The following is a 121,896-nucleotide window of genomic DNA, read 5'->3' as shown; positions in this document are numbered from 1 at the left end:
GCTTTCAAAGTGTGCCCCAGCGTTCTTAAATTTGGGAATGTCTGCTTTCAAGGCGTGGCATGCAGCAGCTCCTTTCCACTTAAAGCCACAACAGCCAAATGGTTTCTCTTTGGAAAGCATTGAATGTGCTCTATGTCTCTGCGGGGTGATTCTTTTACAGCAAACTTTAGGATGTATTTTTAAACCCAAATGATATTTTAAAAAGTTGCTGGAAAAACCCGTAATGTGCGCGCTGGGCTCGTGAAGCAGTGCGTGTTCGTGTCCCTTTAAGAAACTCCATGTTTTCGCTTCATGATGCGTCAACATAAAAAGCGGATGATGCTGTTGTGTGAAAACACGTTTAAGTGAGCTGTACTTTACCGAAGAGCAGCTGACGGCTGGAGCACCTCGTTAATCAGAGAGCAGTTTTAAAGTGTGGGATGTAGGAGTTTATTAGTATTATTGTCATCATTATTATTTTTAAGGCTTCAGCCGATGAAGTCAGCATGAGTCCGCTGTGTGTTTTCCTCCTTCGCTTGCGGGAAGCGAACACCTGACGCATCACTTTGTCCTGTGGAAGTGGTCGTCCTGTTACAAAGCCTCTCTGCCGGTTCACGAAAACGGTAAGAGACAAGTTCGTCCACGGACATTCTGCCAAAACTGAAAGTGTGAGACACCGAGCGGCCACAGTCCTCGGATCTGACAGAACGACAGGACGCGATCCTTCAAACCGCCTCCAAAAGTAACTTCAGCAGCTTTTCTCTTCGCTTGCTTTCACTTGTACAGCTGCTAAGAAGCCTTTTAAAACGGCACAGAAAGCTTTTAAAGCTGCTGGAGAAAATCTAACAGGCAGCAGAGAATCGATTATGGAGTGAAGTTTGTGTTTTTTTCAGTTTGTTTGTTTCTGAAAATTAAACGGCTCAAATGCAAAATAGCTGTTGTCCATATTTTAAAGAGTATTAAATACTCAAAATGTACTCAGAAATACTTCACTTACACACATTTAGAAGTCTGTTCAGAAATGATCCTTTTCTGTGCTTGTTCCTTTAAATGGAAAGGAGTTGCTGCTTGCCACGCCCCCTTTGTGCGAAGGTTTCTGTTCGAAACCCACCCCTGCTCATTCTCCATGTACTGTGGAGTTGTCAGGAAAATCAACATCCCACATCCATATTGGATCTGCTGTGGTGACCCAGAGTGGAAAATAAATAAATAAATATATATATATATATATATATATATATATATATATATGGCCGTGGCCATAACTCTCATTTGGCTATTCGCACAGCAAGACTCTGGTGGCAAAACGTGGAATTGCTTGTATAAACAAATATACTGCATTCAAGATGTTATAACTCCTTTCATGATTTTTTTTTTTTTTAATTCGGCTGTGGCCATAACTCTCATTTCAGTATTGGCACAGCAAGACTCTGGTGACAAAAGGCCGACCCTATTTGAAAGGTGGCCGTGTCCGTAACTCTCATTTAATGCAGTTATGGACACGGTGACCATGCAAATAGCCACTTCCTATGTGTGTGTGTGTGTGTGTATATATATATATATATATATGTATGTATATATATATATGTATATACATACATATATATATATATATATATATATATATGTATATATATATATATATAATGTATGTATATATATATATATGTATATATATGTATGTATATATATATATGTATGTATTATATATATGTATATATATATATATATGGCCGCAACACTACGCACGCTCTGATTGGCTGATTACCTGTCTGATATTTTCCCATATCAGACTGGTCCGCAACATGTATCTTCTTTACAAACCAGGAAGCTTAAAAACATGATTAGAAAAAGCAAGTCGGACATAAACATACTTTAGAAATATCTCAACGGCATCGGGAAAAACACATGGATTGAAAGTTTACCAGCTAATGACAGAACCACCTGTTAGCAAATTCTTCATGGAGGTGAAGAAAGAGAACAAACCCGACACCGTGAGCTGCATATTCGGGTGACACTGTATGGTTGCATGTTTATATGTCTAACGGCCATATAATAAACAAATTATTAACCTCGCTTGCTCGGTCTGTACGGGAATATCAGCCCTCTGTGTTTATCGCTCAGACCTCGCTGCGTTCAGTCTGTACTGAGACCTCGGTCTGATTTTTCGCTGTACAGACCTCTCGCTCAGTTAATAATCCTTTAACATATCACGTAAGATATAATTAGATTTGATTCATTTGTGCAAGTTACACTTTGTTCCTACATTTTGATGAATTTGCAAATGAAAAATTTATTTCATTACCATGTGTTCATTTTTGAGCACAAGATACAATTTGTGCCTGAGGTTTGATTTAATTCACTCCCAATTTGTGGGTATAAAGTAGAATTGGTTCCCACATTTTGATTAATTCTTGGGCACAATGCACAATTTTTTCCCTCACTTTGATTAATTTGTGAGTGCAAGTTACAATTTGTTCCTGCATTTTGATTCATTTGCAAATGCTAGATTCAGTTCATTGACTCATTTTGAATAATTTGTGAAAACAAGATTCAATTTGCTGATGTGCTTTGATTAATTCGTGAATGCAAAATTCAATTCATTGACGCGTTTTAATTTTTGAGCACAAGATACAATTTGGACCCTCATTTGATTAATTCCTATATTTTGTAATTTGTGGATTACAAATTGGTTACCACTTTTAGTAATTTGTGGGCATAAGATGCTTTTTGTTCCCTTGTGTTGATTAATTCATCTGCATGAGAGCTAATTTTGGCAATACAGGCAATGTCATTCCTTCCAGCTGTCACCTGCTCAAAGTCAGTGTCTTGGTAACTCACCTTTAAGGTAAAGTAAAGCTTAATCAAAGAGTCTTCACCTTTAACTGTCACCAAGGCTACATGCTTTAAGCCACTGACGGCTAGAATAAATGACTTGGCCTCATTCGTAAAATTTCATGTATCCAAATATCCAACATTAATTAATTATTTATCTTGTTTACATGATTGAGTCAACATGTGGAACATGTATTTGTGTGCACAAATTTATCAAAATGTGGGAACAATTTAAATTTTAATGTTTTGAGGATGTACTGGATGTAGTAAAGCATGCCCTTGCTGTACCCGCTTTGTTTACCCTTTCTGGGCACTTCAGGGCCCAGTAGGGGTGTTTGTTCGATGCACTGGTTTGTACAGATCTTTACCACCCCAAAACATTTAAAGGCATTGTACTTTCTTCTACTTTGTAGCCATTCCTGAACATCCTAAACATTGGCTGTGTATTTAGCTCAACTGCATGAGCAGCACATCAGACTTAGGGAAGGCACCATAATTTTTTTTTTCTTTCCGATATGCAATATAGTAATTTTGGCCAATATCAGACTGATACTGATCCCAAATAGCAAATTTGCATCCCCTTAATTTTAACAACCAGACAGCTGCATTTGAAATCTGATATTTCCCCCTGCAGGTTCGTGGATTTTACTTACCGGTATGTCTTAACCAGAAAGACATTTATTGTTACACATTTCTAGAATTTGTACCACCAGTGTTATTAGCAGTAGCCCCTCCTCTAATCTATACTCATTGGCTGCGTTTGTAAAGGTCAGCACGTTTGTATTGTCAGATTTCAACAAATGTGAAATTTCAATGTGGTGCACTTTGCGTTCCTACATGCAAGGCTGCCGCAGCGCACCAAGCACATGGATATTAATTAATGAAGGTGATGCACGCAAATATCTGCTGTGATAAGTTTCTCTCAGAGACTCTGTGGGTGTGTCACAAAGAAAAAGTAAGTCCCTTCGGCTGCTCCCTTGTTTGCACTCGGGGTCGCCACAGCAAATCCAAGGTGGATCTGCATTAGAGCCTGACCGATATGGATTTTTTGAGGCCGATGCCGATAACGATATTTGGATGGAAAAAAATTCCGATAATCGATAAATCGGCTGATTTGCCAATAGCTGATAAATCAGCCAATATTATTTTTTTTTAAATGAATAAAATGTTCTTTTTTCGACCCTTAACAAAAAAGGTATGAGCTAAAAGCTGAAGCTTTGTCCCATATTGATTAACTTTGTAAGAGAGAAGAATTTTCAAGTTCAAAAAATGCAATCAAGAATTAAACCTTTGTGAAATTAGCAAATACTTAACTTACTTGTATGCTTTTGTCAGCCGATCAGTGCAGTGTGATAGCGAACTATGGGGACCGGTGATGAACACATTTAAGCAGGGGTGTAAGCAGCTCTTAGTTGAATGGAGTCAGAGCTCCATCTACTGGACAAATGGTGCAAGGACATTTTACATTGCCGACACAAACATTATTTCAGTAACTGTTCTGTTTATGAGAAATTATCGGCGTTCTATTGGCAAAATTTCAGCCGATAGTGAGTACTTTGAAAAGGGCTTATATCGGCCGGCCAATATATCGGTCGGGCTCTAATCTGCATGTTGAATTGGCACAGGTTTTACGCCGGATGCCCTTCCTGACGCAACTCAATCAATCAATCAATCAATCAATTTTTTTATATAGCGCCAAATCACAACAAACAGTTGCCCCAAGGCGCTTTATATTGTAAGGCAAGGCCATACAATAATTATGTAAAACCCCAACGGTCAAAACGACCCCCTGTGAGCAAGCACTTGGCTACAGTGGGAAGGAAAAACTCCCTTTTAACAGGAAGAAACCTCCAGCAGAACCAGGCTCAGGGAGGGGCAGTCTTCTGCTGGGACTGATTGGGGCTGAGGGAGAGAACCAGGAAAAAGACATGCTGTGGAGGGGAGCAGAGATCAATCACTAATGATTAAATGCAGAGTGGTGCATACAGAGCAAAAAGAGAAAAAAAACAGTGCATCATGGGAACCCCCCAGCAGTCTAAGTCTATAGCAGCATAACTAATGGATGGTTCAGGGTCACCTGATCCAGCCCTAACTATAAGCTTTAGCAAAAAGGAAAGTTTTAAGCCTAATCTTAAAAGTAGAGAGGGTGTCTGTCTCCCTGATCTGAATTGGGAGCTGGTTCCACAGGAGAGGAGCCTGAAAGCTGAAGGCTCTGCCTCCCATTCTACTCTTACAAACCCTAGGAACTACAAGTAAGCCTGCAGTCTGAGAGCGAAGCGCTCTATTGGGGTGATATGGCACTACGAGGTCCCTAAGATAAGATGGGACCTGATTATTCAAAACCTTATAAATAAGAAGAAGAATTTTAAATTCTATTCTAGAATTAACAGGAAGCCAGTGAAGAGAGGCCAATATGGGTGAGATATGCTCTCTCCTTCTAGTCCCCGTCAGTACTCTAGCTGCAGCATTTTGAATTAACTGAAGGCTTTTTAGGGAACTTTTAGGACAAACCTGATAATACTGAATTACAATAGTCCAGCCTAGAGGAAATAAATGCATGAATTAGTTTTTCAGCATCACTCTGAGACAAGACCTTTCTGATTTTAGAGATATTGCGTAAATGCAAAAAAGCAGTCCTACATATTTGTTTAATATGCGCTTTGAATGACATATCCTGATCAAAAATGACTCCAAGATTTCTCACAGTATTACTAGAGGTCAGGGTAATGCCATCCAGAGTAAGGATCTGGTTAGACACCATGTTTCTAAGATTTGTGGGGCCAAGTACAATAACTTCAGTTTTATCTGAGTTTAAAAGCAGGAAATTAGAGGTCATCCATGTCTTTATGTCTGTAAGACAATCCTGCAGTTTAGCTAATTGGTGTGTGTCCTCTGGCTTCATGGATAGATAAAGCTGGGTATCATCTGCATAACAATGAAAATTTAAGCAATACCGTCTAATAATACTGCCTAAGGGAAGCATGTATAAAGTGAATAAAATTGGTCCTAGCACAGAACCTTGTGGAACTCCATAATTAACTTTAGTCTGTGAAGAAGATTCCCCATTTACATGAACAAATTGTAATCTATTAGACAAATATGATTCAAACCACCGCAGCGCAGTGCCTTTAATACCTATGGCATGCTCTAATCTCTGTAATAAAATTTTATGGTCAACAGTATCAAAAGCAGCACTGAGGTCTAACAGAACAAGCACAGAGATGAGTCCACTGTCCGAGGCCATAAGAAGATCATTTGTAACCTTCACTAATGCTGTTTCTGTACTATGATGAATTCTAAAACATGACTGAAACTCTTCAAATAGACCAATCCTCTGCAGATGATCAGTTAGCTGTTTTACAACTACCCTTTCAAGAATTTTGAGAGAAAAGGAAGGTTGGAGATTGGCCTATAATTAGCTAAGATAGCTGGGTCAAGTGATGGCTTTTTAAGTAATGGTTTAATTACTGCCACCTTAAAAGCCTGTGGTACATAGCCAACTAACAAAGATAGATTGATCATATTTAAGATCGAAGCATTAAATAATGGTAGGACTTCCTTGAGCAGCCTGGCAGGAATGGGGTCTAATAAACATGTTGATGGTTTCGATGAAGTAACTAATGAAAATAACTCAGACAGAACAATTGGAGAGAAAGAGTCTAACCAAATACCGGCATCACTGAAAGCAGCCAAAGATAACGATACGTCTTTGGGATGGTTATGAGTAATTTTTTCTCTAATAGTTAAAATTTTGTTAGCAAAGAAAGTCATGAAGTCATTACTAGTTAAAGTTAATGGAATACTCAGCTCAATAGAGCTCTGACTCTTTGTCAGCCTGGCTACAGTGCTGAAAAGAAACCTGGGGTTGTTCTTATTTTCTTCAATTAGTGATGAGTAGAAAGATGTCCTAGCTTTACGGAGGGCTTTTTTTATAGAGCAACAGACTCTTTTTCCAGGCTAAGTGAAGATCTTCTAAATTAGTGAGACGCCATTTCCTCTCCAACTTACGGGTTATCTGCTTTAAGCTACGTGTTTGTGAGTTATACCATGGAGTCAGACACTTCTGATTTAAAGCTCTCTTTTTCAGAGGAGCTACAGCATCCAAAGTTGTATTCAATGAGGATGTAAAACTATTGACGAGATACTCTATCTCCCTTACAGAGTTTAGGTAGCTACTCTGCACTGTGTTGGTATATGGCATTAGAGAACATAAAGAAGGAATCATATCCTTAAACCTAGTTACAGCGCTTTCTGAAAGACTTCTAGTGTAATGAAACTTATTCCCCACTGCTGGGTAGTCCATCAGAGTAAATGTAAATGTTATTAAGAAATGATCAGACAGAAGGGAGTTTTCAGGGAATACTGTTAAGTCTTCTATTTCCATACCATAAGTCAGAACAAGATCTAGATATGATTAAAGTGGTGGTGGGACTCATTTACTTTTTGAGCAAAGCCAATAGAGTCTAATAATAGATTAAATGCAGTGTTGAGGCTGTCATTCTCAGCATCTGTGTGGATGTTAAATCGCCCACTATAATTATCTTATCTGAGCTAAGCACTAAGTCAGACAAAAGGTCTGAAAATTCACAGAGAAACTCACAGTAACGACCAGGTGGACGATAGATAATAACAAATAAAACTGGTTTTTGGGACTTCCAATTTGGACGGACAAGACTAAGAGACAAGCTTTCAAATGAATTAAAGCTCTGTCTGGGTTTTTGATTAATTAATAAGCTGGAATGGAAGATTGCTGCTAATCCTCCCCCTCGGCCCGTGCTACGAGCGTTCTGACAGTTAGTGTGACTCGGTGGTGTTGACTCATTTAAACTAACATATTCATCCTGCTGTAACCAGGTTTCTGTTAGGCAGAATAAATCAATATGTTGATCAATTATTATATCATTTACCAACAGGGACTTAGAAGAGAGAGACCTAATGTTTAATAGACCACATTTAACTGTTTTAGTCTGTGGGTGCAGTTGAAGGTGCTATATTATTTTTTCTTTTTGAATTTTTATGCTTAAATAGATTTTTGCTGGTTATTGGTGGTCTGGGAGCAGGCACCGTCTCTACGGGGATGGGGTAATGAGGGGATGGCAGGGGGAGAGAAGCTGCAGAGAGGTGTGTAAGACTACAACTCTGCTTCCTGGTCCCAACCCTGGATAGTCACGGTTTGGAGGATTTAAGAAAATTGGCCAGATTTCTAGAAATGAGAGCTGCTCCATCCAAAGTGGGATGGATGCCGTCTCTCCTAACAAGACCAGGTTTTCCCCAGAAGCTTTGCCAATTATCTATGAAGCCCACCTCATTTTTTTTTTATTTTTTTTTGGACACCACTCAGACAGCCAGCAATTCAAGGAGAACATGCGGCTAAACATGTCACTCCCGGTCCGATTGGGGAGGGGCCCAGAGAAAACTACAGCGTCCGACATTGTTTTTGCAAAGTTACACACCGATTTAATGTTAATTTTAGTGACCTCCGATTGGCGTAACCGGGTGTCATTACTGCCGACGTGAATTACAGTCTTACCAAATTTACGCTTAGCCTTAGCCAGCAGTTTCAAATTTCCTTCAATGTCGCCTGCTCTGGCCCCCGGAAGACAATTGACTATGGTTGCTGGTGTCGCTAACTTCACATTTCTCAAAACAGAGTCGCCAATAACCAGAGTTTGATCCTCGGCGGGTGTGTTGTCGAGTGGGGAAAAACGGTTAGAGATGTGAACGGGTTGGCGGTGTACACGGGGCTTCTGTTTAGGGCTACGCTTCCTCCTCACAGTCACCCAGTCGGCCTGCTTTCCCGGCTGCTCGGGATCTGCCAGGGGGTAACTAACGGCGGCTAAGCTACCTTGGTCCGCACCGACTACAGGGGCCTGGCTAGCTGTAGAATTTTCCACGGTGCGGAGCCGAGTCTCCAATTCGCCCAGCCTGGCCTCCAAAGCTACGAATAAGCTACACTTATTACAAGTACCATTACTGCTAAAGGAGGCCGAGGAATAACTAAACATTTCACACCCAGAGCAGAAAAGTGCGGGAGAGACAGGAGAAGCCGCCATGCTACACCGGCTAAGAGCTAGTAGCTACGCTAAGCTAGCGGATTCCTAAAAACACGCAAAGTGAATATTGTGTAAATAATTTAGAGGTGATTCAGCAGAAGGAGTGCTTTAGTTAAGGCACGTGAAGATTACACTGGGAAACAAATCGTAATCTAGATAACTAGATCAATCTAACTGCGCAGATTAAACAGCTAACAGATACAGAAAAACACCGCTGTGCTCCGGAACAGGAAGTGATACAATACCGCAGTGAGAGCCAACCACCAGTAGAGGCAAGCAAGAGTAAAAGTCTAAATCTCTGCATTACATGGAGAAATGTGGCAGGGGTGGGATTTGAACCCGGAACCTTCCGCACTGAAACCAAGTGCATCAACCACTTGGCCACCACCCCTGCTGGGTGTGTCACAAAGAACAAGCCATATATGGATTTCTGTTACATATGTCACAGAAGTCTGAAACTAGCCTTTCAGATGCAGTCTTTTTCCCCAATACTGGGAGAATTTCAACAAGAGGATTGGGGCAATTTTAGGGATCCTTAATAGACAATCCCAACCATAATTCAGGTATTTTAAGTACCTTAATAGACAATCCCAACCATAATTCAGGGATTTTAAGTACTTAAGTACAAGTATTGTCTATATGTGCTCTTGGACAGACTGGTGTCCTGTCCAGTGTGTACCCCGTCTCACGCCCTATGACTGCTGGGATAGGCTCCAGCTTCCCTGCGACCCTTAATTGGAGTAAGCCGGTATAGAAAATTGATGGATGGATGGAGGCACAAATATTTAAATCTTGGTATTTGCAGATACTGAGTACCGATATTACTACTATATTACACTATATTTCTACAGAAAGTAAACAGCTGGGAATGTTGTCGGCGCTCTGTAAAACAGCTGCTTTTATGTGGAGATGACCGGGAATCTAATATCAGGGTCCATTACTCTGAGAAGACATTGAAATCCGATATGATCGAGAGCAGCGGCTGGTCATTGGAAGTGTACTTTGGAAGAGGTTCTTAGTTTTATTGCCAGTGGGTAGAATATAGACATTTTCCGTTTCTTCTACCAGAATTTGTCGGAAACTTGATGGTCTTCTTGCTGCATTGATCTGTTGTGTTGAGTTTTGATCATGCTGTAGGAGTTACTTTTCTCTCCTCCTATATAACCGTTTAGGAGAGCTTGTTGTTCATTTTACTAAAATCTTTAACCTGTCTTGTCCAACGAAGTTGCGATTCAGAAACTGTGTTCAGTATTCGATGATTGCAAGTACACCTGACGTTGGTATCAGCATTTGTACCACATTTATATAAAGGGATATTTTGCACACTCTGAAGGAATATCGTTTGACATTTTACAGCGTTCTTGGAATTATACTATTAAAAAATTTAAAGAGCCTCCTGCTGTACTCAGTGTTCAGATAAGTATTCCGGCAGCAGAGCTTGAGTCCGGTTGCCTGCTGAGTTTCTCATGTTCTTTGTAAAGTGTCGGTTTGACACGGCTGTGTGACAATAGAGCTGTAGTCATGGAGGCTGTGGTGAGATGTATCCAGTCAGTTCTCCACAGGCCTGTCCGAGCAGCGGCCTCAATAGAACTGCGTGGCCACACGTGAGCGTTAAAGCTGGAACCCAATCCTCTCATAATCCCATTATTGCTGAAGAAGTGGCCTGTTGTGGGTCATAGACAAAAGGGGGGAGACGTGCCTCGTGTCACCCAGCCACTGACACAACCGTCCTCCCCGATGTCCCAAAGGAGACAAATACTTCCTGTTCATTCACACACCACATGTGGCCAGAAGAGAAGATGACAAATGTGATTATGTTTTAAATAGATCATTAGTCAATAGCTGCTTATTTTATTTTACAGTCGTATTTGTAATACAGTACTATGGACTGGGTGGTGGGTTGGGGAGCCCAGTAACTAACATGCCTTTGCTGGCGTGGAAAGGTTTACTGACCTTGACTGTGCAGACGATCCTTGTGATCTTTGTAGAATCAATGGATACTCTGATTGTAAAGCTGTGAGGAGTCACAGAGTCTGCATTTGGAATTGTCCAGGATCGAGACTAAGATTACAGCTTTTAATGACTTCCTAAACCCAGCTATCAGGCATTTATCTTTGTGCAGCATTGTGGTGCAGGTGTTGAATTTGTCTCAGCACTGACATTCATGTCTCTGAGTCCTCAGCTTTCAGTGGTGGGCACAGTTCAGCTAATCCAATAACAGATAATTATCAAAGCTAATGTTTTTGCTAGCGGATTAGCTTTTCAGATAAGTTTTAAAACCATCATCGGACCAATTATCTTCCGATAAATTCAGTTCTGATAACTTTCAGTCTGATAACATTTTTTTGCTGGTAAAGTGAGCAAAGTTTAACTGCCAAAAACATTTGTAAACCCTTAAAATCAAACATTTTATTCCATCTGTTGTGTGTTTGTAGCAGATTGGCTGCCTGTCGCTTGCTGATGACATCATCATGAAGTGCAAAATGTGATTGGGCAGTTAACGCAGGGAGCATTGTGGGTAGTGTAGTTCAGGTTCACTTTGGACATTACAGTGAGTGAGTCTGCTCGACACAAAAGCAAAATGGACTAATTTTAACATTAACATTAACATTAATTGCCAAGACGCGGTGGGGAAGAGGAGCTCTCATGGCGCTGCTGTGTGTACAGAGGGACTTGTAAAGGACGCTTATGTGGATTATTTATTCAGATGAATCCCACTGAAAGTAACAAGTAAGAATTTATATTTACTACGTGTATTTTATTGTACCAATCAATGCATTAATAGACGTATTTTGGTTGTTTAAGCCGCAGAGTTCAAAGCGGGTGAAAAAAGCAGCAGCTTTTTAGTTCGTAAATGATGGTGTATCTAATACCGAGATAAACTGTGACGTCTAATACTGTGTTTTACTGCTTTTGAAAGATGATGACAGTGTTTGGGGTTTTATTTTATTATTCATTCATTTTTTGTGCATTCTTATGTGTTTGTGATCTTTGAATTTACCCAGCAGCGAAAAGTGAAAGTGAAACTGGTTTATCAGAAGCCGACAGTGTAATCTGATGTGGCCGCATCCGCATCCGTACTAGTTATCGGTTATCTGTAATAAAGATAAATGTTTTAGCAGTTTATCGATTTAGCGTCAAAAAAGATAACTTTTCAGTTATCGGATTAATGTTATCAAGCTAACTTTTTGGTTAGCTGTGCCCACCACTGTCAGCTTTTGAGACTGAGAGATGCCTGGGTTTCTAGATGGAGGTGTTTGACGTTGCCAGTACGTTTGCAGGAGAACAAAGGTCCAAGTCTTTAGGGTCCAAGTCTTTCATGGCCCAAGCAGAGGGTCACCCCTTTGAGTTTGGTCTGCTTGAGGTGTCTTCCTCAAATCATCAGAGGGAGTTTTTCCTTACAACTGTCGCCTGTGTGCTTGCTCTAGGGGGTTGGTAAGGTTAGACCTTACTTGTGTAAAGCACCTTGAGGCAGCTTTGTTGTGATTTGGCGTTATATAAATTACATAAATTAAATGAATTAAGTAAATTAAATTAGGGTCCTGGTGCTTCCTGTCTTGGACAGTTGTACTACTTGCATTGTGAGGTAGTGTCAGTTACATTTTGAGCATGTGGTGTGCTTCCCTGGGCACAACCTAGCACACAGGTGCATCAGTGTTGAGGACCCCAATAACTGGAAAATGCCAAGGGTGTGTCCACATCACCTGGCTGCAACAGATATCTAGATGGCTATTTTCAGAAGGTGGGATAGACAGGGAGTCTGGCTGGCTGGTTGCCATCCAGTACACAGGGTTGCTCTGTTTTGTTGTGGTTGTTATGGATGACCTTGCCAGAGGAGTTTTGGAGTACACCCTACACACGAGTGTCAAGTTTACTCCAGATCAGATTGGAAAATCAAATTCTTTGACCTTGATCCCAATTACCTTGATCTTGACCAAAACAAAACCTTCAAGGCAAATTCTGGGGTTGACCTTCATTTACATAACAAACCAAGTCTGGGAGTGTGCGCCAGTGCCTTGCTTTGCCACATCTATTACACCAAAGAGCCACCTTGTGTCCTGATCAGCAACCACCCAGACAGACAACCGGCACATAACAAATTTGTTAAAAAATAAGAAAAGAAAATATAGAATAAAATCTAGAAAATATAAATTGTTACTGTTCCCAAACCAAATAATAAGAAAAGTACAATGACTCATCTGCTTTTCAAAAACAACCTCTCATGATTCATACGTTCATGTTATTGTCCCGTAGGAATCTGTTGGCCTTGAGAAGGAAACTGTGTCTGTGCAGATAATCATTAAATGAAAGCTGGTTCTTTTAGAAAAAAACACTTCATGGTTTTTTTTATCCTTTGTTATCAGGTGGCTCAGTGAGGTTTTTACCCAGCGTGACTTCATTTGAATGACACTTGTGTAGTCCCGTGTGCTGTGCTTTATCTCTTTGGGAACCTTTTGTCATTTAAATACTAATAGGGCAGCGCAGTCTCGTTTGAACCCTGCGTCATATCGCAGGACTTGACCACTTATGGGAACAGCCGCTCTGGTGTTCTGTTTTTGTTTTCGGCTGCAATCACCGAAGCGTTCTCTCACCTGCACAACCGCCTCGGCACGTTTGAACTCTGGGTCATAAACAAACCACAACACATGTCCACTTTCCCACCACATTGTCACTTTTTCCTTTGTATTTTCATTTTGTTGCGGGTAATTTGCCCAAAAACTTAGAGAAAGGGCGGCGTTTCTGTCCCCTGAAGTAGAGAAATTACGTCATATGCGTCATATTTTAACCCTTTAGCGCCCGCCCTCAAATGGGGCTGCGCTGCCCAATACGTAGCACATTCAAATGGATATTGTATTTTTTTAAAGTGCCTCTTGTAATATTGTAACTTTGATTGTGCATGTGTTCATATCTTTAAGGCTTTGTATTGGCAGCTGTTCTATATTAGCTGATAATGGTAGAATATTGGAGTTGAACATTATTATTATTATTATTATTATTACCAGAAAACTGTATATGTACTAGAGGAAACCCTCTGTGACATCACCCATGGGTTTTCTGAAGAGTTGGCTTGAAGCTCAAGCGGCTAAGGCTAACAGGCTACCCGTGGTTAGGTGACTGACGCGTTTATTTGCAATGGCTCTTGGTTGAGGGTGTTAAATACTATGACCGGCATTAATACTATCAGTGTAGACACGTGACCAAGCTGTCGATACCTGTTCTTTAGTGCTAGCATGATAACATACAAATTAAATAGTACTAAAATTTCACTTAACATAAATACTGGAGTACAGACTTCTTACATGGTCCGTAGTACATTCCTATACAGCAAGCCATATTCTCTCAGATATTTGACACAAAATGCTCAGAAAGGACAAACGCAGTTGAGTCCACTGCTTGTGGCCTATGTTAACGTGTGCCCATCTGGACCCAGCACATTAGCTGTTGTTCAAAGTGACTGCACTCCTACGTTATTGCGTAAAATTACAAAATCTAGGGAGCTATATACAGTAGTGTTCAGAATAATAGTAGTGCTTTGTGATGAACACCCCCTTTTCTACTTTTTTTTTTTTACTAATAGCCCAATTTCATAGCCTTAAGAGTGTGCATATCATGAATGCTTGGTCTTGTTGATTTGTGAGAATCTACTGAAAATCTACTGGTACCTTGTTTCCCATGTAACAATAAGAAATATGCTCAAAACCTTTTACTACTGTAAAATTCACCTCTATGTAGTTGTCATGAAGGAGGAAACGAGGTACAGAGACCAAAAACCTTCCTTTTGTACTAGGGGCTAGAAATATAGTTTATTTCTAACTGTATATTGCACATTTTAACATGGGCTTCAATGTTGATTGACTGTCCTTTTGCAGCAAGTGCATGTTTTGGCACTTCCCACATGGGCTTCATCTGCCAGCAACTGAGGGTGGCTCTTGTAGTAACTTATGTCCAGATGTTTAACTTTGATTTAGACTGCAATCTGGTGACCAGCAACGAAGTCAGGTTATTAATTTGGCCATTGTAGAACCTTCAGCTTCATTGTGTTGGTTGCTGTTTGTATGTGGCAAACTGCCAGTTTAATAAAACATTAACCTACCGCCTCACCGTACTTTCCACATGTGGAACAGCGTATGGACGTCGTCAACCTCACGTTTCTTTCTGCTTACGGCTACAATACCCTCCTTCATCCAGTCATTCTTAGTGTACTGTTAGGACATGTCACTTTTGGACAAATTGTCAGGAGTTGTCTGAAATGCCATCCTGTTTTACTGCACAGCAAAACTTGAGTTAAAGTTATTTGTGTTATATCACATGCAATAGGGGAGTACAGATAGCTGCAGAGCTAAGCTTCTGTAAAATAGACGGTTAGTCACGGCTTTTTTTTACAGAATATTGTGTGTCATTGTCCGTCTGCAGTGTGAATAGGTTTTGAAGCTTTTTGGCTGAGTGGGTGCAACTGATACAGGCCTGAACACTAAAGAATTTTTTTTTCCTGTTGCTGCTGTCACTTCATTAATTCCTTATTCAGCCATACATGGCAACACCATAACATGGGTGATGAGGTGGCGGGTTTCAAATTATGAGCTGTTCATCTCTTTCCATCAGTCTTTAAGTTCTCCAGACCTGTGCAAGGTTTTTTTGTTGTTGTTGTTTTTCTTTTCTTCTTTAACAATTAATTCCCTGCACACCAGTGGTGACACACAGTAACATATTCATGTGTCTGTGTACAAAAAAACAAACAAACAAACAAACAAAATAAATAAAATAAACTAAAATGTATGAATCACCTCCCCCTCTGGCTGCCACCTTATCGTGGTGGGGGAGTTTGCGTACCTGGATGATCCTAGGAGCTATGTTGTCGGGGACTTTGTGCCCCTTGTAGGGTCTCCCAAGGCAAACAGGTCCTAGGTGATGGGTCAAACTAAGGGCAGTTCAGAACCTCCATGACCAGTAAAAAATCAAGGATCGAGACGTCGCCCGGTATGGCGGAGCCGGGGCCCCACCCTGGAGCCAGGCCTGGGGTTGGGGCTCGCGCGCGAGCGCCTGGTGGTCAGGCCTTAGCCCAGCCCAAAAGAGCAACATGGGCCCACCCTCCTGTGGGTTCACCACCTGCAGAGGGGGCCATGGGGGTTGGGTGCAGAGAGGATTGGGTGGCGGGTCGAGGGCGGGTGGCCCGGTGGCCCAGTCCATGCTCACAGCCCCTGGCTGTGGGATGTGGAATGTCACCTCGCTGGGGGGGGGAGGAGCCTGAGCTTGTGCGGGAGGTTGAGAGATACCAACTAGAGATAGTCAGGCTCACCTCCACGCACAGCTTGGGCTCTGGTACCCAACTCCTGGAGAGGGGCTGGACGCTTCATTTTTCTGGCGTGGCCCACGGGGAGAGGCGGAGAGCTGGGGTCGCATTGCTTATTGCTCCCCAGCTCAGTCGCCATGTGTTGGAGTTCACTCCAGTGAACGAGAGGGCCGCGTCCCTACGCCTTCAGGTCGGGGACAGGTCTCTCACCGTTGTCTCGGCCTACGGGTGGAGCAGCAGTGCAGAGTACCCGACCTTCTTGGAGTCCTTGGGAGGGTTACTAGATAGCGCTCCGACTGGGGATTCCATTGTTCTCCTGGGGGATTTCAACACCCACATGGGCGGCGACAGTGAGTCCAAGTGGACCATGTTCTCCACCTCCATTGTCGATGCAGCCGCTCATAGCTGTAGTCACAAGGTCTCTGGTGTCTTTCGCGGCGTCAATTCCCGAACCCGGTGGTGGACGCCGGAAGTAAGGGATGGCGTCAAGCTGAAGAAGGAGTCCTACTTATCTTTGTTGGTAGGTGGGACCCCGGAGGCAGCTGACAGGTACTGGCAGGCCAAGCGTGCTGCAGCCCGTGTGGTTGCAGAGGCAAAAACTCGGGTCTGGGAGGAGTTCGAGGAGGCCATGGAGGAGGACTATCGGTCGGCCTCGAAGAGATTCTGGCAAACCGTCCGACACCTCAGGAGGCTGAAGCAGCTCTCCACCAGCACTGTTTATGGTGCGGGTGGGGAGCTGTTGACCCTTACTGGGGATGTTGTCGGACGGTGGAAGGAATACTTCGAGGAATACTTCAATCCCATCGTCACGTCTTCCGAGGAGGAAGCAGAGACTGGGGACTCAGAGGCGGACTCATCCATTACCCAGGCTGAACTCACCGAAGTGGTTAGAAAGCTCCTCAGTGGCAAGGCTCCTGGGGTGGATGAAATCCGTCCTGAGTACCTTAAGTCTCTGGATGTTGTTGGACTGTCTTGGCTAACATGCCTCTGCAACATCGCGTGGCGATCTGGATTGGCAGACCGGGGTGGTGGTCCCTCTGTTTAAGAAGGGGGACCGGAGGGTGTGCTCCAACTATAGGGGGATCACACTCCTCAGCCTCCCCGGTAAGGTCTATTCCAGAGTACTGGACAGGAGAATTTGACCGATGGGCGAACCTCGGATTCAGGAGGAGCAGTGTGGTTTTCGTCCTGGTCGCGGCACACTGGACCAGCTCTACACGCTCCATCGGGTGCTTGAGGGTTCGGGGAGCTCACCCAACCAGTCAAATCAAATCAAATCAATTTTATTTATATAGCGCCAAATCACAACAAACAGTTGCCCCAAGGCGCTTTATATTGTAAGGTAAGGCCATACAATAATTACGGAAAAAACCCAACGGTCAAAACGACCCCCTGTGAGCAAGCACTTGGCGACAGTGGGAAGGAAAAACTCCCTTTTAACAGGAAGAAACCTCCAGCAGAACCAGGCTCAGGGAGGGGCAGTCTTCTGCTGGGACTGGTTGGGGCTGAGGGAGAGAATCAAGAAAAAGACATGCTGTGGAGGGGTGCAGAGATCAATCACTAATGATTAAATGCAGAGTGGTGCATACAGAGCAAAAAGAGAAAGAAACACTCAGTGCATCATGGGAACCCCCCAGCAGTCTAAGTCTATAGCAGCATAACTAAGGGATGGTTCAGGGTCACCTGATCCAGCCCTAAGCTTTAGCAAAAAGGAAAGTTTTAAGCCTAATCTTAAAAGTAGAGAGGGTGTCTGTCTCCCTGATCTGAATGTGGAGCTGGTTCCACAGGAGAGGAGCCTGAAAGCTGAAGGCTCTGCCTCCCATTCTACTCTTACAAACCCTAGGAACTACAAGTAAGCCTGCAGTCTGAGAGCGAAGCGCTCTATTGGGGTGATATGGTACTATGAGGTCCCTAAGATAAGATGGGACCTGATTATTCAAAACCTTGTAAGTAAGAAGAAGAATTTTAAATTCTATTCTAGAATTAACAGGAAGCCAATGAAGAGAGGCCAATATGGGTGAGATATGCTCTCTCCTTCTAGTCCCCGTCAGTACTCTAGCTGCAGCATTTTGAATTAACTGAAGGCTTTTCAGGGAACTTTTAGGACAACCTGATAATAATGAATCCAATGAGTCCAGCCTAGAGGAAATAAATGCATGAATTAGTTTTTCAGCATCACTCTGAGACAAGACCTTTCTAATTTTAGAGATATTGCATAAACGCAAAAAAGCAGTCCTACATATTTGTTTAATATGCGCATTGAATGACATATCCTGATCAAAAATGACTCCAAGATTTCTCACAGTATTACTAGAAGTCAGGGTAATGCCATCCAGAGTAAGGATCTGGTTAGACACCATGTTTCTAAGATTTGTGGGGCCAAGTACAATAACTTCAGTTTTATCTGAGTTTAAAAGCAGGAAATTAGAGGTCATCCATGTCTTTATGTCTGTAAGACAATCCTACAGTTTAGCTAATTGGTGTGTGTCCTCTGGCTGCAGCTATCACTCTGAAGCTCTGTCTGGGTTTTTGATTAATTAATAAGCTGGAATGGAAGATTGCTGCTAATCCTCCTCCTCGGCCCGTGCTACGAGCATTCTGGCAGTTAGTGTGACTCGGGGGTGTTGACTCATTTAAACTAACATATTCATCCTGCTGTAACCAGGTTTCTGTAAGGCAGAATAAATCAATATGTTGATCAATTATTATATCATTTACTAACAGGGACTTAGAAGAGAGAGACCTAATGTTTAATAGACCACATTTAACTGTTTTAGTCTGTGGTGCAGTTGAAGGTGCTATATTATTTTTTCTTTTTGAATTTTTATGCTTAAATAGATTTTTGCTGGTTATTGGTGGTCTGGGAGCAGGCACCGTCTCTACGGGGATGGGGTAATGAGGGGATGGCAGGGGGATAGAAGCTGCAGAGAGGTGTGTAAGACTACAATTCTGCTTCCTGGTCCCAACCCTGGATAGTCACGGTTTGGAGGATTTAAGAAAATTGGCCAGATTTCTAGAAATGAGAGCTGCTCCATCCAAAGTGGGATGGATGCCGTCTCTCCTAACAAGACCAGGTTTTCCCCAGAAGCTTTGCCAATTATCTATGAAGCCCACCTCATTTTTTGGACACCACTCAGACAGCCAGCAATTCAAGGAGAACATGCGGCTAAACATGTCACTCCCGGTCCGATTGGGGAGGGGCCCAGAGAAAACTACAGAGTCCGACATTGTTTTTTGCAAAGTTACACACCGATTCAATGTTAATTTTAGTGACCTCCGATTGGCGTAACCGGGTGTCATTACTGCCGACGTGAATTACAATCTTACCAAATTTACGCTTAGCCTTAGCCAGCAGTTTCAAATTTCCTTTAATGTTGCCTGCTCTGGCCCCCGGAAGACAATTGACTATGGTTGCTGGTGTCGCTAACTTCACATTTCTCAAAACAGAGTCGCCAATAACCAGAGTTTGATCCTCGGCGGGTGTGTCGCCGAGTGGGGAAAAATGGTTAGAAATGTGAACGGGTTGGCAGTGTACACGGGGCTTCTGTTTAGGGCTATGCTTCCTCCTCACAGTCACCCAGTCGGCCTGCTTTCCTGGCTGCTCGGGATCTGCCAGAGGGGAACTAACGGCAGCTAAGCTACCTTGGTCCGCACCAACTACAGGGGCCTGGCCAGCTGTAGGATTTTCCAAGGTGCAGAGCCGAGTCTCCAATTCGCCCAGCCTGGCCTCCAAAGCTACGAATAAGCTACACTTATTACAAGTACCATTACTGCTAAAGGAGGCCGAGGAATAACTAAACATTTCACACCCAGAGCAGAAAAGTGCGGAAGAGACAGGAGAAGCCGCCATGCTAAACCGGCTAAGAGCTAGTAGCTGCGCTAAGCTAGCGGATTCCTAAAAACACACGAAGTGAATAATGTGTAAATAATTTAGAGGTGATTCAGCAGAGGGAGTGCTTTAGTTAAGGCACGTGAAGATTACACTGTGAAACAAGTCGTTATCTAGATCAATCTAACTGTGCATTTTAAACAGCTAACAGATACAGCAAAACACCGCTGTGCTCCGGAACAGGAAGTGATGCAATACCGCAGTGAGAGCCAACCACCAGTCCACATGTGTTTTGTGGATCTGGAGAAGGCGTTCAGCCGTGTCCCTCGGGGCATCCTGTGGGGGGTGTTCCGGGAGTACGGGGTCCGGGGTCCTTTGCTAAGGGCTATCCGGTCCCTGTACGACCGCAGCAGGAGCTTGGTTCGCATTGTCGGTAATAAGTCAAACCTGTTTCCAGTGCACGTTGGCCTCCGCCAGGGCTGCCCTTTGTCACCGGTTCTGTTCATTATTTTTATGGACAGAATTTCTAGGCGTAGCCAGGGTGTAGAGGGGGTCTGGTTTTGGAACCACAGAATCTGGTCTCTGCTGTTTGCGGATGATGTGGTTCTGTTGGCTTCATCAAATCAGGACCTTTAGTGTGCACTGGAGTGGTTTGCAGCCAAGTGTGAAGCGTCCGGGATGAAAATCAGCACCTCCAAATCCGAGGCCATGGTTCTTGACCGAAAAAGGTGCTTTGCCCTCTTCAGGTCGGTGGAGTGTCTTTGCCTCAAGTGGAGGAGTTTAAGTATCTCGGAGTCTTGTTCACGAGTGAGGGACGGATGGAGCGTGAGATCGATAGACAGATCGGTGCAGCATCTGCAGTGATGCGGTCGCTGTATCGGACCGTCGTGGTGAAGAGAGAGCTGAGTAGGGGGGCAAAGCTCTCGATTTACCAATCGATCTACGTTCCGATCCTCACCTATGGTCATGAGATTTGGCTCATGACCGAAAGAACGAGATCGCGAGTACAAGCGGCCGAGATGAATTTCCTCCGCAGGGTGGCTGGGCGCTCCCTTAGAGATAGGGTGAGGAGCTCAGTCACTCAGGAGGAGCTCGGAGTCGAGCCGCTGCTCCTCCACGTCGAAAGGAGCCAGCTGAGGTGGCTCGGGCATCTTTTCCGGATGCCCCCTGGACGCCTCGCTGGAGAGGTGTTCTGGGCACGTCCCATTGGGAGGAGGCCCCGGGGAAGACCCAGGACACGCTGGAGGGACAACATCTCTCGGCTGGCTTGGGAACGCCTTGGGGTTCCCCCGGAGGATCTGGGGGAGGTGTGTGTGGATCGGGAGGTCTGGGTGGCTTTGCTTGAGCTGCTGCCCCCGCGACCCGACTCCGGATAAAGCGGAAGAAAATGGATGGATGGTTGGATGGATGGATGGATGAATCACGAATGTGCAGATTTCCACAAACCTTGACCTGAATATTCCTTGGGTGAGTGTCTCCAGAGGATTAACATTTTGAGTAGATCAGTCAAAGGTAATGGTCAAGGTTGTCAAAATTATAGTCCAAAAAAGTACATTTTCTGCAATATCACCGCTACTGGTAGGGCCAGAGAGATGATGTGACACTTATGTCCATCAGAAAATAATTGGTCATCACATGGTATGAGTGATGTTACAGTCACACTGGAGAGAGGTCAGAATTGTCATAAAAATACATTTTCCAGAATACCTCCAAAAATAGCAGAGTAAAGAGGTGATCCAAAGGTTACTACTGTGAATCAATCAGCTGATTATTTGTCATAACGTGTAAGTGAGATCATGATGATGACAAGAAAACATTTATGTAATTGCTCAGGTTATGTGTCGATGAATGAAGAATTACACAGAGGTCAAAATTTAAAAATGCACCAATCGTATTGAGACATATACAGAGTTATTTATCTGATCATAACGATTCTAAAAAAGTATAGTTTGGACTAATTATGACTGAAATCTATGGAGTTATGGGGTAAAAACTGCAAAGAAATAGTTTTTACCATTTGTCACACTTAGTTATCACGTTACGGGGTAACACATGTCCTATATCACAGAATCCAATATACATTGACCTTGTTTGACCTTTACTGGAGACCAAACATTCAACACAGTCAAAATTATTTCATTTATTAATCCTTTTATTTCAACCAGTCATTTGCATCATTTTTTTACTGAAATTGAAGCAACTTTAACTTTTGACCCCTGTACAAACTGAAATTGACCTTTGTCACAATTTTTGCTGTTTTTACCCCATAACTTCATAACATTCAGTCATAGATAGTCCAAACTATACCTTTTTGGAATCGTTATGATCAGACAAATAATGTGGTATATTTTTAAACATGATTGGAGCATTTTTAAATTTTAACCCCGGTGTCACCCTTCATTGACACCTACCTGGCTGCAGCTATCACTCTGAGATGGCGATCATACATTTTTGTGTAGGCCATGGTGCACTGAGGCTGGACTGTAAGGGCCACTTGGGTCACTTAGTCCCCTTAAGTGATCCCAATTGGGTCAAAATTGATGACTGGTTCATGATGTGCACCCTGTCTTTGGGCAGGACAGTTGCTGTGCATCGTCCAGATCCACTCAGCTGTAAATGGCAAGCAGGCTTTTCTGGGGAAGTAATTTGTGTCGGACACGTGTCTCATCTGCTTCACACAACTGAATCCAGGTATAAGCACCTGCACTAATGGGCCTCTGAGCCTGTGTATGTAGGATTTGTTCTTTTCCAAATAAGACCTTGGTTCACTGACAGGAACATATTTTTGAATTTTGTATTGACTGTTCATGTCATCAATATCCAAATGCCACATTTGGAAACAACTGCATATTTATCTCCTTATTTGTACTTTAAAAGCATATGGTCTTTGAGATTTTTAAGATCTACGAGGGCTATTAGATAATAAACCGACCCTTTTATTTATTTTTTTTAACTATATGGATTTGAATGACGTGCGATTACGCCAATCATGCTTGAACCCTCGTGCGCATGCGTGAGTTTTTTCACGCGTGTCGGTGACGTCATTTCCCTGTGGGCAGGCCTTGAGTGAGATGTGGTCCCGCCCTCTCGGCTGAATTCCTTTGTTTCACACGCTGCTCGAGACGGTGCGCGTTGCTTTATCAGAATTTTTTCTGGACCTGTGAGGAATATCCGAGTGGACACTATTCGAGAAATTAAGCTGGTTTTCGGTGAAAAGTTTAACGGCTGATGAGAGATTATGGGTGTTTCTGTCGCTGTAAGGACTTCCCACGGAACGGGACGTCGTACAGCGCTTCCAGGCGCCGTCGTCGGCCTGTTTTGAGCTGAAATCATCCTAATTTAAGGCTTAATTCACCCAGGACGTCGTGAGAGAACAGAGAAGATTCAGAAGAGGCCGGCATGAGGACTTTATGCGGACATTCCACTGTTTAAGGACATTTTTTTAATGAAAGACGTGCGCGCAAATTCGCCGAGTCATTTCCGTGACGACTCGGCGAATCTGTGTGCGCCGCGACAGGAAAAACACCTCCGTGTTGAAAACCATTTGTAAAATTCAGGCGGCTTTTGATGGCTTTCAACAAGTGAGTAACTGAGAAATTGTTTAACAGCTTGGGCATGTTCCAACTTGCCCGTTAAGGTTTCCAATGGAGGTGTTTTTCCTGTCGCGACCCCCCGCGGTCGGGTTCGGCCCGACATGCGACTCTGCCCGCACGTTCTTTCATTACAAAATGTCCGTTAACAATGGAATGTCCAAATAAACTCCTCATGCCAACTTCTTCTGAAAGTTCTCTGTTCTCTGACGACTTACTGGGTCAACAGAGCCTGAAATGTGGAAGTTTTCAACTTGAAACGGTGAGACGCTGCCGCCTCGAAGCGCAGATCGCCGTCAGGCGCTGTGGGCCGTCCTTACGGCGACACTACCAGACCAAAATCTCTCATCAGCCGTTAAAATTTTTACCGAAAACCAGCTGAATTTATCGAATGGTGTCCACTCAGTTGTGCTCAAACAAAGCAGCAGTCTCTGAGCCATTCCTAAACAATGAAAAAACGACGAGAGGGTGGGCGACTCCTCACTCAAAGACTGCCCACAGGCGAATGACGTAACCGACAGGCGTGAAAAAACTCTTGCATGCCCACGAGGGTTCAAGCATGTCTGATGTAATCACACGTGATTCAAATCCATATGGTTTTTGAAAAAAATAATAAGGTTGGATACTTTTCTAATAGACCTCGTAAGTCATGAAAAGAATTTTATTTGGCACCATTATAATTTTATTTATTAGGCTTTAAATAGGGCGTTCATCACATTACCAGTATGATCAAAATCCATATTGTCTACAAAAAATAATAAAAAGTTCCCCTGAAGGGGATCATTTCAAATGAACAGACGGCCTTAGTCTACCTTGACCTTGGTGGCGACCCATACAGTCTATGATAGTGACGTTGTAGATGATGTAGGAGCTTCCCAGAGTTGCGTGAGGCATGCTGGGAAGCACACAGCAACAGCCAATCAGAGTAGAGATGCACAGTGACATCTGCTGGCTGTTTTCTCAAGTAAAATAATACAACATGGCGGAAAATGCTCCACAAGTTTCTTTCCAAATAAATCTGATATGTTTCTCACATAAAGGCCTATGTTCCACACAGAACTAGATTTCTGTGTTTTGGTATAATTTTTCCTTTACCTTATTTTGCGTTTTGGATCGATTCAGAATCGTAATAAATAAGAATTGCAATTCAGACGTGAATTGATTTTTTTTCCGACACCCATAATGAGTTAGTTGAACTCAAACCATTTGAGGAAACCGATTGCCTTAAACCATTGGAGTTTGCCAACTTAAATAAAATAATTTTCAAAAATTTAATTGTTAGTTTTAGTAACTTAACAATTTATAGTTAAATAAACGTATGTAAATATAGTTTATGTATAAAATATTAAATGGTAGCCCATGAACAGAACTTGCAGTTTGTCATAATGGTATAAATGTAGCGGCTGCACTCTGCGTTGTTGTTATGACTCCGCCCATTCGCTCCCCTCGGGATGCGAACTCACGAGCTCTGGCATGGAAGTCGGACTCTAACCAGAAGGCTAAAACCCAGGGCTCTGACCTTGTGACCAGAGAATCCTTTTGAGCTGTTGGGAGTGAGATTTACTAACTAGATCTGCACAGCGACACCTGCTGGCCTCTGTTGCATAAACTCAATTAAAATGAGTGAATGGAATGCACTGGAAATACATCACCAACACTTAAATGCCCCAAAACTTTAAATGCACTTAAAGGAACTGAGCTGTTATGACAGCAATTCATTTTTGAGTTAGTTTAATTAATGAAAAACAGTGACTATAACTTTTTAAAATTTTGAGTTACATTAACTTAATTATTGTATTACAAAGAAGTGTTTGGCTTAACAGTGTACCAATGCACCCACCCTGCAAAGGTGAAAGATGAACTATGTCCGATAGTAAGTCAGTGGGCCGTCGCTGTGCCACGACATCGTCACCCTCTGTGGAAATGTGCACACACCTGGAGCGCGCCTTCTCTGCCGTTTCACAGAGATTTTTGAGAATCGTTACGTCGGGCAGCATCAGTCACTTCACGTCGTGGTTTTCATGATTTGCTTTTAAGCCCAGTGAGCTGTGGCAGAAAATGTCAAACAGCCAGATATTTCTGTAAGTGGGTGTGTATGATTTACACTGTGGATTTCAGCTGTGAGATCGTGATGTTTGTCTGGTTTGATCGAGCAGTGAAAAGCTGCGCTGTATCCTGTAGTCCTCTAAAAGCCATTAGCCGCTTTTCTCTCTCTCTCTCTCTCTCTCTCTCTCTCTCTCTCTCTCGGTTTCTCTTTCCCTGACTCATCCTGGCACAACGCCCGAGACACAACTGTGAAAATTACAGGTCTGTATCGTGGTAACAGAAGAAGAGGCAGGATTGGTGGAGAAGGAGCGCGGAGGCCCACGGTCCGGCCTCAGCTGTCGGCCGGCCCACAGCTGCAGTGGATGTGGAGGTTGGGGTCTCGCCGGCTAATCGGACACACTGGGATTGTTTGCTCGGAGCAGGAAGGGGAGGGGACAGGGGCATTAAGCCGTCTTTGGCACAGGCCGAACAGAACAGAAGCGCTCCCTGTGAGTGACGAACGTCAGGCTGCTTGAGTGAAAAGCACATGGCACCGCGCGGCCTTCAGTTTGGCAGATGCTAAAAGCATGACTGAAGCTCTGGCAGGTGGCGGCCGCCTCCTCCCTCCGTCCTCAGCTGGGATGAGAGCACAGCGACGGTCGTTGTTCACGACGATGATGGCAATCGCTGTCACCGTCTCCCCGTTTTCTCCGCTATTTCCATCCATCACTCTGTCTCACACTCCTCCCGTCTTCATTTTTCTCCCGCCTCCTTCTCACTCGCCATCAGACGTCTGGTTGAGGAGACGTGGAGCGAAGAAAACCAGGAGGCTTCTGCCCTCCTGGTTTTGATGTAAAGTTTGAAGGTTTTCTGCTTGATGAGATTTGACGTGTTAAATTCACGCTGTCTGACTTGCTTTGTCTTTTTCATGTATTTATTTTCTCTCTCTCTCTGTCCCAGTCATGTGGTCTGGCTTCGTGCCTCGTGTCGTTGAAGACGGTTAATTACACTTGCTGTCATGCGTCTGCTCTGTAGTGCCGAACCATCATCTCCACACTGTAGCTCAGTAATAACGCTTTACTACCCAACACGTGGTTTTCTCTCTGAGTCAGTTTTGAACTACTTCTACTGAAGCTGTGTACAGTTAACACCACTTTACTAAAATGAACTGCATTTAAGAGGTGGGTGGATCGATCCTAATATCGATACCAACGCTGGTATTGATATTGAACGATCCTTGTGTAAAAAGATACTCAAGTTTCACTCAGATTCATCAAAGTCGACTCTCTGTAAGAGCAGCGCTGCTCTGTGTCACACAACACAGAGCAGCAGAGCAGCGCACCCTTGTATTGTGGTTTGTCAGCCCTCGACCTCAGGAGATTTTGTTTTAAGTTGTGTTGAGTGATATTTTTTTAAACAAAAATGTTGAAGTATTTTGTTGTCACGTACAATGTTTGGTGAAATTCTATCCTAGGTCTTTTGGAGCTATGAAGCTTAAATATGAAAAAGTATGGGTATCGGTATCGATATCAGCGATACTGGGCCTGCATTTACTTGGTATTGGATCAATACCAAAATTCCCAGTATCGTCCACCTCTACTGCATTTTCTAGCTCCCCTCCCCCTCCGTCTGAATCAGTAGCTCAAAGCGCTTTACAGTGATGCCTCACATTTACACACTGATGTCAGCATGCTGCCATACAAGGCGCTCAACTGCACACTGAGAACAGTTTTTGGTTTAAGGACCTTGCCCAAGTGTTCCTCGTGATTTTTTTTTTCGCCAGTCTAACAGATTTGTTCAAACGATTCGCTGATCAAAAGCCAACAGCTTTAACCTTGAAATCACCGCCTCTCCTGCTCAACCAAAGATTTGCACAATCTATGGAACACTGACTTTCACCAGCTTTTGCATGTTTGTGTTTTGAAATTTTAATTCAGTGATCAATTTATATTTTGTATTTGTTATCATGGATATATGTGTATTTTTATTTTTTTGGTTAAACGGGTGGGCGTTTATAAGCTTTATCTTCTGCCTACACCCTTTCAGGCACATGGGTGCATTGTTGGATTGTTTTCTTTGCTATTTTGAGTCTGTGTGTGCTGAATAAATTCATTCATTCGTTCTTTTGCACCTTCACTGTGTCTGCTCAATAATTACATTCTTTACTCCAATTGGTTGTGTTGCTTTTTGTAAAGGAGGTTATCTTCTTAATGGTGTTTCTTTTTTTTTAAGCAGCATAACTTTGTGTGTGTTAGTCATTGTCCTGGATCCAGACTAAGATCCAGGCTTTCGATGACTTCCTGGACTCTGTATTCACAAGTGTATCTGTGTGCGGTGAATACGTTAACCTTCTAGAGAGATCCACTTATGTAGACCTTGACATTCATGTCTCTGGATCCTTGGTCACTGAGGTGAGGAGACACCTGGGAAGAGTTTATGCAGTCATGAGGTTGTTGAACAGAAATGTTTGGTGACACAAATATCTTTGCAGGAGAATGAAGGTCCAAGTCTTTAGGTTCCGAGTGCTTCCTGTCTTACTGTGCGGTTGTGAGACTTTAATGCTAACCTTGGATGTCTTTGCAGCAAGGTCTTGTCAAATGATCCTTGGTGACCACTGGAATAACTGCATCAAATAAATGCTTATCTAGGGAGACTCGGATGAAGTGGATCACTTGCACTGTGAGAAAACATCAGCTATGATATTCTGGTGATGAGGCAAATTTCACAGAGCTACAGCCTTATTCCAAAGTGGAGTACATTCATTTTTCCCCTTCAAATTTCTACTCACAACACTCCATAATGACAAATTGAAAAAGTTTTCTCCCCAAGTTTATTAAACTAAGGAATCACTCGTACATAAGTATTCACAGCCTTCACCATGAAGCTCATAATTGAGCTCGGGTGCATGCTGTTTCCACTGATCATCCTTTAGATGTTTCTACAGCTTAATTGGAGTCCATCTGGGGTAAAATCGGTTGATTAGACATGGTTTGGAAAGACACACACCTGTCTGCATATAAGGTGAGCATAACCAGTGACCATGATGTCAGTCTTCTGAGTTAAAAAGTAGGAAATTGGATGACTTTTTTTCACCACTGCCAAAAAAGTCACAAAATATGTGAAATGAAGGATTGCACCTCCATTTGAAGGCATGTAACTTTGTATGTCATCAGCATAACAGTGAAAACTGTGTGCTCTTAACTGAAGCCAAATTCATCCCATTCATATGTTTTGATGAGTCTCATAGTGTCTTAAGGCAGCTTGACACTTGCATGAATTTGATTCCTGCGTTGCCGCGCAATTTGTCATGCCAATGTGTCCCGCTTGACACCACGCTATATAAAATAAAGCCTGTGCCACATCACTTCATAGTTGATGAGGCATTTGCACTCAGAACTTGGCTGATGAAACCATCTTTCATTGCTCCCAGAATCACAGAGAAATTATCGACAGCTGCAGGTTGTCTCGTGCGTGCTGTGTGGTGGAAAACACATTGGAATCTTGTCTCAAAGGTCATTATTTATAATATATAGATATATAGGTATATATAATATAAAGTAGTGGATTGGTAAAACAATTGCATTTTCATTCCTTCTTATGAGTTTGATAATGTATCTGTAAAGTTATGTTTTTTTAGAGATGTAACATTTCTTCATAATCTGATTTCAGGTTCAGATGTGCTGCACGCAATGACACGCATTGACACACAGTCTTTTTGAATAGGTTGCACTATGTTCATGACTAGATCACGCAAGTGCCACAAAATTGTATGTCAGAAATTTTGAACATTTCAAAATTTTCTTCACGCAGTGGCACGCAGCCGCACACACTTACACGGTTTATGACGAGTTTACTCATTGACACGCAAGATTGTGTGCAAGTGTCAAGGTGCCTTTACCTGCATCTCATCTTCTATATAAAAGTTAGTTGTGGGTGTGCATTATGTGGGTATGTATGTCCTCCTGTAACTGGCCTGTTGCTTAGTAACAGTAATCCCGAGACCCCCACACATACACACAACCTCCCCCACATTAATCTGCACACAGTTCCTTCCTTCCATCTACTGTATCTAAATACTACACATTTAAGGGCAGATGTTTGCTAACTCGATAAAAGTATTGAATAGTCAAGATCAAAGTTCAGTGATAAAGTTAAGACAGCTTTAATGTCACTCAGTTCCATTTTTGATGCCATTGATGGCTTTACTCAAAGACGTTTCAAGCATTAGTTGCTTAGCAACCGCTCACCTAATAAGTAGAGTGGGATGGGGCAGGGTCCAAATACTTATGGACCTGAGTGTATATCACCCATAAGCAGCCTTACAGACTCTGTGTGTCTCTTTCCATCTGATCATGTCGCAACATTAGGAGTTAATGTTACAGAGATAAAAGCATCTCACACCCGGGTATTTATTGCCTGGTGCAAAAAAGGTGCAACTGCTTGACTTTTCAAATTAAACAAGTAATGCTGTATATGTTGTTGTTGTTGTTGTTTTTTTATGTTGAGTGAACTTGTCTTATTGTCTAAAAGCTTTCCGTTCCAAGCTTCAGAGGACTGTAGATATTTTGGGTAAATTCTTTTCGCATCACTTCTCTCCATCTTTGGCAGTTCACGATGTTGAGCTCTGACTTTCCAGGCAGAAGCAGCAGCAAAGAGAGGATCAATAAAGTATTACAGTGTTATTTTCCTTTCTACATCACCTTTTTCTCCCCCTTCACAATATACACACCTTCTTCAGTAAATGTCTCCTGACATGAGTTACTGAGCCAAAACCTTGTCATCGAGGGTTCGGGTGCCTGATGTAGTTGGACAAACACGTGTATATGTGAGATGAACTGCAAAGCTGAAACTCATTTGATGACATTCTGGGCCCTGAACAGAACATGGATCATTAAACAAGTTTTGTACTCGCTGTTGTACTTGCTGTGTCGTACTCATCACATCTAATTGGTGCTGCTCCGGTAAAGCTACTGTAGACTACCAACAAAAACAAGACATCTTATATCTTTTTATATTCATATATATATATATATATATATATATATATATGAATAAAGTACAGCATAAAAAGTGACTGTAAACATTTTTATGGCAGTGATTGTGAACACTGGGGGCCCAGAAGCCAGTGCTGGTGGTGGGGGGGTGTTTATGGGACTAGGTCTGTGGGTGAGTGTGTATCCATGAGTTTCTGCAGTACGTATGGCCCAGGGTAAGAAGCTGTTTGTCAGCTTGCTGGTGTTGACCTGTAGTGTCTCCCATAGGGCAAAAGGTCAAACAGGGTAGGCAGGGTGTGCGGGGTGTCATGTGATGGCCTTGGTTTTCCTAAGGCAGCAGGATGTGGCAATGTAGAGGCCAGCTGGTGGTCTTTAGGGCAGTGTTTATGATCCTCTGCACCACCTTCCTGTCCTTGGCAGTGGAGTCTATGTACCACACACACTCAGGCAGTATGTCAGTACGCTCCCCACCGAGGAGTGATAGAAGGCCAGCAGTAGCTTTGTGTCCAGGTTGTTCATCGTGAAGACACGCAGGAAGTGCAGCCGCTGCTGAGCCTTCTTAACCAGAGCCCTGATTTTGGAGGTCCAGGTGTGGTCTGTGTTCCCTATGTGTTCTTCCTGAAGTCCAAGATGAGTGCTTTTGCCTTATGAACGTTCAGGGTCAGGTTGTTCTCTGTGCACCAGAGAGACAGTGCCTCCACCTCGGCCCTGTATGCTGTCTCATCCCCGTCACAGATGAATCCAATTACTGTGGTATCATCCGCATATTTTATGATGTGGTTTGTTGGATGGGTTGGAGAGCAGTCATTGGTGTACAGGGCGTACAGTCGAGGGCTCAGAACACAGCCTTGAGGGGAACCAGTGCTGAGTGTGAGTGTGGGGTAGTGAGGGCCAAGTCTCACAGACTGTGGGCAGCTCATCAAAAGGTTTCTAATCCAGTTACAGTTATCTGAAAAAGAACTCAAACTGAAAAAAGTTGGAAAAAAACACACTGCACAACACACAAAAAAATTTTTGATTCAAGTGCATGAACTAAATACATACTCCTGACATTTGATCACATCTAATTTAGGTTATGAAAAGCCACTTCTAACAGGACTTTGACCTTGAAAATGTTTTTTCCAAGGTAAAAATTTGTGGAATTGGAAATTACTGTTGCAGAAGGTTTGCGCTCTGCGAGCGCGGTGCTCTAGGCTTTTAAAGATGTGTAGAGGCAATCATTTATCTCAGCAGTGTCATTCATATCTCTGGGTCCTTGGGCTTTGCGGTTGTAAGATGCCTGGGAAGACCTCATAGAGTCATGAGGTGTTTGGAGGCGCAGGAGAGTGAAGGTCTAAGTCTTTTGAGTCCTGGTGCTTCCTGTCTTACTGTATGGTTGTCAGACTTTAATGTTAACCAACTACTTAAGGCAGAAGGCTACAAGTCTTTGATACCAGGTGTCATTGGAGGGGACCCCCCCCCCCCCCAAAAAAGTGGGTTAGACCTTATGTCTCACTCTCTCACCTCACATCACATGCTGGACTGGTACCAGATCCAGTCATAACATGCATGTGTGCGTATATTGAACTAGGATGTCAGACATGTGCGCAGACAGCAGTTGTGCGAGTGAGGTTCCTTTCAGCCGCGCTGCTGCATTGCTCTGTTGACATAATTTGACTTATTATTATTATTATTATTACACACTCTCTATATTCTGTAACTGTTTTTATTTATTTGTTTTTGCTGAGTTATGGGCCTTTCACACTGCATACTTTAGGCCAATCCGTCAACGCTTTCCGATCCATCAAGATGCATTTTTAACACATCTGACGCATGACGTCAGACGCGTCGCTTCGGAAGCGGCAAGGGGGCCAAGATTGCCACATCACACTCTGGCTGTTTCCACAACCTGAAAAAAGTTCAGCGATCGCCTTCTTGAATTTGCATCTCCTGAACCACAAAAAAGCTTTAAAAAAACAGCAGTAGAATGATTCTCCCATCACCCTGCTGGAAGAAGCTTTTTTTCCAGCTACTTTTCGGAGTGACGTCGACCGAGGGAGGACTGACGACTTGGTGGGATATCGATCGAACCGCGACAGCGGGCCGACCCGCACGGAGAAGCCGACATTCAGGCGTCATTCCTAGTCAGACCGAGGCAGGCAGCCGGGGTGATGGAGCAAACCCACTCAGTCCGAAATCTCCCACTTTTTGCATATATGGGTGATTCTTTAACTACGGGCACTATTGGCCTTGTAAATGTAATTTCCACCACACCAAAGCGCCTTGGGGCAACTGTTTGTTGTGATTTGGCGCTATATAAATAAAATTGAATTGATAAATTGATGACCATTGCCTTACAATATAAAGCACCTTGGGGCAACTGTTTGTTGTGATTTGGTGCTATACGAGGGCTGTCAATAAAGTATAGGTCCTTTTAATTTTTTTCAAAAACTATATGGATTTCATTCATATGTTTTTACGTCAGACATGCTTGAACCCTCGTGCACATGCGTGAGTTTTTCCACGCCTGTCGGTGACGTCATTCGCCTGTGAACACTCCTTGTGGGAGGAGTCGTCCAGCCCCTCGTCGGAATTCCTTTGTCTGAGAAGTTGCTAAGAGACTGGTGCTTTGTTTAATCAAAATTTTTTCTAAACCTGAGACACACATCGAAGTGGACACGGTTCGAAAAATTCAGCTGGTTTTCGGTGAAAATTTTAACGGCTGATGAGAGATTTTGAGGTGATTCTGTCGCTTTAAGGACTTCCCACGGAGCGAGACGTCGCTCAGCACGTCTCAGCCGCCGTCGTCAGCCTGTTTGAAGCTGAAAACCTCCACATTTCAGGCTCTATTGATCCAGGACGTCGTGAGAGAACAGAGAAGTTTCAGAAGAAGTCGGTTTCAGGATTTTATCCGGATATTCCACTGTTAAAGGAGATTTTTTTTTTTAATGAAAGACGTGCGGACGGGTCCACGCGTCGGAACGCAGCCGGCGCGGTGCGGCGGCACAGGAAAAACACCTCTGTGTTGATAACCATTTGTAAAATCCAGGCGGCTTTTGATGGCTTTCAGTGGAGTGAGTATATGAGAAATTGTTTAACAGCTGGACATGTTCCAACTTGTCCTTAAGGCTTCCAACAGAGGTGTTTTTCCTGTGGCGGAGCGTTGCGGACACTGCAATCCGCCCGCACGTCTTTCATTAAAAAAATCTCCTTTAAAACTGGAATATCCGGATAAAATGCTGAAACCGACTTCTTCTGAAACTTCTCTGTTCTCTCACGACGTCCTGGATCAATAGAACCTGAAATGTGAAGGTTTTCAGCTTGAAACAGGCTTACGACGGCGCCTGGGACCGCTGCGCGGCGTCTCACTCTGTGGGAAGTCCTTAAAGTGACAGTATCACCTCAAAATCGCTCTATCAGCTGTTAAAATTTTCACTGAAAACCAGCTGAATTTTTCGAACCGTGTCCACTTCGATGTGTCTCACAGGTTTAGAAAAAATTTTGATCAAACAAAACGCCAGTCTCTCAGCAACTTCTCAGACAAAGGAATTCCGACAAGGGGCTGGACGACTCCTCCCACAAGGAGTGCTCACAGGCGAATGACGTCACCGACAGGCGTGGAAAAACTCACACATGCGCACGAGGGTTCAAGCATGTCTGACGTAAAAACATATGAATGAAATCCATATAGTTTTTGAAAAAAATTAAAAGGACCTATACTTTATTGACAGACCTCGTATACATGTGCTCTGATGTCACTGTTTATCTCCATAGAAACTACCCAAACAATCTTTCATACAAACTGTTTAAAGGGACATTACAGTGTTGTGGTGGAAATTACGGCAATAGTGTGGGACAACTACATTTTGTTTAAAAAAAATCACAACAGTTGTATGACATTGAATACCCCAATTATGTTTTCATTATTTTACTGATATTTTATTCAGAGATATTTTAAAACATTAGAAAAAACATTTCTTTACCATTCATTTTTATCATTGAAGATCAAAAGTCTGGGTGTGGGACAAGCACAAAACGGCAATATTTGCATATAATGATGCTGGAAAAAGGTGAAAAAGTCATCATAGACTACTAGAACAAATTTCTTAACACACTGTCATTGTAAAGATAACTATAAAAGTGTGAAATTTCCCCTTTTTTCTGTTTTTCATACAATATGATCAAAGGACATAATAAGTGCCCGTAGTCTAAGAATCACCCATATGCGAAGTCCCAGTTTGACCAGCGGAGTTTAGTTCTGCAGCTTTCTGGAGGTGAGAATAATATAAAAATAAAACGTGACATTTACTGGACTGCTGTGAAGGTTTAATGATTGGCTAACGTTAGCGTAGCCTTTTAGTAAAGTTGACCTGTGTGAACGCTTTAATTTCTAAATGGTTCAGTCTTTTTTATTTTTACCAAATAAAGCTACAGCTTTTTTCAGACACCACAAAAGCTCAACTTTAAATAACTTATTTTTTCAGGCGTTTTTTTTTTCGTTTTTATATATAAACTGTTTAGTGTTTCTTTATTTTTTAAAGAAATATTTTTATTTGTCCCAATCAGGAACATTTGCTGTGCAGACAACCAAACTTCCATTGATGAGCTGAACACCACGAAGTCCAGTCGAAAGAAAACATCTCTGCTCTTCAAAATAGGACAAAAGTGTCTTTCAGCAACACCACCAGAGGTCAAAGCTGCAGAAGAGACCTTCATCTGGTCCAGAGAATCCAGCGGAACATCACCTGCTTCTAAATAAAAGGCTCTTTCAACAGCAACTATTTTATTATTTTTTAAAAAGCTGTTTCATTTTATATTTTAACAATAAATTAACGGATCATTAAAAATGTCCACGAATCAAAGTCAAAAAACATTCGCACAAGTAGAAGCTCTCCACTGATTGTGCTCAAATTCATATTTTAGAAATGACTCTGTCCTGATAACATTAAAGGCAATTACATATTTGGCGAAATTACAAGTTGAAATGACCATTAAAAAAATTCATCATGAGGTTTATTCCTACTTTACAATCACACTGCAGTCATTGTTAAATTATTTCCTGTTGCATTTATAATAAACATTTGTATTTATTTACAGTGTCTGTTTTTATGGTTGAAATGAGATATAAATAATCTACCAGACTTAAAAAAAAAAAATGTACAAATTTCCATGTTATTTTGTCTAAAAATAAATGTCCGAGGTTCCTTATGTTAAACAAGAAATTATTCAATCTGAAATAACAGGTGGTTTTAATTTATAGATGAAAAGTTTCTAAAGAATGAAAGATTTATAAATATTTAGAACTAAAGATTTATTGATTTATTTAGCTATTTTAATTACAAGTGTTCTAAACTTTTTTAACAGTAATCAGAAATTCTGAGGTAACAACAACAAAAAACATTTCGAAGGATTTTTCTTCAGAAAACTGCTCCATAAATGAGCAGTCCTGTGACACGTATGTTTTGTACAGATCAGTGGTTTCTGCACTGATCCATTTTGTAGAGATCAGTGGTTTGTTTCTGCACCGATCCATTTTGTAGAGATCAGTGGTTTCTGCCACCCGTCTTCCGTGTTTTGGTCCGACGCGTCATTCCTATTGGACAACGCAAAGGTACGTCACAGCTCAGAACGTCCACAGTTGGATTGGATTGAACTTTGACTCCGTCAGCCTGCCGACAAGTGGCAATGCGCGCTCCCGTCAGAAGCGTCGGTTTAGCTCGGCTTTTGACGCGACACATCTGACGCATCTAAAAAGCAACGTGTCTCATTGAAAATAATGCTTTTTAGACCGATTTTTTTTTTTTGATGCATTTGACGCATCTGACGTATTCAGTGTGAAAGGCCCATTATGGTCCGCAGCATCTCACTGAAAGCGCAACTGCTCTTGAATGTTTTTTTCAACTTAAGAATACAGATATATAACTAAATGATCACCATCATAATCACTATTATTATATCCAGAGGTTTGTGACTCACAGGATACAGACAACCGGTCCATCCCCACCTCCTGAAATTACCTGTTGCAGCCAGGTGAAAGGTGGGCATCCTCTTGGCCTTTTCTTGTTGCTGGGATCTTTATTGCTGAGGCACCTGTGTGCCAAATCATGGCCAGCGAAGTACTCAACGTGTCTAAAATATCATAGCTGACATTCTCTTACAATGCGAGTGATTAACTGAGTCAGTAATTGTTTGTTTGACACAATGTCCCAATGGTACTTAAGGATTTCCTGGAGAGGGCCAGTACCCTGGATTCTTAGAAGCTCCAGGCCCCCAAATACTTGGACTTTTGTTCTCTTGCAAAGGTATCTCCAAACACCTCTGTCCAGCGACCTCGAAACTCTTTCCAGGCATCTCTTGACTGCAAAGGCTGCAAAGGAGAGGAGTTAGAGATATGACTGTTAATCCTGAGAAAAGTGACTCTAAGAAGTCATTGAAAAGCCTCGATTTTAGTCTTGGTCCAGGACCATTGCAAACCTAGCCCAACTCATCTTCTCAAATGAGGGCATCCCTTAATTCCATAAAGATCACAAAGTCAAGGTTGGTAAACTTTTTTTCTCATGACAAAGGCACTTAACTTGCTAGACTCCACAAGCCGAAACAACACCCAGGCACTTTACATATATTGCAGGTCAACACCATACCCTCAATAACTTCCAGACCTACCGGGAGACCTACTGTTCCCCCAGGAGCAGGCTTTGTGGCGGGATACGATGTGACACTACTTTGAAATGCAGATGTTTGCATCAGAATCTTGATCCCTTTTGATACAAGTTGTTCTAATTAAATATCTATATTCTAACATCTCTGACATCAATTTTGCGTGAAAATTCTCCCATTTTAATGAGTTTGGATCCCAACTAATTGTTGATTAATCACAGTTACAGATTTTCTTCTCTCTGTCTGCACTTAACTGGGAAAATGTCAGAACATCACAATTTAAAAGTGAGCTGAGAACCCAGAAAATATCAGTGTTTGGCTTACTCTGCTTCAGCTGGCACCTTACCTCAGTTTTTCCACTGACTAAATTCAACACTACACTTGGATACTACATGATCAGTACTGAGATTCGATCAAAACTCCCACAATGATTCAAGTATTATAAACTAGGGGTTAAAAAGGAAAATGTGCCTTCAAACAAATTTTCAACACTGGATGGATTTCGCTGTGGTTTAGTGAATGTACTGGCTGCTGTGCGGAAAGTAAAGTAATTTGACCGTATGGGCGGGGGGTGTGGGGGATTTGTGGGGTTGGCACTTCAGCTGCCATAAAACCTACAACACTTTGCAATGTCTGTCACGAAAAAAACAAAAACCCTGCTGTTGTTGATGGGAAGGTAGCACAGCTTATAAAGGTTGTGTAGGGGGGACGACTACAGGAGAGTACCAAGGGTCTTCTTTTTGGAGGGTGGCAATTGGTATGTTTCTTAGTTGTTGTGTCTTGCACAGCGGCATCCAGGTCCAAATCTGAGGTGACTCATGTGGGTGGACACCTGGAACATCCTTTCTTTTAGCAAGGATGGTCGTGCTCCCCTGCTGTCAAGGATGCTGGGAAAACTCCGGATTGCATTTCATTGGCTGTGCAATCAGAGGTGGACTTGGCAAAATCTAGCATACAGATGCCCTAAGGCACCTTCACATTTGCGCGAATTTGATCCCTGCACTGCAGCACAATGCGTCCCACTTTGTCCCGCTTGACGCCGTGCTACATAAATTAAAGCCTGTGCCATATCATTTCGTAGCTGATGACGCATTTGCTCTCAGAACTTGACTGATGAAACCATTCTCTCATCACTTCCAGAATCACACAGAAATTATCTACAGCTACAGGTTGTCTCGTGCACATCGTGCGGTGGAGAACGCATTTGGAATCCTGTCTCAAAGGTAATTATTTATAATAAATATATTGTAAAGGATTGGTAAAACAGTTGCATTTTCATTCCGTCCTATGAGTTAGATAATGTATCTGTAAAGTTATGTTTATTATAGCTGTAACATCTCTTCATAATCTAATTTCAGGTTCATATGCCCTGCGCACAATGACACGCAGTGTTTTCAAATAGATTGTGCAATGTTCATGACTAGTTCAAATTTTCTTCACGCACTGGCAGGCAGCAGCGCACAGTTCACAGGCAGTATATGAAGAGTTTACTCATTGGCAGGCAAGATTGCGTGCCAGTGCCATGATCAAATTTGTGCAAATGTCAAGGTGCCTTTAGTGTTGACAACGCTAGCAACTGGAAGAAGCCAAGGGAATGCCAGTCTATCGTCTACATAGGGCAGATAAAAGGCCACTTTCTAAAAACAATTTGTCTTTTTTTTTTCAGTCGGAAGCAAAACATCAGCACATCATCTTCAAAAGTACAAGAACAACTAAAGAGAAAACAAACGTGCTACAACTTGAACATCCAATCCCATTAAGAAGCAGAAACACATCTGAAGTGAAGTTTAAATTGATGCCATATTTTAAGAGAGGAAAGTAAAACATGATTATCAGTGTACCAAAACAGGGACATGAGGAGAGACAAAAGTAAGGCTCAAAGAGAGGTAGACAAACACGACTGAGCTTCTAATTGATACCAAGTTGTATCAGGAATTAGGTAAAGACAGACCTCCACTAAGCCGACATTTTTGTAATAATGATTTACATACTCCATCCATTCCCAGCCTCTCAAAAGAGGTTGGGAATGGGATTGACAAATTTTCTACCAGGATGGTTGCCATCCAGAACCCAAGATGGTTCCGCACCAGAGCAAGCTCCCACACCTGACCCAATACGTGTTATTAAAGGCATCCTGCAACATCTGGTGGACGTTTAGACATTTGGACTCTGTGCTTCACAAGAACATTAATCAAATGAATATTTTTCAACATTTCACTTTTTTGGGGGGAAGGGGGGGGGGGGCGCAGTGAGCTTGCTGGGGGATGAGATTGTCCTGGTCGCTGTTGTGCGTCTCTCTGCAGTGTGTTTTTTTTTTTTTTCGCAGTACAGGTCAGGCCTTGGCGCTCTAAACTTCCCCAGCTTCTCCCAAAGTTCACGCCTCATTACCTCAACACACTCAGCTCGTTTAGGCCTGTTAATTACACACTGTAAAGCTGATATTGATGAGGACAATCAGCGTTTATCCCAGTTACGTTTGATCCTGACTATACGGTGACGTTTTGTTTTTCTTGTAACTTCAGCACCTGAGTATACGGGCGGCCTGTGATGCCTTGGGGTAACGAGTGGCGAACAGAGACTGATCATTCATCAACGTTATTAGACTGCATGTGTCATTAAGAGAAGACGATACAGTAAATGGGCTTAATTAAGAGGGATTCATGTTTCTGTTTCCTGCTGTTATTAGCTTGGTAAAAATGCCGTTCAGGAGGTGTTATTTTCTTTGTGTCTGTTGGGTTTTTTGCAAACTCTGAAAATAAATGGTTTAGGGTCTGACGTGTAATAGAAAATATTACTTTTGAAGTGGATCCAGATAAACAGGAATTCATGATTTTCTTGTACAAGGTCTGTTAGAAAAGTATCGGACCTTTTTATTTTTTTCAAAAACCTGATGGATTTGAATCACGTGTGCTTGCATGAGCAAACCTTGAACCTTCGTGCGCATGCGTGAATTTTTTTTCACGCCTGTCGGTTGCGTCATTTGCTTGTAAGCAGCCTTTGTGTGAGGATGGGTGGAGTCTCTTGTCGTTTTTTTCTTTGCAAGGAAAATGACAGAACGACTGGAGCAGCGCGACTGCATCAAATTATGCCAGAAACTGGGCGACAGCCAGGTGGAAACCATTCGGATTATTCAGACGGCTTTCAGTGACGATGCTATGGGCATCACACAGATTAAGGAGCAGTACAACTGGTTTAAAGACGACCGCACAGCAGTGGAGAGCGAGCCACGCTCTGGGTGGCCATCAACATGCTGAAATGACCAGATCATTTCCAAAGTGAACACTGTGGTGATGTGGGACCGTCGTGTGACTATCCGAGAAATTGCGGAAGAGGTGGACATCAGCACTTTTTCGGCACATTCCACTGTGACAGAAGATTTGGCCATGAAAAGAGTTGCAGCGAAATTCATGCTGATGGCTTCAGCACAAAGCTGCTGACGGAGCAAAAGCGCCACCATGCCGAAAAAGTGCTGATGTCCACCTCTTCCGTAATTTCTCGGATAGTCACACGACTGTCACGCATCACCAGAGAGTTCATTTTGGAAATGACCCGGTCATTTCAGCGTGTTGATGGCCGCCTGGAGCGCAGCTCGCTCTCCACCGTTGTGCGGCCGTCCTAAAACCGGTTGTATGGCTCCTTAATCTGTGTGATGCCCATAGGATCGTCACCAAAAGCCATCTGAATAATCCAAATGGTTTCCATCTGGTTGTCGCCCAATTTCTGGCAAAATGTGATGCAGTCGCGCTGCTCCAGTCGTTGCACCATTTCCTTGCAAAGAAAAAACGACGAGCAACTCCACCCATCCTCACACAAAGGCTGCTTACAAGCAAATGACACCGACAGGCGTGAAAAAAATTCACGCATGCGCCCAAAGGTTCAAGGTTGGCTCATGCAAGCACACGTGATTCAAATCCATCAGGTTTTTGAAAAAAATTAAAAGGTCCAATACTTTTCTAATGGGTCTTTCACACTGAATGCATCAGATACGTCAACTGTGTCAAAAATCGGTCTAAAAAGCATTATTTTCAATGAGACGCATTGCATTTTAGATGCGTCAGATGTGTCGCGTCAAAAGCCGAGCTAAACTGACGCTTCTGACATGAGCGCGCATTGCCGCTTGTCAGCAGGCTGACGGAGTCAAAGTTCAATCCAATCCAACTTCCGACCTGCTGAGCTGTGACGTACCTTTGCGTTGTCCAATAGGAATGACGCGTCGGGCCAAAACATGGAAGACGGGTGGCAGAAACCACTGATCTCTACAAAATGGATCCATGGAAACCACTGATCTGTACAAAACATACGTGTCACAGGACTGCTCATTTGTGGAGCAGTTTTCTGAAGAAAAATCCTTCTAAATGTTTTTTGTTGTTGTTACCTCAGAATTTCTGATTGCTGTTAAAAAAAGTTTAGAACACTTGTAATTAAAATAGCTAAATAAATCAAATAGTTCTTTAGAAACCTTTCATCTATAAATTAAAACCACCTGTTATTTCAGATTAATTTCTTGTTTAACATAAGGAACCTCGGACATTTATTTTTAGACAAAATAACATGGAAATTTGTACATTTTTTAAGTCTGGTAGATTATTTATATCTCATTTCAACCAGAAAACAGACACTAAATAAATACAAATGTTTATTATAAATGCAACAGGAAATAATTTAACAATGACTGCAGTGTGATTGACTTTGAATGACTTTGATTTCGCGGACATTTTTAATGATCCGTTCATTTATTATTAACATATAAAATGAAACAGCTTTTTAAAAAATAATAAAATAGTTGCTGTTGAAAGAGCCTTTTATTTAGAAGCAGGTGATGTTCTGCTGGATTCTCTGGACCAGATGAAGGTCTCTTCTGCAGCTTTGACCTCTGGTGGTGTTGCTGAAAGACACTTTTGTCCTATTTTGAAGAGCAGAGATGTTTTCTTTCGACTGGACTTCGTGGTGTTCAGCTCATCAATGGAAGTTTGGTTGTCTGCACAGCAAATGTTCCTGATTGGGACAAATAAAAATATTTCTTTAAATATAAAGAAACACTAAACAGTTTATATATATATATATATATATATATATATATATATATATATATATATATATATATATATATATATATATATATATATAGAGGGGGAAAAACAATGGAAAAAATTCCAGAAAAAATAAGTTATTTAAAGTTGAGCTTTTGTGGTGTCTGAAAAAAGCTGTAGCTTTATTTGGTAAAAAATAAAAAGACTGAACCATTTAGAAATTAAAGTGTTCACTCAGATCAACTGTGCTAAAAGGCTACGCTAACGTTAGCCGATCATTAAACCTTCACAGCAGTTCAGTAAATGTCACGTTTTATTTTTACATTATTCTGTCTGCTCCATCACCCCGGCTGCCTGCCTCGGTCTGCCCAGTGATGATGCCTGAAGGCCGGCTTCTCCGTGCTGGTCGGCCCGCTGTCGCGGTTCAATCGATATCCCACCAAGTCGTCGGTCCTCCCTCGGTCGGCGGTCGCTCCGAGGGAGTGAAAAAAAAGCTTCTCCCAGCAGGGTGATGGGAGAATCGTTCTACTGCTGTCTTTAAAGCTTTTTTTGTGGGTCAGGCGACGCAAATTCAAGATGGCGATCGCTGAACTTTTTGAGATTGTGGAAACAGCCAGAGTGTGACGTGGCAATCTCCGCCCCCCACTTTTTTTTTTTTTTTTTTGCCGCTTCCAAAGCGACGCGTCTGACGTCATGCGTCGGATCCGTTGGAAAACGCATCTGACGGATCTGACGGATTCCCATGCATTGACGGATTGGCCTGACAGATTCAGTGTGAAAGGCCCATAACAGACCTCGTATTGTGGATACAACCCTGAGTGAGTCGCACCGCTTACTGTCAGTCTGTCATTACCTCCGTCACCCAGCCGAGGAAAGGCGGAGGAACTTGTGTCCGTTTCTCTTTGAAGGCACGAGATCGAATGAACTGAGGCCTCAATGGCTGAATGTGTCCTTTACTTTCAATACAAGAAGCATAGAAAAATGCCCGAAATAGTGTGATGCATAAGAGAGTTGGGCAGTTGGACAGTTCTATCATCCGTTACAATGTGGGGCCACATCATGATGCCATTAGCGCCCCCCCACCCCATGCATATATTACTGCTAAAATGGCATCTGTTAGCGGCAGCGTGGAGTTTTTGCCCCTACTAAAATGGTGTCTGCTAGCAGCAGTGCTCACTTTTCTCCCCAGCTAAAACTGTGCCTGTTGGCAGTAACACAGTTTTTACCCCCGCTAAAATTTCATCAATTCGCATTAATTAACAGACATCAGAGTTTTTACCCTCCGCTAAAACGTTGTCGGTTAGCGGTGGTGCAGAGTGTTTGCCCTGCTAAAAGGCCGTTGGTTAGCAGCAGCGCAGTTTTTGCCCCTGCTAAAATGGCATCAGTTAGCGGCGGTGTGGAGTTTTAAAATAAATAAATAAATTTAAAGATACCATTGCCATTCTGCTACTGCAGAAAATTGCCTCGTACAAACTGAAAAGGTGCACAGTCTGACATTAAACATACTAAATGAAGGTGTACACCCTGTCACAAGGCAAAAACTGCATTTACCTTGTTTGCGCGTTGTGAAATGGATTTTCTGAAAGTCATCACAATGGAAATTGTTTGCGAAAACTCCATTTTCTGTGACCTAAGATGCAATTTGTGTGTGGAGGAAGTGCAAGAAACTCACAGAAGGTACATTTTCCAAAAAAAACGAAGGAGAGATCCACACAGCCAGTTAGCTCCCAAACAAACCTTTAATGACACACCAAAAGTGATGTTTCGGGCCTCGCCCTTCATCAGACATAATGATGATGAAGGATCTCTCCTTCGTTTTTTTGTGCTATTCCTTTTTTGATCCTGCACGCCAATACGGACTGTGATGTGAAGGGCATTTCATTACATTTTCCAAAATACCCATGTATGTGTGGACAGGGCTTTCGCATCAACAGACCATCATCATATGGACTTCCGTGACATGTGTCACAGGAGTCAAAATGAGCCGTTTAGGCAGAAAAGTTGCTTACAGCAGCGTAATTCCTACACGCTTACGCACCAAACTGTGGGACCTTGAGGAAGTTCTTGGATATTTAGCCTTAAAGAGAAGATGATAAACTGATTTTTACACTTTATGGCCCCTTTAAAACACTTTTAAATTCTTTTTAAACGTCTCAAACCCAGCTTAAACAGACTAAATGTGACGTGAAATGGCTTTGACTGCCATTAAAACCAAATGATTTGCCGTTTGGCCGACACGGTAACTATATTCTCGTTAAGTGGAGCCCACATTTCCGTGCTGGAGTGAGAGGACGTCCCGGTACCGGAGTGAATGGGAACGCGGCGCATGAATCTGTTCGGAAGTAGGTCACGGCTTTCTCTCCGCTTTCGCTCACCATGTCTCCGGATCCGCTCCGCAGGTCGACGCGCAGCCCGAAGCAGCACACACGGACCACCGGAATCAGGATTTAATCTCCGACGGGACCCACGGTAACGACCAATCTCCCCCACCTAAAAAAATAAATAAATAAATAAAATAAAAAGCTGACGTGATCGGAGTCGCGGTTGGAGGTGCAGATGGTGTCGGAGCGCGTAATAACTCGGATATATCGCGAGCGCTTATTCGTAGTGATTTTTTTATTTTTGATCGAAGCCCGCTCCGTGGATGTGGATCGCGCGTGTTTTTACGACTCGTTTAGGCGGTGATCGCTTCTCTACTTCAGATATCACCGGCTGCACTCCTGCGTTGTCACATCACCGTGCATGACTGACCAGCGCGTTTTATTTTTATTTTTTTGAACGCACCCTCGGTATCCATTAGTGGATGTAGGTTTTTATTTTATTTATTTATTTATTTTTTTGCAGCCTCTGGTGCATGCACGGCTGATGGGTGGTGTTGCTGCTTTTGCTTTGCTGCCTGAAGCTGAACTGCTGATTTGCTTCAAGAACTTGGTGGTCGAAGCTGCAGGCTTCAGATTGTTGAGAGTCTGTGCGCAAAATCTGCTCCATCTGATGGTGTTTCAGCAGGAGTCCGAAAAATGCAGAATTTTGTGTGCGTGCGTGCGTGTCCCAGTTTTCGCCCTGAGGATGCCCATAATGTGCCTTGAAGAGCCTTCAGCCTGCAGGTTTTCAGTCCAACCTGTTGAGGCCAATGGTTGGATTGAAAACCTGCAGAATGATGATCCCTGGTGTGAAACTCCTGCATTATCCACGGAGGGTAAAGTTGTCCAGTTCCACAAAAAAGGCTGTTTTATGTGTGGTGCATGAAGTATTTTGATGAAAAAGTCACTTATGTGATCTTGTGGTGTCTTCTGATGAACAGAATTAAAGTTCTGACTTTGATCCATGTTGGGTTCATTCATTTTGTAAATGGACCAAGTGTGCAAATTTCAAACTTATTTTTTTCCTCCATCTATTTTCCAGCCTGTATAAAAGCTTGTAATGGAACAAATGTGAAGCCGTAGGGGTGCAAACAGTTCACAGGTACACATCGAAAATAAATGCTTTTTTATGTAACTGATATCGATACACAGAGCCCTGAATCACTCTAAATGTACAATGAACCATCTGATGGCTCAATTTTAACGTTTCAATATGGCTGAGTTCAGTTGGTTTTGAATCTTCAAACTTTTGTAAAAGTTCAAAGGTCAACACGAGGCTCTCGCAACAACTGTCACAGATCAACATGTCCGACAACTGTAGGGCGTATAACGGCTTGATATACCTACTTAAACTGCTGCGCTTTCTGTTACTGTATGTTGTGCTGCCTCTGTCCCATCGAGATGAGGTGTGTCGCGCTACTGCGCATGTGGAGATGATGTAACTCGCTCGATGTGCAACTGCGAATGCGCATTTTGTTTTGTTTTTTGTTTGTTTTTTTCCGTCAAAGTTTTTTTTTTTTAATTAATTGTATTGTATTTACATTAGGAGCATAAATGTATGTATATGTATATTTTGCCTGTCGAAATAAGCTAACTCCAAGTTAAAAATACTTCTCATTTTATAGTGAGTAGATTTTATACATTACTACGTTCGGACGAACAATTTATACATTTACTTGCCCATCAAAATAAGCGAACTTCGTCAAGTAATTTTTTTTCAGTGCACACACATGCAGTTACGCGAGGAACTCATCTCAACAATGCACCTCATCTCGACAGAACACCCCCAGTGGTGAACAAAGATGAGCGGTGGTAGCACCAACATTTCTGCAGCACAGAATCAAAAACCCAAAGATGGTGTATACTTTTTTGATATTCTTTATAACAAGATGAGCTATTTGGAATACTTTTTACACTGTAAAAATTTTGACCAGTTGTTACTTTAAAATATTGTGGCAACAAAGTGACACATAATATAATTGAATAGATTTTAAGTTCTGCAATTTTGATTAAAAAGTATTGAATACATTAACCAAACTTAAACAAAAAAATTTAAGTACATATTAATAAAAGTAACAGTTGAAATGTGTTGACTTGATGAGTTATGTCGATGCCCTTCCTGAAGCAACTCCACATTACATGGAGAAATGGGGGCAGGGGTGGAGTTTGAACCGGGAACCTTCCACACTGAAATCAACACATTTACACTGTTGTTCTTATTTATCTGTACCTAAAAATAATTGTTTAATTTTGTTTTAATTTGTATAATAGGTCTTTAAATCTGTTCAGTAATATTGAATATCACTTTGTTGGTATACCCAATATCCAAAATTTAAATGCCCGACTCATATTCTATATTATTCATATTCGATATTGGGTATGGCAACAAAGTGACATTTCACCTGTTGCTTTTATTAACATGTACTTACTTTGTTTTAAGTTTAGTAAATGTATTCAGTACTTTTTAATCAAAATTGTGGAACTTAAAATCTGTTCAGTTATATTATGCACTCAAAAAACTGACAAATTGGATTGGATTTCCATGTAATAAATATATGTAGTTCCAGCTAAATTAAATTGTCTTGCATGGATGTGTTTTTTTGGAGTTGGGGCTACATATGTTTATTAGGTGGAAATCCTGCACATTATTGAATTGAGTTCATCCAATGAGGTTTTTTTTTTTTTTTTTTTTTGAGTGTGTGTCACTTTGTTGCCACATTTTTTTAAGTAACCATTGGTCAGACTTGTTACGGTGTAGCAGGGTTGGAGCATTTTGGAATTTTGACCTTCACTTGACCCCACTGTGACCCATTCTAAAAAATTCCAGCCACTTTCAAGAGCGACACCAATGCCATATTTGTTCATTAGCCTTCAGGCACCCCCAGACCACTTTAAATCCCGGTTCTCTGTATTTCAAAGCATTAAGATTGTTCATCTTACTTTTTACCTCCCACATTTCATCCCTGTTTGTTTGTCTGTTTGTGAACAACCTGTAAACCACAATTTTTCAAATATTGTTATGAATTACATAGGATTCATATCCCGATAGGCAAGAACTGATTAAATTTTCAAGGTCATAGGTCAAACTCAGGAAAAATCTGGGCAAAATCCCTATCTTTAACATTGAACCACTTTTCGAAAAATTCATAACTGTCAAGAAAGACTGAATTTCTTTCATATTTTAGAGTATTATGTAGGATGGTATCCTTTATTGGCAGACAAAGTTTGATCCAGATCTGATCTGTATTACAGATTTTGTGGCCATTGAAATCCCATTTAATATATACTTCACACTATTATATGGCTGCGATGCTATGCACGCTCTGATTGGCTGATTATCGGCCTGATATTTTTCCATATCGGACCAGTTACCATGACAGTTGGTCTGCAACACGTATTTTTGTTACAAACCAGGAAGCAAAAAACATGATTAAAAGAAATCCCATGTCGGAAATGAAGATACTCCAGAAATGTCTAAACAGCATCTGAAAAAACACAGAGATTGAAAGTTTACCAGCTAACAACCGGACCATCTGTTAGCAAGTTCTTTATAGAGGTGAAGCAAACAGGCCTCTGACTGACTGAAGTTTATGTGTTTTTATATATATATATATAAAATAGCCATATAATAAATGAATTATTAACCTCACAGTCGGTTAATAATCCTTTATTCTATCTTAATTAAACGTGCCCCAATCACTCTCATATTTGAAAATGAGGTGCAGACTGACTCTGTCGCCTAACAAAGTTTGATCTGAATCTGATCTTGACTGGGGATTTTATGGACATTTTAATTTAATATTAAAAAGCCCATTTGGTGTACATTTTGCGTTATATCTCAGTCAAAAGTGCCTCAAACACTCTCATTTTTCCGTTATTGGATACAGGTTATTGGATAGAGATTCTAATTTTATGCCTGTTTGTCTGTCTTCAATCAGAAACCAAGTGCCAAAAAGCAATAACAAATTGTGCATAACAGAGTTAACCACTGTTCTGTGAGAATTATCTGAAAAGGGATTCAGAAACCGATACATTTTTGGGGAAAAAAAACCTGAGAACACTACAAAAAAACTTTGATTCAAGTGCATGAACTAAATACATACTCCTGACATTTGATCACATCTAATTTATCTTATGAAAAGCCACTTCTAACAAGAGTTTGACCTTGAAAAGTTTTTCCAAGGTAAAAATTTGTGGAATTGAACACTTGGCAGAGGTTTGTGCTCTGTGTGCACGGTGGTCTAGTTTCCTCAGTAATCGTGGACAAACTGAGCTCATGGTTAGCATCTAAAATTACAGTGCACGATAATTTCGCTCAATGCAAATAGCGGCGCGCATATGTCTTAGCAGCAATCTTCCATTCCAGCTTATTAATTAATCAAAAACCCAGACAGAGCTTTAATTCATTTGAAAGCTTGACTCTTAGTCTTGTCCATCCAAATTGGAAGTCCCAAAAACCAGTTTTATTTGTTATTATCTATCGTCCACCTGGTCGTTACTGTGAGTTTCTCTGTGAATTTTCAGACCTTTTGTCTGACTTAGTGCTTAGCTCAGATAAGATAATTATAGTGGGCGATTTTAACATCCACACAGATGCTGAGAATGACAGCCTCAACACTGCATTTAATCTATTATTAGACTCAACTGGCTTTGCTCAAAATGTAAATGAGTCCACCCACCACTTTAATCATATCTTAGATCTTGTTCTGACTTATGGTATGGAAATTGAAGACTTAACAGTATTCCCTGAAAACGCCCTTCTGTCTGATCATTTCTTAATAACATTTACATTTACTCTGATGGACTACCCAGCAGTGGGGAATAACTTTCATTACACTAGAAGTCTTTCAGAAAGCGCTGTAACTAGGTTTAAGGATATGATTCCTTCTTTATGTTCTCTAATGCCATATACCAACACAGTGCAGAGTAGCTACCTAAACTCTGTAAGTGAGATAGAGTATCTCGTCAATAGTTTTACATCCTCATTGAAGACAACTTTGGATGCTGTAGCTCCTCTAAAAAAGAGAGCTTTAAATCAGAAGTGCCTGACTCCGTGGTATAACTCACAAACTCGCAGCTTAAAGCAGATAACCCGTAAGTTGGAGAGGAAATGGCGTCTCACTAATTTAGAAGATCTTCACTTAGCCTGGAAAAAGACTCTGTTGCTCTATAAAAAAGCCCTCCGTAAAGCTAGGACATCTTACTACTCATCACTAATTGAAGAAAATAAGAACAACCCCAGGTTTCTTTTCAGCACTGTAGCCAGGCTGACAAAGAGTCAGAGCTCTGTTGAGCCGAGTATTCCTTTAACTTTAACTAGTAATGACTTCATGACTTTCTTTGCTAACAAAATTTTAACTATTAGAGAAAAAATTACTCATAACCATCCCAAAGGCGTATCGTTATCTTTGGCTGCTTTCAGTGATGCCGGTATTTGGTTAGACTCTTTCTCTCCGATTGTTCTGTCTGAGTTATTTTCATTAGTTACTTCCTCCAAACCATCAACATGTCTATTAGACCCCATTCCTACCAGGCTGCTCAAGGAAGCCCTACCATTATTTAATGCTTCGATCTTAAATATGATCAGTCTGTCTTTATTAGTTGGCTATGTACCACAGGCTTTTAAGGTGGCAGTAATTAAACCATTACTTAAAAAGCCATCACTTGACCCAGCTATCTTAGCTAATTATAGGCCAATCTCCAACCTTCCTTTTCTCTCAAAAATTCTTGAAAGGGTAGTTGTAAAACAGCTAACTGATCATCTGCAGAGGAATGGTCTATTTGAAGAGTTTCAGTCAGGTTTTAGAATTCATCATAGTACAGAAACAGCATTAGTGAAGGTTACAAATGATCTTCTTATGGCCTCAGACAGTGGACTCATCTCTGTGCTTGTTCTGTTAGACCTCAGTGCTGCTTTTGATACTGTTGACCATAAAATTTTATTACAGAGATTAGAGCATGCCATAGGTATTAAAGGCACTGCGCTGCAGTGGTTTGAATCATATTTATCTAATAGATTACAATTTGTTCATGTAAATGGGGAATCTTCTTCACAGACTAAGGTTAATTATGGAGTTCCACAAGGTTCTGTGCTAGGACCAATTTTATTCACTTTATACATGCTTCTCTTAGGCAGTATTATTAGACGGCATTGCTTAAATTTTCATTGTTACGCAGATGATACCCAGCTTTATCTATCCATGAAGCCAGAGGACACACACCAATTAGCTAAACTGCAGGATTGTCTTACAGACATAAAGACATGGATGACCTCTAATGTCCTGCTTTTAAACTCAGATAAAACTGAAGTTATTGTACTTGGCCCCACAAATCTTAGAAACATGGTGTCTAACCAGATCCTTACTCTGGATGGCATTACCCTGACCTCTAGTAATACTGTGAGAAATCTTGGAGTCATTTTTGATCAGGATATGTCATTCAATGCGCATATTAAACAAATATGTAGGACTGCTTTTTTGCATTTACGCAATATCTCTAAAATCAGAAAGGTCTTGTCTCAGAGTGATGCTGAAAAACTAATTCATGCATTTATTTCCTCTAGGCTGGACTATTGTAATTCATTATTATCAGGTTGTCCTAAAAGTTCCCTGAAAGCCTTCAGTTAATTCAAAATGCTGCAGCTAGAGTACTGACGGGGACTAGAAGGAGAGAGCATATCTCACCCATATTGGCCTCTCTTCATTGGCTTCCTGTTAATTCTAGAATAGAATTTAAAATTCTTCTTCTTACTTATAAGGTTTTGAATAATCAGGTCCCATCTTATCTTAGGGACCTCATAGTACCATATCACCCCAATAGAGCGCTTCGCTCTCAGACTGCAGGCTTACTTGTAGTTCCTAGGGTTTGTAAGAGTAGAATGGGAGGCAGAGCCTTCAGCTTTCAGGCTCCTCTCCTGTGGAACCAGCTCCCAATTCAGATCAGGGAGACAGACACCCTCTCTACTTTTAAGATTAGGCTTAAAACTTTCCTTTTTGCTAAAGCTTATAGTTAGGGCTGGATCAGGTGACCCTGAACCATCCCTTAGTTATGCTGCTATAGACTTAGACTGCTGGGGGGTTCCCATGATGCACTGAGTGTTTCTTTCTCTTTTTGCTCTGTATGCACCACTCTGCATTTAATCATTAGTGATTGATCTCTGCTCCCTTCCACAGCATGTCTTTTTCCTGGTTCTCTCCCTCAGCCCCAACCAGTCCCAGCAGAAGACTGCCCCTCCCTGACCCTGGTTCTGCTGGAGGTTTCTTCCTGTTAAAAGGGAGTTTTTCCTTCCCACTGTCGCCAAGTGCTTGCTCACAGGGGGTCGTTTTGACAGTTGGGGTTTTTCTGTAATTATTGTATGGCCTTGCCTTACAATATAAAGCGCCTTGGGGCAACTGTTTGTTGTGATTTGGCGCTATATAAATAAAATTGATTGACTGATTGATTAGTTGAGCTGTTAGGAAAATTAACAACTCAGCAACTCACATTTTTATGGATATTTGTAATAAAATACCCCCCCCCCCCCCCCCAAAAAAAAATATATATATATCTGCAGCCACTCACCAATCACAGCTCTATGCTCAGGTCAGCCACAACCAAAGGTGTCACTCAAAGCGGCCACACACCTAATTATGCATAACTTTATGGCTTAAGATATCTTAAACTAAGATGTTAAAAAAATCACCATGCATGGGGAAATTAGATGTAAACCCGAATACACAAATTAATCACATAGATTAAGTAGTGTAAACTCAAAGCCGTAAAGTTCAACTTATTTAAATATTCCAAGTTACACAAACTTGAAATATTTAAGTAAGTAAAATATTTTTGCGCATTGGGTCAGAGGCCAAAAGTGCGTGCGCATTTTGTTTGTTTTTTGGTACCAGGCTGTAAACATGTTCATTTCTGCTCACAGTGTAAATATCATAATTTGTAGAGATAAGTGACAGGGTGTTGAATCTATCGACAACATAATTATGTTCTTGATTGCAACTAATGTTCGTGAGCTCACTGTGCTGATCACGTGGTATTTTATTTTTATCGTTTTCATTATGCATTCTAACAAACAGGTATTTCTACTTGTTAGATATAAACAAAGTATTCAGAGGACATTTAGAACAGAAGATGTATTTATGCTCTACGTCTCAGACGTCTAATTCTTTTTATTTTTAGAGTTGAATCTCTCGGCAACAGGCAGATATAAAGACGGGTTCGATTGTCAGATGTATCTCCTGTCCTCGGTATTAATTCTTCAAAACCTATATTGTGTTGGTCAGACGGGTCTCGCTCAGAGAAATAACGAGCTCCTGTCCGTCTGCTGTGCACGCTTGTCTTATTCAAATGAAGAAACTTGATTTGATATCTACAGACAGAAACTCAATGTGAGGCTCCTCCTGTCCTCTTGTTATCTGCAAATTAAATTTCCCTCTCATGGATTGCATTTCACGGTTCACAGACTCATTTGGCAGTAAGGGCCCGTTGAGGTATGAGATGGTTGAAAATGTCCATTCAGAATGTTCTGTCCACTCTGGAGTCAGGCTGGCTTTGCACCATTCAACTCTGAATAATTTGAAGAAGGCTTTGTGCAGCTTTTTAACAAACGTCAAGTACAGCCTGTGGAGTTGGAAGTTCTTATCGGCCAGAAGGACAAATGGAATGAAAATGTATGATTTTTTTTTTTTTTTCTGCCTGGTTTTTGCAGAAGTAATGAATGTACTTTATTAAGAACCAGACAAGGTTCTGGTTTTTGGCTTTACAGAAATAGAATTGATTCAAGATTTGATGCACATTCATAGTGAACTCAAAGGGCTCAAAATAAAACCTGTTGATCAAATCAATCAGTTTGTATCACATATACGGTTTGATAGGCTGTGAGAGGTTGAACTTACAAGGTTTTAATGATGTTGGCAGAACCGCATGACATCTTTTGATGAAGCAAGTGTGAACAGCAGCAGCACAGCGACAAATCAGGTTTATGTAGAAAATGTACTCAGAGATGCTCAGCGACCACAAAAATAGACACGCACAGAAGTCAAGTGCTGCAGATGTGGTGAGGGAGACAGCTAGGTACTGGGTGTGACATCTGGACAGTAGAAGGAAGACAAGGAGAATTGGTGGTGGAACGAAGATGTCCAGGAAGGCATTAGGAGAAAGAGGTTGGCAAAAAAGTTTTGGGATAATCGGAAAGATGAAGAAAGTAGACAGGAGTACAAGGAGATGCGGCACAAGGCGAAAAGAGAAGTGGCAAAAACAAAGGAAAAGGCATATTGCAAGCAGTACAAGAAGTTGAATAGTAAGGAAGGAGAAAAGGACTTGTACAGATTGGACAGATAAAGGGACAGAGCTCTAAAGGATGTGCAGCAGGTTAGGGGTTAAAAGATGCAGATGGTAGTGTGCTGAAGCAAGGAGTGTGTGCTGAGAAAGTGGAGGGAATATTTTGAGGAGCTGATGAATGAAGAAAATGACAGCGAGACAAGGCTGGATGATGTGGTGAGAGTAAATCAGGAAGTACAAGAGATTAGTCAAGATGAAGTGAGGGCAACTGTGAAGACTGGAAAGGCAGTTGGTCCAGATGACATTCCAGTGGAGGCATGGAAATGTCTAGGAGAGATGGCAGTGGAGTTTCTAACCAGATTGTTTAATAAAATCTTGGAAAGTGAGAGGATATCTGAGGAGTGGAGACAAATGGAGTGTGCTGGTTCCTGTTTTTATGAACAGGGGTGATGTGCAGAGCTGTAGTAACTACAGAGACATAAAGTTGATCAGCCACAGCATGAAGTTATGGGAAAGAGTAGTAGAAGCTAGGCTTAGAAAACAGGTGAAGATCTGTGAGCAGCAATATGATTTCATGCCAAGAAAGAGCACGACAGATGCAGTGTTTGCTCTGAGAATACTGTTGGAGAACTATAGAGAAGGCCAGAAAGAGTTACATTGTGTGTTTGTGGATTTAGAGAAAGCTTATGACAGGGTGTCAAGAGAAGAGTTGTGGTATTGTATGAGGAAGTCTGGAGTGGCAGAGAAGTATTTTAGGTTAGTACAGGACATGTACAAGGATAGTGTGACAGCGGTGAGATGCGCAGAAGGAATGACAGACTCATTCTAAGTGGAGGTGGGGTTACACTAAGGATCAGCTCTGAGTCCTTTCTTGTTTGCAGTGGTGATGGACAGGTTGACGGATGACATCAGACAGGTGTCCCCATGGGCTATGATGTTTGCGAATGACATTGTGATCTGTATTGAGAGCAGAGAGCAATTTGAGTCTAGTCTGGAGAGATGGAGATATGCTCTGGAGAGAAGGGGAATGAAAGTCAGTAGAAGGAAGACTGAGTACATGTGTGTGAATGAGAGGGAGCCCAGTGGAATAGTGCAGTTACAAGGAGTAGAAGTGGTGAAAGTAGATGAGTTTAAATATTTGGGGTCAACTGTTCAAAGTAATGGAGAGTGTGGTAGAGAGGTGAAGAAGAGAGTGCAGGCAGGGTGGAGTGGGTGGAGAAAGGTGGCAGGAGTGATTTATGAGTGAAGGGGAAAGTATGCAAGACAGTAATGAGACGAGCTATGTTGGACGGCTTAGAGACAGTGGCACTAACAAAAAGACAGCAGGCAGAGTTGAAGATGTTGAGCTTCTCTTTGAGAGTAACGCGAATGGGCAGGATTAGGAATGAACATATCAGAGGGACAGCTCAGGTGGAACGGTTTGGAGACAAAGAGAGAGAGATGAGATTGAGATGGTTTGGACATGTGCAGAGGAGGGACCCAGGGTATATAGGGAGAAGGATGCTGAGGATGGAGCCACCAGGCAGGAGGAGAAGAGGGAGACCAAAGAGGAGGTTTATGGATGTGCTGAGGGAGGACATGCAGGTGGTTGGTGTGACAGAGGAAGATACAGAGGACAGGGTGAGATGGAAACAATTGATCTGCTGTGGCAGAAAGTAGAGAAGATTTTTTTGTTTTGTATTTGGTAGATGCAAAAGTTTGGGCACACTTAAGCTTTTATGCATTTTAATTTTTATATGTCAAATAAAAAGTTCATGCTTCTTAATGCTAAAATTTCTGAAATTATGCCCTGCAAACTTCCAGTGAAAACAAATCTCTACAATGAAAAGATATAATGATATGCTATGATACCCTCAGCCATATGAGCATAAAAATAAGAAACAGAATGTGACTTTTTGACCTCTTAAAATAGGTCAAGGTTAGCCATCTTTGAACTTCTCCAAGGTCTATGTCCCAAGAATACTCCCTGTGAATTTGAAGATCCTAGTGCTAATAGGACTGAACTTACACTGAGACAGACAGATGGACAGACAGCCATATTTGGGGCGTGGGGTCGAGGGATGTGGCTCCTAAAACACCCCTAGATTAAAGGTCCACTTTTGAAGACATTTTTTCAAACTACTACTACTTATGATAATAATAATAAATAATCATAATAATCACAATAATTTCAACAACTAACATGTTTAGAAAGAATTTAAATGTTAGGAAAATGTTAGAAAGAATTTAATTGTTGCATTTATAAACAATGTAGATTGTAAATTGTAAGTTTTACCGTTACACTGCTGTCAACAGTTAAACATGAGGTCAAGAAAGACTGTCTTTGTCTTTATTTTATTTTTTATAAAACAAGTATTTATGTTCATTGAAATCAAGAAAGACTGATTTTATTTCATATTTTACAGTTTATTTATTTATAGGAAATAGTTTTTAAGTTCAACTTAAAATATCAGGACATACATTGTTTATGTTACTGTTATTAATGCATTTCGAATAAAGTGAGTATTGCGAAAACTGGTTATCATTTTCATGTTGCAGTGGCAGGGGGTTGTTGTCGGCAGATGCTGAAAGTAACTAACAAAGTAACTAGTAATCTAACTTAGTTACTTTTAAAATTGAGTAATCAGTAAAGTAACTAAGCTACTTTTTCAAAGAATAATCAATAATCAGTAATTTGATTACTTTTTCAAAATAACTGTGACAGCACTGCTCCCTATATATCCTTCGTCCCTGTTCTGTACATATCTAAACTATCTCAATGTCGTCTCTGACCTCGTCTCCAAACCATCCTACCTGCGCTGTTCCTCTCTGTTCATTCCTAATTCTGTCCATCCTGTTCACTAGTAAAGAAAATAGCTTCTTCTTCAGGTCTGCCGACTGTCTTTATATCTTCTAGTTTAATGCATCAGTCTAGTTTAATGCATCAGTCATTCCAACTGCACATCTCACTACAGTCACTGCTGTCCTTCTACATATCCTTCACATCCTCACTTCTCTGCCACTCCAGAGTTCCTCATATAATGCCACAACTCTTGTCTTGGCACTCTGTCATAAGCTGGACTTCATTGACATCATTCAATGCAGTTCTCAAAAACTGAGTGGCTGTGCAAGGAGGGGGCTAGTGAGGGAAGCCATCAAGCCACCCATGATAACTCTGTAGAAGTTATGCACTTCTCTGGGCATGATTGTAGGAATTATACAAAGTGCAACTTGTGTTTGTTGCCTCACTGCTCACAACTTCAAGAAGACTGGAATGGAGCCTCGTTGAAATATTATTACCATTGCACAAATGACAGTCTGCTGTCCCATCATGCCTGAAGACCTCCAACGTAGTTCCCCTACCCAAGAAATCCCCCATAACCAGCCTCAATGACTACCAGCATGTTGCACTCACTGTCAGGATTTGGGTCTTGCCAGCGTTTATGTCTTGGTTCTGTGTTCTTCAGTTACTTTTGTTTATTCTGTTGTGGGGTTTTTGTTCTGTTTGGGTCTGTCTTTCCTGTCTGTCTCTGCTGGCTCTTGGTGGTGGGTGTTTCCCTCTGTCTGGCCACGCCCTCCTTCTGGTGTGTTCCACGCAGACCTGTTCTCTATCTGCACCTCATCACCTGGGTGTATTTAAGCTCTCCATTGTGCCTTACTCCCTCGCCAGATTGTAGCGCCTTGTGCCTCTTTCCAGCTCTGTTTATGTATTTCCTTGTCTTGCTTTGTTTGCCTCATCGTGTTTTTTGACTACCTGCCTGTGTACCTCGACCACGCCTAGCCTGATGTATTTGTTACTGTTGCTCTTTTTGGACTGCCTATCTGTGTACCAACCCCAGCCTGTTTACAGAGTAAACATCTTATCTCCACTGAGCTGTGTACCTGCGTCCTGCATTTGTGTCCAGCCCGTCAAACCTGATACTCACAATGTTAATGAAATGTTTTGAAAAACTGGTTAGAAGTCAAATCATGTCTTTCATAACCCCCACTCATGACCTGTATCAATAAACATACAAGACCAACAGGTCAACCAAGGATGCTGTGGCCGCTGCCCTCCACACCACGCTGACCCACCTGGAGCAACAGGGTAACTAACCCATCTTCTCTTAGTGGATTATAGTGCAGTATTCAACACCATCCTCCCTCATGGCCTCGCGAGGAAACTGATGAACCTCAGTCTACCTCATTCCACATGTTTTTGGATTAAGGACTTTCTGTCAGATCACTCACAGAGAGTCAGGATTGGCCCCCACAAATCCACAGCTCTCACACTCAGCACCGGTTCCCCTCAAGGCTGAGTACTGAGCCCACTTCTCTTCACCCTCTACACCTCTGACTGCACCCCTAACCACACCAGCAACACCTTCATTAAGTATGTGGACAACACCCAGTGGTGGGCATAGTTCCGCTAATCTTGTGGCCCAAGCAGAGGGTCACTGGCCCAAGCAGAGGGTCACTTCTTTGAGTCTGGTCTGCTTGAGGTTTCTTCCTCAGAGGGAGTTTTTCTTACCACTGCTGCTCTTGGGGTTAGTAAGGTTAGACTTTACTTGTGTGAAGCGCCTTGAGGCAACTCTGTTGTGATTTGGTGCTATATAAATTAAAATAAATTGAAATTGAACTAGGGCTGCTCGATTATGGAAAAAATCAGTATCACGATTATTTAGGTAAATACTGAAATCACGATTATTCAAACGATTATTTTATTTTTGTTACACAATGCATTTATTCAGCATTTTTCTCACTCTAAAAAAACAAAACAAAAAAATTGTTATAGACAATGTGTATAAAACATAAAAATGAATAAAATAAATATTAAAAATATCATATTATATATTATTTTTCTGTTTTCCTCTCCTTTCCCTGTTGTCACTGACCAGTTGGTCAGTGTCTTTGGACATCTCCCTGACTTGTGCTACTAGGACATAGTGCAGCTGCATTGTTTTTGTTTCAATTTATGTTCATTAGTTTGTGTTTTTGTCATCATTCCCTTGACCACGTCTCCTTATCTCATTTTGGAGAAATTTACAAGAAACAAAGTAAATAAACATAACCATACATAACCAAACAAAATAATAAATATAAAGTAACACTAAACAGTTTATATATATATATAAAAAAGGAAAAAAAACATGGAAAAACGATGGAAAAAAACGCCCGAAAAAACAAGTTATTTAAAGTTGAACTTTTGTGGTGTCTGAAAAAAGCTGTAGCTTTATTTGGTAAAAATAAAAAAGACTGAACCATTTACAAATTAAAGTGTTCACTCAGATCAACTGTGCTAAAAGGCTAAGCTAATGTTAGCCGATCAATAAACCTTCAGAGCAGTTCAGTAAACGTCATGTTTTATTTTTACATTATTCTCACCTCGATAAAGCTGCAGAACTAAACTCCGTTGGGCAAACTGGGACTTCGCATATATCCAAAAAGTGGGAGATTTCGGACTGAGTGGGTTTGCTCCATCACCCCGGCTGCCTGCCTCCGTCTGCCCAGGGATGATACCTGAAGGCCGGCTTCTCTGTGCGGGTCGGCCCGCTGTCGGCGTTTCGATCGATATCCCACCAAGTCGTCAGTCCTCCCTTGGTTGGCGTCACTCTGAAAAGTAGCTGGGAAAAAAAGCTTCTCCCCGCAGGGTGATGGGAGAATTGTTCTGCTGTTTTTTAAAGCTTTTTTTGGTTCAGGCGACGCAGATTCAAGAAGGCGATCGCTGAACTTTTTTCAGGTTGTGGAAACAGCCAGAGTGTGATGTAGCAATCCTGCCCCCTTGCCGCTTCCGAAGCGACGCGTCTGACATCATGCGTCTTGGGACACATTGACGGATTGACCTGATGAAAGGCCCTTAAATCGTTTCACTCGATTATACAAGTTTGGAGATTGTTTGATACAAATATCGATATCGCGATCGAAATTCGGTTAATTGCACAGCCCTAAATTGAACCACTAATTATTGAAGCTAACTTGTTTGTTACTAGATTAGCTTTTCAGTTAACTTCAGAAACCATCAGTGGACCAATTGGCTTCCGCTAAATTTAGTTCTGGTAACTTTTAGACCGCTAACGTTTATTTACATAGTTAGTAACTGTAAAAAAAACATTTATAAACCCTGTTGGCTCCTGTCTGCTACGTATTTTGCAGCAGTGAGGCAGCTGAGAGGAGCTGAGCTCAACTCTACTCCAGCAGAAGGGGCCTAGCTGCCAGGCTGCTACAAAAAAACAAGTGTTTTCCCTTTACACCATACAGCTGTCCAGCCAAGTCTGAAGTCCTCAAAAGGAACCATAAGTTTGACTTATGGTTTTGATTTATAAACCAAATGAATCCGGATAGTTTAACTACATTAATGTCAAGTCTGTCATTTGTACAAAGTGAAAATATAACACATACGAGGTCTGTTAGAAAAGTATCCGACCTTTTTATTTTTTGCAAAAACCTGATGGATTTGAATCACATGTGCTTGCATGAGCCAACCTTGAACCTTCGTGCGCATGCGTGAATTTTTTCATGCCTGTCGATTGCGTCATTTGGTGGTAAGCAGCCTTTGTGTGAGGACGGGTGTAGTCTCTCGTCGGATTTTCATTGCAAGGAAAATGGCGGAACAACTGGAGCAGCATGACTGCATCAAATTTTGCCAGAAACTGGGCGACAGCCAGCTGGAAACCGGGTGGCCGTAACCCCCCCTCTTTCTGGCTCCTTGGAGCACCCTTGTGTACATTTCAGTTGTCCCAGCCTGTTGTGTGGAAACATCTTGCTCTAAGTGTCCTCTTTAAAACCAATCTTATGATTAGTCAGTTTATATTCTTAATAAAATCTGTTTGGTTGCTGTTTCTGAGAGGATGATCTGAAAGTTCTTTTCCCTCTGAAGAGACAGTTTAGCTAAACAAGACCCGCGTTGCCTTTGTCGTGGAGGTCAAGTAGTGTAATTGTGTTTCAGGGCTGCAGAAAGACGGATGAGTCGTGTCTTTGTGTTGCATGCAGGAGTGTCATTGCAGAAAGGTCACTGCTAGTTGAGTCACCAGGAACTTTAAAAGATTCTCCAAACTGAGGATTTTTTCCTTCTGCGAGTGTGCAGGGAGACGTTAGATTAATGATGTTTTCACTCACAGTATTAACAGTTACTTGATATCAGTTGTGATATGATGCGTTCTTATACTTGGTACCGGCCTGTTGATGTGGAAACGGAACAAGCTATTGTGCGACGAGTGCCTGTGCCGCCGGTTTTGATGACATGAGAATCAATCCGTGTCATTTGATCGGTTTGTTTGTTTGTTTGTGATTATTTCACATCACACGGTGCTTTTTCAAAGGCTCCAGTAACGCTTTAACTTTGCAGACGAATGATGGGAAAATCATTTAATTCTTCAGGGTAAAAAAGGCTTTTGCAGCATTTTTTTTTTTTAAGGTTAATCTAATTACACCCGTGAACCTCAACACTCACAGGTGGAGCGGACATGATTAGCTTTTAATCACTTAAGTGAATAAGAAATAATAAGATGTTATAATTGATTAATGCTGAACCTAATGAGGACTGTTAACATAGCAGAGTGAATAAGAAGCTGGCCTGTCAATATGTAGATCTGTGTTTGAATCCTTCTCATGCTACCTGTCTGGGTCCGTGGGCAAGACACTTACCAGTAATCTGCATTTACCTTCAGTCCACCCAGCTTGCTGGGGATGTAACCTGTGTCTGACTGGCGTCCCATCCAATGGGTGTTATTAACTCTCATTACTTTCATGCTACAGAATCTGGCGATAAGTGCCGATGTTATGTCGAGCTGATCTCCCCGTAGCGCAAATTGACAGTTACGTATGCCAAGTTGAGCTCCCCGTCATCGACAGTATTTTGCTTTAAAGGCAGTGTGTACATGCAAGTCTTGACTTTTTTCAATTGAAAAGACACTTAATACTGTATTTTGATGTACAGACAAAACGTACGTGGGTTTTCTTCGGTAGTGGAGCTCATATCTCCGGGCGACCGTGTCCCATTGAGATGAGCTCTACCGCCTAATTGCGCATGCACACCTCACCCATCAAGTTCAGCTCAGGCACCGAAGAAAAAGTAGAGATGTGCATGCACAGTTGCGCGGTACAGAGATGTAGATAAACTCGACATGCACACATGCGCAGTTGCACGGTGGAGATCCTCTCGTCAGGTAGATCATCTCATCGGCACACCAGCATCGAGTGTGTTGCAGGACTTACTTCCTAATCAGGACTCATACTTTGTTTGAGCGTCAGAAAACAAAGCACACAGAACTTAAATTCTACCTTTAGTCAATGTCTTTATCTCTGTTTCTTGTCTTTTGTTTGCAGTAATTTGCAGGTTAATGAGAAGATTCTTTAAATGGTGATACATTCTTGGAATCAACAGCAATCTGAGTAAAAGTAGTTTGTAAATTATGCATCAGAAGAGTGGTTGACAAACCCCTGCCCTGGACCTCCTTACACTGCAGATGACTTTCTTATCTACCCACATTTCATTGTGTTTTTAGTTGATTAAAAATTACAGACAGCAACCCATTGCTCATGTTGCTCAACATGTTGCTCAAATGTGACCAGAGTAGGTCACATTTCTATAATAATAATAATAATAATAACAATGATGATGATGATAATTTATATAAGGCATTCCCAGGAATCAAAGCACTAAACAAAATTAACTCTAATAATAAAAGAATTAATGCCAATAATAAAATTACACTACACCAATGCACAAAAATCCCCCCAAAATAAAATAAAGTGGGCCAACAGTCTGTGTTCATCTGATGATTTCGTTTGTGCAAACTACACCAAATAACATCTAGAAGAAGAACAGTCCTTATGTTAAACATCACAAGCTGAGGGCTTCCTGCATAAATACACCGTTCACTTCTCCGTGTTCCTATGGGCCATCAATCTGTGTCCAGCTAACAATTTCTTTTGTCCAGACTGCATCTAATAATATCCAGTATGTGGTCCAATGCATATTAATTTGCCCATCTACTTTGTTTTTGGAATTTAAAAGTCCTCATGTTAAGTAACAGCACAGGCTGTCGTGTGCACATGTGCTACACTGAGTTTCTGTTTGTTGTTAAACTAACCTGTGAAACACCAGAGGTGTCAAGTAACGAAGTACAAATACTTCGTTACTGTACTTAAGTACACTTTTTAGGTATCTATACTTTACTCCATTACTTATTTTTCTGCCTACTTCTGACTTCTACTTATTACATTTTCACACAAGTATCTGTACTTTCTATTCCTTACATTTTTAAAACAAACAGCCTTGTTACTCTTGGCTTCAGCGCCGGTGGATGTGCGCTGACGCCTCAGCGCACATCTACCGGAAGCTCGAGGCGTCAGCGTAGTTCCACCGGCGCGGCTTTACCGAGGTGCCAGCACGGATTTATCTGACCATGGGTCCGAAGAAGGCACTGACGGCGGAGGAGGGAGACGATATCAAGAAGTCCCTGGACTTTTTGTCTGAGGAAATCTCTGTTGTTAAAATGCAGCAGAAATCCATTATGGAGCTGGTGGAAGAAGTGAAGGCTCTCCGGATCCAGAATGCAGAGAAAGACCGGCGTCTGGTGCACCTGGAGAACCGTGTTGCGGAGTTGGAACAGTACACAAGGATGAACGACGTTTTTATTACAGGAATTCATATTAAAATTCGATCCTACGCACGGGCGGTGTCAGAAGACAGCGGAGGGGAGGCCAGTGAGCAGGAGGCCAGCTCAGTGGAACAACAGGTGGCTGACTTCCTGCAATCTAAAGGTATTCAAATGGACTGTAATAACATTGAAGCGTGCCACCCCCTGCCCAGGAGAGAGGATGGAGACAAGCGAGCAGTTATAATGAGGTTTGTCAACAGAACACATAAAATGGCATTGTTAAAACAGGGATGGAAACTCAAAGGAACAAACGTATTCATCAATGAACATCTGACCAAAAGAAACGCAGACATCGCCAGGAAAGCTCATCTCTTAAAAAAATCAGGGAAAAATTCAACAGACATGGACATCCAACTGCAAAACATTCATCAAACTGAACGGAACACCAGAACAAGCAAAGGTTATGGTAATCAGGAACATCGAGGATCTGGACAAATACGACCAATAAGGTATGAGGACACAAACACATCACAACACCATGACACAGACCAGAGGAACCTATTCATCTACTACCTATTCATCTACATCTGGAGACAAGAAGGATATAACTCAAAGGATTGCTGATCATGGAGAAGTAGAACTGAGAACATTTAAATACACAGACCACAATGTACTGGACTTGGAGCACGATATAGACCCGGACAATAATTTCTTCTCAAATATTAATGACAGTTGTTGCTATTATACAGATGAACAGTTTAATCGGATCATTAAAACAGATAACAAATTATCAATAATCCATTTCAACAGCAGAAGTCTGTATGCAAACTTTAACATTAAAGAATATTTAAGTCAATTTAAAAAAAATATTTAACATAATTGCTATATCAGAAACATGGATCAATGAAGATAAAGGAATGGATTTTGAACCAATCGAAGCAGTGGTTCGCAGATTGAAGCAATGCTTCGACCTATTGTTTCGTTTATTCTTTCTTTCTTTCGCTTAATTTTCCCCCGCTAAAACCCTAAAGAGCATACTTCTGTGAGTATTATTTACCTTTTCTATGTTAAACCAACCTGTTATGGTCTTCTGAAACAGTTGATAGATGTATTTTATAACTTAATAACAGGAGCGACGCTAACGCGTTAGCATGTCTATGGCATTTTCAATGTTAAAAGTTCGGGTGCATTTATTTTCAAATTGTAATATTTCTTAAGTTTATTTTTGTTTATATATTAATAGTCTAATGATAATTATTATATACAATTTCAGAGAAAGAGACAAAAAGAACCTGAATAGAAACACAACAGAAAATAAAATATAAAAGCAACTAACAATGAACATACATACAGAAATAAATGTTTCCTGTGAACACCTAGTGACTCTTACACCTCCATTTCATCCCTGTTTTATTTAAGTTTAATGACAGTTTGTTTCAGTCAAACCATATTTTCAGTGTGTTAATTTCTTCAGTTATTTCCTCCAGAACTTTCTGCCAAACTAGAAAACTGCTGCATCCTAGTAAGAGCAGAATACTACTGGAATGAATCTGAATAAGGAAAGTTGTTTTTTTTTCTCTCACTAAATGGATGCTGCACTCACTGCAGTTTATTGTCTGGAATAGTCCCAGATTGCATTTCAGAGCTTCTAGAATTGAAACATTTTCGTGCAGGTGGTGTTGGGGGGTAATTTTGGGTTTGGGGTCTTGGGCCACATGTAGAACGAATCAGTTTTTAAATTAAGCTTTCAATTCATATAGTGGCATCTACCTTTTTTTTTTTTTTTTTTTAAGGTTATTTTATACTTTTATACTTTAAGTAGGTTTTGGAGCACATACTTTTTCACTTTTACTTGAGTAAAGAGGTCAAGTTGATACTTCAACTTTTACCAGAGTGTTTTTAAACTGCAGTATCTATACTTCTACTTAAGTAACAAATGTGTGTACTTTTGACACCACTGTGAAACACTGTTAAAAGTGGCTCCAGTGTAACTTATACTCTGGAAATGCATACATGGAAGCCCAAGGAAAATTTTGGGGAATCTTTTCAACGGAGTGTCATACATCATATGGACAAAGTAAGGAACCTTGGGGTAATTTTTGATCCCACGTGGTCCTTTGACCTCCATATTAGGGATATTTGTTGTGAAAGTGTAGTGACACGGACCCACAACAGGGGGCGCAAATGAACGGTCAATAGATGAGCCAAAAAGTAACAATTTAATGTTGTGAAGGTGCACAACGAATATACAAACAATCTCAGTATCTGATAACAGTCAATCCACAATGGTGACGTGTGGGCAGGCTCGAGGATAGAAGACATCCTTCCCGAGAAGAGCCGGAACCACACGATTTCCGCCGCCACCAAACCTGGTGAATACTGGAGGCGCCAAGTCCCGAATTCCCAGGTGATCACCGTCCCCGACTGTCGGATCTGGTACTCCATAGAAGTACGATATCTCGGCAACGAGGTGGAGATGACGTCTGGTCTTTATGGAGTGAGATGATGTAGAGTAGATGGGTGACAGCTGTCAAGAGATAATGAGTGACAGCTGTCACCCCCGGCTGTGTCCGTGGCGACAGCGCCCTCTCGTGCCTGAAGCCCGCACTTCAGGCAGGGCGCCCTCTGGTGGTGGGCCAGCAGTACCTCCTCTTCTGGCGGCCCACACAACAGATATTACCAATACTGCTTTTTTCCATCTGTGAAATATAGTGAGGATTCGCCCCATCCTGTCTATGGCTGATGCTGAGACCCTAAATCATGCTTTTGTTTGTTTGAGATTGGATTATTGTAATGTCCGATTTTCAGGGTCACCACAATCCAGCATTAGGGGTTTCCAGCTGGTTCAGAATGCTGCTGCCAGACTTTTGACACAAAGCAGAAGGTTTGAATATATTACACCCATTCTGGCTTCTTAGTATTGACTTCCTGTCTCTGTAAGAGCAGATTATAAGGTCTTGCTGCTAACCTATAAAATTGTTCATGGAGTGGCACCTTCTTAACTGGCTGATTTGGTGAAGCCCTACGTACCGGCCCGGGTTCTGCGGTCGCAGGATGCGGGACTACTGTGTGTCCTATAGGGTGAAGAAGTCAGCAGGTCAAAGAGCCTTCTCATATCACTCACCCGCTCTATGGAACAGTCTCCCTACAACCGTGAAGCACTCAGATTCCGTGGACCTTTTTTAAATCAACAATAAAACTGTATCTTTGCTCCCTTTCTTATGAATAGTTTTTATTTTTTTATGTTTTATTCTTTTACTTGTCTCTTTTAATTGTGTATTTGACTATTTTAATTTACTCACTTATTCTAATTTGATTTTGAGCTGTTTTGTGTGAGGTGCCTTGAGGCAACTTTTGTTATGATTTAGCGCGTTATAAATTGATTAAATTAATTAATTAACGGAAGATCTTTGAGTGGAGTGTATGTGCAGTCCTGACACTAAAGGTAATTCTGATCTGTCTCTCTGCAGGGAGTGACTGGGTCCAGGTGATGAGCCGTGATCGAACAACCTGTCTGAGTCGAAAACCACCATCATAGGATCTGGTCTCCTTGTGGATGAAGAGGTGGCTGATCCATTCCCCGATGCTGAGATCATGGTACGAGCTCAGCTGAAACACCCGCTGAAATCTGCTAAGCCTCGAAAGGTGAAGGGAAGCGACACAAAAGGAGGTGCAGTGGGAAAAGGGCAAGTGAGAAAGAATGAGCTGCGAGGAAAGAAAAGGAAGAATAAGAAGGAGTTGCATCGACGTCGGAAGAAATCGCTGGCAGTGAGTGATGGAGATGCACTGGATTGTTGTGTGCTGCTCACCCGTCTGGAGGAGAAAGGAGGCGTGCGCAAACAAAAGCATGAATCAAAAGCTGGGAAACAAAGAAGTGTGAAATTCAGAAAGAAGCTGCACTCTTGCTCTGTACAAAGGACCAAATGGGGTAAATCCGTACGAAGAAAAGCTTCCAGCGCAAATCAGCAAGCACTGGAACCAAAACTCAACCAGTCTGACGCCTTACCCACGTTGCCCCCACTTGTCTGTGAGCCTCGCAGAAGGCGAATGGCCTCTCTCAACGCAGAGGCCGTTAACAGTTTGCTACTTTACAGAAGCGACTCTTCAGCGTCAAACCACATAAAGAAACGTCAGCTGTCTAATGGCGAACTGGTTAAAGATGAGCCTGAAAGTAGGAGTCATCTAACCAAAAAGTCTTCTGCAAGAGGGAATGCAGAGCCAAGCAATAAACTGAAAAAGAAGAAGCGGTCTGCGACGGATGCTTTGAGCATCGACTGGTTGAGTTTGTTGACCCCAACGCCTCGACGCCAGGCGGGTCTCACTGCTGCAACACTCCTCAAACTCACCAGTACCCCATACAGAACTAAACGGGAAAAAAAGACCGATTGCAAGGTAGAGGTGGCAGCCGAAAGTTGGGATGAGATTAGATGCAAGTCTGTAAGCGAACGATCAACTAAGACCAAAAGATTAACACATCCCAAGCATGATGAGCACCTAAAGCACAGAAAACAAAGTACACAAGATCCAGTACCTTCCCAGCTCAGCTCAGACATCCAGGGATGCTGTAGTCTGTGCAAAGCAGCAACTGTGGATCCAGAATGGAAGGGGACCACAGGCGGGCAGGATTGTCTTAACCATGTGTCCCATTGCTGCTCTTTGCTGGGGCCTTCTTTAAAAACAATCAAGGAGGAACACGTGGAGACAGAGGTGACTCATTGCTACTGCTGCACCCAGGAGAGGTGTGTGGAGTACTGTCACAGACTAGCCCTCTTCCTGGAAGACAAGAACTTCAAGAAACCCGAGGACAGCTCCCTGTCTGAGGTTTTCCACCATCACCATCATCACCACCACCATCACCACCACCACCATCTTCAGTCCCCCCACTCTGTATCCCACCCAGCAACAATAGCCATCAGCTCGCACACTTGCACTTGTTTTCCGAGCTACTATGTCCACTTCCGCCACCCCAACACACCACCCTCTGCCATAGCCCCCCTCCCCATGTGCCCAAGAACTGGCAAAAAGCCCAAGCTAATCCCCAACACTAGCCCCCAGTCCTCAGGGATTTCCCATCCGGTGTACTGCTGCGCCTCAGTGGAAGCGTGCTACGGCGAGCCCTGCAGGATCACCGGCTACTCTGCCTATACCAGTGTGATTCCAGCCATCGCCAGAGGGGGGTGCTCCTTCAGTTCCTCAGATTGCAACACGTGCACCCACTGCATTAAAAGAGGTAAGCAGAGATGGAGAAGTTTTATTTTCATGAGCGTGCAATGTTGTCAGGATCGTCTCTATTGAATGGCAGTGTGTGACCACGTGCACTTGAAGCTGGATAAGTACTGCATACTGTGTTGCAGCCACTTTATTCGAGTAACATTTGTGTTTCTGTTGTTTAATATGGTACTTTTTATGTCATACACCCTTGAAATAAAAGCACTAAGACTAAAACAATGAACACAATAAGGAGCAGCACCGACGAAGTAGGACAACGACATTTCCGACTATGTTTAATAGGCGCTTTATATTGCCTTACAATATAAAGCGCCTTGGGGCAACTGTTTGTTGTGATTTGGCGCTATATAAAAAAATTGATTGATTGATTGATAAGCACTAAATGTTCGTAAGCACAGAGTGGGTTATTTTACGTGCGCTGAGGTCTTTAATCTGGCTGACAGAAGAGGACAGTGTGCAGTGAATAGCTCTTATATCTGACATTGTTAATTTTCTGTTTTGGAATGTCACTTCAATAGGAAGTAAGAAAAAAATATTCGATAAGGAGCAAGACGTCTTTTGTCTCCGTTTGAATCCAAGTGGCCAGTGCCACTGACGCCTAATGAGCTGATTATACGGCCTCTGATGTCAGCAGTTATTTGTCCTGAGCTCCCGTGTTTGTGTCAGAACAGGAAAACCGAACGGCGGTAATGCCTCCTCATGTCTTTGGCAGCAGACGTGAGCACTGAGTGCGGGTGTTTGCATAAAAACACCTGAATGTGACCTCAAAACAGCACACACTCTCTCTCTCTCTCGCTCTCTCTTTCTCTCTCGCTCGCTGCGTTTCCAGCAGCTAAAACCAGGTCAGCCTCTGAGGTTTAAGATGCTTCGCTCTTACTGCCACAGCGTCTGCGCTGCTTCATCTCAGCGCGGCGGGAAATCCGTTTGCAAATCAGTTCTGTTGCATTATTAAGTAGATATTAGTGAGTAAATTGTTCAAACAGCTGTATCAACCTGCAAATTTAATCCTCTAAATCAAAGCTGAAGCAAATAATTTACGATGTGCACAGAAGTCTGTGATGTTTGACAGAGGAGTCGTACTGAAAGAAGCTGCTCATTATTCACTAGAAACATTTATTAGTGCAACTGCGTCGTATTTGGACAGTTAGACAGTCATTATACTGTTATTTGAGAAATGTTTGTTTGTTTGTTCCACAACTCCTCTGAGGAGTTTCCACCAAACTTTGTGTGTGCATGTGGATTGACAGCAGAATTACCCTGAAGGGGCTTGGATTTGAATCACGTGTGATTATATCAGACATGCTTGAACCCTCGTGGGCATGCAAGAGTTTTTTCACGCCTGTTGGTTACGTCATTCGCCTGTGGGCAGTCTTTGAATGAGGAGTGGCCCACCCTCTCGTCGATTTTTTTCATTGTTTAGGAATGTCTCAGAGACTGCTGCTTTGTTTGATAAAAATGTTTTCAAAAACTGTAAGACACAACTGAGTGGACACCATTTGATAAATTCAGCTGGTTTTCGGTGAAAATTTTAATGGCTGATGAGAGATTTTGGAGTTTTACTGTCGCCGTAAGGACGGCCCACGGCGCCTGACGACAATCTGCGCTCCGAGGCGGCGTCGTCTCACTGTTTCAAGCTGAAAACTTCCTAATTTCAGGCTCTGTGGACCCAAGACGTCGTGAGATAACAGAGAACTTTCAGAAGAATTCGGGATCAAGAGTTTGTCCAGACATTCCACTGTTAAAGGAGATTTTGTAATGAAAGAACGTGCGGGCAGATTCACATGTCGGGCCGGACCCGACCGCGGGGGGTCGCCACAGGAAAAACACCTCCGTTGGAAACCTTAACGGACAAGTTGGAACATGCCCAGCTGTTAAACAAATTCTCAGATACTCACTTGTTGAAAGCCATCGAAAGCCGAAAGCGAAAGAAACTCCACAATCTCTCATCACCCGTTAAACTTTACACCGAAAACCAGCTGAATTTCTCGACTAGTGTCCACACAGATATCCCTCACCGGTCCTGAAAAAATTTGATAAAGCAACGCACGCCGTCTCCCTGCAGCGTCTCAGACAAAGAGATTCCGATGGGAGGGGGAGTCCACACCTCACTCAAAGCCTGCCCACAGGCGAATGACGTCACCAACAGGCATGACAAAACTCACGCATGCGCACGAGGGTTCAAGCTTGTCTCACGTAAAAACATATGAATCAAATCCACTTATTTTTTGAAAAAATAAAAAGGACCGCTTTTTTTTATCACAGACCTCGTATATATATGTGTGTATATGTATATGTGTGTATATATGTGTATATATATATATATATATATATATATATATATATATATATATATATATATATACACACACAGATGTTGTCATGACTTGACAGTCATGACAACTTCTGTACCAGGGTGCAGGGGGCTCTTGCAGGGACTGGAATGGCTCATCCAGTGGGCGAGGATGAGCTTCTAGCCTGCTAAGTCCAGGTCTCTGGTCCTGAGGAAAGGCAAAGTGACCGATCAGTTCTGCTTTGCCCTGGGAGGGATCAGAATCCCATCAGTGACCAAAAAACCTGTCAAGACCCTGGGAAAGATCTTTGATGGCTCCCTGAAGGATGCGGTAGCTATAAAACAGATCAAGTGCGACCTGGCAACTTGGCTCACCACCATCGATAAGTCTGGTCTCCCAGGGAAATGTAAAGCCTGGATCTACCAGCATGGAGTCCTGCCAAGGATACTCTGGCCCCTGCTGGTCTACAAGGTACCAATAACAACGGTAGAGGCACTGGAGAAGTCCATCAGCCAGTTTATCAGGAGATGGCTGGGGCTTCCTAGATCCTTGAGCAGCATCGCCCTGTATGGCCATTCTATCAAACTGCAGTTCCCTTTCAGTGGACTGACAGAGGAGTTCAAAGTCACCCGCTCCAGAGAGGCAATGTTGTACAGGGACTCCGCAGATGTCAAAGTCGCATCAGCAGGGATCCTTGTGAAGACCGGAAGAAAGTGGCAGGCTCAGGAGGCCATCACCAGAGCCGAAGCGCTTCTGAGGTATAAGATGCTGGTGGGCTCCGTCGCAACGGGGCGGGCAGGTCTGGGTTGCTTTCCAAAGCCGCGTTACGATCAAGCTCATGGAAAGGAGAAGCGTCAGCTGGTTCAGGATGAGATAAGAGCAGAGGAGGAGGAACATCAATGAAGCAAGATGGTTGGCATGTCCAAGCACGGAGCGTGGACTCGGTGGGAGCATGCAGAATCCCGCAAGATCACTTGGGCAGAGATGTGGAGAGCGGAGCCACTACGCATCAAGTTCCTCATCCAGTCAGTTTATGACGTCCTTCCGAGCCCGGCCAACCTGCATACCTGGGGCCTGGTCAGTATTCCTGATTGCAAGCTGTGCCAGAGAAGGGGCACCTTGGAGCATATCTTGAGCTGTTGTCCGAAGTTGCTAGGAGAGGGGCGATACCGCTGGCGCCACGACCAAGTTTTAAGATCTTTGGCAGATGCCATTTGCATGGCAATCCAGCACAGCAAGACTCAGGCTACCCCCAAACAGTTAATCTCTTTCATAAGACCGGGACAGAGGGCAAATCAACACCAGCCTTCCTCTTCGGGGGAGCTCCTCACCACAGCACACGACTGGAAACACCAAGTTCACCTTGGCAGTCAGCTTAAGTTCCCAGATAACATCACAACCACTCTTCTCCACCCAGACATGGTGTTAGCATCGGTGTCCACTAAGCAAGTGGTCCTAATAGAACTGACTGTTCCTTGGGAGGACCGCATCGATGAGGCCAACGAGTGGAAGAAGGCCAAATATGCCGAGCTCATCTCTGATTGCTGGAACAACGGCTGGAAAGCCCGCTGTGAGCCTGTCGAACTCGGGTGCCGCGGCTTCGCTGGCCATTCACTTGTGCGAACCCTCAAACTCCTTGAAGGGACTTCAATTCAAGAGAGCCATCAAGAATACACTGGAGGCTGCAGAGAGGGCCTCAAGGTGGCTGTGGATCCGCAGGGGGGATCCGTGGAACAACGCGCCACTTGGACACAAGTCGGGGACTGATCACCCCCGGCTGGGTCGCCCAAGAGAGGGTGTATGAAGATCAAAGACCTGAAACACCCTGGCTTCCTCACTGATTACGTGTCCAAGTAGCACCGAAAGGTGTATTCAACTCCTATGTGTGTGTGTGTATATGTATGTATATATATATATATATATATATATATATATATATATATACACACTCAACAAAAATATAAACGCAACACTTTTGGTTTTGCTCCCATTTTGTATGAGATGAACTCAAAGATCTAAAACTTTTTCCACATACACAATATCACCATTTCCCTCAAATATTGTTCACAAACCAGTCTAAATCTGTGATAGTGAGCACTTCTCCTTTGCTGAGATAATCCATCCCACCTCACAGGTGTGCCATATCAAGATGCTGATTAGACACCATGATTAGTGCACAGGTGTGCCTTAGACTGTCCACAATAAAAGGCCACTCTGAAAGGTGCAGTTTTATCACACAGCACAATGCCACAGATGTCGCAAGATTTGAGGGAGCGTGCAATTGGCATGCTGACAGCAGGAATGTCAACCAGAGCTGTTGCTCGTGTATTGAATGTTCATTTCTCTACCATAAGCCGTCTCCAAAGGCGTTTCAGAGAATTTGGCAGTACATCCAACCAGCCTCACAACCGCAGACCACGTGTAACCACACCAGCCCAGGACCTCCACATCCAGCATGTTCACCTCCAAGATCGTCTGAGACCAGCCACTCGGACAGCTGCTGAAACAATCGGTTTGCATAACCAAAGAATTTCTGCACAAACTGTCAGAAACCGTCTCAGGGAAGCTCATCTGCATGCTCGTCGTCCTCATCGATAAAGCTGGGTATCATCTGCGTAACAATGAAAATTTAAGCAATGCTGTCTAATAATACTGCCTAAGGGAAGCATGTATAAAGTGAATAAAATTGGTCCTAGCACAGAACCTTGTGGAACTCCATAATTAACCTTAGTCTGTGAAGACGATTCCCCATTTACATGAACAAATTGTAATCTATTAGATAAATATGATTCAAACCACCGCAGCGCAGTGCCTTTAATACCTATGGCATGCTCTAATCTCTGTAATAAAATTTTATGGTCAACAGTATCAAAAGCAGCACTGAGGTCTAACAGAACAAGCACAGAGATGAGTCCACTGTCTGAGGCCATAAGAAGATCATTTGTAACCTTCACTAATGCTGTTTCTGTACTATGATGAATTCTAAAACCTGACTGAAACTCTTCAAATAGACCATTCCTCTGCAGATGATCAGTTAGCTGTTTTACAACTACCCTTTCAAGAATTTTTGAGAGAAAAGGAAGGTTGGAGATTGGCCTATAATTAGCAAAGATAGCTGGGTCAAGTGATGGCTTTTTAAGTAATGGTTTAATTACTGCCACCTTAAAAGCCTGTGGTACATAGCCAACTAATAAAGATAGATTGATCATATTTAAGATCGAAGCATTAATTAATGGTAAGGCTTCCTTGAGCAGCCTGGTAGGAATGGGGTCTAATAGACATGTTGATGGTTTGGAGGAAGTAACTAATGAAAATAACTCAGACAGAACAATCGGAGAGAAAGAGTCTAACCAAATACCGGCATCACTGAAAGCAGCCAAAGATAACGATACGTCTTTGGGATGGTTATGAGTAATTTTTTCTCTAATAGTTAAAATTTTATTAGCAAAGAAAGTCATGAAGTCATTACTAGTTAAAGTTAAAGGAATACTTGGCTCAATAGAGCTCTGACTCTTTGTCAGCCTGGCTACAGTGCTGAAAAGAAACCTGGGGTTGTTCTTATTTTCTTCAATTAGTGATGAGTAGTAAGATGTCCTAGCTTTACGGAGGGCTTTTTTTTATAGAGCAACAGACTCTTTTTCCAGGCTAAGTGAAGATCTTCTAAATTAGTGAGACGCCATTTCCTCTCCAACTTACGGGTTATCTGCTTTAAGCTGCGAGTTTGTGAGTTATACCAAGGAGTCAGGCACTTCTGATTTAAGGCTCTCTTTTTCAGAGCTACAGCATCCAAAGTTGTCTTCAATGAGGATATAAAACTATTGACGAGATAATCTGTCTCACTCACAGAGTTTAGGTAGCTACTCTGCACTGTGTTGGTATATGGCATTAGAGAACATAAAGAAGGAATCATATCCTTAAACCTAGTTACAGCGCTTTCTGAAAGACTTCTAGTGTAATGAAACTTATTCCCCACTGCTGGGTAGTCCATCAGAGTAAATGTAAATGTTATTAAAAAATGATCAGACAGAAGGGAGTTTTCAGGGAATACTGTTAAGTCTTCAATTTCCATACCATAAGTCAGAACAAGATCTAAGATATGATTAAAGTGGTGGGTGGACTCATTTACATTTTGAGCAAAGCCAATTGAGTCTAATAATAGATTAAATGCAGTGTTGAGGCTGTCATTCTCAGCATCTACGAGGTCTGTGATAAAAGTAACGGACCTTATTATTTTTTTCAAAAACCATATGGATTTGAATCACGTGTGATTACATCAGACATGCTTGAACCCTCGTGGGCATGCGAGAGTTTTTTCACGCCTGTCGGTTACGTCATTCGCCTGTGGGCAGTCTTTGAGTGAGGAGTCGCCCACCCTCTCGTCGTTTTTTCATTGTTTAGGAATGGCTCAGAGACTGCTGCTTTGTTTGATAAAAATTTGTTCAAAAACTGTAAGGCACAACTGAGTGGACACCATTTGATAAATTCAGCTGGTTTTCGGTAAAAATTTTAACGGCTGATGAGAGATTTTGTTCTGTAGTGTCACCGTAAGGACGGCCCATGGCGCCTGACGGCGATCTGTGCTTCGAGGCAGCAGCGTCTCGCCATTTCAAGTTGAAAACTTCCACATTTCAGGCTCTGTTGACCCAGTAAGTCGTCAGAGAACAGAGAACTTTCAGAAGAAGTCGGCATGAGGCGTTTATTCGGACATTCCATTGTTAACGGACATTTTGTAATGAAAGAACGTGCGGGCAGAGTCGCATGTCGGGCCGGACCCGACCGCGGGGGGTCGCGACAGGAAAAACACCTCCGTTGGAAACCTTAACGGGCAAGTTGGAACATGCCCAAGCTGTGTATATGTATGTATGTGTGTGTGATTTGTCTGTATTTGTACCACTACTCCTCCCGGGTACTTTGGCCAGTTTCCACCAAAGTCAATATGGGGTTGACAGTCCACCCCAGAATTGCCGTTAAAGGGTTGGCTTGGGCAAAGGTCAAGGTCATTGGAGTTAAAATTATGATTTTTCATCCGATGTCCACCAAACACGGCATGCACATGTAAATGGGTTCTGAAATTGCCCAACACAAGTTCAAATTTGCCAAAGGGCAATCACTGGGGTCAAGTTCATTTGGAGATGAGGACAAAATTTGAGTTGTGTGTTTTTTGTTTTTGTTTATTTTTACTCCCATTTCCATCAAACCTGACACACATATGAAGCTGGGTTTAAAAATTGCCCAGTAAGGTCTAATTTGCCAAAGGTCATTTATTGGGGTTTAGCATGTCTCCTCCCAGCTCGTTTTGCTGAATTTTACCAAACTCCATGTGTCAATGAAGGTTTTTCCTGAAATTCATTGTGGCATAGTTCAGTATTTCAAGGAAAAAGATTTTTCAGTCTCATTTGGACCGAATGTAGCACACATTTATGTGGATAACAAAATTGTCCTGGGACACATTTGGATGAAGGTAAAGGTCATTGGGGTTAAATGTCACTATGCTGTAGCTATTAACATCTTCATGTCCAGTGGTAGGGTTACTTTGTTTTTGTAATTTGGTCTCTGTACACCATCGTAGACTAACAGCTTTTCAAGCAATTTAATAACACAACAGTCTGTTCATTTTCAGAGATCGTAAAATTGCAGCTGAAATTTCATATCTTTTTTTAGAAATATCTTGGATCATTGAGTCTTAATTGTTTAATTTCTACTCCACTGTGATGGTGTGCAAAATTGCCAAACATTGTATCACAGTCCAAATACTGATGGATCTGACTGTAGATCAGATGATAGAGGATGGTTCCCACACACAGGTGGGGAAAAAGATGTAGGAAAACATCAAGGACGTGTTGACGTCAGCTTTGTACGAATGTCTACCGCTTACATGTGGCTGCAGTGCTAAAGACTATAATTGACCTTAATTGTAGGGTTTTTTTTCTTCTCTGTTGTATCAGCAGAATAAATAACAACTTGGAGTCTTTTGTGTCTTAATTATGGAAGCTCCTTAAAGAAGAACACCACATGAATTTACTGAACGATACACTGTTGTTACATTTTCAAATAATTCATATATTGTCAAAAACACTCAGTAGGTCACACTTGGAATTGATAATTGTCATTTTATTAATGCATGGTAATAAGATGGGTTTGGGTTGAAGCTTGGTAACATAATTACCCTGTGCATAGGCGAAGTGCAGATAGGAGGGTATTATTGTTACTGGTGTATGTGTCAAGATAACAAGTTAACTCAAAAATGGGTGGATGGATTTCCTTTAAATTTGGCGAGAATATCACTTGGATGGATATCTAGAGGTGACTAATGTTTGGAGTAGTTTGGTCAAAGGTCAAGGAAAACATGGTTTAAACGCCACCTATATATATATATATATATATATAATATCAAAAAACAGTAAGCCTAGATAGATCAAACTTGATGTGAATATTACTTGGATAGCTATCAATTCAAATCAAATCAATTTTATTTATACAGCGCCAAATCACAACAAACAGTTGCCCCAAGGCGCTTTATATTGTAAGGCAAGGCCATACAATAATTACGTAAAAACCCCAACGGTCAAAACGACCCCCTGTGAGCAAGCACTTGGCGACAGTGGGAAGGAAAAACTCCCTTTTAACAGGAAGAAACCTCCAGCAGAACCAGGCTCAGGGAGGGGCAGTCTTCTGCTGGGACTGGTTGGGGCTGAGGGAGAGAACCAGGAAAAAGACATGCTGTGGAAGGGAGCAGAGATCAATCACTAATGATTAAATGCAGAGTGGTGCATACAGAGCAAAAAGAGAAAGAAACACTCAGTGCATCATGGGAACCCCCCAGCAGTCTAAGTCTATAGCAGCATAACTAAGGGATGGTTCAGGGTCACCTGATCCAGCCCTAACTATAAGCTTTAGCAAAAAGGAAAGTTTTAAGCCTAATCTTAAAAGTAGAGAGGGTGTCTGTCTCCCTGATCTGAATTGGGAGCTGGTTCCACAGGAGAGGAGCCTGAAAGCTGAAGGCTCTGCCTCCCATTCTACTCTTACAAACCCTAGGAACTACAAGTAAGCCTGCAGTCTGAGAGCGAAGCGCTCTATTGGGGTGATATGATACTACGAGGTCCCTAAGATAAGATGGGACCTGATTATTCAACTACCCCGAGGGCACCATCTGGGGAAAACTCACACATGACAACAAGGTTAAAAACAGAATAAAAACCAGGGGTCAGGGAGAACCATGACATGACAAGGATAGACCAGATTAGGAATGAACATATCATAGGGACAGCTCAGGTGGGAGAGTTTGGAGACAAAGTCAGAGAGGCGAGACAGATGGTTTGGACATGTGCAGAGGAGGGACCCAGGGTATATAGGGAGAAGGATGCTGAGGATGGAGCCACTAGGTAGGAGGAGAAGAGGGAGGCCAAAGAGGAGGTTTAAGGATGTGCTGAGGGAGGACATGCAGGTGGTTGGTGAGACAGAGGAAGATACAGAGGACATAGTGAGCTGGAAACTATTGATCTGCAGTGGCGCCCTCTAATGGGAACAGCCGAAAGATAAAGAATACTGATGTAAATTAAATGGCAGAATGGACACCCGCTACTTTATCTGTGCAGCCACTCTGGACACACGTTAAAACCTTCATAAAGGATGAATCAGAAGTTGACTTTCTGGTGCTTTTAAGCTGAGTTGTTTCTGTCTAAAGTTAGCCAGTTTGTCATGTAAAATCCATCAAAAGAGACAAACAACAACAACCAAAGAAACCAACTCATCCTGCTTCAATTCAATTCAATTCAATTTTATTTATATAGCACCAAATCACAACAAACAGTTGCCCCAAGGCGCTTTATATTGTAAGGCAAGGCCATACAATAATTACGTAAAAACCCCAAAGGTCAAAACGACCCCCTGTGAGCAAGCACTTGGCGACAGTGGGAAGGAAAAACTCCCTTTTAACAGGAAGAAACCTCCAGCAGAACCAGGCTCAAGGAGGGGCAGTCTTCTGCTGGGACTGGTTGGGGCTGAGGGAGAGAACCAGGAAAAAGACATGCCTGAAAGCTGAAGGCTCTGCCTCCCATTCTACTCTTACAAACCCTAGGAACTACAAGTAAGCCTGCTGTCTGAGAGCGAAGCGCTCTGTTGGGGTGATATGGTACTATGAGGTCCCTAAGATAAGATGGGACCTGATTATTCAAAACCTTGTAAGTAAGAAGAAGAATTTTAAATTCTATTCTAGAATTAACAGGAAGCCAATGAAGAGAGGCCAATATGGGTGAGATATGCTCTCTCCTTCTAGTCCCCGTCAGTACTCTAGCTGCAGAGTACCTCTGCTATCAACCTCTAGCTATCTAGAGGTTGATTAAATTTTGGAGTAATTTGATTAAAGGTTAAGGAAAACATGGTGCAAAAATCATCTTAGTAGGGTTTTTTGTATATTTCAACAACCAAGAAGCCTAGATGGATATTGTATATAATTATAATATAATATAATAATAATAATACAATTGTATATATATTTTTTCCTACATTGTTGAATTTTTCTTTATATCTTGTTTTTGATACATACTCTTGCACTATTTTTATCTCTTTTTTGCACTATTTTTATTCTATTTTATTGCACTGCAACTGGATGGCCCTAATCTCGTTGTACCAATGTATAATGACAATAAAAGGCATTCTGATTCTGATTCTGGATGATCGAAAGCCTGTATTGATCAGAAAATCATTTGTGATTGGTATGAATGACTAAATAATGAAGTCGTACATATTGTACATTCATATCGTGGCGTGTAGAGCGTGCAGGGCGAGAATGCTACAGCTCTTTGATACCTTTCATTGCTCTTTGCGGGACACTTTGTGGCGGTTATGCCATTGTGGCGCTAATCAGCCTGTATACGTGTCTTCACATTTAAAAAAAAAAACAAAAAAAACAAAAAAACCTTTGCGTTTGCAAATTAGAAGTTACAACACGTGGTATACAGCAATGGTTGGGTAGTAAGTCCCTTACTGATTTTGGTACATACTGAGTGTTTGGATACAGGCTTAATGTGTTACATACTTTATTGATGTTTCTAATTTCTTTCAATCCCTTTTTTCTTTTTTCATCAGATGACTATCCATCAACCCTCCAAGACCACCATAGTCCGTCTTCAATCCCCATCTGTCCCAATCCTAAAGTCCTCACGGGCTGCCCCATTCCCACAGTGCCTCCAGCCGGCCAATCAGTGCCCCACGTTCAGACTCCGCTGTCTGACCCCAGCCAACCGCAGCCGCCATTGCAGGTGGCGAAGGAGTGTCCGCAGATTGCCAAGCCACCCAGTGGGTCCAGGTCTGGCACACGCGGTGCCAGCGGCCTCGCCTCAGCCGTCTGCCCTCTCAACAGAGAAAAGAAAGCAAAGCTCTGCTCTGCCAGTGCCGGAGGGCGGACGGTTGCCAAGCAGCCAAAGACCAGCCACCAAAAAGCCACCAACGGCTGGCAAGCAGTCGGCCTGCCCTTTCAGAAGGAAGTTTTTTCTGTGGTATGTAGAGACATAACATTAGCCATGTTACCATTTGTAATTAAAGCTTTAAGTGTTTTCACTCCACAGCATCTCGCGTTCAGCTGATTTCCTGCCACCTGTTTTCACAGGGCGAGGAGGCTCTGGTGCCGAGGAAGTGTTTTCAGGGAGTCCAAAGGGAGGGGGAGCTGATTCGGGTCAGGGACACTGTTCTACTCAAGTCTGGACCCAGGAAGAAGTCTCTGCCTTACGTGGCCAAGATCTCCGCTTTGTGGGAGGAGCCAGAGTCAGGTAGGACACAACCTGTCCACACCACAGGACTATATCTGGATTAATGTGCCAAAAAGTGGTTGAAGAACCAGAGAGAACCTTGAGTTTAAGGTCCATTTGTGTGTCTTTTCCTGTAGGAGAGCTGATGATGAGCTTGTTTTGGTACTATCGTCCAGAACACACACATGGGGGACACAACCCCAACTTACATTGTGAGGTGAGAAGACACATTCTGTCCTTTAATTCTGTATTACAAACACAGAGAATGTTCCATCCTGACTGTCAAGAGGTGTTTTTGATTTAAAAAAAATTTTATACTGTGATTTGATGCCGTGGTGTGTGAAGAAGGCACAGATTGGTTTAAAATGTAATTTCAAACTGTTGTTTGTCATATTTAACTGTCCAAGGTGAAAGTAGCACAAACATTGTTTTAAAATCCCCACAAATAAAACATAGGGACTCTTTGTTGGTGTTCTTTGCTTCTGTAGAGTTCAGTGTTTGGTTATTGCTTCAGAGTTCCATAAGGGCAGTGCATCTTTTGAAATAATCACACACTGAAGGTTATTGTGCATCAGATGTTTGATTTGAATGTTGGTGGTGTTGTTTTGATGGTTTTTGTTTGGGGCTAACGTGGGACTTCTTCTGTATATAGAATGAGATCTTTGCGTCGCGTCATCAGGATGTCAACAGTGTGGCCTGTATTGAAGACAAATGCTATGTCCTAACGTTGGCACAGTATTGTCGGTAAGTAAGAGGCAAAGAGCTGCAGATTTTCAATTACAGATATCTGTAATCGAACACATTACTTTTGCATAATGCATTTTTTTTTTTTTTGGTCCTGTTTGTGGTCCATTTGAGGTTGTTTCAAATTTCCATTCGGTTAAGTTGTCAATTATGTTTAGTCTGACAGTCGGTGCAAAACGAGTGGCGCTGAAGATACAAATCCATTTGGGGGGTGTCTGAGTGCACTTTACAGTTATAGTCGTGGGAAACAATGGTACAGAGTCAGGTGAGGGGCGAAAATTGGTTGGATTTGCTGTATTCATTTTAAGCTTTGGCCTAATGTTGTTGGTGTTGTAGGCCGAACATAATATCAACCATCACGACACAAGTCTTTCCTAGGCTGCACCAGGCACATGGTGCTGTGCTATTAAGTTGGTGCCAATGAAAGTATTTCGGGAGAATTAACAGGTTAGTGTTGACCTGTAAGAGTGCACAGCAGACAGCAGCCACTAAAGCTCCCTGAGGTGAAGCATTGAAGTAATAGCGTGAGGTTTTGTACTTTTCCAAAAGTGTTTGCTCTTATTTCACGTTGTGAACACGCTTAAGTAAAGCTTGAGTCTTACGATTTTCAAATACAGTGCTGAACTTTAGTCTTGGTCTTCTGTGGTTTATGACGCAAACATTTCCTGGTGACAGATAATACAAATGCAACAGCTTGGCTTCTAGCCACAGGTCCGTTTTAGACCAACAAGCACATGGGCAAAAAAAACTAGCTCAAGATTGAAGCAATTCCTCTAATTATAAAATTGGGATCTCAATGCATGCAATTGATTTAATCATTTGTGCACATAAATTACTAAATGAGGCTTCAAATTGATATTTGATGCAAGGGCACTTCTCATCCATAGGACTGAGAACTGTCTTGATCTCCTTTGATAAACGGCCCTGTTTTACTTGTGTGCACAACAATTACTAAACTGAGAGCACAAATTAAGTAATTTCACAACTTTTTTTCTCCAAGACATCTGTCGGGCTCCATTTATTAGCAATAAAACACAGTATTTATCATGTTTATCTGAATAGTTGTAATTCATAATCATTGACTATTTTGATAATAAATTCAACTCTATCAGTTTTTTTTTTTTGTACCAGTTAATAAAAAATTTGTCAGGTGCAGCCTTATAATTTGGAGTGTTGACGTCTTGCTTTGTGCAGATTTTGTGCCTTGGTGAAACGCCATCGGGAGGGCGTACGTGGCACAGCCGCCTCCCTCGTGGTGCCACCCCCTGTTGGCAATGCCATGCCCACCCACCACTGTGTGCCCGATGACATCGACCCAGAACTGGTGTTTTTCTGTCGACATGTCTATGACTTCCGCTACGGACGCCTCCTCAAGAACCTACAGTAACGTTAAAGGACGTGAGCTAATGTGTCTCTGCTGAAGTGAGTTCCATCTGTCACAACGTTAACTAGCTAAACTACCTACCTGCTGAGAGAGGACGTGTGAAATGCTGTCGTACAGATACAGGGTGTTCAGGATGAAGGTTTGCGAGATGAGATTTGAAATCTTTCTTTTAGACACACTTGTTTAGCTGAGCAACGTATTGGGTAATGTGACCGCTAAAATGCAATTACGCTACATGTTGCTGGTGTCGTAGCAGCTGTGTGAAGAACCTGGAACCTTCTCTGCTGTAGAAATGCTACTGTAGCTCTTAGAAATGTGACATTTGGTAAATGCAAAGCGACATCTGTGTTACACGTGAATAGTGTTACGACCTACAAATGTCCATCTGTGTCTCAGCGATAGTTATTAAGAAATTCCTGTGTATTTTAACACAGCTGGTGGCAGGAAATGGCAAGAAACAAACGATTTGTGAGCGGATGACGACTGAAGGTCACTTTCACACCGACCATAATTGGTTTTATTTAGTCGGCCCGCAGTCTGTTCTTGTGGCAGGAGCAACCAAACGTTCAAGCTCCAATGCGGCGCTTGAAGACGAACTGTGATCCTCTTGAAAAGACAAGACGTTGGGTGTCTACACATCAGCACGTTTTAGTCCAGTTAAACCTGAACATTCGTTTTCCCTCTTGGTACCATTTGATTGGGTACTTCTGGGCACGGTAACCGCATTTTTGTGCAGGCAAAAACAACCGGACCGAGACCTGTGAGAGGAAGTGGTCTTGATCTGGTCTAAAACAAACTATGGGGTAATTCATTGGTGGTGAGAACACAAACAAACAAACAAAAACAACTAGACTAAATAATCAATCCAGGTGTGAGTAATACAGGCTATAAATATTTTTTGCTAGTAAACGGCGGGTTGGTGTGGCCTGGAAACACACATGACAAACACAACGATGCACAGCTTTTGAAAAGCAACAAAAATATAAGGCAACACGTTAAAGTGTCCAGTGAATGAGTTACCAAGAAGAATTAAAGATTTCCCACTCATCTGTACTACAGTGTCACGTCAATAAATAAAACTGTTGAGAGGCTAGTTGCACAACAAACTTTTTGTTGTTGTTGTTGTTTGTATTTTGGATACGGTTACATTTACGAGACGGCTACAACAAACAGAGTCAAACTCGACTCCGCTGATGATTATGTGCTTGTTAAGTCAGACTTTGGGAGCACTATTTGAATGGAAAAAATTTAAAAGAAAACTGGATTTATTTGTTCAGAAATTTCATTGTTGACAGCATAATTTTACTTTGGAATTTTTCACAACAGTAATCTGAATGGATCCGCCAAAAAAAAACATTTCCTTCCCTCGTTTCTGACTCCGTTATGTCTCTGGTAATTAAATAAACACTGCAGTATATTGTTAATTCTACTAGGTTGTGTTGTAGCTGCTCAAAGTGTTAATGCACCACGCACTCAGCGCTAAACAGCATGCGCAGAGACGTCTCGCACCTGTAGCTGTGTCCTTGTGTTGTTTGTTTGCTTATTTGTTTGTTTTTTGATGTGACATCGTGCGATACACCGGTGAAATTTTTCTCTGAACGTTATTCACTGAGCTCTGAGCATCTCTGAGCATAAACCCCGAAACATCAACACACCTCTGACCAATGAGGGGCACACACCTGGTTTTTCTTTACACCCTTTGTTCCCTTTTTAAATTTTGTGACGTGAAAGGGGTTAAAGTGCAGCACTGGAACATTTTGGTCCCTGTTCTGGACCAAACGGTGTGAAAGCAACCAAAGTCACTTTTCCTACTGGATTTCTTTGGGCACAGGTCGCACCCCAGCTGTGTTAAATTCTCATATTTAGTTTGTTTTAGAGTTTCCTTTTGCAAATGAGCAAAACCTTTATCGCCAATCAAATAATTTCACCGAAACAATGAAAGGTATTTTTGACTATATCAGTTTTATGTCATATTTAGCTCACCTCAGGGTTATTTGCATTGTGAATTCAAACCTGTTTTTTTAAGCAGTTTCAGGGGTAGACATAAAACTGGCCCAATATCCCAAAGGTGTTTTTCTTCTGAGCCAATTCCGAGTCCACTTTAACTTCATATTTTCTGGCCCAGTGGGGATACCAGAGAAACCTGGTCCTTTCCTAAGTGTTACAATACGATGACATTGTGTCACCCACCTGTTTTATAATTATGGCTGTCAAAATAAAGCATTCATTTAGAATAATTGCTTATAAGAAAATGCATCAAAAACAGTAATACAGACTAATCGTGCCCCGTGATGCCCTTTGACCTTTATTCTGTGCACAGTAGCTTTGTAAACATGATGAACAAGGTTCTGTCTTGCTCTGGAAATGAGAAGTTTACATTTAAAATGGAGTTTTAAACATTTTAAACACTGCTTTAAATATTGATAGCTGTTGACAGAAACAGCATTCTGTGCAAAAGCTGCAGGAAGGCGTTTGCATTCCTCCTGAGTTTTTCAGATATCACCTCAAGTACTTACCAGCAAGCTAACCACTAACACTAGGTGCTAACATGGCAGCTCTCTGTTGGTGCCAGTCTCTGTAAATCACTGTCTTAATCAGGTTTTCAGAAGCACCTCTTACCCTTGATCACGCCAGATGCAGTTTTTATACAAATTGTGTTTGCACACTGCAGATGCATTATTATGCAGACAGCTTCAAATCCCACCAGCAACTTTTCAAGAGCAGAGCATATGTTTGCTTTTGGATTTGGACATTTTTCTGTTGATTTTGTTGTGCTTTCTAACATAGGTGAGTAGTCTACACAACTACTGTATTTTCCAGTTTATGAGTCAGATTTTTTTTTCACTTGTTTTGCTCATTCCACGATTTATATTTTGATGCAACTTATTTATCGAGAAAATTGCTACCTTGTCATCTATTACTACAAGATGGCACCATCTATACGTGTGACAAGCTGCTGCTGCATTCTGATCTGAAAGAGGTGCTGTGAGTCATATGGTGGAGTAGGTGGTGGTAATGCACCATTAAACTGGATGCCAGCCACTATCAAATGAAGAAAATCTGAATAACAAAGACAGAGTGAGTAAAATTAACAAATCATGTTCTCAAATAAAAAGAGGGAATATAACTTCATACTACTTGGCATTCCAAATGTTTAGACGGTGTGGCAGGACAAGAACAGCAACAAGCAAAACAGCTAGGCTAAAGTAAGGTTTTTACAGTATGTTTTAAAAATGTAAAAGAACTTTCAGACAGTTTACACTGAGTGAGGTAAACCTGTGCATGTCCTTTGTACAGAGCCACTGCCAATTACCACTAGAAGGCCGTTTACACTTTTTTGTGCCTGGTACAGTAATATTCATTACCCCATGAGCTTCTGCTTGCTAATGTTGCTTTTGCATTATGAATTGCATATGAATTTTGCACTGATTAAAGTGTTATTGCTAATTGTTGCATCAGGCAATAACACCATGTGTCAAAAATAATTGTGACTTATAGACTGAGGAGACGGTCTATAATGCCTCTTCATGATGGATTTTTGGAGAGATACAACTAATACGCCAGTGCAAAGTATAGTCTGGAAAATACAGTGCATTGCTTCCTTTTTGTATATTTTAATCATGTTGAATGTTTTTATTATGATTGAATTGAAATATGATCTGTGTTTTAATTTTGAAAATTTCTTGTCTGGCTCCATCAGCTCTGCAGTTTGACATGGCCAGGTCCACCTACAACAAATTACTTTTCACATCAAAAATTTATATATGTGATGACCAATCACAAAGCACTTCATTTTAATGTATATTTAATCCGTTGACAGCCCTCATTATAATCCATTTTTAAATGAAGGCTTTGCCATTTTTGGCATTCAATTGCATGAACCTGCATGTGTGTTGCATTCAACAGAGAGATTTTTTTTTTGCCCGTTTATTTGAGCCACACAATTCAACCCCTTGGTTCAGCCATGGATTAATTGTAAAATTTCCATAATAATGCAGTATGCAGATTTATTGTGAAGTAATTGTGTAAATCTCAATGCAAAGTTGCCATGAAATCAAAGCAGTTGGGAGTTCACGTAAACGGAGCCTGTTAAAAGTAGACAGCCTCTGCTGCTTTGCCCTCTGCTTGACTTGAGGCAAAATGGTGTAGGCTCCATGCAGGTCAGGATCCAAGCATGGGAAGAATCACTCCAAAATATCAGGAGTTGAGGACAGATTGTGTGACGCGCTTTCTGTGCTGACCTCACAGAACCGAGTATGGGCACAGCCAAGGTGGCTTATAATCCACTAACCTACCAAAAATAAATAAATACTTTTCCCGACTCTTGCTGAATGGTGCAAAGCTTGGAAAGCAAAGCTCCCCCCTCCCTTTTTTTAAATTTTTGGGTCTGAAAAATGATACAATCTGTGACTTTAAAACCCTGCTTTGCTCTGATTTGTATTGGGAGTTTTGTGATCCATTGCACCCTTAGTGACTTGTAATATCTTTGATGGGCCAGAAAATACACAAGTTACCGGAAGGCAGAGCCAGTGGATAAAAAGTCTTAATGTCTACCCCGGGGTTTGAATTAGCGGCGTGCAGATGACCTTTGAGCATTTGAGGTGATGTTCTTATACCATTGCTGATATTTAAGTTTTTGTTTGTTTTTAATCGGTTTGCCTGCGCTGTGATTTGACTTCCGTGTCGGCTAACTGTATATTTGCATTTATATGACCGGATGAGTGTCTGCTTCCGGCAGATTAGAATAAGTCTTTGTTTCCTCACCAGTAACATGGTGAGCAAAGCTTTTGAGTGTGTAGATCGTGATAATTTGTTGCTATGTTTGCAAGAAGATATGTATTTATTTCTGTACTGAGAAAATCTAATTTATTTTCCAGATAATTTTAATGAAGAGTTTTTAGATGAGTGGATTTCATTCCTGATTAGAAACCACGTCGGAGTGGCCCCCCCTTTCTTAGCTGCACTAACATTTGTGAGTCATTTGCAACAGTATTCCTGTAAGCGCTTTGAGTTTGCTGACCCAGTGGAGCCGATTAAACGTAACGTTCACATGGTAGAAGCCGCGGGACGGACTTGAGGACGCACGTGTGAAGGTTTCAGATGATACACGTTGGAGGAGACGAGATGCGACCCTGCAGGACCAAAACACGCCTCTCCCTTCTCTCGAAGCGCCCGTCGTCCTTGGATAAAACAGCTTGGCTTTAAATACGGAATTCTACATTAGCCTGTGCCCTTCTTCTTGCTGCCTTATTGAACATTCCCAGCATTTCTTTTAGAAATGTGCACACATCTCAGTCTGGGCTGATCAAGCTTCTCAGAGTGCAAATCCTTTTTTTCTCTCTCTCTGTTCCATGTGTCGATCCATGATCAGGGTTTTTATTGCAACATATTTCTGCGCAGGCACAGTTCTAATTTGAGGTGGTATCTCTTCGCCTTTCTGATGGAACATCAACTGTGGTCGCTAGGCATGTTCTCACTACAACTGAATTTTAATGGCTGACAGTTTTCCGTGCTGCCGTAGCTTAACCTGCTTCCCAATTGTGGATCCTTCCTATGGAGGCCATAGATCCGCAGAGATCTGAAGATTGGGCGATGTGGAAGTAGGACGAGTTAGTCCATGGGCCAAGAAGGTTTTCTGTACCACTTAAGGTAACAAAACAATACTTAGAATCCAGCCTCAGTGTACCATGGCCTACACAGAGTGCATGATAGCCACCCCAGGGTGGTACTTATAGCCAGGTAGGGGTCAATGACGAATCACACAGAGGTCAAAATGTAAAAATTCTTCATTCATCTTAAAACTATACCACATTATTTGTGTGATCATAACAATTCCAAAAAGTTATAGTTTGGACTATCTATGACTGATTGTCCTGGAGTTATGAGGTAAAAACAGCAACTATGGTGACAAAAGTCAGTTTCAATTTGTACAGGGGTTAAAAGTTAAAGTTGCTCCAATTTCAGTAAAAATGATGCACATTAATGGTTGGGTTAATAGGGTTCTAAAAAGGAATAGTTTACACCATCTGTCATACTTAGTTATCATGTTACAGGGTAACATATGTCACACGAAAATTCAGTAAGGTACGTGTATATATACACGTACGTGTACGTATATCTTATATATTATATTCCAGTTCTAAGGTGGAACTATGCCAGTATACAAAGGTATATCTAAAAAGGAAGAGTAAAATAGGAGAGTAGAGTAGAGCCACTTAGGTGCCTGGTCTTGAGAACCAGGGATGGTACGTTGTCAAAGAATCCAATGTACATAGACCTTGTTTGACCGTTACTTTGGAAATCAAACATTTAACGCAGTCAAAACTATTTCAGTCAAAACAATTTTATTTATTAATCCTTTTATTTCAACAAATAATTTGCATCATCTGGATTCTAAGTGTCGTTTCGTGGTACCGATTAGGTCAAAATTGATGACTGGCTCATAGACGAAGTTAGCCGTCTGTTTTTGTTTTTTAAATACTGCTGTTCCTCTGTGTGACCACAGCTGGTGTCCTTCATGAAGGTGGGACCAACAAACATTTGAAAGCGAGTTTTGAAGCTTAAAATGGAGTTCGATACTCAAAAGAAAGAGGAAAATATATATATATATATATATATATATATGGGTGTATCGTAACACTAAATTACCAACATTCTGTTTAATATTTTTATTTGAATTAATCACTGGGTCAAAAGCTGAAATCAATCTGAACTGATGTTCTCGGTAAACCAAAATTTACTGTCAAATCCTTCTGCTGAAAATCTTTTCTTGGGTTTATCACCACATCTGCATTGATTTGGTTCTTCATCTACCATCACACGTCCGAATTCTGGCCTTAGGAATCACTCTGGAAACGCATGGATTTGAATCAGGATGTGTGATACTCGTGTCTTAACCGGTCCTCTGTGCCTCGTTTCCCATTGACCATTTACCAACATAGAGAAGGACGAACAGTTAGTTTGAACCCACCTTCTGCTGAAAGCCTTTTATATTCGTTCATTGGTCTGATTTTTGAATAATTATCAAGAAATGTTTGCACCAAAAAAAGAGAGAGAAGAGGTTAGTGAAACATGAATTTCATTCCCAGGTGTACAAAAACCCTCAAGTTTGGTTCCTCTCATGTGAAATTATGTTTATATTCTTTGCATGGCATTTTGGAAATATTAATCACAGCACAGATTTGTATGAAATGGACCTCTGTAATATAAGAAATATTTAATTGTAATAAATAATATATGAGTTTGAACGTGTGTGTTTGTTTTTTGTTGGAACAACTGACAAGATGTAGTTACAGCAGTTGCCCACATGGTGGCTCACTTAGACAGTATTTTTGTGGCATCAATGGGGCGTAAAACATCAGTGACCAAAGTGAGTGTTTAGATAATATACACATATTAAATAGAAATACACATTTTTGTGTTTTCTGGGGTTTTTGTTTTTTAATGTTATTGTTGTAACATCTCTTCAACATCGTGTTGAGGTCTGGGACAGTGCCAAAGGAGTGTCAGACTGGGGTGGTGGTCTCCAGATTTAAAAAAAAGGGGACTAGAGAGTGTGTGCCAACTAGAGGGGCAGCCTCCCTGGTAAAGTCTACTCCAGGGTGCTGGAAAGTTGGGTTCAGCCAATAGTTGAACCTCTGATTGAAGAGGAACAATGCGGGTTGTGTCCTGGTTGTGGAACAACTGACCAGCTCTTCACTCTCACAAGGATCCTGGAGGGTTCCTGGGAGTATGCCCATCCAGTCTACATGTTTTGTGGACTTGGAGAAGGCGTATGATTGGGTACCCTGAGAAATACTGTGGGAGGTGCTGCAGAAGTATAGAGTGAGGGGGTCACTTCTTAAGGCCATCTAAGCTCTGTACTCACAAATCGAGAGCTGTGTTCAGGTTCTCCGCAGTAAGTCAAACTTGTTTCTGGGCTGCTCCTTATCATTAATCCTGTTTGTGATATTCATGGACAGGATATCGAGGCGTGGTTGTGGGGGGGAGGGTCTTTAGTTTGGTGGGTTGAGGACCTCATTTACTGCTTTTTGCAGATGATGTGGTCCTGTTAGTATCATCGGCCTGTGACCTCCTGCACTCATTGAGTCAGTTCGCACCCGAGTGTGAAGCGGCCGATGTCACCTCTAAATCTGAGGCCATGGTTCTCAGCAGGAAACTGATGGATTGCCTACTCGGGGTAAGGAATGAGGTCTTACCCAAAGTGAAGGAGTTCAAATATCTCGGGGTCAAGTTCATGAGTGAGGAGACAACGGAGGTGAGATTGGCCGGAGATTCGGTGCAGCATGGACTGTGTTGCATTCGCTCTACCGTACTGTTGTGCCGATAAGGGAGCTGAGCCAAAAGGCAAAGCTCTTGATCTACTGGTCAGTCTTCGTTCCTACTCTCACCTATGGTCATGAGGGTTGGGTCATAACCGAAAGAACTCAATCGTGGGTACAAGCAGTCAAAATAGGTTTCCTCAGGAGGTTGGCTAGTGTCTCCCTCCAAGATAAGGTGAGAAGCTCAGTTATTTGTGAGGAGCTCTGAGCAGAGTCACTGCTCCTTCATGCTGAAAGGAGCCAGTTGAGGTGGTTTGTGCATCTGGTATGGATGCCCCCTGGGCGCCTACCTAGGGAGGTGTTCCTGGCACGTCCATCTGGGAGGAGACCCCGGGGAGGACCCAGGACTAGGTGGAGAGATTATATCTCCACACTGGTCTGGGAACACCTCAGGATCCCCCAGTCAGAGATGGTCAATGTGTTCGGTGAAAGAGAAGTTTGGGGTCCCCTACTAGAGCTGTCGTATGTAATCCCATTAATTGTGACAACTTTACATTTACTTTTAATTTTTTATTTTGTATTTGCACACCTTTTTGTATTTATTTGACACTTTATTTTTTTCCCCTCTCCCAAAAAAGGTACCAAAAAACTTTTTTTTTTGTCTTAACAGGAATCACTGCTTTATGAGCTTCGAGCCAAAAAACAGAAAATGGAGAAAGCCAGAATCCAATATGATGATAAATTTGCTCTGATACCTCCAGCAGATGTCACACGAGTCTTTTTTAACAAAAGAAGTAATGAAAAAAAACTTGATTTTTCCAACATGAGAGTCTCTAAAGTTGAGTATGTTTTATGTGTGCCATTTCCACAAGTGCTGCTGGTGCAGTGCCAAAACCTACACCTTTTAAAATTTAAATAGCGACCAACACTTGATTTGATTAATATCTGTTGTTTTTCTCTTTATGTTCTTCTCATCTTTCCACCTGAAATGTCGCCCGTCCACGTGCTCCACTGTGTGTTATAGATCAAGGACAGCGGTTGCACTTGTTTGTCCACACGCTCTGCACTTTTACTACAACGGGAGGAATTTGGTGCTTGTTCAAAGGGTGCTATGGCACAGAAGCCAGGAATTGAACCAACAACCCTTTCTCACACTCAGTATGAATCCTCAGATATACGTATGTAACTTTTTGAACACAACTCCTTTGATTTGAAACCAAGTTGTGTGGAATGGGTCAAAGTTCAGCATCTTAATTGTGGGTGTACACGTATGCACACTCACTGACTGGATATGAGTTCCTCCCACATGTCAAAAAAGTGTTGGCAAAGGCATTGGATCACATCTTCCATCGTGTCTGAGCAGGCGACTGTTTCATTTCAAATCCCAGGTCTTGTAATTGTGCAGCTGCAAGGTTTTTGCACTGACTCATTTGGCAGAACTCTGAATTTTTCCAACATTTCCTGCTCTTTTAGATGTCTGTTCTGTGCAGCATGCCAATCAGGACAAACATGGAATTGTTATTATTATTGCTATTTGCATTCCTTACCCCCAATAAACTCTATGATTTGGAATTTATGCACCGCAAAAAAATCTCTGCAGAGGCTGCTCAGCCTTCTGCCTGTTTAAACCTTAATCCTGCTCGCATTTGCATTTTTACCTCCACCAACAAAGTTGGGTGGAGCTTATGTTTTCACCCCTGTTTGTATGTTTGTGAACAGCCTGTAACCCACAATTTCTCATATATTGTTATGAAATGTTTTACAGAGGATTCATATCCTGATAGGCAAGAACGGATAATTTTGCAGGGTCAAAGTCAGGAAAAATCCCTATCGTTTAATGTTTCTTTGTAGGCTCTCAGTTGTCCAGGTGGTTTCCATAGTAGAGAAGCTTGAATCTTCGACTGGACTGGGTTGCTTGACCATTTGTTCATGGTAATGAGTCATTCACATCATCAGGAGATGCATCAGTCCCATTATTAGGAGGGACAGCTACCCTGTCATTAGGAGGGTGCTAACTAGAGCACAATAGGTGCTAATTAAAGCAATTGTTTAATCACTAGCCAATAGCAGTCTCCCTCTCTATAGGAGGCATCTGGTTAGGTTTAAAACTCCAGCTTTTATGGCTTCTGTTTGCTCTTCTCGACAAGGGTCAGACAGAAGTCAGACTACCAGAGCAAGAAGTTTAGCTGAGGAAGCTTCTGCAATTTGAAGTGAAACGTCCTCGCGTCAAGCAACCCAGTCCAGTCGAAGATTGGAAGATGTATATTTCACATTATATCTTAATTAAATGTGTCCCAGTCACTCTCATATTTGAAAGTGAGGTGCAGACTGGCACTCACTATCACCTGACAAAGTTTGAAAGATTATATCTCAATCAAAAGTGCCTCAATCACTCTCATTTGTAACAATGACGTGCAAACTGACACTCTCAGTCAATAGACGTAGTTTCACCTGCATCTGATCCAGATTGCAGATTCAGCAGATATTTGATTTTAATATTGAAAAGCCCTTTTGAACTATATTTTGTATTATATTTTAGCTTGTGAAAAGCCACTTGTAACAGGACTTTGACCTTGAAATTTTTTTCCAAGGTAAAAATTTGTGGAATTGGAAAGTAGTGTTGGCAGAGGTTTGTGTTCTACGAACAAAGTGCTCTAGTTAGAAATGATACAGACATGAAAGAAGCAGCAGGTGTAAAACTGTGTGTGTGTGTGTGTGTGGAATCCACACTTTGAATCTCTTTATGATCCACATGAGTCACACTTTCCCCAAAAACTTTCATCTTTTATTTCAGTCTGCAGCTGAAGTCGTCACTGTGCAAACTGCAGAGTTTTATGTGTCAAATTCATTTAAAAGAAAATAGTGAGAAAGTATTAATATTGGATCCATTACGTAATTATTTTAGAGGTTTTAATTTCAAAACACCCTCAGCTCATTCATGTGTCAGATTAAACCAGCAATAAGGTGTGAGAATGACATGAACAGTATCTTTTGTGCCTTTTATTCAGATTTAGTGGGACACTAATGGTATCAGAGAGAAAAATATTACTAATGATTTTCTGTTATTCTTGCTTCAGTGTCATTATATAAAAGTATTTTTTCATCCTATAAATCATCATTGTGGCTTTTATTACAGAATGGAGAAAACACTAATAGTGGCTGTTTTTCATTTTGTGTGTGTGTGTGTGTGTTGTGCGCAACTCCCCACAATACCAGAGTGGTGGATAATATTACACGCTCAGAGAAATAAACCTGTTTAGTTTGAAGAAAAATGTGTCCTGTTATGACAAATCAAGATGTCGTGTGGAAAAAGGACAACTTCAGCAGCGAAAATGACTAGAATTCAGATCAGGGAGACAGACACCCTCTCTACTTTTAAGATTAGGCTTAAAACTTTCCTTTTTGCTAAAGCTTATAGTTAGGGCTGGATCAGGTGACCCTGAACCATCCCTTAGTTATGCTGCTATAGACGTAGACTGCTGGGGGGTTCCCATGATGCACTGTTTCTTTCTCTTTTTGCTCTGTATGCACCACTCTGCATTTAATCATTAGTGATCGATCTCTGCTCCCCTCCACAGCATGTCTTTTTCCTGGTTCTCTCCCTCAGCCCCAACCAGTCCCAGCAGAAGACTGCCCCTCCCTGAGCCTGGTTCTGCTGGAGGTTTCTTCCTGTTAAAAGGGAGTTTTTCCTTCCCACTGTAGCCAAGTGCTTGCTCACAGGGGGTCGTTTTGACCGTTGGGGTTTTACATAATTATTGTATGGCCTTGCCTTACAATATAAAGCGCCTTGGGGCAACTGTTTGTTGTGATTTGGCGCTATATAAAAAATTGATTGACTGATTGATTACTGATGACACACTTCTGTCAGCCTGAACTTTCAATTTTAACTGTGTTAAATACAAAATTGCTGCAAACTCTTAAAATTTAGAAATGAATAAATCAATCAATGTATATATATGTAACAATGTGTGTGTGTACACACACACACACATTTGTGACCACAGACAAGCTGCAAAACAGATTTTAACAAAATATACACATAACAGTAACACTATATTCATGTAACAGTTAAAGCAGACAATAATGACTTATTTTTTTACTGTTATCACACTGTATCATAAACAACAACCAAAAAACGGATACAAAGATGCAGACAATGAAAATTTCTAAATTCCATTACATCTAATTACAAATACAAAGGCACAACAGACTGAAGTGCATTTTAAGCTCACTGGAGAACAGAAAGATTCATCATTTTAATGCAACACTAACATTTAGCATTTACATGTTCATCCACTCAGGTCCATAAGTATTTGGACTGCAAAAATTTTAGTTATTCATCTTATGTGCATCACCGCGGTGGAGTTTAAATATTATATCTTCTGCTTTAATACACATTCCTACCATTTTCAGAGGCTGTAGGTAATTGGAAAATGTTTTTTATTTGTCTTTTTACATGCAAATCATCACTTTTACAGCCAGTTGTCTTTTGACTAGTCAGGGGATAGATACATGAACATTTCCAAGTCACCGAATATGTCTTGGAGTTTGTTTGCATCAATCATGAAGAAATACACATTACGGTTGCTGTTGTTGTTGTTCTCCTTTTGCCTGCTCCTGTTTTTGAGCAGGGTTACCACAGCAGCAGGGAGTGGCTTCCCTCACTAGTCTCCTTTTGCATAGTCACTCAGTTTTTGAGTACTGCCTACTCCAGACAGACTTAATGTGCAGTACCATATTGTTTGCTGTAAATGATGCAAAAAACATATATTCGGTGACTCTGAAATGTTCATGTATCCATCCCCCGACTTGTCTGAAGAAAACTGTTTGTCTTAACAACAATCTTGATATTGAACTTGTCCAATTATTTATGGCCTCTAAAATGAAGGCACTACATATACAAATTATCTGTAATTTCTAAATGGTTAAAGTGATATATTCTTCTTCAATTAAGAGTCAACATGATGTTTAATTTCAATTTGATTGTGGTGGTGTACAAAATTCCAAATATTGTCACTGTTCAAAGACTTATGGACCCGACAGAAAATGTATTCCGAATGTACACAGAGAACTACAGTAATCAGGTTGCTGTTTACATTGTTTTTATGTCTGTGTTCCGTGCAGTTGTTGAAACCCTTGATGGTTTTAAATCACACAAGCGTAGTTGTTTAGAGGAAGGTTGTTCTTCGTCGCGGTATCCGGCACCTCTGCTACAATGGAGCAGCTGTGAAGGCGCAGCACTCTCTGCGACGCTGTCCCCAAGCTTGACCCCTGACCTCTGACCTTTGCTGTCCCCCTTCTCCAGGATAGAAAGTGGCGACACAGGTAGGACAGGAACTTATTGTGTAATGAGGCATAAATAAATGGGTTGTAGCAGGCAGAGCTCATGGCGAACAGGTGACTCGAAACCTGAATGATGTTTACGTAATTCTTCCCCAGGATGGAGAAGTCGGTGTCCAGATCGCGGATCAAATTCACCACCTGTTGGATGAAGTTAGACTTTGTAAGGTTAGCATAAGGTTATCATTATCAAATTAGAAATACAATTTTTCCAGATGGGCCTTCAAGTTTGTCATCTGTATTCAAATCAGAATTAACAAGTAGAGTTATATGTTTCACCTTTATATAAAATTTATTTGCAATAATGAGAAGCTATTTTCAAAGGGACTTGGAACACTGCAGGTTATTCCACCAATAAGGGACCACAGAGAAGATTTCTATAGTCAGACTTTAAGGAACTAAACCTGAACAAATGCGTTCATGCGGGATAGTGCTAGTCTGGGGACCGGATGAATCTAAGAACTCATACTTGATTTACACCAGCAGATACTAATTTTCAAGAATTAGTCTGGCTGTGTGCAGGTTGTGGTTTCACCCATTGATTTCTATGCCAGCAACAACAATTTAAATTTCATACAAGTACAGCAGCAAAAAAAAGGTTGGATTTGTGCTCTGTTTGGCTTCATAAAGCCAGAACCCACTGTTGTATTCTTTAAATGATAAAGCAGGTCTTGAATTCTTGAGTATGTTGATACTAAATTGAGGGTGTGAAGGACTTTAAATGCATCGCTATTAGTTATGGCATTACCTTGACATTAGCTACACATATTTCAGACTTTAATCTATTTCAGAACACTCCTTTCAGTTTACACGATGTAGGTTTTTCTTAAACTTTAGTCTTTGCAGGAATCTAATCCTGAAGGAAAAGCTGATGAAGAATCTATTGGAGGTGACACAAGTGTCTGACGGGTGGGGAATGTGAAGCTGGAAATTGAACAGTTGATGATAAATGTCATCAGCGCATATGTTCCACAAGTGGGGTGTGAGATGAAGGAGAAAGAAGATTTCAAGAGGGAATTAGATCAGTAAGAAAGAGTCATGATTGCTGTGGACTTCAATGGGCTTGTTGGTGAAGGGACCCCACTTGATAAGGGGGTGATGGAGATATATGGTGTCAAGGAGAGTAATCTTGAAGTATCGACAGTGGTGGATGTTGAAAAAAGGATATGGATGTTGTGGTCTACGTATTTTAAGAAGGAGGAGGAGCACAGGGTGGTGTACTGAAGTAAGGTGCATACAGGTTGACTATATCCATATAACCTATACATGACATGTAACCTGAAAAAAACTGGATATGGTGGTGGCAGGGGAGAGAGCAGCAAGATGGCATCAGGTGGTAGTTTGTTGGATGATTTTAGAGGTGAAGAAGAGGAAGAGAGTGATATCTAAACAAAGGATCCGATGATGGAAGTTGAAGAGGTGATGATAGATGTCATCAGCACATATGACTTCTTTGTGAAATTTGGGGAGGAGGTGAGACAGACAGTGAAGAAACACTGGACAGCTACTGCCGATGTGATGAAAGAGATGACAAGGAAGCTCTTGAGTATGACATCTAGATGGAAAGAGAGACAAGGACATTTGGTGGTAGAATGAGAAAGTACAGGGATGATTAGTTGGGAAGTAGTTGGAGGAAAAAGCTGGGATATCTGTTTCCTAAACCTACATCGTCATATCCATCCTACCTCTGTGACTGCCACACAAATCAAAGGGCATCACAGTAATTCTGTGGAAAGGTGTTTGCAAAACTAGCAGATTTTGTTAGTTTAGAAGGACACATTTAGTTTTCCTAATCTGAAAAGGTAATGTTTCTTTTCAGAAGATGAGAATTTGCAAGTAACTGCCTCCACTCTTTCCTTCCATTATAGTAGTACCTGTATTGGGAGCCAGGAGAAGGCAAAGCAGAGAACGGATGCCAGTAGCAAGTAAAAGGTCTTCCTCCTCCGTCTGGTCCAGACTGCTCCTGCAGATCTCAGATCAGGAGACACTTTCAAACTTGAGATGGCCCCGTGCCTTAGCTGATGGGATATGGCGCAGTAGGAAATAGAAACAGTGGTCAATGGGACAAAATACGAGAAGAAGAGAATGAAACAGGAATAGATGAGGCGGCCATGCTCCTGTCCATCCCAGAACTCTTCACATATGGCCATCTGAAGGCCTGCAGCCCGCAGATCCAGGTAGACTGTATGCAGTGCCGTGGGCATGGACAGCGCCAGAGAGAGCAACCAGATCAGCACCACCAGACCACAGCAGAACTGACAACCTGCTCTTTTCCGGATGGGATAAGCCACAACAATGTAACGATCCACTGCAATGGCCATGAGGGACAGCACTGCTGCGTAGACGGCGGCACACTGCATCATAGTGACAAAATGACACATTTGGGGGCCAAATATCCAACCACGTTTGTCAAAAGCATATGACGCCGTCAAAGGCACGCACAACACACACATGACCAAGTCAACAAGGGCCAAGTTGCTGATGAGAAAATGGGTCGTGTTGTGTCTTTTCTTGTTGTGCCAAATGAGGAAGAGCAGCAGGAGGTTGCCAAAGCAGGCAACCAGGACCACAGCGCAGTACAGAGGGATGAAGAGGAGTCTCAGGTCGAACAGGAGGTCTAACCCAGAAAAGGACGGGAAGAACAGGGAGTTGGACGAGTTGCAGCAACAGGAGGGAGACTCAGCTAAGGTTGGAGATGTAGCTGACAGTGGAATAGAAGAATTCTTCTGGGAACAGTTCCGTGATATCTCCCAGGTCATCGCTGTAGAAAACAAAAGACACTGAATTACAGAATTTATACATTCCCAGGTCAAGTCTAAGAGCATGTGATGGTACTGCTTCCTCTATACTACTGCTGTGTTCCTTTGCAAGATGAAAGTTGATCATTCTGAGACTGTATTTCCGACTTCCTGGTGGATCTGCTTGTGAAAGGGACATCAAGCTTCTTTCCATTATTATTTTCATCTACCATCTTGGAAGGGAGATACTTTGTGACCCACTACTGTCCTGACAGCAACACCAAGATCCACAACTCAAGTCAATACTTGTCAGATAAATTTATTGCATAAAACCTGCCATCAAACACAGGTAAAAATTGATGAGAAGGTAATTCTGCTTACTGCTCATTGTGTGCGCCAACATATTGCTGTGATGCTAGATCAACAAACTTTGTCTAGACAGATCTTGCAAGAGTTTCTGACTTCAAATTTCTATTTCAATGGCCATTCCATTGCACTTCTCCAAGTTGGAGCTCCGCCCCCTGCCAGAGTTTTAAGTGCAATGGAAGACAACATATGAAACTGCCAATGGACCATTTCCTAAAACCAACCATCAATCTGCTACAGCCAGGTGATACATGGATGTCTCCTTGGTCTGGTCCAGTCATGTGGATCCTCAACACTGAGGCATCTCCATGCTGACTCATGCTCAGGAAAACACATCACATGACCACAGCGTCACAGCTGAAGTTCCATCACAATGCAAGTGGTCCACCTCATTTTAGTCAACCAAAGTAACCACTTTTTTGACACACAAACACTCCAGTGGTACCCAAGGCTTTAGTTGTCATCTCACTGTAAGTCACTGTGTGTTGTGTGGGCCGCCAGAAGAGGAGGTACTGCTGGCCCACCACCAGAGGGCGCCCTGCCTGAAGTGTGGGCTTCAGGCACGAGAGGGCGCTGCCGCCACGGACACAACCGGAAGTGACAGCTGTCACACATCAACTCATGACAGCTGTCACCCATCATTTCATCACTCCATAAAAGCCGGATGTCATCTCCACCTCGCTGCCGAGATATCATCTACCTGGGAAGGTAATTCTCTGCTGTACTGAAAACTGTGTCATAGTCTGAACTCTTTTTGCAGCCGCTTTCCTGTTGTGTGCCTTATCTGCTGGATTGGCGTTTGGTGTGAACAGCGACGGCTTCGCTTCACACCCAAACCAGATAAGTGGTTAACAGGAGCTGCACGAGTGTGTGATTAGAGGTGGAGGTGACTTTCCACCTTCTGACTGTTTTTGTTACTGGGTGTGCACACACCCACATCTCACTGTTTGTGCTCCTCGCCAGCAGTACCAGATCCGACAGTCGGGGACGGTGATCACCTGGGAATTCGGGACTTGGCGGCTCCAGTATTCACCAGGTTCGGTGGCGGCGGAAATCGTGTGGTTCCGGCTCTTCTCAGGACAGACGTCTTCTATCCTCGAGCCTGCCCACACGTCACCTTTGTGTATTGACTGCTGTCAGATTCTGAGATTGTCTGTATAATCGTTGTGCACATTCACAACATTAAATTGTTACCTTTTGGCTCATCTATTGACCGTTCATGTGCGCCCCCTGTTGTGGGTCCGTGTCACTACACTTTCCCCAACAGGATATCTCGGCCAACGTCATGGATCCCGAGGGGCGTCAACCATCTGTTGGACAGCCAATGGAAGAGCAGGGTGCACAGGCGTCGGCTGGAGGCGTGATTGGTGAGTTGCAGCACATCCTCACCGCCTTTACCGCTCGGATGGACCTGATGACCGAGCAACACATCATCCTTAATCGCAGGATGGAGGCTCTCACCGCGCAGGTGGAAGCGCGCGCTCAGGGCGCTGCTGCAGCTCCTCCTCCTGCCGACCCGGTGCCGAATACAGACATTCCACTGGTCATTCAACGACCCCCCCCACCATCCCCTGAAGCATACATAAGCCCCCCAGAGCCGTACGGAGGTTGTGTGGAGACGTGTGCGGACTTTCTTATGCAGTGTTCGCTCGTCTTTGCACAACATCCCGTGATGTACGCGTCTGACGCCAGCAAGGTGGCTTACATGATTAATTTGCTTCGAGGCAAGGCACGCGCTTGGGCTACAGCGCTTTGGGAAGAGAGTTCACGGCTCCTCGCCTCTTATACTGGGTTTGTGAGGGAGCTCAGAACTGTTTTTGATCACCCTAACAGAGGCGAAACCGCGTCTACCGTGCTGCTGTCAATGAGACAGGGGCGCCGCAGCGCAGCCGAATATGCAGTCGACTTCCGCATCACGGCTGCGAGATCCGGCTGGAATATGACTGCGCTCCGCGCCGCCTTCATAAACGGACTGTCGTTGGTCCTGAAGGAGCACCTTGTGGCTAAGGAGGAACCGCGGGATTTGGCTGAGCTTATCGATTTGGTTATACGATTGGACAATCGGTTAGAAGAACGCCGACGGGAGCGAGGCGAAGGGCGTGGTCAGGCACAAGCCGTCCCTCTTCCTCCCGGGTCTGAAAGAGAGCCGTCTTCCCCACGCTCCACAGCCATAGCGCTCCGTGTGGCTACAGCTCCCCCTGCTGACGGTGCTAGGGACACGAGCAGGGCCACATTCAGACAGAGGAGGCTGGTCCGCGGGGAGTGTTTTGTCTGCGGCTCGAGTGAGCATCAGCAGAGAGACTGCCTCAAACGGTCAAAACACAAACGCCCGCCCTTAGAGACTGGGCTGAGGGGGGGGGGGTCAAAACATTCACGTGGGTCATACACATCTGTCAACACGACTCCCAGTTAAAATCCTGAGCGGGGATTTAACCCTTCAAGCCCCAGCACTGGTGGACACGGGGTCAGAAGGGAATCTGCTGGATAGCAGATGGGCAAGGGAGGTAGGGCTCCCTCTGGTGGCGCTTTCTTCGCCAGTGAGGGTGCGAGCACTAGATGGCACTCTTCTCCCTTTTATCACACACAAGACACTACCTGTAACCCTGGTAGTGTCTGGGAATCACCGGGAGGAGATTGAGTTTTTTGTAACTCCTTCTACCTCCCGCGTGATTTTGGGCTTCCCATGGATGATTAAACACAATCCCCGGATTGATTGGCCGTCTGGGGTTGTGACTCAGTGGAGCGAAACCTGCCACCGGAAGTGTTTAGGATCCTTGGTTCCTCCCGGTGTAAATGCTAATGAGGAGGTCAAAGTCCCTCCCAATCTGACGGCGGTGCCGGTTGAGTACCACGACCTTGCTGACGTCTTCAGCAAGGATCTGGCGCTCACCCTTCCCCCGCACCGTCCATACGATTGTGCCATTGATTTGGTCCCAGGCGCTGAGTACCCGTCCAGCAGGCTGTACAACCTCTCATGACCTGAGCGCGAATCAATCGAAACCTACATCTGGGACTCATTAGCTGCTGGGCTGATCCGGAATTCCACCTCCCCGATGGGTGCAGGTTTCTTTTTTGTGGGCAAGAAAGATGGCGGACTCCGTCCATGCATTGATTACAGGGGGCTGAACGACATAACGGTTCGTAATCGATACCCTTTACCCCTGTTGGATTCAGTGTTCACGCCCCTGCATGGAGCCCAAATTTTCACCAAACTGGACCTTAGGAATGCGTATCACCTGGTTCGGATCCGGAAGGGAGACGAATGGAAGACGGCATTTAACACCCCATTAGGTCATTTTGAGTACCTGGTCATGCCGTTCGGCCTCACTAACACCCCCGCGACGTTCCAAGCTTTGGTTAATGACGTCTTGCGGGACTTCCTGCACCGATTCGTCTTCGTATATCTGGATGAAATACTCATCTTTTCCCCGGACCCTGAGACTCATGTCCAGCATGTACGTCAGGTCCTGCAGCGGTTGTTTGAGAACCGGCTGTTTGTGAAGGGCGAGAAGTGTGAGTTTCACCGCACCTCTTTGTCCTTCCTGGGGTTCATCATCTCCTCCAACTCCGTCGCCCCTGATCCGGCCAAGGTTGCGGCGGTGAGAGATTGGCCCCAACCAACAAGCCGTAGGAAGCTGCAACAGTTCCTCGGCTTTGCAAATTTCTACAGGAGGTTCATTAAGGGCTACAGTCAGGTAGTTAGCCCCCTGACAGCCCTGACCTCTCCAAAAGTCCCCTTCACCTGGTCGGATCGGTGCGAAGCCGCGTTCAAGGAGTTGAAATGCCGGTTCTCGTCTGCACCAGTTCTGGTGCAGCCCGACCCTAGCCGCCAATTCATGGTTGAAGTGGACGCCTCTGACTCAGGGATAGGAGCCGTGCTATGCCAGATCGGAGAGACCGATAAGGTTCTTCACCCGTGTGCCTACTTTTCTCGCAGGTTGACCCCAGCTGAACGGAACTATGACGTCGGCAATCGAGAACTCCTTGCGGTGAAAGAGGCTCTTGAGGAGTGGAGACACCTGTTGGAGGGAACGTCTGTGCCGTTCACGGTTTTCACTGACCATCGGAACCTGGAGTATATCAGGACCGCCAGGCGGCTGAACCCCAGGCAAGCCCACTGGTCACTGTTCTTCGGGCGTTTTGACTTCCGAATCACCTACCGCCCCGGGACCAAGAACCAGAGATCGGATGCCTTGTCCCGGGTGCATGAAGATGAGGTCAAGACTGAGCTGTCGGATCCACCAGAGCCCATCATTCCGGAGTCCACTATCGTGGCCACCCTCACCTGGGACGTGGAGAAGACCGTCCGGGAGGCCCTGGCACGGAGCCCGGACCCCGGAACTGGCCCAAAGAACCGGTTATACGTCCCACCAGAGGCCAGAGCTGCAGTCTTGGATTTCTGTCACGGGTCCAAGCTCTCCTGTCATCCAGGGGTGCGTAGGACCGTGGCAGTTGTCGGGCAGCGCTTCTGGTGGGCGTCCATGGAGGCCGACGTCCGGGAGTGGTCTCACATTGGCCTGGACTTTGTCACGGGCCTCCCACCATCCCAGGGCATGACGACCATCTTCATGATAGTGGACCGTTTCTCCAAGGCGGCCCACTTCGTGGCCCTCCCGAAGCTCCCTACGGCCCAGGAGACAGCAGACCTCCTGGTCCACCACGTCGTACGCCTGCATGGGATACCAACTGACATTGTCTCGGACCATGGTCCTCAGTTCTCCTCACAGGTTTGGAGGAGTTTCTGCAGAGAACTGGGGGCCAACGTGAGCCTCTCGTCCGGATATGACCCTCAGATGAATGGACAGGCAGAGCGGGCCAACCAAGAACTTGAACAGGCCCTCCGCTGTGTTACATCCGCGCACCCGTCGGCCTGGAGTCACCATCTGGCCTGGATCGAGTACGCCCATAACAGTCAGGTGTCCTCTGCCACCGGCCTCTCCCCATTTGAGGTGTGTCTGGGGTACCAGCCCCCATTGTTCCCCGTGGTGGAGGGAGAGGTCGGTGTGCCCTCGGTCCAGGCCCACCTGCGAAGATGCCGTCGGGTGTGGCGCACCGCCCGTTCTGCCTTGTTGAAGGCCTGGACGAGGGCTAAGGCCCATGCAGACCGCCGGCGTTCCCCGGCCCCTGCTTACCAGCCCGGGCAGGAGGTGTGGCTTTCAACGAAGGACATCCCCCTCCAAGTGGACTCACCCAAACTCAAGGACAGGTATATTGGTCCATTCAAGGTCCTCAAAGTCCTCAGTCCGGCCGCAGTGAAGCTCCAGCTCCCAGCTTCACTGCGGGTCCACCCGGTTTTTCATGTTTCCCGGATCAAGCCACACCACACCTCACCCCTCTGTGCTCCCGGACCGGCGCCGCCTCCTGCCCGGATCATCGACGGGGAGCCTGCATGGACGGTTCGCAGGCTCCTGGACGTCCGTCGGAAGGGCCGAGGGTTTCAGTGTCTGGTGGACTGGGAGGGGTATGGACCTGAAGAATGCTCCTGGGTGAAGAGGAGCTTCATCCTGGACCCGGACCTCCTGGCCGACTTCTACCGACGTCACCCGGACAAGCCTGGTCGGGCACCAGGAGGCACCCGTTGAGGGGGGGGTCCTATTGTGTGGGCCGCCAGAAGAGGAGGTACTGCTGGCCCACCACCAGAGGGTGCCCTGCCTGAAGTGCGGGCTTCAGGCACGAGAGGGCGCTGCCGCCACGGACACAACCGGGAGTGACAGCTGTCACACATCAACTCATGACAGCTCTCACCCGTCATTTCATCACTCCATAAAAGCCGGATGTCATCTCCACCTCGCTGCCGAGATATCATCTACCTGGGAAGGTAATTCTCTGCTGTACTGAAAACTGTGTCATAGTCTGAACTCTTTTTGCAGCCGCTTTCCTGTTGTGTGCCTTATCTGCTGGATTGGCGTTTGGTGTGAACAGCGACGGCTTCGCTTCACACCCAAACCAGATAAGTGGTTAACAGGAGCTGCACGAGTGTGTGATTAGAGGTGGAGGTGACTTTCCACCTTCTGACTGTTTTTGTTACTGGGTGTGCACACACCCACATCTCACTGTTTGTGCTCCTCGCCAGCAGTACCAGATCCAACAGTCGGGGACGGTGATCACCTGGGAATTCGGGACTTGGCGGCTCCAGTATTCACCAGGTTCGGTGGCGGCGGAAATCGTGTGGTTCCGGCTCTTCTCAGGACAGACGTCTTCTATCCTCGAGCCTGCCCACACGTCACCTTTGTGTATTGACTGCTGTCAGATTCTGAGATTGTCTGTATAATCGTTGTGCACATTCACAACATTAAATTGTTACCTTTTGGCTCATCTATTGGCCGTTCATTTGCGCCCCCTGTTGTGGGTCCGTGTCACTACACTTTCCCCAACACTGATGTCCAGGTATCACAACCATATGGTAAAGCTAGCAGTAACAGGACTTGGACAAAGATATCAACAAACACATGAATCCAGAAACTGCATTATAGGTCCTGTCAGTGTAACAGGAAGCAAACTCTTACCACTTGCCATTGGCTGTACTTTTTATTTGTACAATGTTGTGTGGAACCTAATTAAGAGGACGTTATATTTTAGGAGTTCTCCCAAATTTCTTGAAGAAACAAGACTTTCTATGTGTCCACCTACACAAGCTCTGGTGAAAGGTACCAGATTAATTCATACTGAGAGCAGAAACCAGAGGTAGGATCAAGTTCCTCTCAGGTTTCTGCACAATAAAACCCAAATTACGTTGCATATCAGCTCGACTATCACGTATTAGAAGATGACTTGTGACTTCATGCCACCTATGACAGAAACAGGACTTCAAATTCCAACTGTGTGATTGCTTATTTTGCAGTGGCTGATCAGCTAATCTCATGACCAAACCCCAAGAAGAGTTTTCTCTAGGCTGGAGATCCAATTGTAGTCTGGGTATCTACAGGTATCTCCTATGGGCAGGGGTACATGATGTCCAGGACTGGACCAGCCTAATGTAGCACCTGGCTGTAGTAGGTAGATCATTACTTCTGGGAGGTCTATCTAAGCCATTGCCAGTTCCATGAGGTAAGTGGATGCAACACCAACACCAACACATCCTCCTAAACATTAGTGAGAGAGAAGTACCACCTGTTATAGGCCATGAGGACCAATGGTACTTGTGCTTATTCCAGATTCCGTTGAGTGAGAGTCTGGATAGAGTAGCTTCCCAGCCGAACCCAGGTCTAAATATTTGTAACTCGATTATTTATCATATTGAGCTACCTGCTCTGATGCAGATCCAGAAATTACCACTGCATTTTTAACACTGTCAGGTAACTTTGAGAGTTTTTGATAACAACTCAAACACGTGTCTTTACAACGTATAATTACTGCCTGCAGTTTGATAGGGATCCAGATGGAAATGCTGTCATGACTCCATTCTTGTTTTTCCTCACTCTATGGTTTCTGCCATAATCCTCGTGTTTTTCAGACCTCAGAGCTCATGTTCTGTGCCTCAATCAAGGCAGCCTAATCACTTCCACTAATTAGTCTCTACAGTACACAATCCAGCCACAGTCAACCACCTGTGCCAGATTCTTACCTCCGTCAGGAGGTTATTTTTGTCCCTTCTGTATGACTCTTTTTTTCCTTCAAAATAAGAAGGTTGTGTCTTTCCAATAAATACAAAACATTTCATTTTGGCACACATCTCCAAACATGGTCCATCATCCTGGGGATTTAAGACAAACTGATTGTGGTGGGGGGAGAGAGAGAAAAACTTTAAATCTGCTTATAAGCACATAATATTATACGAGGTGTATTAGATAAGAAACCGACACTTTTTTTTTTTTTAACTATATGGATTTGAATGACGTGCGATTACACCAATCATGCTTGAACCCTCGTGCGCATGCGTGAGTTTTTTTCACGCGTGTCGGTGACGTCATTTTCCTGTGGGCAGGCCTTGAGTGAGATGTGGTCCCGCCCTCTCGGCTGAATTCCTTTGTTTCACACGCTGCTCCAGACGGCGCGCGTTGCTTTATCAAAAATTTTTCTGGACCTGTCCGAGTGGACACTATTCGAGAAATTAAGCTGGTTTTCGGTGAAAAGTTTAACGGCTGATGAGAGATTATGGTGTGTTTCTGTCGGTGTAAGGACTTCCCACGGAGCGGGACGTCGCGCAGCGCTTCCAGGCGCCGTCGTCAGCCTGTTTCGAGCTGAAAACATCCTAATTTAAGGCTTAATTCACCCAGGACGTCGTGAGAGAACAAAGATTCAGAAGAGGCCGGCATGAGGACTTTATGCGGACATTCCACTGTTTAAGGACATTTTTTAATGAAAGACGTGCGCGCAAATTCGCTGAGTCGTTTCCGTGATGACTCGGTGAATCTGTGTGCGCCGCGACAGGAAAAACACCTCCGTGTTGAAAACCATTTGTAAAATTCAGGCAGCTTTTGATGGCTTTCAACAAGTGAGTATCTGAGAAATTGTTTAACAGCTTGGGCATGTTCCAACTTGCCCGTTAAGGTTTCCAATGGAGGTGTTTTTCCTGTTGCGACCCCCCGCGGTCGGGTCCGGCCCGACATGCGACTCTGCCTGCACGTTCTTTCATTACAAAATGTCCGTTAACAATGGAATGTCCGAATAAACTCCTCATGCCGACTTCTTCTGAAAGTTCTCTGTTCTCTGACGACTTCCTGGGTCAACAGAGCCTGAAATGTGGAAGTTTTCAACTTGAAATGGCGAGATGCTGCCGCCTCAAAGCGCAGATCGCCGTCAGGCGCCGTGGGCCGTCCTTATGGCGACACTACCAGACCAAAATCTCTCATCAGCTGTTAAAATTTTTACCGAAAACCAGCTGAATTTATCGAATGGTGTCCACTCAGTTGTGCCTTACAGTTTTGAACAAATTTTTATCAAACAAAGCAGCAGTCTCTGAGCCATTCCTAAACAATGAAAAAACGACGAGAGGGTGGGCGACTCCTCACTCAAAGACTGCCCACAGGCGAATGACGTAACCAACAGGCGTGAAAAAACTCTCGCATGCCCACGAGGGTTCAAGCATGTCTGATGTAATCACACGTGATTCAAATCCATATGGTTTTTGAAAAAAATAACAAGGACGGCTACTTTTCTAACAGACCTCGTATATAACATTTTTATAATAAAAATATGAATAGCATTTGGAGAAGCTGCATCATATCTAATATTTATATAATAATACAAAATATAAGTAATACTTTAAGAACCTGCTACATATGTAATATTTATATAAGAAAAATATGATTGATACTTTAAGAAACTGCTACATATCTAATATTTATATAAGAAAAATACGAGTAATACTTTAAGAAATTGCTACATATCTAATATTTACATAATAATATTATAAATTGCATTTGGAGAAGCTGCTACATATCTGATCTTTTTTTATAATAAAATTAGAAATTAGAAAGCTTCTACACATCTAATATTTTTATAATAATAAAAATATCAGTAACATATTAAGACACTTCTACAGATCAAATAATTTTATGATAAAATTATAAATAGCATTTGGAGAAGCTGCTGCATATCTAATGTTTATATAATAATTTTAAAAAAATCAGTAACATTTTAAGAAGTTGCTACATATCTAAAATTTTTATAATAAAAATATTATTAGATGGAGAAGCTGTTACATATCTAATATTTATATAATAAAAGTATGAATAACATTTAAATAAGCTGTTACATATCTGATATTTCTATAATAAAAATATGTAACAGCTTCTCCAAATCATATTAATATCTAATATTTATGTAATAAAAATATGAATAACATTTCAAGAAGCTGTTACATATCTAATAATTTCATAAAGAATATGGATTTCAATAAGCTTTTACATATTTGATATTTTTAGAATAAAAATATGAATAGGATTTGGAGAAGCTACTACATATCTAGTATTTATATAATACAAATATGAATAACATTTCAAGACGCTGCTACATATATTTATATAATAATAAAAATATGAAAAATATTTCAAGAAGCTGCTACATATCTAATAGTTATATAAGTAAAATTTTCACCTTTAAAAACACATAATTTCTTTACGCTGACAAAATGCCACCATTTGTTTTAAGTTGTTTTCTGCAGTTTATTTGAAAATCAGGATGTTTGGTTTAATGCGTTTTTCTGATTATCAGAAAATATCTTTTAGTTGTCATGTACAAGACAGTATATCTATCAAGAAAGAAATTTTTTTTTTACTCGGAAAACCAAAATAATGTTATTTTAAAAACATAATATTTGATTATTTAATTTTTTTTAATTAAGAACACTTGGACATTTCACATTAGATTTTGTGTTTACCCATTGTTTAAAAAACAAAACAAAACAAAACATAGCATCAACACAAATAATACTACTACTACTATTAACCACCACCACCACCACTAATAATAATAAGCCAACAGTAAATTTAAATCAAAATTTTTATGGTGCCTAAAACTTTTACACTAAAATATTGATTACTGTCTATTCTTCAAGACATTCAAATTCCACAGTTGTCAGAGTAAAAGAAAAAAAAAGAAGATACCTGCCACAGATGTAGATTGGGGTCGGTGTGTTCAGAACTTGGCCTGAGGATGGTCCGGCTCCTGGTGGGGTCTTATTCTGTGTGCAGGCGGTCTGATGGTGTTTGTCACTGCAGCTCACTGAGCCTCAGAATGAGATGTGCAGCATCCATGTGAGTGAGTCACATCCAACAGAAAAAAAAAAAAAAATCAGCCGTCTGCCACTTTAAATTCACAAAGCATCCCTGCTAATCAACAGGCTCTGTCATCTTCTAGGATGTTATTACTTTTGGGCATCTACTGTTTCTGTGGTAGTAAATCTTGAATGTATAATAACCTTCTCCTTTTTGATTGAGTTTTTAATCTTCTGTGGTATCACTATAATGTTCCTTTTGAGGTACATGAAGTGTCTGCAGCAATAAATAGTCAGTTTATTCTGTCATATTTTATGAGGTGTGACAGCAGTATAATGTTACTAATGTTACAGGCGATCACAGTTTAGAGCCTGGAACAAACGTCTCAACTGGGTGATTTTGACAAAATACCTGGAAAAAAAAAATGGGACAAGCTGCCTTTTAAATACCCACTTACATTTCAGCTCTGCTGTGAGAATCACACTTAATGGACTAAATATTTAAATATTCTTCATCTTTAAACATATTTGACACTTGTGAGTTGTGACTAAACCAGTATCCTTCTCTCTCGTGCCTTATCCATTTTGGATGCTGGCATACATGAAGTACATTTCTTGCCATATATTTCTGCATAGATTATGTTTACAGATGATGCTGCCAATGATTTAACATTGCGATCTCATTTAAAGCTGTTTTAACGTGATGGGCCCTATCTTGACAATCTATAGCACATGGTTCAAAATGCAGAGTGCAAGTGCATTTGGGGCATGTTCAACTCCACTTTGCTATTTGCACAGTGCATAATAACAAAGTCAGGTAGTTAGTCGGCAGGGGGTCTGGCGGTGATTGAGGTCCCCCTGCATTTAGAGCAAAGCTCCATGTACCGCATGCCGCTGACATGACCAAGCCAGTGCAAGCGGCGTTGGGTGAGCAAGGCAAACAGAGGAGCATTTGCCCGCTGTTTCTCTCTCTCAATCTGAGATTTCAGGTCTGTCTGGTTTTGGAACTGGGTGTATGAATCCTGTATCATTTGCTTGCGGGGTTGTTTCGCCCCCTAGTCTCATTGGACAGCTGATCTGTGGTTGCTTCTCACTTCCTGGTAGTGCAATATGTTGTGGAATTTCTGTGATGATGCCACCACAAAATGAGACAGGCGAACCAAGGAACACTCAGGATTCAGACATGATGCAGAGATTTAATTGTGGTCAAAGCAGAAAACAGGTGCACCTGGAGGAGGCTCCAATAGGTACAGCATGCAACATACCCCCAAGCCTTCTGGCTTTCCACACTCAGAAAGCCGTGTCATGGACTCCTGACATAGTAAAAGCAAATTCATAATACAACCCCTGGCAAAAATTATGGAATCACCGGCCTCGGAGGATGTTCATTCAGTTGTTTAATTTTGTAGAAAAAAAGCAGATCACAGACATGACACAAAACTAAAGTCATTTCAAATGGCAACTTTCTGGCTTTAAGAAACACTTTAAGAAATCAGGAAAAAAAAATTGTGGCAGTCAGTAACGGTTACTTTTTTAGAACAAGCAGAGGGAAAAAAAATATGGACTCACTCAATTCTGAGGAATAAATGATGGAATCATGAAAAACAAAAGAACGCTCCAACACATCACTAGTATTTTGTTGCACCACCTCTGGCTTTTCTAACAGCTTGCAGTCTCTGAGGCATGGACTTAATGAGTGACAAACGGTACTCTTCATCAATCTGGCTCCAACTTTCTCTGATTGCTGTTGCCAGATCAGCTTTGCAGGTTGGTGCCTTGTCATGGACCATTTTCTTCAACTTCCACCAAAGATTTTCAATTGGATGAAGATCCGGACTATTTGCAGGCCATGACATTGACTCTATGTGTCTTTTTGCAAGGAATGTTTCCACAGTTTTTGCTCTATGGCAAGATGCATTATCTTGAAAAATGATTTCATCATCCCCAAACATCCTTTCAATTGATGGGATAAGAAAAGTGTCCAAAATATCAACATAAACTTGTGCATTTATTGATGATGTAATGACAGCCATCTCCCCAGTGCCTTTACCTGACGTGCAGCCCCATATCATCAATGACTGTGGAAATTTACATGTTCTCTTCAGGCAGTCATCTTTATAAATCTCATTGGAACGGCACCAAACAAAAGTTCCAGCATCGTCACCTTGCCCAATGCAGATTCGAGATTCATCACTGAATATGACTTTCATCCAGTCATCCACAGTCCACGATTGCTTTTCCTTAGCCCATTGTAACCTTGTTTTTTTCTGTTTAGGTGTTAATGATGGCTTTCGTTTATCTTTTCTGTATGTAAATCCCATTTCCTTTAGGCGGTTTCTTACAGTTCGGTCACAGACGTTAACTCCAGTTTCCTCCCATTCATTCCTCATTTGTTTTGTTGTGCATTTTCGATTTTTGAGACATATTGCTTTAAGTTTTCTGTCTTGACGCTTTGATGTCTTCCTTGGTCTACCAGTATGTTTGCCTTTAACAACCTTCCCATGTTGTTTGTATTTGGTCCAGAGTTTAGACACAGCTGACTGTGAACAACCAACATCTTTTGCAACATTGCGTGATGATTTACCCTCTTTTAAGAGTTTGATAATCCTCTCCTTTGTTTCAATTGACATCTCTCGTGTTGGAGCCATGATTCATGTCAGTCCACTTGGTGCAACAGCTCTCCAAGGTGTGATCACTCCTTTTGAGATGCAGACGAACAAGCAGATCTGATTTGATGCAGGTGTTAGTTTTGGGGATGAAAATTTACAGGGTGATTCCATAATTTATTCCTCAGAATTGAGTGATTCCATATTTTTTTCCCTCTGCTTGGTCTAAAAAAAGTAACCGTTACTGACTGCCACAATTTTTTTTTTCTTGATTTCTTATAGTGTTTCTTAAAGCCAGAAAGTTGCCATTTGAAATGACTTTAGTTTTGTGTCATGTCTGTGATCTGCTTTTTTTTATACAAAATTAAACAACTGAATGAACATCCTCCAAGGCCGGTGATTCCATAATTTTTGCCAGGGGTTGTACAAACATGGCCTTTGGCTAGTCTGGGCCATGATCAGACTAGCCAAAGAAACTTGGAGAACTTTGGAGAAACACGTGTTCTATCAACAAAAACAAGCAGGCAGGGAATGACCCCAGCCCAGTATGCAGACATGGGGAAACAGCAATTTTTCACCCACACAATATATTGATCTATTGCTGTGCATGTTCCCTGCCATGTGGTGTTGCCGTGGCTTCAGAACTCCTACGTAACCGCGGGAACACACCTGTACTTTTGGGGCTATGTGGTGCTGATGCAACTCCTCAGTCATTCACAAATCACATTATGACACACCACGTTACATAATCTGCAATTACATTCACATATGTAGACAGGTGTGTGCCTTTCCCAATTCATGTCCAATTAACTGAATTTACCCCAGGTGGACTCCAATTAAACTGTCGAAATGTCTCAAGGATGATCAGTGGAAACAGGATGCACCTGAATTCAATTTTGAGCTTCATGGCAAAGGCTGTGAATACTTATGTGCATGTGATTCCTTAGTTTTTTATTTTTAATAAATTTGGAAAAAAAAGTTTTTTCGCATGGTCATTATGGGGTATTGTGTGTAGAATTTTGAGGGGAAAAATGAATTTCATCCACTTTGGGATAAGGCTGTAATATAAAATGTTGAAAAAGTGAAGCGCTGTGAATACTTTCTGGATGCACTGTATATCTTCCCTGCCTCCACCCCAAAACACACACGTATATTCAACTCAGTCATTCAACATTCCCTTGAAGAGCAGTTTCTCAGTCTGTTGTGTGTTATTGCTCCATTTTATCCTGCACAGGTCAAAATCCTAAATTACTTCCTGACAACACAAATTAATTACAAACAAAATCATAATGCTGCTAAAGAAAATACTATTAAAGACAAATATAAAAAAATTGAAAGGGACTACATGTTTAAAGCAAAGGTGAAAGAAGCCTTGTAGACCCTTTTCCTTTTTTTTTTGGTATGTTTAAAAAAAAGGCTGTAACTCATCCTGTTGGCCATACGTTACACACACACACACATTTTTCTGCATGCTCTCTTTAAAACATCAGCTCATGCAGATCGACATTATGCACGTTGAATGCTTTTACTGTAGCTCAGAGAAACTGCAGTACACCTGCTTCAATTTATAGAGATGTTTAATAGAGCTGCCTTCACTTTTCATTCACATGCGCTACAACTCTGTTTAAAACAAACATGACAACAGTTAATGGAATATAGAACACATCATCAGCATCCCTACTCTAGACTTCAGGGTTTTTAAAAAAGCAAATTACAATAAGATAATGCAAGACTAATTAACCTGATATTGCATGTGGTCCTTCATTAAGTCTGAGAAACCATTCCTGTTATAGAAAGAAGTCATTACACAGATGAGCTGGTTTTTCTGCTATAAGAGGACAAATGTGTCTCATTTCAGCACTTTTATTATATATTTATATGCTTTGTGAGGCTGAAAATATGAACAGTGGGAACAAAACATGTATTATGAGATAAGTACTCAATGCTCAGTTACTGAGGACACACAAGATAATAACGGCCTGTAATTACTTCTGTAGCCGCTGGTGACAAAAGCTTTGGCCAAAAACTTACAATGACATAATACGGCTTGAAATGAGCACTGAATGTGCTCCAAGTTTGCTTCTGTGTCTGTATTAATATTTGTAAGAGTCATTTCTCTGGGCTGTGCATGTCATCTTCCTCTCTGTTGTCTGTTTCTTCCTCCATTTGCTCCTCGCTCTGTGACTGCTCTGGTCCACCCGGATTGCTCTTCTGAGGTGGTCTCAGGAGATATTCCAGCTCCTCTGCACTGATGGCCACCTTCTCAGGAATCAACCATCTCTTGAAGTGTTCAAGAGCACTGTGGCACATATAAATGTAGGGTTATCATGACGAAGCACACCTGCTGATTTTATGACAACAGACCACATTCTTGCATACCTGATTTTAGAAAATAAAACATGTACAAGATGAATGCATTACTCCTCCACTCTGTTGATGGTTTACATCATATCTGAGTCCAAACCTACCTCTCGTCCATGTCAGTGCCTTGGAAGAGCTCAGACGTTTGTGCATCATGCAGGAATCTGTCCCAGCATTCTTTCTTGGCTTGCGACAACGAACGCAACATCTCCCTGGAAGTCACGTCACTGGACTGGCCTTTCAGTTTCTTCAGACGGTTCTCTGCAACAACATATGTCATTTGTTGCAAGACCAGGACACTTCTAAGATATGCTAAATAAATATTGTTTTATTAAGTTGCTTTAAAACCTTAAATCCAGGGTTTTTTTTCCCTGCACAGAGACACGCGAGTAGGAAGGGGTGTCATTTCAAAAATTCTGGTAATCTATAAATGTTTGCATGGAATATGGAAATATACAGGGAATAAACCATAACAGCATACTTTTTGGGTCAGCTTTTTTCCAAAAAACCCATATGAAAGGAGCCAATGAAGGTATCGGGTTCAAAAATTGCTGAAAATATCACCGAAATTTTCATATCTTGAGAACTGTTGCAACTAGAGACTTGAAATTTGGCTCAAAATGTTCCTTGACCCCAGGTTTATAATCAATTTCTATAGTAACAATAAGCCTATCTGGTGGTTTTTAAGAGTAATTGACAAAAAAACCTAATTTCAGTACATACGTTATGATAAATTGCAACAAACAAAATCTATGTAGTTTTTATTTCAGGAACATCAGCTGAGTATAATCATCAGAATGACATGGCCACAATGAACTAATTATAAGCAACAGAGCGGTTTTGTATGTCAAAAGCACATACGTATACATCACGTGCGTTACTTTAAATTTTCAAACGCTCCGTCCATATGGGTCTCTGGAAGCTATAAACAAACTGATGGTGACTCATTGCCTAAATATGTATAGATATCATAATTCTGTGCAAAAAAAAAAAAAGAACTTTAGAATTATCATATTACCGAAGAAAAGGATCGGGCAAAAATATTTTAATGATATTTGCCTGTTTGAGCACAAATAAGTTATAGTTTTCAGGTTTGTTTAGCGACACTGTTATGTGGCGACTTTAAAATCAGTGCACACACACATTTATATGGTCAGCATATGTGGTGGCAGAACATCTCTATCAGATTCTGATGCCAGCTGATGTGGGTATCAGGATGTGTCTGTGCAACATGAAAACTCAGAACACTGCCAACAAAGTATTGTCCAAAAATATATTAATCAGTTCACCCAGTAAATTTTTCTCTTAAGAAACCGTACATGTTCTTGTGTAGATGACAGAGCGTCAGTGGTAAATTTAACTCTATTAAAAAAAACAACAAAACAATCAAAAAAAAAAAAAAAAAGAACATAAAAAGGATGCAGATTTTACATACTCACAGTGCCCTAGGATGTGGAATCTCTTCATACAAAGTTAAAATCAGGGAGGAAGTTCATACCTAAACTGGCAATGTAGATCTCAGAATCCTCCATTGGTTCCCATTTGGTACTGGGGGGACTAGTAGTTGTCTCATGCAACTTTCCGTTTGCCTGCAGACCGACTTGTGCCGCTGGTTGGAAGGAGTCTCTAAAGTCATGGTTTTCTGGAGTGGTCTGGCCTTTTACCTCTGGCAAGTTGCAGCAGATTTCAGTCCACAGTTCACCACTGGAGCGGACCTCCTGACTCCCAAATTCATCAGTCATTCTGTTGAACTCCCTGAGTGGGCAGACAAATATCTGCTTGTTGCAGGCTGACATTACTATTGTTAGACTGTGAGCGGACAATGTTAATCGAATTTGCAGTTTGAGGGTCGCAATAAGTCTCTTTTGTCCTCCCAGAAAATGTGACAGGGCGTGTTGTCACTGTATTTTGACCCATGTAGTTCAAAATCCTGAATTCTTCCCAGATGAGGCAAATTTTTAATCACACTGGCGATATAAGATTGTGAATTATATATTTTAATGTGAGGGAATAAAATTATAATTATGCAAAACAAAATCCTTTTATTGACATAGGGTTAAAAAAAGCAACAAGGGACTACACCTTTAATGAAAACGTGATCTGATTTATTTTTTTAATAGCTAAAGATACTAATGTGATGATTTATGGAAATAATAAGTCAGCTACAAACAGCTATGCAACAGTCTGATACAACTACTTCCAAACATTACGCAACTGTCATTGTGTACAAAAATAAATCATATCTTACCTGTTTGCAAATAGCGATACGTTAGGTGTAATTTACTTTGATATATACGTATTTTAAACGTTTAGCGTTATCCTAACTAGCTAACTGTGCCCATGTTCCTCAAGCTTTAACAGGGAACCGCTCACTTCCTTGTTTTGGGTTTTTCGATTGGACCTTGTAACTGCCTGTCAAAACCTATTTACGATGATTGGTTATGTGCGTCGGAGCTGTGGAAAGTCGGCTTCTCATTGGTCAAGAGACGTGGTCACAGTAGGAAACGTGTACTCGTAACTGCTGGATCCCGAGACACCAAGGTAAATAAACATGCTCTGGTGTTATTTAATTAATGTGGCACATTTGACTGATTTAGCAGATTAACATTAGCGTCTGTGTGCTATAATATGAGTGTTTGTTATATTTTAGGTGTAGAATGCGAGAGCACGTTTGCAGCTGCATCATCTATCAGGCAGTTTTATGTGAACATACTTCTTAGACGAATGCAGCTCAGATGTTCAGAGTTTACAACGTTTGACAGTTACCCAGTCTGTCTCATCTGTTTTTAAGATGAGATCATAGCCAGTTTTTTTTAAAGTGCAGGGCTGCGTTCATGTAACTGGGGCCCTGGGCTTCAGGCTGCCCCCCTCCCTTCCGCCCAAATAGACAACTATAATCACAGTGTCATTGTTTCCTGCAGTATCCCAAGGTTGGCAAACAGAATTGAATTTATTTGAAATTCATAAAAAGTCTGGGAACTTGAACAATGCCATATGGAAAATAGTTTTGGGCAAGACTCCGTGGCCGAGTGTTGCTTTCCGTAGCTGGTAATCAATAAACCCTATTCGCCCTATTGAGATATCCCATAATCCCTTGCATGCCAGAGAGTCGCTGCAGTCTAAACAACATATAGAAACCACATGACAATTGCAAATGAAGATTATACTAGCAAAATGCAACTTTTTATGCTTTTCATCACATTAATAAGAGATTATATTCATGAGACCCTGAAAACTTGCTAAAACAAATATTCCAAATATTCAGTGTCTGCTACGTTTAACTTATGTGGATCTTCATAAATGCAAACCGAAATTCAGACATCTTATATATATATATATATATATATATATATATATATATATATATATATATATATATATATATATATATATATATATATATTACTTTAGGGGTGGTGGCCAAGTGGTTAATATGCTTGGTTTCAGTTCAGAAGGTTCCGGGTTCAAATCCCACCCCTGCCACATTTCTCCATGTAATGTGGAGTTGCATCAGGAAGGGCATCCGGCGTAAAACTTGTGCCAATTCAACATGCAGATCCACCTTGGATTTGCTGTGGTGACCCCAAGTGCAAACAAGGGAGCAGCCGAAGGGACTTACTAGCCGAAGGGACTTACTATATATATATATATATATATATATATATATATATATATAATATTATTATTATTATTATGGTTTAGCCAAATATTTTTTGGCTCACAGGTACATGACATCAGGATCTGATGAATCCATTTTTTTCCGTCTGAATTAATCCTTTCTTCCTGACCTTTATGGGCCCCGATAAAGGCCATTTTGGAGGTCGGATCCAGTTTGAGATTTTCTCCGTATTATAAACAATTTGGGATACTTATTTCTACATAAAAATGATGTCATCACAGGATGGTTTCAAAACCACATTCTTTTTATGTCAACAGAGGCTTGGTGATGTGCAGAGCTGCAGTAACTACAGAGGCATAAAGCTGATCAGCCACAGCATGAAGTTATGGGAAAGAGTAGTAGAAGCTAGGCTTAGAAAACAGGTGAAGATCTGTGAGCAGCAATATGGTTTCATGCCGAGAAAGAGCACTACAGATGCAATGTTTGCTCTGAGAATACTGTTGGAAAAGTACAGAGAAGGACAGAAAGAGTTACATTGTGTGTTTGTGGACTTAGAAAAAGCTTATGATAGGGTGCCAAGAGAAGAGTTGTGGTATTGTATGAGGAAGTCTGGAGTGGCAGAGAAGTATGTTAGGGTAGTGCAGGACATGTACAAGAATAGTGTTACAGCGGTGAGATGCACAGTCGGAATGACTGACTCATTCAAGGTGGAGGTGGGATTACACCAAGCATCAGCTCTGAGTCCTTTCTTCTTTGCATTGGTGATGGACAGGTTGACGGATGAGATCAGACAGGAGTCCCCATGGACTATGATGTTTGCAGATGACATTGTGATCTGTATTGAGAGTAGAGAGCAAGTTGAGTCTAGTCTGGAGAAGTGGAGATATGCTTTGGAGAGAAGGGGAATGAAAGTCAGTAGAAGCAAGATTGAGTACATGTGTGTGAATGAGAGGGAGCCCAGTGGAATAGTGCAGTTACAAGGAGTAGAAGTGGTCAAAGAAGATAAGTTTAAATATTTGGGGTCAACTGTTCAAAGTAATGGAGAGTGCGGTAGAGAGGTGAAGAAGAGAGTGCAGGCAGGGTGGAGTGGGTGGAGAAAGGTGGCAGGAGTGATTTGTGACCGAAGAATATCAGCAAGAGTGAAGGGGAAAGTTTACAAAACAGTAGTGAGACCAGCTATGTTGTATGGTTTACAGATGGTGGCACTAACAAAAAGACAGGAGGCAGAGCTGGAGATGGCAGAGCTGAAGATGTTGAGATTCTCTTTGGGAGTGACAAGAATGGACAAGATTAGGAATGAACATATCAGAGGGACAGCTCAGGTGGGACGGTTTGGAGACAAAGTCAGAGAGGCGAGATTGAGATGGTTGGGACATGTGCAGAGGAGGGACCCAGGGTATATAGGGAGAAGGATGCTGAGGATGGAGCCACCAGGCAGGAGGAGAAGAGGGAGACCAAAGAGGAGGTTCATGGATGGGCTGAGAGAGGACATGCAGGTGGTTGGTGTGACAGAGGAAGATACAGAGGACAGGGTGAGATGGAAACGATTGATCTGCTGTGGCGACCCCTAACGGGAACAGCCGACAGACAAAGAAGTATACTGCGAAGTACTAGTCCATTTAGCAGCACTTCACATCACTGGTGTCCTGGCCTGTAGCACCTCTAAACCACAAGTGTATAGCAGGCTGTGTGTACCATACATCCACTGTGTATATGCATCATATATATGTACCATGTTACAACAGGGAGACCCACAGTAGGAGATGCGAGCTGCGTTGCGCCTGGCGATAGTGGCAGTCCCTATGGGTGTGTTGCTGTCCCGGACCATGGCGTGGATGTCCAGCGGAAAAACGCATCCAGAACTCGTCGGCAGGCTAAGGGGTAATGGCCTCATGTCAGAGACTTGAACCATGTGGCACATGAATTTTTTCTGGATTCATTACCTCAACGTAGAAAATACTTTCAGTATGACCTTTTGTGCTTTCATACTATGTCCATGCTAGAGGTTGTACAGTCTGTGGATTTTCCCTATTGCATATAGTCAGTTATTACTACCTTATTTTGCTGAAGTTTACAGTCAACCGTACTTCTGATTGCGTTGTAACTTGTGCAGTGTTCAGAAAGCAGGCATCAAAAACTATATCTATAAACCTACACATAATAAGCAGAGCAGGTGGACATTATCCATCTGCTCAGCAAATTTTATCAACATCCTCTTATTAAGTAAGTAAGTAAGTAAGCTTTATTTATAAAGCGCCTTTCACAGACCAGGGTCACAAAGCGCTGCACATGGCATACAAAAATAATCTAAAAATAACATACAAAAACAATAAAATACAATATTAGGCTAAAAAGCTAACTTAAAGAAATGTGTCTTTAGTTGCCTTCTAAAAGTATCTATACAATCCAGAGAACGAAGGGCACAGGGAAGCTCATTCCAGAGGCTAGGCTCCACCGCTTTAAAAGATCTGTCCCCGCGAGTTTTAAAACGGGTCCGAGGAACCATCAACAGGTTCTGATTGGACGACCTGAGGCTTCTGGAGGAAGCATAAGGCTGGATCAGGTCCCTGATGTACTCCGGTGCCTGTCCATGCAGAGCTCTAAAAGTCAATACCAGGATTTTGTAATGAATCCTGTAGGAGACAGGCAGCCAATGCAAAGTATTAAGAATAGGAGTAATATGGTCCCTCCTGCAGGTGCGGGTAAGCAGGCGCGCAGCAGAATTTTGCACAACCTGCAGGCGGGCCAACTCCTTCTTATTCAGACAGGTGAAGAGATTATTCACTTATTATTCACATTATTACTTTTTGAGTTAAATGTTGCTATGTGCCAAACATTCTTCTGGATCTCAGTTCTAGAATATATTCCACGTCAACTCCAAAACCGAATCATTTATTTCCTGGAATATGATCCATCTGCTCATCAAATGTCAATGAAATCTGTTCCTTTATTTTTGAGTTATCCTGCTAACAGACAGACAGACAAATGTTGGTGAAAACCTCGCCACCTTGGTGGAGGTAAAAAACAAACAAACAAACAAACATGCACATTAGACTAATTTGTAGTGTGTGTGTGTGTGTGTGTGTGTGTGTGTGTGTCCCC

At 42.3% G+C, this 121,896-nt stretch overlaps 4 protein-coding genes and 1 long non-coding RNA gene across 10 annotated transcripts in view; 2 read left to right on the top strand and 3 right to left on the bottom strand.

Annotated features, from left to right (window-relative positions):
- The first annotated feature begins 218 nt into the window (after positions 1 to 218).
- Positions 219 to 83,924, top strand: bahd1 (bromo adjacent homology domain containing 1). Of its 3 annotated transcripts, none has more exons than XM_034195284.1 (7): positions 219 to 602; positions 66,923 to 68,682; positions 80,060 to 80,469; positions 80,580 to 80,739; positions 80,856 to 80,935; positions 81,371 to 81,462; positions 82,657 to 83,924. In XM_034195284.1, exons 2-7 carry the CDS (start codon positions 67,047 to 67,049, stop codon positions 82,847 to 82,849), a joined length of 2,571 nt encoding a protein of 856 aa, XP_034051175.1. In that variant the 5' UTR covers positions 219 to 602; positions 66,923 to 67,046; the 3' UTR covers positions 82,850 to 83,924. The 3 variants fall into 3 exon arrangements, with proteins under 3 accessions (XP_034051175.1, XP_034051178.1, XP_034051177.1); XM_034195287.1 differs by lacking the exon at positions 219 to 602 and adding an exon at positions 26,068 to 26,454; XM_034195286.1 differs by lacking the exon at positions 219 to 602 and adding an exon at positions 44,616 to 44,731.
- On the bottom strand, positions 67,606 to 84,850 carry LOC117532054. Its single transcript, XR_004566771.1, has 3 exons — positions 84,011 to 84,850; positions 70,791 to 70,797; positions 67,606 to 67,617 (listed from the first exon to the last, which is right to left on the bottom strand). It is a non-coding gene; the product is annotated as an uncharacterized LOC117532054 (long non-coding RNA).
- Positions 84,851 to 96,095: 11,245 nt separating this feature from the next.
- prlh2r (prolactin releasing hormone 2 receptor) lies at positions 96,096 to 110,553 on the bottom strand. Of its 2 annotated transcripts, none has more exons than XM_034159739.1 (4): positions 110,189 to 110,553; positions 110,103 to 110,158; positions 98,322 to 99,208; positions 96,096 to 96,588 (listed from the first exon to the last, which is right to left on the bottom strand). In XM_034159739.1, the coding sequence occupies exons 3-4, from the start codon at positions 99,204 to 99,206 to the stop codon at positions 96,253 to 96,255; spliced, it is 1,221 nt and encodes a 406-aa protein (XP_034015630.1). In that variant the 5' UTR covers positions 99,207 to 99,208; positions 110,103 to 110,158; positions 110,189 to 110,553; the 3' UTR covers positions 96,096 to 96,252. The 2 variants fall into 2 exon arrangements, with proteins under 2 accessions (XP_034015630.1, XP_034015629.1); XM_034159738.1 differs by having other exon boundaries at positions 110,099 to 110,158; positions 110,189 to 110,547.
- A 3,820-nt stretch (positions 110,554 to 114,373) lies between these two features.
- Positions 114,374 to 117,547, bottom strand: ccdc32 (coiled-coil domain containing 32). Its single transcript, XM_034195604.1, has 4 exons — positions 117,424 to 117,547; positions 116,674 to 116,930; positions 115,283 to 115,436; positions 114,374 to 115,113 (listed from the first exon to the last, which is right to left on the bottom strand). Exons 2-4 carry the CDS (start codon positions 116,915 to 116,917, stop codon positions 114,924 to 114,926), a joined length of 588 nt encoding a protein of 195 aa, XP_034051495.1. The 5' UTR covers positions 116,918 to 116,930; positions 117,424 to 117,547; the 3' UTR covers positions 114,374 to 114,923.
- A 97-nt stretch (positions 117,548 to 117,644) lies between these two features.
- LOC117532284 (protein-L-isoaspartate(D-aspartate) O-methyltransferase-like) overlaps positions 117,645 to 121,896 on the top strand; it is a 9,727-nt gene continuing 5,475 nt past the window's right edge. For 2 of the 3 annotated variants that reach the window (XM_034195601.1, XM_034195603.1), the window contains exons 1-2: positions 117,663 to 117,716; positions 120,540 to 120,675. In XM_034195601.1, coding sequence (XP_034051492.1) covers positions 120,558 to 120,675 — 118 coding nt within the window. In that variant the 5' untranslated portion in view covers positions 117,663 to 117,716; positions 120,540 to 120,557. Of the gene's footprint in view, positions 117,717 to 120,536; positions 120,676 to 121,896 lie in introns of all 3 variants that reach the window. The other variant, XM_034195602.1, reaches the window with a different exon arrangement.

This window comes from Thalassophryne amazonica, chromosome 19, assembly GCF_902500255.1.
Source record: "Thalassophryne amazonica chromosome 19, fThaAma1.1, whole genome shotgun sequence".
Lineage (NCBI taxonomy): Eukaryota > Metazoa > Chordata > Actinopteri > Batrachoidiformes > Batrachoididae > Thalassophryne > Thalassophryne amazonica.
Note: the sequence above shows the minus strand (reverse complement) of the source record. Positions and strands in the feature narration are given on the sequence as shown.

What these genes read in the sequence shown, in the direction of transcription:
- bahd1 (XM_034195284.1), top strand. Translation starts at nt 67,047, where the DNA reads ATGGTACGAGCTCAGCTGAAACACCCGCTGAAATCTGCTAAGCCTCGA. An exon ending in ACCCCAACTTACATTGTGAG is followed by an intron (nt 80,936 to 81,370) that starts GTGAGAAGACAC and finishes TTCTGTATATAG; the next exon opens with AATGAGATCTTTGCGTCGCG. An exon ending in ACGTTGGCACAGTATTGTCG is followed by an intron (nt 81,463 to 82,656) that starts GTAAGTAAGAGG and finishes TGCTTTGTGCAG; the next exon opens with ATTTTGTGCCTTGGTGAAAC.
- prlh2r (XM_034159739.1), bottom strand. Translation starts at nt 99,206, where the DNA reads ATGACCTGGGAGATATCACGGAACTGTTCCCAGAAGAATTCTTCTATT. An exon ending in TCTCCTGGCTCCCAATACAG is followed by an intron (nt 96,589 to 98,321) that starts GTACTACTATAA and finishes TTCATCCAACAG; the next exon opens with GTGGTGAATTTGATCCGCGA.
- ccdc32 (XM_034195604.1), bottom strand. Translation starts at nt 116,917, where the DNA reads ATGACTGATGAATTTGGGAGTCAGGAGGTCCGCTCCAGTGGTGAACTG. An exon ending in GATCTACATTGCCAGTTTAG is followed by an intron (nt 115,437 to 116,673) that starts GTATGAACTTCC and finishes ATGTTGTTGCAG; the next exon opens with AGAACCGTCTGAAGAAACTG. An exon ending in GGCACTGACATGGACGAGAG is followed by an intron (nt 115,114 to 115,282) that starts GTAGGTTTGGAC and finishes TATGTGCCACAG; the next exon opens with TGCTCTTGAACACTTCAAGA.